The sequence below is a fragment of the Lygodium microphyllum genome, chromosome 13 (assembly GCF_053477565.2).
Source record: "Lygodium microphyllum isolate KBCC chromosome 13, Lygodium_microphyllum_v1.1.10, whole genome shotgun sequence".
Classification (NCBI taxonomy): Eukaryota; Viridiplantae; Streptophyta; class Polypodiopsida; order Schizaeales; family Lygodiaceae; genus Lygodium; species Lygodium microphyllum.
The window spans coordinates 31,349,384-31,493,562 of record NC_141147.1 but is presented as its reverse complement, the minus strand read 5'-3'; positions in this window follow the sequence as shown (position 1 = coordinate 31,493,562).

Genomic DNA, 144,179 nt, shown 5'->3' with positions numbered 1-144,179 from the left:
CTCTTAGCCCTTATGGGGGACCTTCACAAGCACTCATAGGGAAGTGCAATATCCTTGCAACAATTGAAACTGAAATCTTGCCTACCTATTTCATGTTCCTCCAAATAGTGCTAAATATGGTAAGGAAACCCTCCTGGGAAGACCCTTCAAAAGGGCAACCAAATGTGAGGCTGACTATGTAGCACAGACGATACACTTGACACTACCGAGTGTGAGGATAGTCACAACCTTTAGTAAGGATGACCTCATCGAACCTCGAGGGAAAGGCAAGGAAGGTGCTGATGTAACAATCAAGCCTACTATCGAGAGCAAGGACTTGTTCGAAGAGTTGATACAACCATAGGTCAAACAACGAGAACCAGTGAGTGAGGCCACGCTTGAAACAAGAAGGTCAAGAGACAATGCCAAGGAAGGGCTTTGGACTTACAAATATCGTAGAAGACCCCAAAAGAAGCCGAAGCCTTATAGATGAAGGTATCGATGGAAGGTCAGCACAACGCCGCGATGGATATCCAAAGCGTTGCTACATGCTCAAGGGTATTATGCAGGTAACAGATGGATGTGGGTACCAAAATCCCTTGCTAAACCATCTCTATCACCTGAAGGCAAGATTGCATCAAAAGCAACGAAGCACAGGAGGAAATCTAAGAGAGACTCTAGGTCTCGAGGCAAGAAACCAGACATGAGTGTTCGAAAGAAAGAACCTCATCCAAGCATGCTTAATAAGCAAACGTTATATGTAGCCATTGAGCGTGCGCAAAAGCCATTAGTGCCCAAAGAGCCTTTGATTTTCCAAGAGGATAACAAGCATCATAGGCACAATATTGCTCATGACAAGGTTGAACGCTAAACAAAGCAAATGGCACAATTGTCTGATAGCCTCGAGTAAATCATTTAGCCAGTGCCAAGTCCACCTAAGCGTCCTAGATCTCCTACATTCTCTTTTTTCAAATGGACACAGGAAGCACAACAGCTGTCGTCAATGGCGGCTGTTCATTCCCAATCTCTATCTCCATCAAAGCTTCTAGATGTCCAAGAGGCAGGACACAACACCACCCTTAGCTCTCAACCTAAGGATATGCCTATGCAATCCACCATGGCTAGCTCAACTGATACTCCATCTACGCAAGTGAATGCTCTAAGGGCAACAAAAGACACGACCACTTCTAATTTCCCTAAGGACTTGACACCGCAATCCACCAATAGAAGCAAGTCCACTGAACTAGCTGCTAGTATTTCAAATCAAGGATCACAACAATCACAGCCCTTGGCCGTGACAATGCCCCTTGCTGAACGTGTCCTTAGTAGTTTACCTGTGGAGGAGGTGTCACAACCAACTTCATTAACAACTCCAGCACTTCCAAAGCGCCTAAAGCCTAGGCTAGAGGAGTTAAACACATGGGAATTCGCTGAAGAGCTAGACTCTCCCACAAGGGAGGCAGTTGTATCCTCACAACCTAGCGAGGCTAATCAGCAAGCCACGGCTATGTCCCATGATGACGCACTATAGAAAGGAAATGCTGAGGCTCGACCAAGCACATCCACAGTTGACCTAGTCCAGGGTCCTGAGTCGTTGAGAGATGCACCTTCACTGACCAAGAAAAAGAGCAAAAAACAGTGAAAACAACAACAGTTGCAGGTGGTTGTGGACCCCAAGAACATTGGGATGAAGAGCACTGGAGAGCTGACGAATGAAGCATCGAGTCCATCCACCAATAAACCCATTGATGCCTCTCCTAATAGTGGTGAAACCTCAGACACATCCGTGTGCTCTGAAAAATCAAAGCAGCCGTTGCCATCAACAATTTCTTTCAACACTCAATCCACTGACAATAGAACTCGCATTGACCAATCAAGAGTGGATATAATGCTATCACAATAGGGTGACAACGGTCACATCCAAGGAGAACCATGATGCAATAACGAAGCCTCAGGAAAAACACGGAAACCCCAAGAGTATAAGAAATCCTAGCATTGGCCAAACTTGCGCGTCTAGGCCTGAGCCCCCAGCTATGCTAAAGCCTAGGCAAACCCCTAGAACCTTACATGAGATAGCAACCGAGCAAGCCCTTGTTGAATATAGAAGTGTCACAGAGTGCTTAACTGAGTTGGATGCTAAGCTCAAAGTGTTCGCACGTGTCTATGTCCTAGGGCAAATATGCGCGCATTCCCTAAAGAGCACCTCGAAGAATACTTGCCATTTTCCTTATCTTGGGAAGAGCAAGAACATATTGATGAGCACTATAACAGGCTCCTGTATGAACGCATGTGACTCATCTCTCACGAGAAAGTCGATGAATTGTGCTGAATGGTTACATTAAATGATGCACTCTGCCAACCAAATCTCTTAGAGATAGAGCAACTAAAGCGACTATCAGAGGGCCAAAGTCAATTTGAACAGCATTGGTGTGAAACCCGCGTTGCAATGGCCGAACTAGGAGCCCAGATCATGACAACCTCAAAGGAGCGATTGGCTAAATGGCGGTCTCAAAGAGACCCAACCTATGTGGCACCAACTTGCCTTCGAGGTGTTGACTGCCATTCGAGGTACAGACTTAGCTGAACCTAGCCAAGAGAACCCTCTGTGTGATAAGGTTCTCATTGAGGAGGAGTTACATGTTGCCAGTAGACTCAGACAAGGTTCCATGCTCCTCGATGTTGCAAAATATCTATCGGTATTGAGTAAGCTGCCACGAGTATTGGATGTGTGTGCCACACTCTAGTACAATCTGGAGTTCTATAATTGGTTTTTATCCTCATAAAGTGACATGGATTCATGGATATATATTTAAATAAACAATGGCTTTTGTGACCCTATATAGACAGTATCAACACACAAGCAATAATAGTCAAGCACAGGGAGAAGAGTTGGGGTCAATAGGCTAAGCTCGTCCGGATCTCCTCTCACCACATATTTAGAAGTTGCGTGACCATTTCCACCTCCGAACAGAGGGCATGCACCCCTCATTGCCACCATGGGAAGCCCTGATCAACATCTCTGATGATGTAGGTAGGGTGCAAACCCTTTCTATACGCCTTTCCCTTTCCGGTCTATCCTTCAGACGATGAGCCCTACCCCAATCCATGACCACCAGACCACGTAACTTAGCGCGAGCCAAGATCTGCTAATGGCTGGAGGCTAAATGAACATCATCACGGGGGCCATTCCTCTACAACAAGCACTGCACGTCTCACCCCTCCCCTTCTTGTCATATGCGCTTGATAACCCACACTATAATCCCTCCCATGCGAATGGTTTTATTCCATATCAAGGCCTAACCCTTGGTTCGCATCTTGCAGGTCCCCCTACGAGAAAAACATGGAGAACCTAGGGCAGGTGGCTTGCAAAGACACCCTCCATGGATGATGAGAACATGCATCACACACCTCTCCGCCAGTGCCCTATATACCCACCCTCAAAAGGTATGCAAATAAACGAGGTCTCAAGCGACACCGCTCCGGATGAAGGCCGAAGAATGATGGGACTTGAAATGGGCCGGCACTAGCTATGGCACTAGCCGAACCTCATGCTTATGATACACAAACACCCTCACGGCCTTGCGGACCAGGAGCATCAATCTAATGCTAAAGAACAAACTGCCCTAAAGCTTAATCTATGCGTTTATAGTTTATAGCCCAACGTTTTCCTTAAACTCCTCAGAGGGAGAACCCTTACACATTGGCAATGCCACGATCACACACATATGGAGGCAACCTCATGGTAGAAACACCGCGGCCGCGCTGCAGCTCTCCTACATCGCAGGGATTGGCCCCTTGATGTGCTCCTAAACATATAACACAAATGAACACAAACTCCTCTCTTTTATATTTCTCGTATTTCCAGGAGATATACCATGCTTCCTCACCAAACAGTCCCTTAGGAAACCGACCCTCTATCCTACGGCAAGGGATAACCTCACACTCTCAATCGTGGGTCAAAGTCTTAAGAAAACAATTGCTATGCAGTCCAGGAGATTTTCCTTTGATACCATGAACCATGCATAGTGCATAATGTGAATGGTTTAGTGCACAAACATGAGAAAATCAGCATTGTGTATCGTGCATAAAGCATTCTTTCCATGAATTTCACTAACGCGTGTTGCGTTGAAAGGAGGCACCGAGCCATATGCTCATGCTACCATCCTCTTTATTCAAACCAGTTCCTATATACCAAGTGCAATGCTTAAAGCAAATCTTTTCTTTATCTTTCAGTGTTTCAGCCCCTTTTCATCCAACTCTTAGCATTTTGTATCATTGATCGATTAGATAGGGTTTCTATGCACTTCTCCCTCTTAAAAGAACAATAAATACGCACAAAACATAGAAACGGGGGACAAACTAAGACCAAGCTCGTGCTTTGCCATTGTTATACATTGCAGAAATATAAATATAAATTTCCCTAATTTTTCTCAGCACATTTTCTATTTTTTCCTAATTTTAAACCCATTTTTTTCATTTTGTGGGTATTTTTCCTATTTTTCTTTAATAAATAATGATTGAAAATGCAAGCTGATTGTGGGCTATGGCCCTTAGGTTCATTGACAGCAAAAACTCAGATTTAGTTGGTGTGACATATCATATTTCTCATTTATATAGCAAAACCCCCAATTTTACCCTTAAAACGTGTGTTTTTCATGTATTTTGACATTAATTCCGGCCATGTAGCCTTATACTTTCTGATTTTCAGGTTGCAAACAGTTGAAACTCATGGAAAAAAATGTCATAATGAACTTTCATCCCATATGAACAAAGTTTCATAAAGCAAATAGCATAAAAAGATCATTTTCCTTTATAAAAATAGCATTACCGCTTATTTTCAGGTCTCGATTTCTTGGTCTTGATTACGAGACTGATTTCCAGCATGCATTTAATGCTCATCATCTTCAAGAACAGCCCTCTTCATGTCTTCATCCATTCGGAAGCAATCCAGTCTCATCCGGACAAGCTTTCCTGCACCATTCTTCATTATCTTCTTCCACACAAGAACAACCCCTTAAGGGAGAGAGAGGGAGGAGAGAGAAAAACTAAAATCAGAAATCTTCATCCAGGCCATCATTGCGCGAGTGAGAGGTGGCGATATGATTACCAGGCAGAGGGTAGGCAAGCCCCATGGTCACTTGGGTGGATTGTGTGCAGCCAGGCATCACCCCCTCCAAGAATCAAGCGCATTTTTTTGCGCTTGATGACGCCTCCTCGATGCCACAATTTGATGCATGCTTCTCCTCCACACTTTCATGTGATATTTAAAATTTGGGCTCCCAAAGGTGACTTGCCCATTTTGCCCAAGTTTTGTCCACCCCTTCGCATCTTGACCATTTCCTTGGCCATTTCCTCGTCCGAACTCCAAATCGAGCTCTGAAAAATCCTGGGCGTCTGGGTTGGCATCCCTCATTGGCTGGCAACTCCTGGCAACCCGCACGGCAGTTTGAAAAATTATCAAAAATCAACAAGTGTCGCTCGGGAACCTTTTAAGAGTCGTATTTTACTTGGTGCTTAAAATCGTCCTAGCTGGAGCCACCGCCTTTGATGTTAAATATTTTTTCCCTAAATTTTGGATTTTTTGGCAAATTTTAGGGACATCCCGGGCTCAAAACTCCGCTCTCAAAGAATCCCCAATTCAGGGAAGTCAAAGCTCAAAGGAGCACACAAGATGTGGCAACACCAGTTGCACAAACCCCCAATGGATGCTCGGGCACCAGGTGCTCAAGGGTAGAAAGGGCAGCTCGGGACATGGAAGAATTCAATGAATTGTTCATAGGGATTTTGGAAATGGTGGTGGCTAGAGATTACACCATTCATGTCCCGACCGACATGTTCCCTGCCTAACCTCACAGGAGTCCCGCACCAGCAGAGCCTCAGTCGCCTAACCACCCGGACTCACCCCGCCTTGTGCAAATCGAGTAGCCCCTATGAAGTACAAGCAACATGACAAGTCATCATGCCATAACTTTTTTTCTTTTGATGATTAAAGAGGTAAGCTTCCCACTTATACACACTTCCTTTACCTATCGTTAATGTATGCCACGTCTTTAACAAGCAATGGAATAGGCATTGCAGTTAGCATCATAGCATTTTGAAAAGTTATGTCTTAACATGATTGCATTTGTTCGTTGTACTTGACGCACGAAAGTATATACTCTCATGAAAGTGACACGTGGATGTAGGATGACATAGGTCTTCGTGCAAACGTGTTCAACGCCCAAGTCACCACAAGACCACCAACCGCACAAAGAACCGCAACAAAGCCATGCTGCCGAACGTGAAAAATCACCCTTGCGAGTGTCCACATCGCACAAACCAAAGCATAGTCATGGGCTAGGCTCTCTTCTTGGGTCAAGCTCCACAGTGAGCTCACGACAATTGTTACCTCAATCGTACCAACATCACAACCACGGTTTCTCTAACAATGGGACTAGGGCACAACCATCACTGCCATGTCCATTTCTTGAACCCTTGAAGCTTGACATTTCCCATAGCCTCAATAGATTGCAATCGTTGTACTCAGGCAAGTCAAAAAAGAAGAAGAAGAAGAAGAAGAAGAAGAAGAAGAAGAAAAGAAACCAAAAGAACGAAAAGATAAGAAGCACCCATGATCATGGCACCGCACCTATGGGTCCTCAAATTAGGTGCGTCCAGTGACCTTGGTCGGCTGGCTCCATCCCTAGTCCCCTAGTCCCCTAGCATCCCCCACAATAGATCAGTGCACATCAAGGGCAGGACAGACCTAGGGAGCTTGTCTCACCTATGGTTAGACCTGTCACCATTCATTCTTCATTATGTTTTCATAGTCAGCTTACATAGGTACGCTCCACACTAGATTAGTAAGTGCTTCTTCCAATTTTGTTGGCTCCTTTACTTCTCTCATAATCTCAGCTACCATCAAGGTCATATTGACTACATGAACAAAAGTCTTTCCTTACTTCTCCATTCTCTGAGACCTTGGTCCATCTACATATTCCTCATTAGTTGTTAGCATATAATTATTGTGATCATAGAGTTGCATCACCCATTGTGACAATGGCTTTTTTGATGGAATGATTACAATAGATTGGTGAAATTTCTCATTATCATTTGAAAATAATGCTTTCTCTTGCTTGAGGATAGGGGCTCTTGAGATAGGTTCATAGTGTCAAGAATCGTGTGGTGGGGGGACTTGCTTAAGCTATTGTGCCAAACACACACTGTACCACAAGAGGAAGCTCACTCAAGAATACAAAAAGAGAGATGGAGGATAAAACGTTTTCTTATTGGTTTCTTTTTCTTCTTCCACACACAATACAATATTCTCAAAGTATAGATAAGATACAACATAAAGGAAAGTGGCCTACTAAGTCAAACAATACATAACTAACTATACTAATTGACTGGCGCTATATCTATGCCAGATCTTGCTAGGTGTAACAAACTAAATATAATAACTGATAAGTCATTGGCCATGTGAGGATCATAATGACCACCGATATGCTAAGTGTAGATATGTAGACCCATCTAGCCACGCGGTCCATCATCAATGTCTGGACGTGTTGAGCTTGCCATCTCAACACTCCCCCTCAAGCTCAACTCTATCTCTGCAATTCCAAGTGAGCTTCAGAACTTTCAAAGCTTCTCTGCATCCCCAATGCCTTTATGAAAATGTCAACTATTTGATCATGTGTACTGATATATACCAAGTAAATCTCTCTTGCAAATACCTTCTCGCTCACAAAGTGGTAGTGCACCTCAATGTGTTTTATCCTAGCATGGAACATAGAGTTCCTAGCTAGTTGTATGCTACTCATGTTGTCACAGTGAATGAAAAATGGACCATATTCTTGCACATTTAAATCACCCAATAACTTTTGCAACCATACCACCTCCCATGCTGCCATAGCAACACCTCTATACTCAACCCCTGTACTTGATGAAGTAACTATAGGTTGTTGCTTTTTGCTGGTCCATATAACTGTTGCACTACCAAGGGAAAACATGAATCCACTAGTAGATCTTTTGTTTGACACACTACCATCCCCCAATCTGCATTTGTGTATCCAAAAACCTATACATCCTTACCTGCCTCATTAAAAAGTCCATAATATAAAGTGTACTTCACATACCTCAATATACATCTAACTGCATTCAAATGAGGCTTTTTGGGCATCCGCATAAACTGATTGACAAGGCCAATAATATAGCTCAGGTTTGGTCTTGTGATAGTCATGGAAATCAGACTCCCTACTATCCTCCACGTGAACATAGTAGGGTCTTCTATCTTATTCCCAACATCAGCACTCAACTTTACATTTTGATCCAATGGTACTCAAAGAGGCTTATATGTTGTCATACCATACTTAGATAACATATCCAAGCCATACTATCTTTGGGATAGCCATATACCATCATCACATCTGATCACCTTGATACTAAGAAAATATCTCAACTCACAACTTCTTCTTTAAGAAGTCCTTAACTTCAACAATCCCATTATCACTATCACCTATAATAATCAAGTCATCCACATAGATGACTATGATGACCAAACCTGCATCTCTTCTTCTCACATAAAGTGAGTGATCAACATCTAAAATATTAAAGTCAATATTGACAAGATACTCTCTGATCTTGTCAGACCATGGTCTAGGTGCTTACTTCAGCCCATAGAGCACCTTCTTTAACCTACACCCATATGTGGGATGCTCTAAATCCACATAACCTGTTGGCTACTCCATATACACCTGTTCTTGCAATTTACCATGTGAGAAGGCATTCTTAATATCCATTTATTGCAAACTCCAACCTTTGGCTACTGCCAAGGCAATCACGCATCTAACAGTTGCCATCTTAGCAATTCGACTGAATGTCTCTTCATAATTTATGCCATATGTTTGAGCATAGCCTTTTGCAACTAGCCTAGCCTTATACTTGCTAATAAAACCATCTGTATTATTCTTGACTTTGCAAACCCACTTATAGCCAATAGCTTTCTTGCCCTTAGGCACGGGTATCAAATCCCAAGTCTTATTGGCTTTTAATGCAGCCATCTCCTTATCCATTGTTGCATCCCAATGAGCATGACCAACAACATCCTCAAGATAAGTAGGCTCAACATCCTCAACTACCTTCACCATATAAGCATAATAGTGAGCTAGATAACCTTCAAAACCAAATCTTTTAATAGGGTTTCTAACCCTGCTAGACTTGTGTACCACTAGAGTACTCAGTGGAGCCTTACATTGCTATGTGCTCTTTGTACACCTAGTGTCCTGACTGAAGGAATACCAAGCTGATCATCTAAACTCTCTAAACCACTAAAATCTCCTTCAAATTCCAAATGACTAGTAGATGCATCAACACTTTCTTCTTTCCTTTATCTTTACCTGTAATACTTGTGGATCCACTTGAAGATGTATGTCTACTCCTTAGTCTCCCAGTCCAAGGGCTAATTATAGGTGTAGTACCAGATGATGTTTCTGGTCCATTAAGGCTCTGTGATTCTTGCTTTTCTTTTTGCACATAGCTATTAGTACCAGATGATGTTTCTGGTCCATTAAGGCTCCGTGATTCTTGCTTTTCTTTTTGCACATAGCTATTATGATCATTATCATCATCTAATACATCACTAGTAGATGCATATCAATAACTACTCATCTCATAAAAAATAGCGTTTCTTTCTCACTCTGAACTCACCTGTGATACAATTATAACAATGATACTCTTTTTGCTCTATTGAATATCTAATAAAAATACTTTTTTAGCCTTTGAATCAAGCTTCTTTCACATCTCATCTAGCACATAAACATGTGCAATATAGCAAAACACTTTTTAGTGTGACACATCAGGCTTCTTGCCTTCGAGGGTCAATCCATGAACTATAGCTGTGGGAGTTCTGTTCACAATATAGATAGTAATATGAACAGCTTCAGACTAAAAAATATTTTGGCATATTCTTTTCAGCCATCAATACCTGTGCAACTTTTTAATATGCCTATTTTTTCTTTGTGCAACCCCGTTGTGTTGTGGGGTATACTTGCAACAAGTAAATTGTCTCTTTATCACATGAGACCTCAAGAAGACACTGAACTCATTAGAGAGATACTCTTCCCCTCCATCTGATCTCAAACACTTAACTTTCAAGTCTATTTCTGTTTCAAGAACCACCTTGAAAGATTTGAAGTGCTCAAATACATTACTCTTTTTCTTCTAAAGTATACCCATAGCTTCCTTGAACAATCATCAATAAATGTGACAAAGTATTTGCTACCACCAAGATATACACTATTTGTAGGTCTCCAAACATCTGTATGTGTAACATCAAGTATATTTTTGCTCACATCTCTATCATGCAAAAAGGGTTGTCTTGTCTGCTTACCAAACTGGCATGCTTCACACACTTTATGAAATTTTGCAACTCTAAAAGCAGGCAACCCTGTAACCAATCCTTTGGAATGCATTAATTTTAGCCTTTGCACATCTGCATGTCCAATACATTTATGACATATTTCAATGTCTGTAACCACTACTTTTCCTTTAGCATACATAGCAACATTCAATTGCAGGAATTCCAGCATCTAAAGTGAACATGGTGCACAGATCAGACGCTGTATGCGCGCGTAGTGAGCGCCAAAAGGTCCCCAAGAACAAAAGAACTCTACTTTTGTACAAAGAACAAGGAAGAAAGCTTGCACGACATGAAGCAAGAGACTAATTGGGTACAATTTTTCCCCATGCCTTGTGTGAGCACTCCACAAAGCATGTATTTGATATATTATTCAACTCCAAGCTCAAAAAATAGCCCAATTTACAATTAGCATGCTTTAGCTTTTGTGTTTGCTTTTGTCCCACTAAAGAATTAAAGCTATTGGGTATCCAAGGAGTCGGGCTATACCCAAATACAATGTCCAATACAAATATTTAAATCGCGCGCCCATACACATAAAAAAATAATAAATAAATGTCAAGCGCTTCAATAAGCACGTCAAAATATTGGCGCCATGTCTAAGATGTGCGCCCATAAAAAATGATAATAATTTGAATACAGGCTATCCTCCAGTGCTTCCCAACGCTATCGCTGCCTGCTCTACACATCAACTGAAGCATTCACAATTGTTAGAAAATAATAAAATTAAACCGACAAAAGTAAATACCTAGTAGTCTTCAACTACAAAATATATAAATTGGTTAGAACTCAATCTTAACCTTAATTTATTATGAGTGCACACTCTAAACTCATAAACATCTATTAATTTAAATATGTATTTTGTGGAATCACCCGCTATGGAATCACCCACTTGCATATTAAATTAACAATATGCCAAAAAAGGACAGGCGTCCCCATCGACTTTTTGCACAAGGAATCCACCTTGTGTATGAGCCCCGGCAATAATATTTTAGGCAATCCACCGTAAAACCTCACAGAATCCACCATGGAATATGTCTCCTGGCATCATACCCTCTCAGGGTGGGATAACAATTGTCCCCAATTGCTATTAGCTTAATGTGGAGCCAATAGTGTGGGGTAAGCACTTAGGTATCAAACGTGCATCCATCGGGCTTCTTCAACACGATGATTTTGAAACTTAGCCAAATATCTAGAATATCTACGACCAGTTCTAGTGGTCATAAAGTCAGTATCTAGAATAGTTTCAGACTCAAGGATTTCAGTTTCTTCTTCTAGCAAATGAGGGTTTTCATATATAGGGTGTACATATAATTGTCCTCTAAAAGGTCGTAATAAATTGATATGAAAAGTGTTGTGGATTTTTCAGTGTTGTGGTAATTCTAGTTTAAATGCATTGTCATTGATTTTGTGAATGATCTTGAAAGGTCCATAAAATCTAGGGGCTAATTTTACAACAGGGTGTTTGTCAACACTTTGTAATCTTCGTTTTTCAATTCATAACCAAACATAGTCATCAACTTTGAAACTCATAGCTTTTCTTTTCTTGTTGGCTTGTTTTGTGTATGATTACTGGGCTTTGGCAATCATATCTTTAACTTCATAAAAAATAGTAGCATGTATGTTAGCAATATCATCAGCAGCTTGAACTTTGTTTGACAATGATGTAACAGGTGTAGGCAATCTATATCCATAAATAATTTCAAATAGTACTTTCTGTATAGCTGTATGTGGTGTGTTATTATATGCAAACTGAAGTAAATGTAAATATGTATTCCATGTTTGTGGTTTTGAAATTGTGTATGCACGTAAAAGATCTAAAATGGTACTGTTAGTAGCTTCTGTTTGGCCATTTGTTTCAGGATGAAATGCAGATGAAAATTCAATCTTTGTTCCTAAGTTAGCAAACAAAGTAATCCACAAATTATTGCAAAATCTAGAATCACGATCAGAAATAATAACTTTTGGCAAACCATGACTAGTGAAAACAATTTTCAAGAACAATTGAGCAGCTTGAGATGTAGTTTTAATGTTTTCTTGCATGGAATGAAATATGCTTGTTTGCTAAACCTATCAACAATAGTCCAAATTATGTCATGATTAGTTTTAGTATTAGGTAAACCAGTGATAAAATCCATTGAAATCTATTCCCATGGTCGTTCTGGAATTGGTAAAGGCATTAATAAACCATATTGTTTACCATGGTGTCTTTTAACTCTTTGACAAATTAAGCATTCAGATACAAAGTTAGATACATCAGTTTCCATGTGTGGCCAATAAAAATCTTCAATTAGTGTACGCAAAGTAGATGTAATTCCTCTATGACCTTGGTATGGGGGACAATGAATTTCATGCAAAACAAATGATTGAAATGAAATAGTCACACATAATCTTTTTTTCATAAAATATAAATTCATCAGTGTAAGACAATGAATCAATAGGAATCCAATTATTTGCAACTAGTTTATTCCAATCAGCTTGAAAAGTAGGGTCTTGGTCATAAGTGTCTTTCATAGGGAGAAGAGTGTTAAAAGATAACACAGAAATATCATGAATAGTCGGTCTTCTACTTAAAGCATCGGCAACAACGTTCTCTTTTCCGGGTTGATATTGTATGAGTAGATGAAAACTTTGAATAAAAGCAGCCCATTTAATGTGTTGGTCAGATATTTGTGGTTGACTAAGGAGATGTCTAATGCTTTGTTGGTCAGTTTTGATCATGAATTCAAATCCAATTAAATAATGTTTCCATTGACGTAAAGCTTATACTACAGCTAGTAATTCCTTATCATAGGTAGAATCTTGCATAAGGAGTACTCCTATTCCAGATCCACTAGCATCAGTAACTACTAAGAAAAATGGTCTATTGAAGTCAGGCAATTGCAATACAGGAGCATGAGTTAAAGCATGTTTCAGTAAATCAAAGGACTTTTATTGATTGTCAAACCAATGATACACAATGCCTTTCTTTAATAGTTTTGTCAAAGGTAATGCAAGCAATGAGAAATTTCTCACAATTTTTTTGTAAAAGCTAGCAAGACCTAATAAAGAACATAATTCATGCATATTTTTGGGTATCGGCCAATTCAAAATTGCTTCTATCTTTTTAGGGTCAACTTTAATACCTTCAGATGAAACAATGTGTCCTAGATATTCAATTTTTGTTTGAAAAAATTCACTCTTTTCTGGATTGGCATATAATTGATTCTCTTTTAATAATTTAAAAATCAAAGACAAATGTTCATAATGCTCGTTCTCATTCTTACTAAAAACCAATATGTCATCAAAGAAAACAATGACACAATGCTGATGCTTCAAAAATATGCGATTCATCATATGACTGAATGTGGTTGGTGCATTAGTTAAACCAAAAGGCATAACCAGGAATTTATAATGTCCAAATTGTGTTCTAAATGCAGTTTTGAATATATCAGATGTGTCCAATCTTACTTGATGATATCCAGATTTAAGATCTATCTTGCTGAAAATGGCAGATCCTTGTAGCTTGTCCATAAGATCATCTATCCTAGGAATCAGATATATATTCTTAACAGTGATTTTATTTAGGACACGATAATCAATGCACATGCGATAGGTATTTTTTTCTTCTTCACTAATAAGACAGGTGCATCAAATGGAAAACTACTAGGTCTAATAAGTTCTCAGGTTAACAATTCTTCAATTCGGGTTTGAATTTCTTTTTGTTTAATTTGGTTATGTCTATATGGTGCTTTACATGGTGGTCATGATCCAGGAATTAGGTCTATCGTGTGATCTTCAGGACGCACAGGTGGTAATCTAGATGGTAAATTAGCAGCAAACAATCTTGAAATTGGGATAGAAATTGTGCGTGTCTAGGATGCATATGATTTTCTTTAGCTTCGATTTCATTCACCCATATTAAATAGGATTTGCTACTTTTTCGTAATGCACGTTTAGCCTGTGTATGACTAAGCAATGGAAAATTATTGAAAGTGTGCATACCATGCAATGTTATTTGTTTTCCTTTATATGAATTTTCATTGAATACGTGGAATAATCTATATCAGGATTGTACTGATGTCACCAAGGCATTCCCAAGATAATGTCACTAGACTGCAAAGGCACAACTAAGAAATTTCTTCGTTCAATATAATCACCAATTTTAATTTCTAAATCATGCATCTCTTGTGTTCCATTGTATCTAGTGCCTAAGAATGCAACCTTGATGTGATAATGTGTAGAAACAATATGTAAATTCAATTCTTTGACCAATTTTGCAGAAATAAAGTCATGTGCTCCCATCATAATGTAAAATAGTCTTTTCTTTACCATACACAAGACATTTCATTGTTAATAAAAAATGGGGATTTGGCATACCTGGTAAAGTATCTGAAGTAGTACCAATGTCGTCATCGTCTTTTGTAAAATCCAGCATCTCTTCATGTTCTTCATCTTCTGTTGCTCCCAAATAATTGATATGAATAGTTGGCTTTTTGCATTGACAATTGGTCGCTAGATGTCCAGGTTGATGACATTTGTAACAAACTATGGGTTTGGCTTTGGATACATTATTAGTAATGGCAGGAAGCTTAGGAATGTTAGGATTTGACTAGAGAGATGGCTTAGGGTTTGAATTTGTGTTTGATGGCAAAGGAGGTGGTCGTGTCCAAGATTTACAGAATGAAGATGGAAGGAAATAACTTTGATTGAATCTTCAAAAATTTGAATTGAACTGTTTTGAACCAAAGTTACCATTAGTTTGAAATTGTTATGGTCGCTTCTCTCGTCCTTGAATTTTGTCTTCAGTGTCATGGGCCAAGGAAATTGCATCTTCGAGAGTTGTTGGCTTGAACATGTTGACCTCCGCATAAAAATGTCCAAGTAAGCCAGACATAAACTTGTGTTTATGGGTTGCCTTAGGTACATCTTCAAGCATTCGTAGTTGCAATAAAACGTTCCAAAAACGCTCGGTATATTTTAAAATAGGCTCACGATCCCTTTGTTGCAGAAGATCCCATTGTTTGATTGCTTTTTTGTGGAATTGGGGTGGAAGGAAATTCTGTAAAAATTTCTTTTGGAAAGTCTCCCAAGTAGTGGGACAATCAATGCTTTTGCGGACAATAGTCCACCATAGGGATGCTCAATCAACTAGACGGTTAGTGACATACTTAATTTTGTCTTTCTCAACATACTGTTTTTCATGGAAATAATAATCAAATTGATTGATAAAAGCAAGTACAGTCTTTCCATCGCGTGACGCATTGAAAGTACGAAATTTGAAGTTTCTTTTACTTATCTTTGTTTCTTTCCGAATAGATTGCACTTCAAGTGTTGCATCGATGGTACGCCGTATAAGATCTTCAGGTTGTGGTCCATCTTGGTCGGCGGTAGATCGTTGCAGATTGGCTAATTGAGCTTGCAAGGTTTGACGTGCTCTTCATTCCTCTTGAAGCTGCATCAAAATCAAATCCAGTTTTTGCTCCATCATTGGTTCAGGTAGGTCACCTTCAGCCATAAAATCTTCCATGGTTTGATTGGACATCCTGCAAAATTCCAAAAGACCTCACACACTCAAAATCTTGTTAGCGGGATGAGCATAGCTCAAAGTCGGGTTTACAAGGCTTATTTGTTTTTTTTTAAATTGGATTTTTTTTGTAGTATTTCTTCTTTGTGGATGCAGAATTTGATATCACGGTCATCTTCCCAAAAATAATCTTACGTGTATACTACGTATTGCAAACTGTTTGCTGGAATCTGGTTCTATCATTCCACAAGTGTGTACAGGGGCTTCCAGAGAGTTGAAGATAGGTTCGTGTTTAACTGGATAGGAACTGCCGCTATGGTAAAGAGTTGGAATTGAAACTTGAAGCTTTAGAAGCTTTGAATTCTAAAGCTTTAGGATTATAAGCTTTTTAAAAATTTCGTGATTTCATGGGGTCAACAGGATATCTTTGACTGTTTCGGCGACGTGCAGTACATATTGCCGCCGTCGACGGAAAAATTTGTGGGGTTTAAGATTTTTAAAAGCTTCTTTTAAAGCTTATCAAGCTTCTAATCCAAACTTTAATGAAAATTGCTTATCTGAGAGCAGAGAAAAAATGACTTGTTGTAGAAGCTTCCCGCGTGGTCCTCCGCCTGCAAAAGCTGGTCCTTCGCGATCTGAGTGTGTAGCAGGGGGTTCTTGACTGCTAGGAACACGCTGGTATCAACCGTTTGCCACGAGCAGACTATAGAGCTCAATCGTTCTAGGAGCTCCATCTTTGTGCGAGATGGTAAGCGATTGGAAGCTCTCAATCTCAGCTTCGCTTTAATACCACTGCTGCACAGATCGGATGCTGTATGTGCGCGTAGTGAGTGCCGAAAGGTCCCCAAGAACAAAAGAACTCTACTTTTGCATGAAGAACAAGGAAAAAAGCTTGCAAGACATGAAGTAAGAGACTAATTGGGTACAACTTTTCCCCATACCTTGTGTGAGCGCTCCACAAAGCATGTATTTGATATATTATTCATCTCCAAGCTCAAAAAATAGCCCAATTTACAATTAGCACGCTTTAACTTTTGTGTTTGCTTTTGTCCCATTAAAGAATTAAAGCTATTGGATGCCCAAGGAGTCGGGAAATACCCAAATACAATGTCCAATACAAATGTTTAAATTGTGCGCCCATGCGCATACAAAAATAATAAATAAATATCAAGCGCTTCAATAAGCGCGTCAAAATATTGGCGCCATGCCTAAGATGGGCACCCATAAAAAATGATAATAATTTGAATACACGCTATCCTCCAGTGGTTCCCAACGCTACCGTTGCTTGCTCTACACATCAAGTGAAGCATTCACAATTGTTAGAAAATAATAAAATTAAACTGACAAAAGTGAATACCTAGTAGTCTTCAGGTACAAAATAAATAAATTGGTTAGAACTCAATCCTAACCTTAATTTATTACGAGTGCGCACTCTAATCGCATAAACGTCCATTAATTTAAATATGTATTTTGCGGAATCACCCGCTATGGAATCAACCACTTGCACATTAAATTAACAAGACACCCAAAAAGGACAAGCATCCCCATCGACTTTTCGCACAAGGAATCCACCTTGTGTATGAGCCTCGACAATAAAATTTTATAGAATCCATTGCAAAACCTCACGGAATCCACCGTGGAATATGCCTCCTAGCATCAGAATATGTGGCCAACTCTACTTCCTTTTACGACCAACTTGTACTTATCAATAAAGTCTTCTACAAAATAACCTTTTGCATTAAATCGAACTTGCAAACCTTGCTCTATTATTTGGCCAACAGACATTAAATTCTTTGTAATTGATGGTATATGTAATACATGTGGCAAACTCTTTGTTTGGCTATCATGTAGGGCCAAGAAAACCTTTCCAATGTGTGAAATTGGGTGGCATGAATCATCGATCATTTGCATATAACCTGGATTTTGCAAGTCTTGCATCTGTCCAAACCATTCAACATGACTGGTCATATGATTAAATGCACCTAAATCAACATACCATATATAACCATGTGTTCATTTTCTTGTAACAGCATTCATCATATGCTGCATAACAAACAGATGCTCATTTTTATCTTCATTCTATCGCAAAGATAATGCTTAGTTTCCTTACTGCAATTTACCATTGCAGATATCATCCTTCTTAACATAGCAATGGGCTACAATATGACCTATTTTGCCACAATAATAGCAAATAATAGTTGAATTTGTAGAACCTCTGTTCTACCATCCACCACTTCCTCTAGAGCTCCCCCCATCTCTAAAGTTTTCAGGCCTCCTGACATATGCATTTCACCAAATTGTTGATTTAACCAGTTTTGTTGGTTATCACTAGCACGTCCCATACCACAACCTTTCGAAGAGAATCTGTCGTGTCCCCTTTTTGAACTTGAGTAAAATTCTTGGACATGTTTACCATTTCTTTCAAATGGGTCACCCTGCATATTGATCTCTTTGGTAATCATAAGAGATATCACTAACTCATCAAAATTTGAAAATGGCCTTCGTACATATACAAAAGTGACAAATGATTTCCAAGCCTTCTCATTATTAAGGCCACCCAAAGTAGATGAAATCAAATAATCATCATCAAACATTGCATCAATCGTTGCTAAAGCATTTGCAATGCTCCTTACCTTCAAAACATACTCATTGACAAACATTTTCTCTTTCTTCAATATATTGAACTCTTGCTTGAGTTGAATCTTTCCTGCCTTTGTATTTATTGAAAATATGTTTTCAAAAATTGTCCGAGTTGCATGTGAAGTTTTTGTATTCGTAATATGTCCCAGCATAGTATTATCAATGACTGCAAATAGCCAATACATCATCTTTTTGTCTTTTGCATTCCACTCTTTCCATGCCTTTAATTCATTTGGAGTTGTAGGGATATTCAGCTTTGGCTCCCTTTCTTCACTTGAAACCAACTCATAAAAGCCATTTCCAATGGCAAAGAATAGTGTATTTTTACTATTCTCTACCATTATCACAAAAATGATACAAAATAGCAAGCAAGTCTTTTGTAACCTTTCATAACAAGTGTATAGCAATACACCAAGCAACCTTTTTTACTGATTTATCAACAATACATATAATTTGCAACCTATTTATAGATAAAACTTGTGTTTTCTGCATGGAAACACCTCAAAAAGTACATATTCAAAATCTACAACTTGTGCATCCACTTTCTATCGATACATCCGAAATCACAGTATACCTTGAAACTACTATCCGCAACCTTGCGGCTCTAAAACGGGGCCCAAAATGGCCTCAAATGCCTAAAAAAATAGCAGGAAAGCCTTGAAGGGCCTATATGTAGAATATGTATATACACGTATTTCATAATTGGGGGCTTACTGACGCTTCCTAACAATCGATAACAATCCTTCCAATCTTGATCTATTGAGAGCGGAGTTTTGAGCCCGAAATGTGCCAAAAAATTTGGAATTTAGGAAAAAAATCTTCAACATCGAAGGCGGTGGCTGCAGCTAGAACGATTTTAAGCATCAAGCGAAGGACGGCTTTCAAAAGGCGCCCGAGCGACACTTGCAGATTTTTCATAATTTTTTCGACTTCCGTGCGGGATGCCGAGACGGATACGCAAGATTTTTCAGAGGTTGAATTGGAGCCCAGACGCGAGAGATGCCAGAAACTTGCCAAGAATGAAGAGTTGGACAAAAAATTAAGGCTAAAGGGGGTGCCCTTTGGGAGGGGGCACCTCCCCCCCCCAAATTTTTTTTTTGAGGCGGCAGCATGTCGATGCCATGATCCGCCGCGCGAAAAAAACGCCCCCCCCCCCACAAATCAAGCATGGAGCATTAAAGTAACCCATAGATCAGACATCAGCCAGAAAATCCTCCTTCTTTCCTGATCATATCGTTGGTCTTCACACGAGATATGGCTGACCGAATGGAGAGATCAGAATCTAGTCTTTCTCTCTCCTCCCTCTCTCTCCTCTCTATGGGCTGTTCAAGCGCACTATCTTGAAGGAGGAATCAAGAAGGAGATTAAAGGAAAAGATGATGGAGATCGATGGAGATGCTGAAGATTGATGTGTAGCATTGGATTGAGAGCAATGGAGGCTCCATCCGTTGGTCACGCAGTCATTTAATGCATCTCGGGTTTCGTAAAAACACGGTATGACTATTTTTATGAAGGAAATGAAGGTTTTTTTGGTATTTTATGATGGAAATGATGTTTTTATTTGATGAAAATTTGTTTGAGTGCTGGTTGCATCATGTTTAATTGATGTTTATCAGAAAATTTTGATTTTGCAATGATTTACATACGCTATTTAATTTCTCGCAAAACTCGAAATGCAGTTTTTAAGCGGTAAAATGATAGCTTTGTCGTTTCGGGTGGGTGAAATATGTTTTTATGGGGAAAAATGGAAAATAAATTGAATGTTAGTATGTTGAAGTGATTGGAACAAGAAAAATTAGAAAATAGCATATTTCATTGACCAATAAATCAAGAAAATGGAGAAAATAAGAGAAAAAATAAAAATACGCCTCACAAAAATAAGGAAAAATATAATGAGTGTTGGTGGATATATGGTAGTGGCAAAGCATGAGGTTTAGCCTCAGTTTGCCCTATCTCTTCTTCAAAGTTTGTGATTTACCACTTTTTATACATCAAAATATGACAAAATGAACCTTTACACCTACACAATGAAAGCAATACCTAAATGTAGGGGTGTGGGATGTTTGAATGGTGCGATTTGCGTGCTAATTGTTGCTGATTTTCTAATGCATATCATGATATAAGGTTTGTTGTACTTTAATTAAGAGAGTAGTAGCACAGAGGTTGCCTCGGTGCTATTCTTACATCGTCGCAACGAGTTAGTGAATGAGCATTGGAAAACCTCGTTGTGCACAACACGTCTTGATTGAAAATTATGTTTGAGCACTTTAGGATCATCCAATTTTGCATGTGCATGTCAACCATAGTATTAGAATACAAAGAACTGGATGCATAACACTTGTTTTCGATTAGATGATCCACGCTTGAGTGTGGAAAGGCAACCTAAGCCGTAGGATAGACGTTCGTTTCTTGGGGAGTTATTTAGAAAGGACACATGGTATCTCTTGGAATACTTTCAAAATGAAAGAGTGGAGTTTGTTCGTTTGTTCTATATGTTGAGTGGTCCATCAAGGGGCCAATCCCTACGACGTAGGAGAGTTGCAGTGGGACCGCATTGATTCCACTAAGAGGTTGCCTCCCATGTATGTGATTATGGTGGCATTTATTGCCAATGTGTATGGGTTCTCCCTTTGTGGAGTTTATAGAAAGGGAAATGTTGGACTACAAAACTATAAACGCATAGATTAGGCTTTATGACAGTTCGTCCTTTAGCAGCAGATAGACGCTCCTAGCCCGCGAGACCGTGTTGGTGTGTTTGTCTGTTATGAGCATGAGGTCCGGCTTAGTGCCATAGCCAGTGTCAGCCCATTTGAGGTCTTGTCAGTGGTGCGTCTGCCGGGAGCTGCCAACAAGTGGTGGCTCTCTAATCTAGGGTTTTTAGGGACCAAAAAGTTGGTTTATGTCCTTTGACAAGGACCCTCAAGCCGAAATACAAAAAGCTAAACGTGCTGAGAGGGCTAGACGGCGGTTGGAGATTGTAAGACGCTATTCTCCTCAAAGGAGTAGCCCGATACGCATAAAAGGCAGTGGTCTTAGTAACCCAACTGCTACACATAGTCCTTTAGGTGCAGGAGGAAGCGCAAGTTCTTCCTCTCTTCCACCAAGTCAACCCACTTCAAGTGGGGGTGTGGTCCCATCAGTCCAAATTCCTATTGTTGTGATGGCACAACCCATTGCAATTCCTGCAGGGATGCCAGATCTGCTAGCTTTAGGAGTTCCTTTGCCCATTTTTAATGGGTTAGCCGAAGAAGATGCGGAGTTTCACATTTGTGAATTCCAAAGATTAATGTTTAATTACCGCATTCAAGATGAGGGACATCTTATGATGTTCTTTAACATGACGTTAAAAGGAAGGGCTGCAGTATGGTATCATAGCATAGAGATTGGAACCATAACTACAATTAACCAATTTTATGCAGCTTTTCGAGGAGAATATGCCCCTGAAAGAGGTGGCCAATACTGGTTGCATGTTTTGAATGTAACACGCCAAGAACGTCATGAGAATGTGAAAGCCTATGCCAAGAAGCTCAAGGAAGTGTTTCGTAAGTTACAAATTTGTATTCCTATTCCGTCGGCTACCAAATTGCAATACTTCTTGCATGGATTGGATTTCAATATTTAGGTACAATTGAGCAGTGTGGCTTTGGTTGACATAGACACCGCCATCACACGGGTAGAAGGAGTAGAGTCACCATTACAAATGGCCTACTCCTCTCAAATAAATCTTAATGCGGGTCTAGTACTTGGAGGCAATTTACCATTGATAAATGGAAGTCAAGGGATGCCTATGAATAACCCTAATGGGAGAGAAAGCATGGTTCAAAATGTACCTTTGTTGCCAGCTCCTCCCAGTGTGACTATGCATATGGCTAGTCAGTTGGCTCTACCAAATGTTGGAGGCCAAGCTTTGAACCCTAATGTTGTTCCTGTGAGTCAACAACCAATGCCCAATCAAATTGTTAGGCCAATGGAACGACGGATAGACGATCAAGGCTATGAGTCGAGTGCCTCTAATGTCCTTGGCGAAGTTAAGGATATGATGAAGCACTACACCGACATGATTTTTGAACAATATCGAAAAATAGTTGTTGACGTCAATTTCCTGAAGAAGCAGCAGAATCTGATAGGGAGTCGACGCCCTAAAGAGGGTGGTCCCTCAAGATTCAGCTGTAAGTGGTGTGGCAGACAACATTTCCCTAGAAACTATCCAAATGTTAAATGTGATATTTGTGGGAAGTCGGGCCACTTAGCCACTACCTGTTGGAGTAAGATTAGTTCCATCCAACAAGGGAGTAAACAGCCAGGTCCAGTTAATCATAGAGCAAGGGGATAAGGGGACGCAAGTCTTGAATCCTGGCGTGGAAGGTGGACCTCTAAGGCCTGTTGGCAAAAAAGTCGATCCTCAGAAGGATGAGTAAGTGCCAAGAAAGAAGGAAAGAGCTAAAAAATAAGCACCAAAACCTGTCCCGAGACCAAAAGAGAGAATGGTTTGGCGAGAAAAGAGAGCTTTGGCTACTTATCATGATTTTGATTTAGCAAGTTCTCTTTGCAAAGTCAAACCAGATGTAAACATCTTACAGTTGATTAAATTATCTCTAGGAGTACGCAAGGAATTCAAGAAGATCCTGCGTATTGAGTATATTGTAGAACCTTTGGGCATAGCACGAGTAGGGGAAGATTGGTTTGATCATGCTGAAAGGAATTGCCCTAGGATTCCAGCATACGTGGATGGAATATTAGTGGAGCATGCTATCGTAGATACTGGGTCCTCTGTCAATATCATGAGTTCAGAGTTGATGGAGAGGTTGGGCCTAGGCATCCAAAAAGATGGCTCCACCCTTCTTAGAATGACTGATGATAGTTTAAGGCAACCAGAAGGTTGTGTTATTAAAGTCCATGTTACAGTTGCAAGTGTAGAATGCTTCTTGGACTTTAGGGTGATAAGATTTGTAGGATGTCCTAGCTATCGAGACTTGCTAGGCAGGCCTTGGATCTTACGAATAGACTATTAAGTCGATATACCCGCGGGTCGAGTGGTTCTAGGTAGAGGTGATAATCGAGTAATAGTCGATGCTTACCCTGAGTCTCCTTAGAGTGAGAGAGCTCCTTTATCCTCTACTGAATTAGAAACAACAAATGATCCATCTGGTAGTGAGACATCATCCAGTGATGGATCTAAAGAGGGGTCTACTACAGAGGATATTTATCATATAACTCTAAATGAGCCAATAGAGCCTCAAGATAGGATAAGGGACGCGGATGTGATTGAGTTGGACCTTGGCACGCCGAATGATTCGCAACCAATTAAATTAGGTTCCACGCTCAATTCAGCAGAAAGGGAGGACTATGTGTCCTTGATTCAAGAATTCCACGACATCTTTGCTTGGAGTTATGATGAGCTAAGAGGCATTTCCCCCCAGCCTGGCTGTTCTTCATACTATTCCTGTAAAAGGAGGTAGTCGTCTTGTGCGTCAAAAAGTAAGGCATATGACTTTTGAATTGAGGGATGGGCTATTTGAGGAGTTACAGAAGTTACGGAAAGCTGGTTTAATCTTCCCTGTATAGCACACAGAATGGTGTTCACCAGTTGTCATTAGGAAGAAGAAAAACAACCAGATCCGACTATGTGTAGATTTTAGAGAGCTGAATAAGGAGACGGTTAAAAATTACTACCCATTGCCATTTATTGACTAGATTTTGGATCAATTAGCGGGTAGGGAAATATATTCATTTATGGATTGCTTTGTAGGATACAACCAGATGGCAATTGCAGAAGAGGACAAGTTGAAAACAACTTTCATTATTGTCTTTGGTACTTTTGCGTACCATGTGATGGCTTTTGGTTTGTGCAATGCACCTGGATCATGGCAACGAACAGCAGACAAGACCTTTGGTGACATCTCCCCAGATGAGTTGAAAGTATTTATCGATGACCTAGGGGCAACCATTGCAAGGGAAAGGATGTTGATTATCTTAAGAAAGCGCTTTGAGTGCTGCAGACGATTTTGTATCGCTCTTAACCCATGGAAGTGTGTCTTTGGAGTGCCTTATGGGCTATTGCTAGGCCATGTGGTCAACTTAGTAGGGATCGCAAAACTGACCTTGAAAAGATCAAGGTTATAGTCACTATGAGTCCATCACGCACTCCGAAAGAGGTAGATAGCTTTCTGTCATCGGTAGGGTACTATCGGAGGTTTATAAATGCCTTGGCAGGAAGGACCTTGCCACTAACGAACTTATTATCCTTTAGCTGTTTATTTGTATGGAGCGACCCTTGTAAGGTAGCTTTCGAGGATGTGAAACAGGAGCTAGTAAAAGCACCAGTTTTAAAAGCACCTAAAAGAGGTGAGGTATTTTACATATTTTTAGCAGCCACCATGCATAGTATCAGCTGCTGTTTAGCCCAAATCTGGGAGGAAAAGTGATATTATCCGATAGCTTTTGCTAATCGAAAATTGGGCATATCAGAAATTAACTACACCTACATGGAGAAGTTGTGCCTTGAGATGGTCTTTGAGACTAAAAAATTCAGGCACTACATCCTCTATGAGAAGGTAGTTTTCTATATGAAGGCGGAAGGGCTTAGATTGCTTATGAACAAGCTACGACCACCTGATCGTTTGGCAAAGTGGTTAATCATTTTGCAGGAGTTCGATTATGAGATTAAGAGTAAGCCACCGAGGTTGCAGGGTATTGTGGAATGCCTTGTGGATTTTGAGGAGCCAAAAGAGACTTTGGCTGAAGGAAGTGATATTAAAGAAATGTTTAAAATTGATACAGCTTCTATCCCATCTTGGTATGCTGCTATCACGCATTATCTATCAAAAGGAGAGACCGGAGCTGGTTTATCAAAATCTGAAAAGAGAAAAATCAGACAACAGGCTTTGAAGTTTTCCTTGATTATAGGAACACTATATCGGGAGGGTGTTGATGATATTTATCGCCAATGTGATGTCTGACGAGGTTCCTTTCATCTTGGAAGAGTGCCATGACTCTGCGTGTGGAGGGCACCTCGCTGGACAGTTGATGGTACAGAAAGGTTTAAGAGCCGGATATTGGTGGCCATCCATCTTCCAAGATTTCTTTGAGTACATTAAGAGATGTGATACTTGTCAAAGACATGACATCAGTGAGAATAGGAAACACCCACTTATGCCTATCATGGCTATCCTTCCATTTGAGACGTGGGGCATTGACTTTGTGGGTCCTATCACCCCGTTGTCTACTACTCAGAAGAGATACAATATAGTAGCAACTGATTATTTTAAAAAATGGTCAGAAGCACGGGTGACGAGGCAGGACAATGCAAAAGAGACTGCAAGTTTTCTTGTAGAGCAGATTATCTGCCGTTTCGGACCACCGAAGGAACTAGTGTCAGACCGTGGAACCCACTTTTTGAATAAAGTGATCAAAAGCCTGACTGAAGCTTGGCAAATCAGGCACAACAAAAAGACCCCCTATAATCCGCAAGCAAACGGGCAAGTCGAAGGTACTAATAAGTAGCTTGTGGGAATCTTGTCTAAAATAGTCTCTGAGAAGAAACGAGATTGGGACAGGAAGTTGTATGTGGCAATATGGGCATACGATACAACGTTCAAGCAAGCTACCGACCATACTCCATTCAAATTAGTTTATGGGGAAGAGTATCTCCAAATACCATTCCAATAAAAGCTCTTATGGATATTATCAAATGTTTTGAACAAACCATTATGTCATCTCCCTCCTCCATTCAAATTTGATGATAACCTTAACAAAGATCTATTTTGGTAAAGAACTTTGCACCTTTAACTTCATCCAAAAGATCATCAATTCAGAGAATAGGATACCTATCATTGACTTGTTCAAATCCCTATAATCAATGCACATACAAAATGATCAATCCTTCTTCTCTTGACTAAGAGCATGGGAGAGGCAATCAGTATGATTGACTTGGCTAAATTAAACCCATTTGCAACAATTCTTTGACTTGTTGCTCCATCTGTTTGCTCTCAAACTTGGACAAGCAATAGGGAGGTTTGTTGACGGGTTTTGTGTTGGGCAACAAGTCGATAGGATAGTCAACCTCTCGCTTTGGAGGGAAAGATGATGGTGGTTGAAATAAATCCTTGTATTTCTCCAATAGCTCTTCCAATCCTGGATCCCTTTTCTTTGTAGAAGAAGATGGTTGATTTGGTGGCTGCTCTTCATCCACTTTCGCAAGGAAAAGAGTGAAGATGCATGACTTTGCATTGATTTCCTTCCATAGTTTCTTCATGGAGATAAGTTCTATATGTTTGTAGTCTATGCCTTTCAATTCTATGTGCTTCCTTGTCAATTAAATTCTATTTGCATTTTTTCCAAATCTAAAGTAAAATTTCCAAGGGTTTTCAGCTAATTATAATCGATAATAATGTTAATAGGCCCCATATCCAAAGTGATCAAATCCACTTGTATTGTGCAAGAGGGCGATAGTTCAATTAAAGTACATGGACACACTTCTTTACTAGACTCATATGCACCATTGGAAACTTGTATCTACTACAAGGATGATTCCATGTCAATGGGTAGCAACTTGAGCCCGTTCAAAGATTTGGTGTTGACGAAGCTATAAGTGCTACCCCTACCTACTAAAATGTCTACAACCTTGCCATTAATGATACCTTTGAGTCTAAGTGTACTTTCCCCTTTACATCCCGTCCATGCATCATGTGAAATAGCACACAAGGAAGAATGAGAATCACGAGTGCCACTTGGATCAAATGGGAACCTGTTCATGGGATCATAGAATCCTTCATTAGTTGTATCCTCTTCTTCATGAATTTCTTCGACCATTAGCATCAACATGTAGTAAATTTCCCTATTGTTCCTCTTCATCTTCAAATTCCACATCTTGAGTGATTACCATATTGATTTTAGAATTCTTGGCTTTGCACTTCAGCTTATGGCCTTGTGACCACTTCTCCCCCATTTGAAACTTAACCCTTTGGCATGCATTTCTCTAAGCTTGTCTTAAGGAAGAAAGTTGATCTTAGAACTGTTTTGGAACAATTTAGGAGCACTTTCAGCTCTTGAAAATTTGCTTATTGTCTCTTTCGAAGGTGAAGCATTATCCCCTTTGAAATTAGTGATATTGATTTTTTTCTTATACTCCTTTTCATTATAAGATGGTTGTCCATAAGAATGTTGCTTCCATGAATCTTTGTTCCAAGAGTGTTGCATAAAACTAGGTGGCCCAAAACCATGGGATGAGGGTTGACCATTGGAAACATGCTCTTTATTTGAGAGATCATGGGTTGATCTTCTCCCATCATTTCTTCCACCTTCATGAACTTGATTGTCAACTGCATTTCCTTTTTGCACGTTAGAGGTTTGATACTAAAAAGACTTGTAGAAGAGGCCACATCCATGATAATCATCATTCCATCGAGATTGTTATCTTGTTCCCCTTCATGTCTAAGACTATCTTTTGGGCTATTGAATTGAGGCCTTTTCGTATGAATGACATGGATTTGTGAAGGGTGATAGGTTTACAAGCGCCCACAACCTAATTTATGGGCACTCTCTTTATTCTTTATTTCATAATTAGCCAACCTATTGTGTGGTAGGACAACTCCTTTATTTTTGTCTATAAAAGGAGGGAGTGAGACCACAGTTCATTATCACACTTGTACTTTCAGATTCTTGTTATGGAGAGAGGGAGCTTCTGGAGTGTGAGCCAATGCTCAACCATTATACTCTTGTCATAGTGGATTCCTATTATTTCCTCGTTACATATTGTGCGTTATTCTTTCATGGATATTATGTCTTTCATTATTCTGCAATGTGTTTTGCTCTTCTAAAATGGTATCACAGGTTAAGGTTTCTTGATTGAGATGTTCTCATGCTTGTTGATCTTGTGTGACATGAGAATGTCCTTGTGTTATGAATACATATGTATGTCTTGTGTTTGGGTTATGTTGGGTGATTGCTACTCTTGACTACATGTCACGACATCAAATGCTATCATTGTAATGGCAGTGGTAACATCTCTCTACCCTATTGCACATTTACTTGTGTTTTGACTATCCTTGCATTCACTATCTGACATGTTGTGTCATCGTGCAATTTGACGGAGATAGTTCTTTTGCATGGATGTGTGTATGACATATGATGCCCGCTTGTCTACACTCTCTCAGTTTAAGTCACACTACTCCAACTTGCAGTGACTGGTCTTTGTGTTCGACATGATAGTATTGGCATCTTCTTGTACATTTTTTTGAGCCATCGCCCATTTAACATCCTTTGATTGACTTAGTCTACCGTAAGGTCCACTCGCCTAACGTCCGAAAGGTTAGCCCACCACATGCTTCAATCTGTTGACGTTCCAACATCGATGTTCTTGAGATGCTTTTTGTTTTCTTGTTGGAAATTATGACATACTGCTATGCAGTGTAGTGTTGCTCTTGGGCATGCATTGGTATGTTGTTGGCGTTTCATTATCGAGGTTGATCTTTGGTTGGAAACATCTCGCATTTCCTTGGCTAGCAATGTCTCATGTATCTCTAGCTAGCACCGTATGTGGTCATTTTGCTAATGCTCATTTGTATCAAATGCTTTTAACTTTGTCATTACTAGTCATTCATATGCTTTTCCCATCGTTTGCAATTGTGTCTATGTTTGTACAAGTTCATGTATTATCAATTGAGGCTTTGCAGACTAATCACATTTTATTTGCTACTTTCTCCTAAACCAAGGTAATGTGTAAGTAATTTTTCATTCTCATTTCATTTCATTATGATCCTATTGGTTCCCTTGTAATTGCAAGATGCGTCATTCCTAACATACCTCATGGAGCTATGATTAAGTGTTTGTATGCTCACCAATGCCGTTCAAACAAGATGTTGGATCACTCCATCCTTTGGAGGATTCTTTACTTTCAACACAATGTAATAACACAATGGTCATGCATATGAAGGAGAAGAGAGAGAATGGTATGTCATAGCATCAAACTTGTAGAGAAGGATGAGACAAAAGGCATGCTACTTTGTGCCATGGATATCATGGTTGCACTTGGTAAAGCACAAGACTGTGTACATGTGTATATTATCTTACCTCTCTCGAGGCCTACTGATTTCTCGAATGGATGGTTCTTCTCGACTCTAGTGATATTGCACACCCTCACATGCTCCTAGCTAGAAGAGGCAAGTGTGAGGATGTAGAGTGAGCATGCTAATACTCTTTCATTTTTGGTGGATTTGATGCATGTCATCGAGTCATCTTCAAGATATCCAAACCTTAAAAATATCCACTTTCTCATAAAGAAAATGTCGTAAAATAAACATCAACATACTAAGTCTGTGTCTATAGAAAACTTCAACATAACTAGCCTTTGAAGAAACATGTCAACTTATAAAAAGGTGTGGTTAGGTTGGTAAGGTTAGACTTTGGCATTTTCTCACATGCATTAGTTTGTTGCAGTTACTCTAATTATCCCAAATTAGGTTAGAGTTTAAGAAGACATTGTCCATCTCGCCTATGATCATGCAAATTGAGGTTAAAGATACCAAGATGTTGTAATGGAAAATGGGATAGAGATCAAAACCCTGAGAAAAATAGGTTGCTTTCTCAAAGTATATGTGTTTTAGTCCACTTTCTTTGACATCGAGGAGTACCAAAACATAATTAGCTACAAAGGTACCTAGTTAATTTACTGTGAATCCCACAAGTTTTACAAAATTTTATTTCAACCAATTTAGGATTTTCCATAATAACACATATATCCTCTTCAAAGGCCAAAGCATTCAGTCAAATAGATAATCTAGATGACAAACCAATCCTCGCAAAGGCACCTACCTAGTCTTGAATATTTCAAGCTATGCTATTTTTTTTCACGTTTTTCATGGGTAACTACCCTCTAAGGAGGAGGTTTCATAATGGGTCAAATGAAAATTGATTCGAAAGGGTTTAGTTGATGTACCTCAATGACAATGCAAAGAAGGCACATCAAGTATGAAGCATCGGATAAGAAAACAAATCTTTCCGTGTGGTAGCTCACTAATGTCCAAGAGGATCTAAATGTTTCTCAAAGCTCCAAGAAGAACATTCAATAGTTTTAAACCATACGTAGCATTTGGAAGGCCACATAGTGTCAAAGAATATTCTAGCCCCAAGCTATTGATCATAGCAAGGACTAGATTCATGAATCATCCCCAAAACATGCAATTAGACTCATGAATCATCCGAAGAACATGAAATTAAGTGAAACAAATATGTGCTTGAGAAGCACCAATCAAAAAAAATTCCTCGAGGTGAATGTTGAGTATTTCATGGGAAGGTACTGATTTCCCCCCTCAATCACCCTTCTCCATGTCAAATCTCACACTCTTTAAGATATTATGTGTGTACATGCACGAGAGATAGAGAGAAAGAGAGAGAGAGCTTGATGAACATCTATCTTGGTAAATTTCTCCTCCTTTTGCACATTCTTGCCCCAATGGTTATAGGAGCAATGTCAAGTAAAGCCATGATGGATCATCAAGCACAGTCCCAATTGTTAAATGAAAATGGCATATGTTGTTTATTCACATTTGATCAATTTTTTTGACATCGTTGGCATGCTTATTCTAGAGAGACATGATATGAAGTCTTCCCACAACAATGCCATGTAGACTACACATTAAAGCAATGAATTTTTTGTCCATATTATCATATCTTCTTCCTCAAATCCTAATTATGATCCCCTCTCTAATCTACACTTTCTATTTGGTTGTAGCGTGCATGTGGTGATACTTGGTATGATATAATGCAATAGCCCTTTTTTCCATCCTTTTGCAACTAAAGCAAGTACCTTACAACAACCTTTGCTACCTTTTAATATGTTTTCTCCAAATGGGTGTCCAACATGTAAAACCTTTAGAATTTATGTGAGTATCTTCTATTTTATGAATAACACTAGATGATAACATAAGAAAAGATTTCAATGTCAATCAACTTAACAAGATTCTCTCTCTCTCTCTCTCTCTCTCTCTCTCTCTCTCTCATTGTACTGTTGCTTTGTGGATTTCCGCAAAGCCTTTGACATGGTTCCGAGAGAGAGGCTTTTCAGACGCCTACTTGATCTGGGGGTGGATGATGACATGATGTGGGGTATTTATGCACTATATGAGCGGGTTACTGGCAGAGTCAGATGTCCGGGAGGTATATCAGATCCCCTTGTGAGCACCATTGGTGTGAAGCAAGGATGCCCACTCTCACTGACTCTATTTGGGCTATACATTGATAAGGTAGCAGAGTTTATTCAACAGTGAGCCGGTGGAGGTATAGATCTCAGTGGAGCCACAGTTCATATCTTACTATATGTAGATGACATTGTGTTGGTCTCAGACTCAGCTCAAGGATTACAACAGCATTTATTAGCATTGGATGATTTTTGCATACAGAGAGGCATGACAGTGAACCTTGGTAAAACCAAGGTTCTTATATTCCATACATCAGCTCAGATACGCAGACAGAGTATTTTCATGGTAGTAGGAGGGAGTATTGAGGTCACTGGATCATATGTATATTTGGGAGTCACCTTTACAACAGCTTCAGGGACTTTCTCGATGACACAGGCAGCTCGTGACCGCCTCACTAGAGGATACTCAGCATTGGCTCTTATGGAGCGACAGTGTCATCAGGCACATTTCCAGGAGCCCCGCACCAAGGGGTGGCTCTTTGATACTCTAGTCACTCTAGTACTAATGTATGGAGCAGCTATATGGGGACCAAGCCTTGCCGATTATGTATGGACATTGATGGAGAGACCCCAGGTGATCATGATATCTAGATTGATTCGCAGCAAGGCTTCAGTCCCACATGACATTGTGCGAGCAGAGCTTGCCACACCGCCCATGCTAGTCGAGGCATTATTTCAGACAGTTTGCTTCCTACACAGATTTCAGGATATGGACAGAGATCGCATTGCATATAGAGCATATATGGCATCTCAGGAGATGGCTCGAGCGGGGGATACCACATCATGGTATGCACAGACTAGAGCTTGGTTTGACAGACATAGGCTGGACATTGATAGACTCCCACCTCTTCTATATGATACTCAGGCTCCCACTTACACCCTCTCTCTCTCTGAGAGGAACAGAGTCATCAGACAGGAGATATAGCATATTTATATACAGAGGACATGGGTCAGCCCTGCACAGCCCCACTGCCATCGAAGATGGCACATTATTATACACAGTTCTTGAGTATATTAGAGCAGGGATTCATAGAGATTCCGAGATATATGCAGATCTATATGCCACATCGATTGAGATTTCTTATTGGACAGCTCAGGGTATCATCACATCAGCTTATGATTGAGAGTGGCAGAGCCAGTTGCATCCCACGGGAGGAGAGGATATGCCCCCTTTGCAGATCAGAGGTGGAGAGTGAGGAGCATTTTGTTCTTAGATGCCCGTCATACTCAGAGTTGAGATCTAGATACACATTGAGCAGCTCACTTCAGGGATGTATGACTGATATGGATCAGAGATCATTTGGCCGTTTTCTGGGAGAGGCATGGCACATCAGAGAGCAGAGCACATAGCGGGTCCCAGTCAGAGAGGGGCCCACCCAGACGACTATTACACAGTTCTTTCAGACAGACAGAGTGAGAGCTACTGTACCAGCCTCTAGCCAGACCTCCGGGCTCACACTACAGCAGGCTGAGGACCAGTGCACCCGATGCCGCACGAGGATTCGTGGGTTTCGGACCCCACAGGCACACCGACAGGAGATCCGGAGGATTCTTGATCTACATCGACAGCAGACTGAGATCCGATGACACTCGACACATTGGATCTCAGATCTCCAGTTTGCTCTTTCTCTACTGCCGATGTACCACATCCTGCATCCAGGAGGGATCACCTGCTATTAGCGACTTCGACGACTGCTACTACATCCCAGGATAGTATATCTCCCTGCATCTGTTACATATACACATCGCACCACTTTATCATAGCCGACAGTTGTTCCCCTATCACATCCGACATTTGTTCCCCTTTTGTAGCCATTATCTGGAGTACCAGAGCTACATACGCACATACACATACACGACACTTATCACACTCACAGCACCGTATTTTCAGTTTCCAGTTTTTAGCTTTTCATTCAGCACTTTTATTTTGGATAGCTGGACCTCATCAGTTGTATCACAGTTTGTCTCATAGGCCAGTTTTGGTCTTTAGAAGATGTTAATATAACTTTCTTTCTTTCTTTCTCTCTCTCTCTCTCTCTCTCTCTCTCTCTCTCTCTCTCTCATATTCCTTGATCTCTTGGAGGAGGAGGATAATCTATGAAACACAATTTTAGTGAATCTTAGTGAATACAAAAGGGTGTGTTACCTTCACTTCATAGAATACATAATGCTTATGTACATATGTGACTATAGGCCCAAGGAAGTAAATCAAAAGTGGATGGAAATGTTGCATTGGTCAATAATGCATACTTCACAAAAAGGCAAGAAAAATCGTTCACATTGTAAGTTCTATCATCATGGTACCCTCCCATGTTGCTAATGATTTTAAGCTCATGTACAACAATTTTAGGAATGAAAACACATCACAATCCAAACCATGGGTCACAGTAGAGGGCATGCATATGTTTCTCAAGTGAGTTGAGGAGGACATGTAACTTTGTCGGCATGCCACCTATGTATAGCAATTCCATCACCAAGATTACATCCCACCTAGTAACTAATAGCAACAAACACTCAATAGGATATGAGAGTGGAGAGAACTCAAAGGGTATTTCTATATGACAAGGAGTAACACAAGTAGCTTTATAAATAAGCCATGGTGTATGTTATGTATACATATGTATGTCCTTATATATACATTTTTCTTAATCTAGTCATATAATCAATTATTTTATTAAAGAAGGATATTTTGTGCAAAGATTGGGCAACCATTGGGAATGTGTTACACCATTACAATCATTAAAATTTATTGGAAAGGGTTTAGAGAGAGTTTGTCCACATATCTTCCCTAGTTAGCAAGATCTTCTCTTGGCTTTTGGGTGTATAGAGGCAAGAGGCTTTTGGGTGTATAGAGGTGAGTGGCTTTAGGGTGGAGATGAGAGGTTGTAGATCTATACCACATTAAATGCTAGGAGACTACAATGAGATGCTACTTAGAGATGACAAATCTATGGTCTCTTAGCATTTCATGTGGTATAGATCTACTCCCTCCCTCCCTCCCTCCTCCCTCCCTCTCTCTCTCTCTCTCCCTCTCTCTCTCTAAACTCAGAGCATCTTCAACCAAAGGTGACTCCATCAAGTCAGTTGCAATTAGGTTAATGTCAAGTGCTTCACTTATGCTTGGCAATGAGTGTTTCTTAGCACTAATAATAAAATTTCTATCACTTTTTGCTAGTTACTTTCAAAATTTTTAAAAGTTTTAGACCTTAGGCATGATTGAGTAAGTGCTTAAGCATCATCATCCCATTGACCATTGTAAGGCTATGTGTTAGCTATAAATAGATAGACCAGTGCCATCATCTCTTATCCCATCTTGTAGAACATCACATTTGAGCGTGTTATTTATTAATGTAAGTATCATTTCATTTTCTTCCACACTTATTGGGTATTGTGTAAAGGATTAGACACTACCATTTCCTAGTGCAATCGGTAAGAACTTCCTATCTGTTGAGAAACACGGATCTAGAGTTATGCTAGCTATGGCGGGCGAAGGTTATACACATAAAACATGACTGAGATAAAGGATTGTAACTCAAGTGAATTAGGTTCCAAGATAGATTAACTTGGACTCATAAACACAATCTTGAGTGTCACAAAATGATGGTACCTTACATTGAAAATAGATCTAAGTACATACTTATATAGCTTTTGGATGGTTTCACTCTTCCACACTGTGCTTATGGGATTTATGACCTCTCTTTCTAGAGCATACATATTTGTCTATCTTCTAGCCTCTTCAGGGCCAAGAATCAATTGCTATTCTCAACACTGCCCCTCAAATGATGAGTCTCTACCCTTGCTAGCTTTTTCCCCCTCTACATGCAGACATGGACCAAGAGACTAGCTCTTTCGCAGCCTAGACAAGTTAAGGCTTGAAACTTTGCATTCTTGGTAAGGGTTTTAAATCCACTATGGGAAACAAATCCACTTAGGGAATTCAAGATCCTCTATGGGAAAAAACATTTTGTTGGTTTGTAGCAGCGAAAAATATTTTCTTCATCCTTTTTGTTTTGTTGCTTCTTTGGCAACCTTTGATCTTCTTCTTGGTCTTATGTTCTTCATCTTTGACTTGTTCTTCATTATCTTGTGCTCTAGTCTTCTTTGTGAGGTCCTTTTGGTCTTCTTTCTCAGTGATTTTGAGATGGATAAAAACACGTACATTGATGTAGCTTGACATGACATAAACCTTGGGATACATAGATTTGGCTTTTGACTTTTCATGGATCTTAGGATACATAGCTTTTGAGTCATCATGGGTATTGCAGTGCTTTAGGCATACAAGATGAATACATTTCCTTTTGAATAGCTCTTGGGCTTGGAATACGTGGATTGATAGCACATTAACATTGGATTGTCTTCCAAGGTGTGCATGGTGCAAATAGATCATCTATTCTCTGGGAAGGTCTACCATTAATGCAAGATATAGAAAGAAATAACCAAGTGCACATAAAAAGAAAATGTAGCTAATCATTGCTCCTACAAGAAGAACAAAGTAGATGCCAATCTTACTTAAGCAGCCACCAAAACCTAACCTAGCAAGATTTTTACCATGAGTAACACATGAACAACAGCAAGTCTGCAAGGCAGTAACCGGCATCAAAGCCCTATATCCACATTGCATAAGTGGGAAACAGTAAATCCTCCAATGATACCCTGCCTATTTTGGACCCAGGGATCCAATGTTGGATAGCAGCAGGGATAGACTCTTTGGAAAAAGATTCATTGCATCATGTTTAGTAGAGTCATTCAAGCCAATGATCACCTCACAAGTGCCTTAAATTGCTCCTCCAATATCTCCGATTCATTGGAGAGACATTGACTTTTTTCTTCTCTTCCATCTTTGATCGAAGAGGGATTCAGCTCCATTGGTAATGCATGACCATTGCAATGACTTTTCCCAACACTACGATCAGGAATCTCCACACTTCCTCCATTTAGTGACCCGGTGTCGTGACGCTGCGCATCTACCACTATAAAACCTGAGGGCGGAGTTTTTTGTCAATATTTTGGACTCTTCAGTCAGCGTCATTATGAGTTTATTTTTCGTTGTGTGTTTCTTTTGTGTTTGCATCTGCATGATGCACAAGCACGTGTAGTTAGGCTAGGCACAAAATCTTCAATGCATTCATAATTTTTTGTGTGGAGAATCGCTCGCTTGATTGCATATCATAGATTGAAAATTTTGTATTTCCTTAAAGCATGAGTGATTGGGCACGAAGTTCTTTTCTAAAGCATGATCTTTGATAGGGTACATTGCATGGAAGAATAGGTTCATGTGAAGAGAACATTCATTTTGAAGGACTCAAGGGTTAGTACATCAAAATGGAGCTTATGAAGGAACGAAGTTGAAGGAAGTATCAAAGACAATTAGACACAAAAAGTTGTTCCACCCAGTCCTTATACCACCATTAAATGGCAGAAAAGGTACTCAATGTCATAAGAAACAACTACCTAGGCCAAGATCTACTCGTGCACTTGTTGGTATTGGGGAAAAGCATTGGAGAATCTAGAAGATCTGAGGGAAGAGATGGAAGTGCATGGCTTTGTCAAGAATGTGATTAAGAAAGGTTGCTTCATATCCCTTTCACAACATATAGATGCGAAACTTCCAATGCCTTCATAAAGGATCCAACTGGCTGCTTCCTCCTAGGAAGCTTGAGAAAGGAAGGATTGTGGATAGACGTGTCACTTAAGTATCTACAATGGAAGGGATAGAGAACTCAAAATCCTTATTGGTGATTGACATGGGAATTCCATAGTTGGTGTGGTTTGAGCAAGAGGAATCATTTGGACTATTAATTGCTATTGTGACATGGCGAGCACTCAAAACAAATCACAACATGACGTAATCTATGATGGAGATCAAAAACAAAATATGAAACCTCAAATAAAAGTGACAACCATGATGCTTTAGCTTTTTTGGAAGTTAAAGAAAGCCATGGTGCTGATTATATAACCGGGGGGAGTCGAAGCTTTGACAGGAGTCGACGAAAAGCTAAAAAAGACGACAAGGAGGACGTTGATGGTGAGCTCGGAGATTGTGATTTCGTCATCGTAAGGGACGCTACTACCAGAAAAACTCCGAGGCAAAAGACGTTGTTGTCTCTGAGGGTGACGGACGACGGCGGACTAAGAGGGGTGAACTCTGAAGATGCTGCAGAATGAAGGGACGGAAAGAAGAAGTGATGATGGATATCAATGAGCTTTGTTGCAGCGAAAGACGAAAAAACGACAATTGTGAAGTGAAGGTTATTTGAGTTGATTGTGATGATAAACAAAAACCATAATTTTGAATGAGCTTATTGTTTTGCTCTTAGTTTTGAGATTTATCTTATTCATGTCTAAAAGGGACGCTTCAAGTTTGCTACTATTTGTATACTTCAGAAGAGAATCTTGAATACAAGATTGATGTTATGCTAATAAAATATGTTGGCACACACCTTCAACTCTACAGACTTAAAGAAGAACATGCTCATCTAAGATAAATTGATGAATCGTGATTCTTTTTTCTCCATGTAAACCCCGCGTGAATCCCGTGCGACATCTGGTGAACTCGACATGAAAGCGTCGCTTCTGATTGTCGAGATGGGAGACTCTTCGAATACTCCACCCACTGCACCATCAAGTGCTTCGTCCTTTTCGACCGATGAGATGAAGAATTTATTTCAAACTCTATCTTCGACTATTATGATGCAGAATCAATAGATGCAGTTATCTATGCAACAACAGTAGCAGCTACATCAACAATAATTTGATCAACAATGAATGCTACATCAAGAACAAGAGGATACACATGGAGCAACCAAAGCGATCGAGGCCGTGGTAAGTGAATGTAAATTATTTGATGGCTGGAATGTCTCAGTTTATCTTAAAACTTTTGAAAGCCAGATGTGCTTCTTTGGGGTTCCTACCAACTGGAGCAACTATTTCTTACGGCTTGTCACACCTGCTTTGCGGGTTAGACTCGATTGATTTATTTGTGCAAGATTCAAATTGGAATGTCTACAAGAAGGCACTCAAAGATGAATATTGGAATGTCTACAAGAAGGCACTCAAAGATGAATATTTCCTGGAGGATTATGGTATTGCTACTCGAAAGGCATTTAGGGAATGGGTCTGTCAACCCAACAAACGTCTTGTTGCTTTCGAGTTATTGTGTGAGTTTGATGAACGTTTCAATCAGTTGGATACACTTGAACAAAGAGCCCTAAACTCAGAGAAAGTGGAGTTATTCTTGCAAGTGGCTGATCCTGCACTTGAGGACGAATTGGGAGAGCTTCTTGAAGACCGTACGTAGCCTATGGGATTGAAGACAGATTGGCAAGATGCCGTTGATGTGGTCTCCACATTAACAATGAGGTGAAGATGGAAGGCTCACCTACAAAATGATATGCAAACTCCCCTAACAATGTCTACTCCTACCTTCACTTCTCCTACTGCTCCTTCCTCTTCCTCTCCTACTTCACATCCCATGTCTATGCCTACTTCTATGCCTATGTCTATGCCTATTACTGTGGCAGTTGTCTGGCCAACTGCCAAACCAACTGTTGAAGACATGGTGGAAGAAAATTCAAAGAACTTGAAGGATCTTCAGATAAAGATGGCCATAAGAGATCAACAACCACTTACTCTAGCTCCAACTTTTGTCCCATCCTCTTCTACTCCTATGAAGTCTTCCAAAAATGATAGTATTCGTTATTGCATATGGTGCGATAGTCTAGACATGAGCGTAAGGACTGTCAAGACTTTGAGGAGGCGAAAAGATTGAATTTGGTGGTGGAAGGATAGGATGATATGTTTTGGAGACACATCGCAACCACTCAAAACAAATTTCGTCAAAGGAGGTATGAAGAAATTATTGGAGGAAACTCTCTTATGTTCTTCTTATGCAAAGCAAGAGACATCAAGAGAAGCTCTTGCCTATGGTCTTCAATTGGAGCAGTTATCGAAAGATAAGTCTCCTTTATGGTCCTATGCACTGCACGTAGGAAAGAGAGGTAAAGCTTCTTCATCTGAACTTTCATTCATAGGAGATGCAATTAGAAAAGGAACTGGATGGAATGATCACGTAGATGTCGTCTCTATCTATGCTTATATTGCAAAATCTCAAGGATTTGAAGCACTTGTTGAAGAAAAGCGTAAAAGAGATAATGATCAACTTGAAGGATCAAAGAAAGCAACTAGGAGGAGTGAGCCAGTTCTTCAGCCTTCTTCTTCAGGACTGGAGCAGAGTATGGCTGACGTTCAAAAGCCAAAAGTGCAAGAAAACCAAAAGGCCCCAAAGTTAAAGGATTCGAAGCCGAAGAAGCAACCTAGCAACCTGTATACAAGTTGTTATCCAACATCGAGACTTCTAGAGACTTGAAAAAGGTACTTGAGGATCGAATTCTCAATTGCAAAATTGAATTTACACTTGGAGAAGTTTTGGGGATTGCCAAGAGAGAGTTCCATGATGTTATCATTGACATCATAAAAAGAAAGCGCCAAATTATTGAAGACCCATCGCAAGATATGATCCATCGAGAGGCTTTAGCTATTGCCGAGGCTATTCTCTATGGATTACAGATTGAGGAGGTTGATTCTGAAGAAGAGATCATCAAGAAATCTATAGACGGAGCTCTATGTATGCAGTCCAAGAAGTCCCTTCATCCTTTACTTCAGTCTGTGCAGTATAATGAGAGCAAAGATGCGCCTAGATTGGTGCCTCGTAGCTATTTTTCTCGAAGTCACTGGGCTCATGCGACTACAAAAACTGTCGTCAAACTTGGTGAGACTGAGACTCCTTGTATTGCACTTTTGGATGATGGTTCTGAGATTAATGTAATTGTGTGAGGTTTATATGATACTGGTAGATGGCCAGTTGATGTTGATCATGGTTGGCGCACACGTGCAGCCAACAACACTGCAGAGGATTTATATGCTGCTTGCCCAAATCTGAAGATTTCTATTGGAGATGTGGGTGAGTCGTATCATTTCTTTGTACAAAAACTGAGTCTTGGATGGAGACTAAGGTTCTAGATGATGGATTTGCCTATGCACGGATCCAAAGCAAGGATGGGAAGAGAGCTATTCAGTTCATGACTATTTGTATTAATCATCAGCAGAATAAATATTCTTTGAGGGATTCTCCTCTTCTAGTAGGAGATCCGGATTTTTGCTAGGTAACATTGTCTTACGAGACGATGGTGGTACGAGTCAAGGAAAGCTCTCGTCTCAACGACAATTTTTCCTCATGTGTTTATGGTGTATCCTCTAAAAGTACTTTGTGTTTTTAGCATATTTTTGATATGCCTAGAGCTGCCAGGAAGTATGTAAAAAGGAAAGAAAAAGAATTAGTGATTGCAGGTGTTTTGCAGGAAGAAGACTAGATAGATGGTCTCTATGATGGCCTTTCATGCTCAGATGCCATGGAAGAACTTTTGGTTTTGCTAAATGCTAACAATCAAGAGATGTCATATGTCTTATAGGTTCATTCTCTGGTGATGCATTGTGAGATTGATGATTTATGCTTCAAAAGAATTTGGGTGCTGAGGATTCTCAGCAAAAAGAATTCATTGTTGACATATTTCAGTAAAAAGATTTGGGTATTGCTGTTTATACACAGCAAAATTTGTGCTTACCAGGGTATTTTTATCAAGGGATGAAATTTGCAGATCATAGCAATGAAGCCAGAGTTCAAACAAAATATAAGATAGTTGACAAGAAGGTTCGACCAGTTGCAGGACTGCTACCTTTGGACAATGATGAGATGATTACACGAGCTACTATGCAACTTCCTTTGCAGTGAAGCCAGAGTTCAAAAAAAATTTAAGACATTTGAAAAAAAGGTTCGACCAGTTGCAGGACTGCTATCCTTGGACAGTGATGAGATGATTACAAGAGCTACTATGCAACCTTCTTTGCGAGATCCTGTAGGTATTGGACATAAGTTTTCAGCTGAGACATTGAAAAAGATGAAGATTGGGACCGAAGATTTTCTACTTCTTGAAGAGGTAAGATGTTTTGAAGAGATGTTATGCAGACATGAAAAATCTTTTGGTTTCTTTCCACACGAGATTGGATGCGATGATCCTAGGTTTGTGACACCTATGGTTATTTTTACCATTCCGCATGTCCCTTGGAATCTACGGCCTATTCTTGTGCCGAGGGCTCACTTGCCCAAACCAATAGAGCTTTGAATGAGCCGATCAGGATGGGAATTCTAGAGCCATCTTCAGCTCCAAATTCCAACAAGTGGTTCACAGTTCCTAAAAAGAATGGGACACTCAGATTCATACAAGACCACCTACAGCCAGTAAACAAGGTCACTATTCGAAATGTCGGTACATGACCTATTGTGGATGATTTTGCTGAGGCTTTTACTGGTCGTGCTATCTATTCCCTTGGTGATCTTTATTCAGGATATGATCAGTTCCATCTTGCCCTTGAAAGTAGAGATTTGATTACGATGAAGACACCTCTAGGCCTTGTCCGAATGTGTATGCTTCCATAAGGAGCTACTAATTCGGTTGCTCATATGATGAATGGGATGAACAAGATTCTGCGAGATTTTATTCCTGAGCTTGCTATGCCTTTCATTGATGACTTACCTATCAAGGGATGTTTGGAAGAAGGTAAAAATGATTCTTTAGATGATCATGGACGCAGATTTTTTATGGCTTCACATATTAGAGATGTTGAGAAGATTATTTGCAAATTGGAAGAAGTGAATTTGGGTCAGGGTTGAAGTCTATTTTTGGTGCCAGATAACTTTTAATTGTTGGTCATATGTGTGGATATTATGGTAGAATGCCTTCTCCTGTGAAGGTTGATGCCAAAGAAAAGATTGTGGAGACTTGTTCCTCTACTTCAGAGGTTTGCAGGTTTCTTGGAGCTTGTGTGTTTTATCTTATTTGGATTCCTCACTTTTCTCATATTGCAGATGATCTTTATCATCTCTTGAGAAAAGAACAACATTTTTCTTGGGAGATAAAACATACTAAAGCCATGCAGAAATTGAAGAAATTATTGAGAGCCTACTCCGACTCTTCGAAAGGCAGATTATGAGTATGGAAGACCTATTGTGCTTACTATTGATACTAGTCCTATTGGCATTGGATGGGTTGTTGGCCAATATGATGCAGATGGGAATAGGTATGCTATTCGGTTTGGGGCAAAAAGTCCTAAATGAGCGACAACAAAGGTATCCACAAGTTAAAAGAGAGCTCTTGTGTAACGTGCCCGCCCCTCAAATTGTGGGACACGTCTTAGCAGTCCATTGAGAGATATATACAGAAGACGCCGCCCAACACTCCCAAGGAATGACACAAGGTTTGCCAACTAGGGTCTCTCGAGTCTGGCCCACAACATCTGGCCGTTCCCACTAGGATCGGTCTAGGTTCCTAGCCAACATTGTCTAAGGTCATAGACCAAATTTTTCCTAACATTTCTCGTTAACATTTCCTTTGAGGAAAGCTCTCTGCTAACCGAGACCACCCTTCCATAGGATAGACCCATTGGTCACATCCACCATGCTTCCCTCGGGGGTTGTTTTAGCTATCTAATTACCTACCACATTATGTTGACACATAAAAGCAGCTTCCTTAATTAACCCGTTAAACACAGGTTCCTTTATGTAATTTAGGGCACTGACATGAAAGCAAGATAAAACAAGATCAAACACTTCATTAACTTATCTTCAGATTAATATTTGTCTCCCGCCCATACAAGAGAATTAAGTGTTCCTTTCTGCCTCTGCAGAAAAATCCTTCCGTCTCCTGGTAACAAAACTCGAAGGTTTATCCTACCAAGATTCCGCCTTGTAACTAGTATCAAGGCCTCGAGATCCCATTTGGAGTCACGTAAAACACTTGTGTAGGGCTTGGAGGCATTAGGATTTACGGCCAGAGCCCCCATTCGCACCCAAGCATCCTCCTATGCCAAGTAATTTCCACGGAGAGACCTCTCACGGCGGGTTCGGTCCACATTCTCGGCTTAGATTCACAACCCCTTTGGTTAGGGTTTGGCAGTTCGTGGGGGGGGGGGGGGGGGGGGGGGGTAGCTAGCGCCATCCTTCCTTAATTGTCCCTTTAGGAAATCAACCACAGCTGAAGCAACCAGCTTAAGAACAATTACTACGGAAAACATTCCTTTGGTTTCCATGGCAATTAGTCATCTCAGACCTGGCCATGCAATCATCAAACACACCCCACTTGGGTTAACATCCAAGACCACATTAACAAACAGTTGAATGCACACGCTCTTGCTTTAAAGCATCGCAATACCATTGCATGTACAATCAAAAATTTAACTTGGATGTATCAAATCACCTGCTCAAGGGATTTACAACCTTTTCAAACAACTAAGCATAACTTGGGTCAACAATCCATTTAGGGTTGGTCACCAGCTTCAATTAAGTTAGGAGCATATCCATTTGCGATAGTCCACAACATGATTGATAAAACAATTCGCAGGCAATTATACTTATTCCTAATGCACCGGATCTCATGAAGGTCTAGGTTTCCACCCATCGGAAACTATCATTTCATGTGTTTCTTTTAGTCATGATCATGAAGCATACATTCTAAATGACTATTCATGCATTGAACTGGGTTAAAACCTATTATTTTATGTGAAATAATGTGAAAACCTTATCATTTTATGTGTGTAAAAGCTATCATTTCATGCATATAAACTTATACGAACTCCATACTCTATCATTTCACGCATGCAACCTAGCGCCTAAGACTCGTCCATGTTCCATGCATGTAGCTAACCCCTTCATTCCTTTCACGAGAAATAAAATGTAATTAATTACAAAGCTTAAAGAACTTGGGTTTGATTTGTGATCGTAGGGGCATTCGTCACATTGATCGCTCCGCTTGCCTCTCCCGCATTACCGGTACCAACGGTAGCTTTGGCACCTACGCTTCCCACGACTTTCTTCTTGGGAGCCATTTGCCCCACGGAGATTTGACAGTCCGGACCTCGACGGATTTCAAGATGACAGGCTTGAGTAGGAACGGTCGTTAGATAGGGGTCCTTTGCCAAAAGGCTGGCTTCACGAACGCGACTCCTCGAGGCTACACACCAACTCTCACTCCCTCTCTTTCTTTCTCTTTCTCTCTCTCTCTTCTCCTTCTTTTCCTCTTCTTTTCTCTCTCTCTCCTGTTCCTCTTCCTCTTCTACTTCTATCTCTCTTCTTCTCCTTCTTCTCTTCTTTTTCTCCCTCTCTCTCACTACTTATCTTCTTCTTCTTTTCTCTTATTCTCTTATTCTCTTCCTCTACTCCCTCTCTTCTTCCTCCCCTTCTCTTCTTCTTCTACTTCTCCTCTTCTGCTTCTACTTCTCTTCTTCTTCTCCTTCCCCCTTCTCTCTCTCCTTCTCTTCTTCTCTCCCTCTCCTCTTTTTTCTTCTCTTCTCCTTCTTTTCTTCTTTCTCTTCTCCCTCTTCTTCTCCCTCTTCTTCTCCCTCTTCTTCTACTTCTTCTTATTCTCCTCCTTCTTCTCTCTCTCACTCTCTCTCTCTTATCATCATGATGGCTTGATCATCACCTTTTTTTTTTGCATAAAGGCTATGCCTTTATATAGTGTTTTAACGAGGGGGGGTGTCGCCGTGGCGGCCACCTATTCACGAAGGAAGGGGGGGCATGCTGTCAGAGAACAGAGGGGGGGCTATGCTGCAGTAGGGGAGAGCTCCTCGCCATCTGGGGGTTGCATGCCCCCCCATCTCCAGCTCACTCCCTCTCTCTATCTCTCCCTGCCATGCTCATGGCAGGGGGAGAGAGAGGGAGGGAAAAAAATTTTAGAAAAATTTAGAAAAATCAAAAAGGGGGTGGGGAGTTTCTATGGGGGAGGCACAGGGGGCACACGAGGGGGGGAATGTTACATCCTCTCCCCCTTAGAGGAATTGAGATGTCCTCATCTCGAAAAGACCTGGGGGAGACAAGCATTACTAGGTCTTAGAGCCTGTGGGTTAGGGCCCATCACGCTTTCATTGCGCTACTTTGATTACTCAAATTCTTAAAATAACAACTTGTCACAACTCATAGAATGCAATAGGATTTATTCCAAGTACAAGACTTATTACCTCAAGAGGATCTTCCTAGGATATCTAGTCATCCTCAAATGTTACAACAGGCTCCAAGCCTTCATCATCATGCGGTTCATAATATGATCCAAAAGCAGAGTTTAGATGGCTTCATTTGATCGCACGTTCCTGATTCTTAGGGTCCAACTCAAGACAATCTTTTTGGATGTGTCCTAGTTCATTGCAGTGGAAACATTTACGGTTGGGGCATCTCTTACGGATGTGTCCTATCTCTCTGCACTTGTGGCACCTCTTGTCTTGATCTCCTAAGTCATCTTCATTATAGTTGCCTGATTTAAGTTCTTGGAAGATTGGATTCGCTCGGAGTAATGCGTCTTGCAAGTCCGTTGGGCGCATTGATTCCAATCGAGTGTTTATGGGTGGATTCAACCCAACACAGAATTTTGACACCTGTTGTGTCATATCCATTGGGGGTGCATACTTTAGGAGTGAAAAAAACTTCAAATAGTATGCTTCAAGGGATAATCCTAGCTGCTTCAAGTCATAGAATTCATTCATCTTTTGTATGCGGTAGGCAGGTGGCAGATACCTCCCTTGCACAGCTTCCTTAAGCTTATCCCAAGTGACTGTCCCCTCCGAGATCGCTTGGTCTCTGCACCACTGTTTCCACCAAAGTTTCACTTCGCCTGTAAGCTTAAGTTTGGCGAGCATGGCTTGGTTAGCAGGTGCAGTTCCTGCTGCCTCAAAATAGTTCTCCATGGACTCAATCCAGATCTCAGCGTCAGCTTGAATAGTCCTTCCCTTGCCATTAAACTCAGGTGGCTTAATTTGTTTGAGAAGGAACTTCTTCTCTTGCATGTCAACATTTGTGGGTGTAGAATGTGCCTGAAAATCAAGCCATACCACTTAGGTTATTTCTATTTAGGATATGTCTATGAACCGAACATTAATCAATCATGTATCATTATGAAGTTTTGCTCTGATGCCAACTGTAACGTGCCCGCCCCTCAAATCGTGGGACACGTCTTAGTAGTCCATTTAGAGATATATCTAGAAGACACCGCCCGGCAATCTTAAGGAATGACATGGGGTTTGCCAACTAGGGTCTCTCAAGTCTGCCCTGCAACGGAACCTATCCGACTGTTCCCACTAGGATCGACCTGAAGTTCGGGTTCCTAGCCAACATTGTCTAAGGTCATAAACTAACTTTTTCCTAACATTTCTCGTTAACATTTCCTTTGAGGAAAGCTCTCGACTAACTGAGACCACCCTTCCATAGGATAGACCCATTGGCCACATCCACCACACTTTGCTCGGGGGTTGTTTTAGTTATCTAATTACCTACCACATTATGTTGACACATAAAAGCAACTTCCTTAATTAACCCGTTAATCACAAGTTCCTTTACATAATTTAGGGCACTGACACGAAAGCAAGATAAAACAAGATCAAACAATTCCTTAACTTGTCTTCAAATTAATGTTTGTCTCCCGCCCATACAGAAGAATTAAGTATTCCTTTCTGTCTCTGCAGAAAAATCCTTCCATCTCCCGGCAACAAAACCCGAAGGTTTATCCTACAAAGATTCTGCCTTGTAACTAGTATCAATGCCTCGAGATCCCATCTCGAGTCACATAGAACACTTGTGTATGGCCCGAAGGCATTGGGATTTACGGCTAGAGCCCCCACTGGCACCCAAGCATCCTCCTACGCCAAGTAATTTCCACGGAGAGACCTCTCGCGATGGGTTCGGTCCACATTCATGGCGCGGATTCACAACCCCCTTGGTTAGGATTTGGCAGTTCGCCGGGGGGGGGGGGGGTGCCATCCTTCCTTAATTAACCCTTTAGGAAATCAACCACAACTGAAGAAACCAGCTTAAGAACAATTACTATGGAAAACATTCCTTTGGTTTCCATGGCAATTAGTCATCTCAGACCTAGCCATGCAATCATCAAACACACCCCACTTGGGTTAACATCCAAAACCACATTAACAAATAGTTGAATGCACACCCTCTTGCTTCAAGGCATCACAATCCCATTGCATGTACAATCAGAATTTAACTTGGATATATCAAATCACTTGCTCAAGGGATTTACAACCTTTTCAAACAACCAAGCATAACTTGGGTCAACAATCCATTTAGGGTTAGATCACCAGCTTCAATTAAGCTAAGAGCATATCCATTTGCGATAGTTCACAGCATGATCGATAAAACAATTCGCAGGCAATTATACTTATTCCTAATGCACCGGATCTCATGAAGGTCTAGGTTTCCACATCGGAAACTATCATTTCATGTGTTTCTTTTAGTCATGATCGCGAAGCATAAATTCTAAATGACTATGCATGCACTGAACTGGGTTAAAAGCTATTATTTTATGTGAAATAATGCAAAAACCTGATCATTTTATGGTGTAAAAGCTAACATTTTATGCATATAAACTTATGTGATATCCATACTCTATCATTTCGCGCATGCAACCTAGTGCCTAAGACTCATCCATGTTCCATGCACATAGCTAATCCCTTCATTTGTTTCACGAGAAATAAAACGTAATTAATTACAAAGCTTAAAGAACTTGGGTTTGATTTGTGATCGTAGGGGCATTCGTCATGTTGGTTGCTCCGCTTGCCTCTCCCGCATTACCAGTACCAATGGTAGCTTTGGCACCTACACTTCCCGCGACTTTCTTCTTGGGAGCCATTTGCCCCACGAAGATTGGATAGTCTAGACCTCGACGGATTTCAGTATGACAAGCTCGGGTAGGAAGGGTCGTTAGATAGGGGTCCTTCGCCAAAAGGCTAGCTTCATGAATGCGACTCCTCGAGGCTACACACCAACTCTCACTCCCTCTCTCTTCTTCCTCTCCTTCTCTCTTCCTCTCTCTTCTTCTCTTCCTCTCTCTTCTTCCTCTCCTTCTCTTCTTCTCTCCCTCTCCTCTTCTTCTTCTACTTCTTCTCTTCTTCTCCTTCTCTTCTTCTTCTCCTTCCCCCTTCTCTCTCTCCTTCCCTTCTTCTCTCCCTCTCCTCTTCTTCTTCTACTTCTCCTCTTCTTCTTCTCTTCTTCTTCTCCTTCCCCCTTCTCTCTCTCCTTCCCTTCTCTCCCTCTCCTCTTTTTTATTCTCTTCTCCTTCTTTTCTTCTTTCTCTTCTCCCTCTTCTTCTCCTTCTCTTCTCCTTCTTCTTCTTCTTCTTCTTCTTCTTCTTCTTCTTCTTCTTCTTCTTCTTCTTCTTCTTCTTCTTCTTCTTCTCTCTCTCACTCTCTCTCTTATCATCATGACGGCTTGATCACCCCCTTTTTTTTGCATAAAGGCTATGCCTTTATATAGTGTTTTAACTAGGGGGGCCATTGTGGTGGCCACCTATTCACAAAGGAAGGGGGGCGCACTATCAGAGAATGGAGGGGGGGCCGTGCTGCAGTGGGGGGGGGGGAGCTCCTCGCCATCTGGGGGCTGCATGCCCCCATCTCCAGCTCACTCCCTCTCTCTCTCTCCCCCCACCATGCTCATGGCAGGGGAGAGAGAGCGAGGGATTTTTTTAAAAGAAAAATTTAGAAAAAATCAAAAGGGGGGAGTTTCTATGGGGGAGGCACGGGGGGCACACGGGGGGGGGATGTTACATCTTGGGAGTTGTCACGGCTCTCAATAATGATAGAGAGTACTTCATTGGAGCTGCTATGGTGGTTGAGACTGATTGTTTGTCTCTTCTAGGTATGATCACAAGTTGTTCTACTCCATATATTTCCATGCTTAGGTGGATTCAGTACATAAAATCCATGAATCCTAAGTTCAAGCACATAGTAGGTAAAGACAACCCATTAGCTGATATGTTTTCATGAGCGAGGTATGATGATATAGATTTTTCTTGCATTAAAGATGTTGATAATAGGGATGATCTTTTGGCCATGCATGCTGATCATACTTGTCATGTGACTACTTTGGAAAGCTTCGATGAGTTTTTGTATATAGGAGAGTATTTACAGATTGGTTGTTATTTGAGTACTATGTCTAGACAGGATGGATGGACTGATGCAGACTTTAAAAATATTAGAAGAAAATGGACCCATTGCTTAGAAATTTGAGAGAATATTAGACATTGAAGAACTCTTTTGACCCTCATCTTAATCATATTATATACCTTACTGAAAACAATAACAGCATGGGAAGGGAAGCTTTGGCGAGACCCTTAAATGAATTACATTAGGTAATATTACCTAAAAAGCTTATGGTTTCTTCTTGCAAAGTGGGCTACTTTGAAAGCATCCACGAAAGTGAGGAGGTCAGCCATTGAGAGTTATTTGCGATAGAGCTTCACAGGTGCGTATCATGAAAGAATTCCATGAAAGTCTTTGGACTGGGCATCGAGCTGTTTGGGCGACCTATGAGAATATCAAAGAATGTTATTGGTGGAAAGGCATGTATAAAGATATCTCACAATTTGTTGAGACATGCCCTGATTGTCAGTTGTTCTCTTTAGTAAGGCATAGAGATGAGCTTCATCCTACCTACCCGCTATGTATTAATTACAAGTGGGTTCTTGATTTGATCACTATGCCTATTGGTTTATGGGTAGATCAAGTGGAAGGAAGAGCATTACGAACAAAATCTACATCCGCGGTTTGTAAGTTTCTTTTGGAGGATGTTATTTGCAGATATGGATGTATTGGAAAAGTTACTGCGGATAGAGGTGAGTTGGATGTTGATGAGGCTAGAGAGTTTTTCTCTCATCTTAGCATTAAACTTACTTTGACTTCAGCATATAATCCAGAAGGCAGTGGGAAGAGCGAAAGAGGCCATCTGTTGATTGTAAAAGCCTAAGCCTTGGCCAAAGCATGCGGTGGATGGGTTCGAGAATGGCCTAGGTTGTGGCCTTATGCCTTATGGGCCGATCACACTACTCACAGTGTGACTACAGGATATATGCCAGCTGAGCTAATGTATGGACAAAAGCCAGTCATGCCTACAGAGATTTGCATGCTTACTTGGAGTGCTTTACCATGGCAGCAACAAGAAGACACGTCTAGAGAAGATCTTTTGACTCTTCATATTCGTCAGTTGGAGAGAATACCCAAAGATATTGAGAGTGCAATTCAAAAGCTCAAAGAGGCCAGAATTCACAACAAATACAATTTAAATAGCACACATAGATTGAGTTCTAAAGAGATTAAGGAAGGAGATTGGGTGTTACCCTATGACAACAGTCTAGACAATTAGTATAGTGCTATCTGCAAAGTTTCCAGATGATGGTTTGGCCCCTATCTAGTGCAACATGTCCATGACAATGCTACATATTCCTTAACAGAACTTGATGGTACGGCCTTGTAGATTCCAATTGCAAGGAAGAGAATCAAACTCTTCAAGAGAAGAGAGGCTATAGCTTATGCAGTCGAGGAGTTGGATGATGCAAATTACAATGGACTTGGGATAGGAGAGGATGAAGATGAAGACATGGACATTGAAGATGCTTTTGCAAAAGATGATGAGATACATTAACCGTCAAGATTGGCAGTGATGAGGATGGGTAGCTGTGGCCCATCTAGAGGATGTGCTGGTTTGGAGGGGGTGGATGTCGTGATGCTGCGCGTCTACCACTGTAAAACCTGAGGGCGGAGTTTTTTGTCAAGATTTTGGACTCTTAAGTCAGCGTCATTATGAGTTGATTTTCCGTTGTGTGTTTCTTTTGTGTTTGCATCTGCATGCTGCACAAGCACATGCAGTTAGGCTAGGCACAAAATCTTCAATGCAGTCATAATTTTTTTCTGAAGCCTCGCTCGCTTGATTGCATATCATAGATTGAAAACTTTTTATTTCCTTAAAGCATGAGTGATTGGGCACGAAGTTCTTTTCTAAAGCATGATCTCTGATAGGGTACATTGCATGGAAGAACGGGTTCATGTGAAGAGAATGTTCATTTTGAAGGATTCAAGGTTTAGTGCATCAAAATGGAGCTTATGAAGCAACGAAGCTCAAGGAAGTATCAAAGGCAAGTAGACACAAAAAGTTGTTTCACCCAATCCTTATACCACCATTAAATGGTAGAAAAGGTGCTCAATGTCATAAGAAACAACTACCTAGTTCAAGATCTGCTCCTGCACTTGCTGGTATTGGCAAAAAGCATTGGAGAATCTAAAAGATCTGAGGAAAGAGATGGAAGTGCACGGCTTTGTCAAGAATGTGATTAAGAAAGGTTTCTTCATATCCCTTTCACAACATATAGATGTGAAAGTTCCAACACCTTCATAAAGGATCCCAACTGGCTGCTTCCTCCTAGGAAGCTTGAGAAAGGAAGGATTGTGGAGAGATGTGTCACTTAAGTATCTACAATGGAAGAGATAGAGGACTCAAAATCCTTATTGTTGATTGACATGGGAATTCCATAGTTGGTGTGCTTTGAGCAAGAGGAATCATTTGGACTATTAATTGCTATTGTGACATGGCAAGTGCTCAAAACAAATCAAAGCATGAGGGAATCTATGATGGAGATCAAAAACAAAATATGAAACCTCAAATAAAAGTGACAACCACGATGCGTTAGCTTTTTTGGAAGTTAAAGAAAGACATGGCACTGATTATATAATGGGGGGCGAGTCGAAGCTTTGAGAGGAGTCGACAAAAAGCTAAAAAAGACGACAAGGAGGATGTTGATGGTGAGCTCGGAGATTGTGATTTCGTCATCGTAAAGGACGCTACTGCCAAAAAAATCTGAGGCAAAAGACACTGTTGTCTCTGAGGGTGATGGACGACGGCAAACTGGGAGGGGTGAACTCTGAAGACGCTGCAGAATGAAGGGACGGAAAGAAGAAGTGACGACGAAGATCAATGAGCTTTGTTGCAACAGAAGACGAAAAAACGACAATTGTGAAGTGTCTTCGACTATTATGATGCAAAATCAATAGGTGCAGTTATCTATGCAATAACAACAGCAGCTACATCAGCAACAATTGGATCAACAATGAATGCTACATCAAGAACAAGAGGATACACATGGAGCAACCAAAGCGATCGAGGCCATGGTAAGTGAACATAAATTATTTGATGGCCAGAATATCTTAGTTTGTCTTAAAACTTTTGAAAGCCAGATGTGCTTCTTTGGGGTTCCTACCAACTGGAGCAACTATTTCTTATGGCTTGTCACACCTGCTTTGCGGGTTAGACTCAATTGATTTATTTGTGCAAGTTTCAAATTGGAATGTCTACAAGAAGGCACTCAAAGATGAATATTTCCTAGAGGATTATGGTATTGCTACTCAAAAGGTGTTCAGGGAATGGGTCTGTCAACCCAACAAAGGTCTTGTTGCTTCTGAGTTATTGCGCAAGTTTGATGAACGTTTCAACCTATTGGATACACTTGAATGAAGAGCTCTAAACTCGGAGAAAGTGGAGTTATTCTTGCAAACGACTGATCCTGCAGTTAAGGACGAGTTGGAAGAGCTTCTTGAAGACTGTATGCAGCCTATGGGATTGAAGACGGATTGGCAAGATGCTATTGAAGTGGTCTCCACATTAACAAAGAGGTGAAGATGGAAGGCGCGCCTACAAAACGGTATGCAAACTCCCCTAAGAATGTCTACTCCTACCTTCACTTCTCCTACTTCTCCTATTGCTCCTTCCACTTCCTCTCCTACTTCACATCCCATGTCTATGCCTACTTCTATGCCTATGTCTATGCCTATTCCTGCGGCAGTTGCCAGGCCAACTGCCAAACCAACTATTGAAGACATGGTGGAAGAAAATTCAAAGAACTTGAAGGATCTTCAAATAAAGATGGCCATCAGAGATCGACAACCACTTAATCTAGCTCCAACTTCTATCCCATCCTCTTCTACTCCTATGAATTCTTCCAAAAATGATCGTATTCGTTGTTGCATATGGTGCGATAGTCCAGACCATGAGGGCAAGGACTATCAATACTTTGAGGAGGCAAAAAGAGTGAAGTTTGTGGTGTGGAAGGATAGGATGATATGTTTCGGAGACACAGGGCAACCACTCAAGACGAATTTTTCTTCTAGTGTCCCAGTTGATGCCACGATCTCCTCTTCTTCAGTCTGGACTAATGAATTGTCGCCGAGCTCAAACTTCTTTTAATCCTTTGAAGCTTCTTCTGCTAGTTTTTTTTCTTCTTCGTGTTCGATCTGCGTCCCGTCCTTTGAAGTTGGTGGTGTGGAAGGATAGGATGATATGTGAGGTGAAGGCTATTTGAGCTGACTGTTTGATTCATTAGTCTAGACTAAAGAAGACGAGATCATGGCATCGACTAGAACAACACAATGGAGGGGCAAAAGATGCAATTGAGAAGACGATGGAGCTATGGCAACGAAGGAGTTTGATGAAGCCGGCAAAGGATGATAAAGGTGGCACTGAAGCTGGCAAACTCGGATAATGTCAAATGGAGAGCTGCAATACTCAAGTCGGAAGAAGTCAAACGTGACGACAAAGTGCCTAGAATGATAGCAAAAAGATATCGGCGAGGAGAAGATTGACTGACAGCCATGGTGGATGAAAAAAATGATGCCCTGAGCGTTAACAATTCGGAAATTTCATAATAAATATGTCTTGCTATTGTAGTAATCGGGCCAGATTGTTGGGGCATTCGGATGCATGAAACTCTTATCCCAATAAGTATAGAGCATGATCTCACTCAAGTTGTGTGAGTAAGAGCGGCCATGGTTTGCTAATTTGGAAGTTTAACTTCTTGTGCTACCGTTAGTGCTTCTGAATTTAAGCCAAAATATCAGCTTTGTAAAGTACCGATAATGCAATGGAGAGGTCTTATTGTAGGAGGATTCTACAGCTTGGAAGCAATTGAGATATACCTTCCAACTTGATCGGGTGAGAACATCGCCAACGTTCAAAGCAATACTTCAAAGTAAAGCATGGACATGGGTGCATCCGTTGGGAAATTCATCATGCAAGGAACCATCCTCGTCCTCTCTTCCTTGCTTGTTGGAAAATACTATCTCAAAAAATTGTGAAGTGAAGGCTATTTGAACTAACTATGATGATTTAAAAAAACCATAATTTTGAATGAGCTTATTGTTTTGCTCTCAGTTTGGAGATTTATCTTGTTCATGTCTAAAAGACATGCTTCAAGTTTGCTACTATTGGTATACTTCAAGAGAGAATCTTGAATACAAGATTGATGCTATGCTAACAAAATATGTTGGCACACACCTTAAACTTTGCAGACTTAAACAAGAACATGCTCATCTAAGCTAAATTGATGAATTGTGATTCTTTTTGCTCCATGTTTTTACCTTGATTTGAGTGTCCTACTTCAACCTTTGTTCCCATCTCACATTGCGTCCCTGCGGCAAGCGACTACACAAAGCCCTGCGCGAATCCCGTGTGACACCGGGAGGGCTCTCATCTCCATTCATCAAAGGGGCTCTGCTGAGATGGAAGGCTAAGCATTCTGTATGTAGAGGAGAAGATGTGTCTATGCAGGTTGGGAGAAGAGGACGCACCGCACTCATACCTGCTCCCTGAATGACTCTCGAGCATTCACTCGTAGAAAAAATGTGGAGGTCCATGAGTCGCTGTAGAGGATATTTTAGCAAACCACATGGACTTGAGCACCTGCAGATCCTACCATCACTCTTGCAACATTTTATTGCTTCTTTAGGTGTGCTACAAGCAGACGCATATGAGAGCTACAAGCAGACGCATATGACCATTTTAGATCCAGATTCCTTCATGGCCGTGATGGCAAGAGTGAAGATACAAATGGACTCATTTGGGTTGATCTGGGTGGGGCAACAGTAGAAAATGTAAAGACAATGTCAAAGTACATTGATCTCTGCATATTTGAGAAGATCTATGTGGTGAACATATGCGGGCCCCTATGTGAAAATGAAGATGATGATGATGAGAGAAAAATCCCAATTCCTTCTCCCCTTGCCTCTTCCTAAGAGTAGCAAAAAAAGCTCTAGCCTCTCTCTCTCCCTCTTATACCACCAAGTTGATTCTACTCCTTCTAAGCTAAACCAATATTATTACTGTGAGGACCAAACAATGAGGCAATAGAAGTAGAAGAGAGAATGAGTGTGGCTAGACATAACTCACCATGGCTCTGATATCATGTTGAGAAACAGGGATCTAGAGCTATGCTAGCTATGGAAGACGAAGGTTATACACATAAAACATGATTGAGATAAAGGATTGTAACTCAAGTGAATTAGGTTCCAAGATAGATTAAGTTGGACTCATAAACACAATCTTGAGTGTCACAAAATGATGGTACCTTACATTGAAAATAGAGCAAAGTACATACTTATATAGCTTTTGGATTCCACTCTTCCTCACTCTGCTTATGGGATTTATGACCTCTCTTTCTAGAGCATACATATTTGTCTATCTTCTACCCTCTTCAGGGCCAAGCATCATTTGCTATTCTCAACACTATCATGGGCATGGCCTACACTGATGTTAGACCTCAAATCCGTAAGCTCGATGGAAAAGACTTTCATCCATGGCAAGTATTAGTGAAGTACAAAATGATGGAGCGGGGCTACTGGCCCTTCATCAAAGGAACCAAAGTTAGTAACCCATCCAACCCGATTGAAGTAGAAGATGATGAAGAGAAGCTTCTCCCGATTGGGTGCAGAGAAGAAGATGAAGTAGAAGATGATGAAGAGAAGCATGGAACATTGGATTTCTAGCTAGTTGTATGCTGCTCATGTTGTCACAATGAATGACAATTGGACCATCCCCCTACATATCTAAATCATCTAATAACTTTTGCAGCCATACCACCTCACATGCTGCCATAGTAGCACCTCTATACTCAGCCTCTATACTTGATAAAGCAACTGTAGGTTGCTTTTGCTGCTCCATATAACTGCCACACTACCAAGGGAAAACATGAATCCACTTGTAGATCTTCTGTCTAACATGCTACCAGCCCAATCTGCATCTGTGTATCCAAAGACATGTACATCCTTACCTACCTTATAAAAAAGTCCACAATGTAAAGTGGACTTCACATATCTCAATATACATCTAACTGCATCCAAATGAGGCTTTTTAGGCATTTGCATAAACTGACTGACAATGCTAACAACATAGCTCAAGTCTAGCCTTGTGATAGTCATGTAAATCAAACTCCCTACTATCCTCTTGAACATACTAGGGTCTTCTATCTCATCCCCAATGTCAGCACTCAACTTCACATTTTACTCCAATGGTACTAAAAGAGGCTTTATGTTGTCGTATCATACTTGGATAACATATCCAAGCCATACTACCTTTGGGATAGCCATATACCATCATCACATCTGATCACCTCAATATCAATAAAGTATCTCAGCTCACCCAAATTCTTCATCTCAAACTTCTTCTTCAAGAAGTCCTTAACTTCAATAATCCCATTGTCCCTGTCACTTGTAATAATAAATTCATCCACATAAATGACTATGATTACTAAATCTGCATCTCCCTTTCTCAAATAAAGTGAGTGATCAGCATTGGAAATACAAAATCCAATATTGACAAGATACTCTCCAATCTTGTAAGACCATGCTCTAGGTGCTTGCTTTAGCCCATAGAGCACCTTGTTTAACATGTACACATATGTGGGATGCTCTAAATCCTGATAGCCTGCTGGCTACTCCATATACACTTCATCTTGCAATTCACCATGCAAGAATGCATTCTTAACATCTATTTGCATCTTGCAATTCACCATGCAAGAATGCATTCTTAACATCTATTTGCTGCAAAACTCCAACCTTTGGCTATTGCCAAGGCAATCACGCACCTAACAATGGTCATCCTAGAAACTAGACTGAATGTCTCTTCGTAATCTATACCATATGTTTGACATAGCCTTTTGCAACCAGCCTAGCCTTATACACCTTGGGACTACTCCTAAAGATCCACCTGAAGATGTGGGGCTACTCCTTAGTCTCCCAGACCAAGGGCTCAATGTAGGTGTAGTGCCAGATGATATCTTTGATCCACTAAGACTCTGTGATTCTTGCTTTTCTTTCTACACATAGCTATCATGATCATTATCATCATCTAATACATCACTAGCAGGTGTATACTAACTACTCATCTCGTCAAAAATAACATCCCTGCTCACTGTGAGCTCACCTATGGACAAGCTTGTAACAATGATATCCTTTCTGCTCTAAAGAGTATCCAATAAAAATACATTTTTCAGCCTTTGTATCAAGCTTCTTCCGTAGCTCATCTGGCACATGAACATATGCAACACAACCAAATACCTTCAAGTGTGACACATCGGGCTTGTGGCCAGTAAAGCATTCTTCAAGAGTTATCCCATGAATTGCAGAGCTGTGGGAGTTCTGTTCATAATATAGATAACAATATGGATAGCTTCAGACCAAAAATATTTTGGCATATTCTTTTCAACCATTAATGCCCGTGCAACTTCTGCAATATGCCCATTTTTTATTTATGCAACCCCATTTTTCTATGGGGTATACCTGCAAGTAAATTGTCTATTTATTCTATGAGTCCTCAAGAAGCCACTAAACTCATTAGGGAGTTACTCTCCCCCTCCATTTGATCTCAAGCACTTCACTTTCAAGCTTGCTTCTATTTCAACAGCTGCCTTGAAAGATTTGAAGTACTCAATTACATCACTCTTTTCCTTCATGAAATATACCCATAGCTTCCTTGAGCAGTCATCAATAAATGTGACAAAGTATTTGCTACCACCAAACAGATACATTCTGTGTAGGCCCCCAAACATCTGTATGCACTACATCAAGTATATTTTTGCTCACTTTTTTGTAATGCAAGAAGGGTTGTCTTGCCTGCTTACCAAACTGGCATGCTTCACAAACTTTATGCATTTCTACAACTCTAAAGGAAGGCAACCTTGTAACCAATCCTCTGGATTGCATCACTTTTAGCCTTTGAACATTTTGCATGTCCAATACGTTTATGACATATTTCAATGTTTGCAACCACTCCTTTTCCTTTAGCATACATAGCAGCATCCATTACAAGAATTCCAACATCTAAAGAGAACATGCGGCCAACTCTACTTCCTTTTGTGACCAATCTGCACTTATCATTAAAGTCTTCTACAAAATAACCTTTTGCATTGAATCGGACTTGCAACCCTTGCTCTACCATTTGGCCAACAGACACTAGATTCTTTGTGATTGAAGATACATGTAATACACCTGTCAGATTCTTTGTCTGGCCATCATGCAAGTCTAAGGGAACCTTTCCAGTGTGTGAAATTGGGTGGCATGAATCATCACCTGTCTGCATATAACCTAGATTCTGTAACTCTTTCATCTCTCCAAACCATTAAACATGACTAGCCATATGATTAGATGCACCTGAATCGACATACCATAAATCATCATGTGTCCCCTTTCCTGTAACTGCATTCATCATATGCTGCATAACAAACAAACGCTCATTTTTGTCTTCATTATGTCATGAAGACAATGCATAGTTTCTTTGCTGCAATTTACCAGTGCAAATATCATCCTTCTTAGCATAATAATGGGTTGCAATATGACCTGTTTTTCCACAATAATGGCAAACAATAGCAGAATTTCTAGAACCTCTATTTTGCCATCTACCTCTTCCTCTAGAGCTCCCTCTTCCTCTAAAGTTTCCTCAGCCTCCTAAAACATGCATTTCACCAAATTTTTGATTGAACTTATTTGCCTGGTTATCACTAGCATGTCCCATACCACGGCCTCACAAAGAGAATCTACCATGTCCCCTTCCTGAACTTGAGTAAAATCCTTGTACCTATTCACCATTTCTTTCAAACGAGTCACCCTGCATATTGATCTCTTTGGTAATCATGAGAGAGACCAGCTCATCAAAATTTGAAAATGGCTTCTGTACATTTACTGAAATAATAAATGATTTCCATGCCTTCTCATTATTAAGGCCACATTCAAAACATACTCATTGATATACATTTTCCTTTCTTCAAGGTATTTAACTCTTTCTTGAGTTGAATCTTTCATGTCTTTGTATTTACTAAAAACATGTTCTCAAAAATTGTCCAAGTTGTATATATCCCAATATCGTATTATCAATGACTGCAGATAGCCAGTACATCACCTTTTTGTCTTTTGCATTCCATTCTTTCCATGCTTTTAATTCATCTGCAGTCAGAGGGATACCCAGCTCTGGCTCCTTTTCTTCACCTAAAACAAACTCATAAAGGCCCTTTCCAATTAGGAAGTTCGTCACATGGAACTTCCACAAAGGGTAGTTGTTCTTATCAAGCTTCTCAATAATGGGATTTCCATTGTTCTCTACCATTGATCACAAAAAAGGATACAAAAAAGTAAGCTAGTCTTCTGCAACCTATCACAACAAGTGCACAGCAATACACCAAGCAACCTTTTTCACTAATTTCTCAATAGTACATGTAATCTGCAACCTATTTGTAGATAAACCTTATGTTTTCTTCCCAAAAAAAACCTCAAAAAGTACAAATTCGAAATATGTAACATGTGCATCCACTTTCGGTCAATACAATCGAAATCATAGTGTATCCTTGAAACTATTGTCCGCAACCTTGCGGCTCTAAAACGGGACCTAAAACGATCTCAAATACCCAAAACAAATTTGCAAAAAAACCCTAAAGGCATTATTTGCAGAATATACAGTGCTGTGCTTACACAGCAATTTGAGATTTTCACTCTAACTTGCTTCCAGTGCCTCAACAAGCACTATCCAAGGGAAAGAGTGGAAGAATGGGAGAGCTTCTTACCCGTTGCTTACTTGCTCAAACCTTGCTTCTTTTCCTTCACTTCAGCCTTCAAAATTAGCCTCTCTCAATGGCATGGCTCTGATACCATTTCAAGAATCACGTGGTGGGGGGACTTGCTTGAGCTCTTGCACCAAACACACATTGTATACACAAGAGGAAGCTCACTCAAGAACACGAGAGATGGAGGCAAAAAAAATTTCTTACTGATTTCTTCTTCTTATTTCACATACAATACAATGTACACAAAGTATAGATAAGATACTACATAAAGAAAAGTGGCCTACTAAGTCAAACAATGCATAACAGACTATAATAATCGACTGGTGCTATATCTTTTCCAACTATATGTAGGTGCAATAAACTAAATATAATAAGTGATAATTCAATGGCCATGTGAGTATCATAATGACCACCAACATGCTAAGTGTAGACGTGCGGACCCATCTAGCTAGGCGGTCCATCATCAATGTCTGTATGTGTTGAGCTTGCCATCTCAACAAAGGGGCTCAAGGCACAACTATCCTCAGTTCAAGCTCCAATTCATGATGAAGATGTTATTGCAATTCTCTTGAAGGTGTTCCCAACCCTTGTAACTACTCTTACAAATATCCCTAATCGGACCTTGAAAATCATCATACAATCTTGTTTGGATAAGGAGAAAAGAAATAAAAAAGAAAGCAACACTAGTCAGGCATCTGCTTCAATAGCTCGTGAGAAACTTTTGGTTCATACCATTTCCACTAAATGCTCCTTTTGCAATAAAAAGAGACATATTGTAAGAAAATGTTGGAAAAAATATCCTAACAAGATGAAGTGCAACAAATGTAAAAAGACAGGGCATATCACTAGTAAATGCCCTACCACCCTTGAAGTACCAAAAGAATTGGAAGGCAACTTTGCCTCCACAACACCTGATGATTGGCTCTTCTAAATTTATAAACCCTCTACCTATAAGCACTCTTATAGCATAATTTATAATAGCATCCCAGTTATCTGAGAGGGGGAACATGAACATGTCTTGTAGTCCAATGCCACTCTAGCATTGAGGGGGGTTGTTGAGAGATAGGCATGTGAACCCTTTGTATTCAAGGGTGGATAAGGATAGATGAGTGTGAATGGATTGGAGGGAAAGGGGAAACCCTAACCTTAGTCATCCAAAGGCTATTTAAATAGCCAAGAGGTCACTCTCAAATGTAGAGAGAGTGTACTGGTTGTACTTGTGAACAACTCATTAAGCAAGATCTTCTTCTTGCACTTGATCTCTCTCTCCCTCCTTGTGCACACCTTCTCATGTTGTCACTCTAAAATCTCAACAATACACATACACCTCCTTGTTGGATAAGGTATACAAGTGCAACCACCAAGGCATGGCAAAAAATCCATAGTTTTGACCTAAGCAAAGCCTATAGATCCTAGGGGCAAGTGTTGAAAAGGGTGGAGGATTAAGACCAAGTCTCTTCACCATGGTACATGAATGTCTACTAATGGATGATCATAATAGATTATGATCTCCTATGAAGGATGGGATAAGTTGAAAGAGTTGCCCGAAGAAGGTAGAGGAAATTCGATGTTGTAAGCCAACAAATCCTCCTTTAAACCCCCTTTTGAAGTAGATAGGGAATTGAAAAAACTCATGAATGACATCCTTTGAAAAATTAGAAAAAGAGAGAATGTTTGGCAAGAATACCAAATAAGATATGTAGGATTGGCAAAGCTATTGAATAGAGTGCAGGTAACTACCAAAGTTGGCTTTTAGATGTTGGCTAGGTTAGGAGAGAGGGATATCATTAGTGATCTCTCAATACTCCTGTTGGAATAATCTGTGTTTGTAGAGGCATACAAGGAAGCATTATGCTCAAAGGTCCTTGAACTTCTTCTTGGTCACCCCATAGGTTACCTTCAAGGAAGGTCTCATTCCTAGAATTAGCTAAATCTTGAAATCATCTACTTATCAAGATCAAGGCATGGATACTTGTTTAAACATTTTGATTCACCTCAATATGAGAATAACTACCATTCATTGAGCTCGAGCTACCAAGGGTGCCGCAATATCATGCAAGGTCCTCAGCACTTGCCAAGATGCTTCCCGAATGAGGATGGAGTTTGAGTGAATATCCACCAAGTCATAGAACCATGGTTAGCTTGAAATTCCATCAACTTTGAGAAGAGGAGACACCTTTAGAATATCTCAAACCTCAAAATACTTTATAGCCATTGTTGAGACATTGCATGTTTGAAGTGTACAAGCAACATGTTTTTCAATATTATAGGATTGTAGTGTGTGCCTATAGGATGAGTTATTTAGTTATTTATGTGACATGTCAAGAGTAAGTCAATGAATGACATAGTGTAAAGTACCAGCTCATGTGCTAGATATATAAGTGACCAAATTTAAATTATTAGAGACCACTACTAGTATGCCAAGACTTAATTTGAGTGGCATAAGTCTTCCAAAAGCTGAATAATATAAAAAAGTAATGTGTTTATATGAAAGATATTATTTTGCTAATTTGAAAGGATTTTTGCAACTTTGCATACGTTAGTTTGTCGATTAGGTCCATTCACTTCGATTTGAGTACTTGGATGACCCTATTCTGAGTTTGTATGCAAAATCTATGGTTGAAACAAGTCTAGCCATGCATAGAAAAAATGAATACATGAAAAGCAAACAACAAGAGTTTTGAAGGAAAAAACATGAAAAGCAATAGTGAAAAGATATATGAACTGTTGTAAATGGTTATAAATAGATATTTGAGCCATTGTTACAAGACTGGGCAAATAAACAAGTGATTTACTGTTGTAATTAACATGGATGAAGTAAAAGACAAGTGATTGTACCTCTTTGCGGGTACCTTTAGTCCAGAAAGGTCTGCTGATAAGAGGTTATTTTCAAACAGATATAAAGATTTCTTTACCTACAGTTGTAGGCGAGGATGAAAAGTTTTCCTTTGTATTTGCTATTGTTATTTCTTTATGGATTGAAAGAATGGTGTTGATCTATTATCTCAAACAGAGTTTGCCTAAGCTATCATTGTAGGTGCAATACATTTAGCTTGAAGGGATTTATTGCAATAGTACATGGTTTCCAAGAGGAATACAATTGCTATTTGATTTATCTATTTCTTATGCTCTAGAGATTATTCAAGAGTTCTTGTTCCAAAATTTTCTTCTTCCATGTGTCTTCTCTTTTCTTTGATCCCTACAAGATGGGACAACCAGCTAAAGATGAAGTTGTTGTTCAGACAATAGATTTCACAAATTTCATGAGATCTTATGAATTGATCAAACATGAAGAGGTTGTTACGAGGTCTCCACAAGAAGTGTTGCAGAGATGAAGATGTTTGACAATAGAAATATTTTCAGGTTTTTTCACTTCTATACAAAGACGCTAGAGCTGGCCACCAGTGTACTAATAGCTAATATGTTGAGATATTTTACTTGGGTTGTTTCTTATCAAATCTGGAGCCACATAAAGTCCATCTATACAAATTATGGAAATACATGGGCTAGTTTCAAGAGAGCTCAAAAAGAGGAGTACTTTGTAGATGATGCAAACATAGTAACTGAATGGACTTTCTTAGAGTGGGTTCATAAACCGGCAAAGGACATTTTTGCTCTAGAGCTATAAAGAGAGTTTGAGATGAAGTTTGATCAATTGGATAATGTAGAGCAATTATATTTTCTTACAAAGAAAGTTCTTTTGTTTTTATAGGTTGCAGATCTTCCCTCCTCCCTTGCAACTAAAAGCTAGAGAAGTTGCTAAAGGATGATACTATAGAGCGGCACATAAAGACTGAATTGAAAGATGTGCAGGATGTTGTATCAAAACTAGTGAAGAGATAGAGATGAAGCAAGATGTTGGCCATGCCTAGGCCTATGCCCAGTCGATTGACATGGGTGTTAGGTCCAATGATTAGGTAGGCACCTCCCATGTCTTCTGTAGATTCTTCAAAAGATAGTGCCATGGATGAACTTATAAAAAGTATGTAGGATTTACAGATCAAGATTTTTAGGCTTGAAGAGTCAAGGAAAGATTTTACTTCGAAGTACCCACCTAGGAAAGATTTTATCTTCCATTGCATAATTGGTATGCCCCTTTCTACAAACTTCAGGAAGGGAGATCTGCAAAAGATTCTTGAGGATCTTATAGTGTAGAATGCAAATGCACCCGTAGATGCTTCTACATATGGGTTGCAGATAGAGAGATCTCTAGTTTCTAGTGTAGGTAAGAAAATTGAGTTATGGACCAATGCCATGCAAACTGTAGGTAAGGGTAAAGTACCAAAGACAGAGCTAAATGATGCAGATCAGAGTATTATAAAGAAGAACGGGTGGGATTCCCCTAAGGATTCCTATTCTATTTATGCTTACTTGGTAAAGAAACAGAATACATATATAATAGTGGAAGATAAAATAAAAAGAGATGAGGGACCCATGGACCTCAAAGAGGGTCACTAGTGGTAGGACAGAGCCTACACCTCTTGCTAGACCCAATCTATAGCAAAACATGGAAGATGTACACAAGAAGAAATAGAAAAAGGAAAAGAAATAGGAAAATCCAAAGGCAAAACAAATAGGATACAAACTACTCTTTGACATAGAGATGATTGCTTATTTTAAAAAGGTTTTTGAAGAGAGGATTTTAAATAGAAAAATTGAGTTTATGTTGGAAAATCCCTGGAATGGTAAAAAGAGAGTCCCATGAAGAAACTATAGATATTATGAAAAGAAAAAACAATTTTGTGGGTGAGTCAAGTCAAGCTATGATACAAAGTGAAGAAGAAACAAGTTTGCAAGGCATATGATTGGTTTTGAAGATGATATAAATGTAGATGTTGCTTGTGAAGAAGTAGAAGAGCTTATTGTAGACAATGATAAAGTGAATAGTGTTTCAAAGAAGACTGTGATATGTAATAAAAATACAAGAGGTATGCAGCCTATGAACTATACAAAGGATGAAGTGGCTTCAAGGATGATACCTAGGAGTCATTATTCTAGGAAGCATTGAGCCCCTGCCACCACAGAGACCATAGTGAAGGTTGGAGAGCTAGAAACTCCATGTGTTACACTAATAGACCATGTTTCAAAGATAACTGTCATGGTGAGGAGTATTTATGAGAATGGAAGATGACATGTAGATGTCGACTACAAATGGAGGATGTGATGCTAGCAGCTACCAATAACTCTGCAAGCGACCTGTGTACTGCTTGTCCAAACATGAAGATTACCATAGGATATGTACAGGAAGATTACCATTTGTTTGAGCATGATTCCTCATCATACCCAATGATCTTAGAGCAACCATTTATTATTACAGCAGGGATAGAGACTAAAGTTTTGGATAATGGTTCTGCCTATGCAAGAATCAAGATAACCAAAGAGCAGTGGAGTTTATGATAGTCTGTGTCAATTATGTATGATATATGGATACATTGAGGGATTATCCACTACCTCCCAATATCAAAGAGTTTCAAGAGCTAGATTGTCAATAAATACTACTATAACATGGAACTGTGTTGGTACTGAGAGAATAAATCTCTCACCTATTACTACAGGCGAAGATGAGAGCATGAAAGAGTATAAAAGAGCAAGGTTTACTATTAGGATGATGAGAGAATCACAGGATTATATGATGGGGTATCTTTTGCGGACATAGTTGCAATTAAAAGAATAAAGATATTCAATAGAAAAGAATCACAAGAATACAAAGATTAAGCTTGAAGATAAAGAGCCAGAGCAAGATATTGAAGAAGAAGAGGACTCGAAGCTTACGGAAGATGATGAAGTCCTCGAACGTGCAAATGAGTAAGTAGCACATGCCAGATGATGTGCATGTTTAGGGGAGGTGGATGTTGGGACACTTCATGTCTAAAGTTTGAAAATAAACAAGTTTTTCAATGCTACAAGAATTTTAGTGTGTGCCTATGGGATGAGTTATTCAATGATTTATGTGACTTGCCAAGAGTAAGTCAGTGAATGACATTGTGTAAAGTGCCAATTGATATATAAGATATGTAAGTGACTAAAATTAAATTATCAGAGACCATTACTAGTGTGCCAAGACTTAATTTGAGTGGTATAAGTCTTTCAAGTTGAAAATATAAAAAAGTGATGCATTTATAAAAGCAAGACTTTTTTTGGCTATTCTAAAGGGATTTTCACAATTTTTCTTGCGCTAGCTTGTTGACCAATATATTTGCCTTGATTTGAGTACCCAAAATGACCGTATTTTGAGTTTGTGTGTGAAAGTTATGGTCAAAACAAGTTCTAGCTAGGCATAGAAAAAACGAATACATGAAAAGCAAACATCAAGAGTTTCGAAGGAAAAAGACATGAAAAGCAGCAATAAAAAACTAGCATGAATTGTTGTAAATTGTTATAAATAGAAATTTGATCCATTGTTACAAGGGCACATAAACAAGTGATTTATAGTTGTAATTAACATGGATGAAGTAAAAGATAAGTAATTCTACCTCTTTACATATACCTTTGGTCTAGAAAGGTATACTTGTAAGAGGTTATTTTCAGGGCAGATTTGAATACTTCTTTGCTTACTACTCTAGGTGAGGACTAAAAGTTTTCATTTGTACTTACTATTGTAATTTCTTTAGGGACTGAAAGGCTAGTTCTGAGCTATTGTCTTAGATTGACTTTGCCTTAGCTATCATCTTAGACGCAGTGTATTCAACTTGAAGGGATTTATTGTAGTAGTATGGAGTTTACAAGAGGAATACAATTGCTTGTTGGGTTTGTCTACTTCTTGTGTTTTACAATATATTCAAGAGTTCTTGTTACAGTATTACTTTCTTCCATCTATCTTCTCTTTTCTTTGATCTGCAATGGATTTAGATCTACACCTTTCCAAACCCTAACACCGTGTCCTCCACTTTCTCCCTTAAGTGACATGTCTTAGCTTTTGCCTTTCTCTTAAGCCAAAAAGCATTCATGGTTGTGCCACATTGATGGAAACTATTTGGAAGTGCTTATCAACAACTTGTTATGAGTCATATTTTTTGATGCTCCACCATCCATAAAGCAAAGTCTAAGATGGCTTGGTTGCTTGTATAAGCACAAGATTAGGACATCCAAAGAAAGAAGAATCCAAGTCTTCCAAGGGTGCTAACTAAAGGGTAGAAGCCACGATGGACAAGGTTGAGGCTTCCTCCATAAATTTGACTCTTGCCAAGGAAGTCTCATCTTTTAAGTCAAGTTTCTTGGGGCAATTCTATAATGAAGGAGAAATAGACAATTATTTTAGTGTGAGAAATAGTCTAGCCACACTAGTATGAGTATAATACGTAAGATGATTAATTTTTCATTTCATTCAGTTAATAATACAAGATCCTCTTCATCTCCAATCTTCTCCTTTAGCTTCTTTGGCTTCCTCTCTTTTCTCTCTTCTTTTTTTCTTTCTCTCTCCTTTGTAGTCCATCTCTCTCCTCTCTATCTCGTTTATAAGTGGTATCAGAGCTTAGGCTCTTTGTCCATTGGATTTCTTTATTTTCCACACACAGTTTCCCTATTTTACATCATAAAATCCAAAGCAACAGATATAGGAGATATATGTTAGATACTTGCAGGCTATCTACATGAAGCGTGGACTAACTTGTACCTTTGTCAAGAGTCTTAGAGCAAGTTTGGCAACACCATGGCTAAAATAGAAGGTTGTGGATCAATTTCCATCCATTTTTAAAGGCATTTTGGAGAAATATGGCTATTCGAGGTTAAAGAAGTAGTAAGTCATGACTACTTTTGAAAGTGAGGGTTCTCTTACCCCTTTCTTTAAGCTTTCCTACACTTTTCATGGAGTTTTTAGCAACTCTCTCTTTTTCTCTCTCAAACCCTAGCACTCAAACACCATCCAACACTTGAACCAGTTGCTCCACTTCATTCCCTACAAGATTCATACCATTTGTGAGAGATTGCAAGCTATCCTGTAAGGTGAAATAGCAGTGAAAATGGTAGCGCATTTTTTAGGCTGAAATCTAGCTATAATCATCAGCATCACTCTAATCATTACTCTAGTGTTCCTTCTAGTCATTGGCAAGCTAACTCCAAGAAGTTACCAGCATTGGTGACATTCTCTTCTTCTTCCACTCTCTTGAAATCCTAATAGAGCATTGGTGACATTCTCTTCTTCTTCCACTCTCTTGAAATCCTAATAGTGTAGTTCAAGGGCAGCCATGAAAGATTCAATGAAAGCTTTAATTTCTCTCAGACTTCTTGAAGATTCTTCATCAAATCAACCTAAGGACTCATCCTTGTGAAGATTCTTGGAAGAAATCAAAGACATTGAGCAAGCTTGCATTGACAAAGATTCAACCAAGAGAGCTTCCACGGATTCAAGATTTGAGGCTAATGGGTTCAAAACTTCAATCTCAAGCCTCAAGTTCAATCCAAAGCCTTCAAGGAGCAAGTATTAAAGGTTACTTAAGCAACATTGGTCATCAGGGAGCATCTGCAAGCCTTTGGAGCATTCGAGTTTCTTCAAGCTAATGAAAGAGGTATTTTCCATCAATTCTTGATCTCTCTTATTCATCCTCTTGTTGAGCTTAATCTAATTAATTGAGAGATTAAAGAATTGAAGATCTTCATCAAATCTTAAAGCCATTCATTGTTAGGATTGCTCCCTTCATTAAATTGCAGAATTAAAAGCCTTTTTTTAGCATTGTGGCATTGTTGCTTGACTGAATTCCACTTAGGCAAGCATCAACACAGAGATGGATGGAGATGGAGACTCGTTAGATGGAGATGGAGAGATGGAGACAAGGGATATGGAGACGGGGGAGCCAACTGGGAGGGATACAGAGACAGTGGGTTGGGCGGAGATGCAAGGCCAGGCGAAGGAATGCAGGGCCTACCAATTGACACGCCGCCAAGCAGAGGAGGTGTAGGAGACGAATGATTGTGAAGGAGATGCAGGCCAAGCAGAGACAAAGGGCATGAAGGAGATGAAGGAGGTAAGCATGCAAATGTAGCAGAGATGAAGGAGGTGAAGTTCACAGGCAATCACATAATTTAGAAAGTGAGGAGAAAGCAGCTTTCCCTAGCCGATACACCTCATCTCTACAAAGGGCCCACTAATCGATGGTCCTCCCCTACCATTCTAGCGGCCAAGTTTTAATATTAGGCTAGGTTTACAATCCAGATGAATCAATGGTTAAGATTGGCTCCTCCCATTGTGTGCATCCTTGGCCGTAGATCCCAATCCCCTTGGGCCTTAAAGACCTCGTGGGAGATAGTTACTATCTATCCCTCCCTATATCAGCCCACTATTACCAATTGTACACCTTGTGCCTATTACCAATTGTACACCTTGTGCCTGCAACATCAATCCACTACACCCTTTCTCCACATCTTACTACCTCTTTTGTGCTACCACTACCACCTGTCTATTGTATTTGTAGCCAGCTACACATATAGTAGTAGCTTCACCTTTTCTTCTTGCTTCACGCTCCTCACAACTATACTCACATTGGTCCCTCCCCTTGTTGTAGCTTTCCCTTTTTCACTAGGTTGCCAACAGCAAGCTTGAAGATCCCAAGAGAGACATACATAATGGCAACCTTTAGTCTTCTGACTCTCAATCTTACTTATTATGGATGCTTCTCTCTTAAGAACAACTCCAAATATCAATACCTCAAGTATAGCATGGGTAGAGTGCTACTAGGTCAAGGTATCTTCATGGTTTGTCATATCTAAGTAGAGGCCATATAAGAGATTGTTGATAGCTCCCCAATTGTATCTACAAAGGGGGTTATTTACATGAGGAGAGGCCATACAAGAGATTGTTGATAGCTCCCCAGTTGTCTTTGCAAAGGGGGCCGTTTATGTGGTTCCTTGCTATAGAAATTTTATAGTCTCCTTTGGATCTTCTGATAGTTTTACCATCACATCACTCTCCTTTTCCCAAGTCTGGTGATTGAGTGTGGCCAATTGGTGGACTTTAATTAACATTTGGGCATAGTGCTTCCTACTATTAGGAGTCATGTTTGATCATTTGTTACATGCAAGTCTCAATTTGAGCCAGATGATAAAATTTGGGGCTCTAACATGATATTTATCTATCATTTTATTAGCCCTAAACACTTTAGGTGGAGGTGATACTAGTGCATTTTATTTTTGGCATGGTGGACATTTTGTCAATGGTGCAAAGATTAACCTAGGTGCCCATATTCTGGGCTTGGAAAATTAGTGTATCAATTGTGGCATTAATTGCCTATTTATAGGTAGCACCTCTCACTCCACTCATTTGTTTCTCATTTAATTAGCTCTTCTTGTTCTTGTCTCATTGCCCTAACTCATTCTAGCGCCCACATTGATGCTCCTAGCTACATGTTGAGGTTGACCATTATAGCCTTGCATCATTTATTCTTTTGTCAATTTGTTTCTTAGCTCTCATGTATTTCTCTAAGACTCCTCTTTCTCTACACCCAATGAGTTTTTTGAGTGCACCTATCTAGCACCTTGGGAAACCAAATCTGTAGTTTGTGCGATATGTGTGTGATAGTTAGATCCTACCTTGAGGAGGTGATTGGGTTGGCCACTGACTTTACTAGTTTGAGTAGGAGATGATCTTGACTTGTGTACTTTGTTGAAGAGAGTAGGCTTGGGACCCATCTTTGGTGATAAAGGAGATGGGGTGTTCACTCCTTACACCCTTCATTGAGTAGGAGATTCTTCTAACATTTTATTATAGGATGGGCAAAATGCTAGGAGAGGATGGCCTCTCCATGATTTTTCCTTCACCTACTAGGAGGAGGTCATTAGCTATGGTAGGGTGCTAGGTGTCACAAGGACATGAATTTTTTAACTTAGTAACTATTTGCATAGTTAAGTTGCGATACTTAAGTCGGGCATAAGAAAAGTGCATATGTAAGATTGTGTTGAGTGAGTGTCACAACGATAACATGACATTGAATAGCCCCATGGAAATGACTTTTGGTGTCATGGGATTTGCATATTTGAATGATATAATTCCCTATGCTAAAATTTTTGAAAAGTTTCAACGCTTCTAGGATCAAAAGTTCACAAAATCTATATTCTAAATGATTTAGCTTAAATTAATCCTGCTCTTACACAAGTGGACAACGTTTTCTCGGCATTTCTAGCTTACTTGTCCATTGTATTCTCATCATCCTTATGATAGTTGGAGTCACTAAACCATACTCAGATAAGAAGGTCATGTCCCTAGGAACAAAAGGCCTATCACAATAGTCATCCTTTCTCTAGCATAGTTTAGCATCTCCTCGAACAAACATGTATGCAAGGGTTAATTAATCATATGTGAACCATCTTCAATGTTTTCATCAGCATGAGTTTTTGTGATGGGGATAGAGCCAATTATGCAAGGGTCAATTGATATCCTTATATTTGACGCTTCACGTGCACTCAATCCTAATAGCTGCACCAAAAAAAATTAGAATATGATGGAATATATTAGATTTATATTAAACAACTTATGTGATGGTTGGGATATAAGCTTATCTCACCTTGTCGGTTAGTGGGTGCCCATCGACATACTGGCATGCAAGGTTAGAGCAACTAGTAGATGCCATATATATATATATATATATATATGTATATGGCCAATATTGGTGCAAATCAGCCTCCTCCTGCTCCTCTGCCTCTCTCTCTCTCTCTCTCTCTCTCTCTCTCTCTCTCTCTCTCTCTCTCTCTCTCTCTCTCTCTCTCTCTCTCTCTCTCTCTCTCTCTCTCTCTCTCTACCACATACTATTTTGCTACCAAAATGAGCATTGCTGCAACCCTAGCCATTTATTTTGGCATGACACATCATTAATATTCAATATATGAAAATACCCATTTCAAATGCTAACTTTTGCTACTCTACAAAATTCCCAAGGGGAGTGTTTCATATCCTTATGCTTGTACCCTTTGGAGCAAAAAACCCATGTTAAATTTGATGATGACACAAATCATTGCATGATCTTGTTTCTTAGAGATACATTTGTATGTATGTGTATTTTATATTTTTCCAATTTCTTTTGAGTAAATTCCTTGTGGTGTCCATCATTCTAATATATGTGGGGTTATTACTAAAATATATAAGAGAAATACACTTTCTTGAGATATTAAGTAAGAGTTATATAAGCTTTTATTATAACATGGATAACTCCAAAAACCTTGCCACGTTGGACCTAGGTAGCATATAAATATCCAATCGATTGGATTTGTGAAGCTTACATATAGGTCATACTTATCATAGTATTCTTGCATGTATAAACTAGTCTTAGAAGGCTTACACTATAGTTTTGATATTGTTGCAGGCTTCCAAGGTAGACATATCCTTTGTGTTCATGGTTTGAGCAACAAAGCTAAAAGCCTCTCTATAGACACACACACACACACTCTCTCTCTCTCTCTCTCTCTATATATATATATATATATATATATATATATATATATATAATGCATGTACACACATAATATCTTAAAGAGTGTGAGATTTGACATGGAGAGTGGTGATTGAGGGGGGAACTCTGTACCTTCCCATGAAATACTTAACATTCACCTCGAGGAATGTTTTTTTATTGGTGCTTCTCAAGCACATATTTGTTTCACTTGATTTCATGAAGTTAATTTCATGTTCTTGGGATGATTCATGAGTCTAATTGCATGTTTTGGGGATGATTCATGAATCTAGTCTTTGCTATGATCAATAGCTTGGGGCTAGAATATTCTTTGATACTATGTGGCAAGCTTCCAAATGCTACGTATGGTTTAAAACTATTGAATGTTCTTCTTGGAGCTTTGAGAAACATTTAGACCATCTTGGACATTAGTGAGCTACCACATGCAAGGATTTGTTTTCTTATCCCATGCTTCATACTTGATGTGTCTTCTTTGCATTGTCTTTGAGGCACATCAACTAAGCCCTTTCCAATCAATTTTCATTTGACCCGTTATGAAACCTCCTCCTTAGAGGGTAGTTACCCATGAAAAACGTGAAAAAAAATAGCATAGCTTGAAATACTCAAGACTAGGTAGGTGCCTTTGCGAAGATTGGTTTGTCATCTAGATTATCTATTTGACTGAATGCTTTGGCGTTTAAAGAGGATATATGTGTTATTATGGAAAATCCTAAATTGGTCGAAATCAAATTTTGTAAAACTTGTGGGATTCACAGTAAATTAACTAGGTACCTTTGTAGCTAATTATGTTTTGGTACTCCTTGATGTCAAAGAAAGTGGACTAAAACACATATACTTTGAGAAAGCAACCTATTTTTCTCAGGGTTTTGATCACTATCCCATTTTCCATTACAACACCTTGGTATCTTTAACCTCAATTTGGCATGATCATAGGTGAGATGGACAATGTGTTCTTAAACTCTAACCTAATTTGGGATAATTAGAGTAATTGCAACAAAATAATGCATGTGAGAAAATGCCAAAGTCTAACCTTACCAACCTAACCAAACCTTTTTATAAGTTGACATGTTTCTTCAAAGGCTAGTTATGTTGAAGTTTTCCATAGACAAAAACTTAGTATGTTGATGTTTATATTACGACATTTTCCTTATGAGAAAGAGGATCCTTTTAAGGTGGATATCTTGAAGATGTGAACTCGATGACATGCGTCAAATCCACCAAATATTAAAGAGTATTAGCATGCTCACTCTACATCCTCACACTTGCCTCTTCTAGCTAGGAGCATGTGAGGGCGTGCAATATCACTAGAGTCAAGAAGAACCATCCATTTGAGCCATCGCTAGGCCTCGAGTGAGGTAAGATAATATACACATGTACACAGTCTTGTGCTTTACCGAGTATAACCATGATATCCATGGCACAAAGTAGCATGTCTTTTGCCTCATCCTTCTCTACAAGTTTGATGCTATGCCATACCATTCTCTCTCTTCTCCTTCATATGCATGACCATTGTGTTATTACATTGTGATGAAAGTAAAGAATCCTCCAAAGGATGGAGCAATCCAACATCTTGTTTGAACGGAATTGGTGAGCATACAAACACTTAATCATAGCTCCATGAGGTATGTTAGGAATGACGAATCTCACAAATACAAGGGAACCAATAGGATCATAATGAAATGAAATGAGAATGAAAAATTACTTACACATTACCTTGGTTTAGGAGAAAGTAGCAAATAAAATGTGATTAGCCTACAAAGCCTCAATTGATAATACATGAACTTGTACAAACATAGACACAATCACAAACGATGGGAAGAGCATATGAATGACTAGTAATGACAGTTAAAAGCATTCGATACGAATGAGCATTAGCAAAATGACCACATGCGGTGCTAGCTAGAGATACATGAGACATTGCAAGCCAGGGATATGCGAGATGTTTCCAACCAAAGATCAACCTAGATAATGAAACGCCAACAACATAACAATGCATGCCCAAGAGCAACAATACACGGAATAGCAGTATGTCATAATTGCCAACAAGAAAAAAAAAAGCATCTCAAGAACATCAATGTTGGAACGTCAACAGATTGAAGCATGTGGTGGGCTAACCTTTGGGACGTTAGGCAAGTGGACCTTATGGTAGACTAAGTCAATCAAAGGATGTTAAATGGGTGATGGCTCAACAAAATGTACAAGATGATGCCAATACTATCATGTCGAACACAGAGACCAATCACTGCAAGTTAGAGTAGTGCGACGTAAACCGAGAGAATGTAGAAAAGAGGGCATCATATGTCATACATGCACCCATGCAAAGCAACTATTTCTGTCAAATTGCACGATGACACAGCATGTCAGATAGTGAATGCAAGGATAGTCAAAACACAAGCAAATGTGCAATAGGGCAAAGAGATGTTACCACTGCCATTGCAATGGCAACATTCGATGTCATGACATGTAGTCAAGAGTAGCAATCACCCAACATAACCCAAACACAAGACATACATATGTATGCATAACACAAGGACATTCTCATGTCACACAAGATCAACAAGCATGAAAACATATCAATCAAGAAACCTTAACCTGTGATACCATTTTAGAAGAGCAAAACACATTACGAAATAATGAAAGACATAATATCCATGAAAGAATAATGCACAATATGTAACGAGTAAATAATAGGAATCCACTATGACAAGAGTATAATGGTTGAGCATTGGCTCACACTCCAAAAGCTCCCTCTCTCCACAACAAGAATTTGAAAGTACAAATGTGATAATGAACTGTGGCCTCACTCCCTCCTTTTATAGACAAAAATAAAGGACTTGTCCTACCACACAATAGGTTGGCTAAATACGAAATAAAGAATAAAGAGAGTGCCCATAAATTAGGTTGTGGGTGCTTGTAAGCCTATGATATGACCACTTCCAACACGAAAAAAATCAACAAAGGGCTCCCTCAAGTCTAAGGATCCCTCCACAAATCTAAGAATATGGATGAGAAAGCACAAGGTTTGTGCAAGCATATGCTAAGGAGACCAGTGCACATCACTCTTAATTAAGCAAGGATTGATATGGAGACTATACACAACTTATATGACACCACTTTAGTAGTCTGCGATATGTCTCTCAAGTGGTTAGGGCATTAGGTGGATGGTCCTATACTCGCTCAAACAACAAGATCTAGCAAATTCTAAACACGGTCTATTAGTCTGGGCTATTAGTTCACTCTTCCAATAGCAATAAGCACTCTCCTTCTATGTTTAAGGTATTTCATTCCTTAGACAATCTCAATAATAATTAGCAATTCACTTTGATGAAAGGTCAAGCCAATGACCTAGATTAGTCTAATGGTTAACTACTAAACCACCAATCATGGTTGTTGAGGTTTTTGAAAGTATGGAAAGGCCATGGTTGGTCTAAAATATACAATTTCTATGCCAAACCCTACAATTTTTTATCTAAGGTGGATGAGGAACCCAAATATAGTCAAATGATGTACTATTGGTCTCCCCGACTAGCTCACTAGTGTCCTATAGAACCCAATAGTGCATGCAATTGGATATACGACTCAAACTGATCAAACGTTTTTGTTCTATTTTGTGAGTCAAGTATGCATGACTGGGTGATGCTGCAAGTGATCAAACTAAGTTTGAAATGTAGGACATTTGTAGAGAGAAATTGAAATACAAAGTGTACATAACTCAATCTAATACTTTCCAAACTATATATATAGTACAATTGTAGTAGGAGCTACTCAAGATCTACTGAGAGACCACACTTGCCAAGCAACTAGCTAGTTGCTCGCGTAGATTAACTAGTTTGTTTCAGTACATGCTTTATGATCAGTCTTGCTTCAAAACCACTTAGAATCATACTTTGCAAAAAGTTCTAGTAGATTATCAATATATTTTATTAGAGTCTTTGGTGTAATATAGCTCATCCATGCTTTGTCAACAATACTCTTAACAATTCCCTTACACTTGTAGGCATGAATCCATGGGCATGTAGTTCAAAAAATCAAATCAAGTCTATATACAATCAAATATTTTTTTAAAAAATTCAGCTCCAAATCAATTCACTTTTAATTATCTTTCATGCATACAATGACTCATGTAATATTTCCACACAATAAAAGCTAGTTGGTTAGTTCGAAAGTTAGTTAGTCAATTAATAAGTTAGTAAGATTACTAACTAAAGGCTAACTAAGGTAAAAATTGACTAACATTAATAGCTAATAATTTTCATTCAATTATAAATATATTTAAAAAAATCGAGAGTCATAAATCTGACATTTTTCTCAGATTGATAAGGACCGTAGCCACCCTTCACAAAAAGTACAATGTGAACGGGACTTATGAGCCATATTAATCACTAATATTAATGTGTATAGTTTGAATGGTCCAAAAATATTAGATTCTTGTGGGTGGGGGGGGGGAGGGGGAGATGTCAAGAATCGCGTGGTGGGGGGAGTTGCACAAGATGATGCGCCGAACACACACAGAATGCACAAGGAGAAGCTCACTCAAGAGATAAGAAGAGAGATGGAGGCCAAAACGTTTTCTTGCTGATTTCTTCTTCTGCTTCCACACTCTTTACAATGTACACAAAGTATAGATTAGATACAACATAAAAGGAAAGTGGCCTACTAAGTCAAACAATGCATAACCGACTACACTAGTCAACTGGCGCTATAACTATGCCAGCTGTAAATAGGTGTAATAACCTGAATATAATAAGTAATGAGTTAGTGGCCATGTGAGAGTCATAATGACCACCGACGTGCTAAGTGTAGACGTGTGGACCCATCTAACCAGGCGGTCCATCATCAATGTCCGCATGTGTTGAGCTTGTCATCTCAACACTCCCCCTCAAGCTCAATTGCATCTCTGCAACTCCAAGTAAGCTTCGAAACTTTTGAAGCTTCTCTGTACCCAATGCCTTCATGAAGATGTTAGCTATTTGATCTTGTGTGCTGACATACACCAAGTCAATCTCACCTGCTAGTACCTTCTCTCTCACAAAGTGGTAGTGAACCTCAATATGTTTTGTCCTGGCATGGAACACAGGGTTCCTAGCTAACTGTATACTGCTCATGTTGTCACAATAAATGACAATTGGACCTTCCACCTGCACATCCAAATCAGCCAATAGCTTTTGCAGCCATACTACCTCACATGCTGCAGCAACAGCACCTCTATACTCAGCCTCTGTACTCGACAAAGAAATTGTAGATTGCTTTTTGCTGCTCCATGCAACTGCTACACTACCAAGAGAGAACATGTATCCGCTGGTAGATCTTCTATCAGACATACTACAAGCCCAATCTGCATCTGTGTATCCAAACACCTGTACATCTGTACCTGTCTCATAGAAAAGTCCATAATGTAATGTGGACTTCACATATCTCAATATGCGTCTGACTACATCCAAATGTGGCTTTCTAGGTACTTGCATAAACTGACTCACAAGACCAACAGCGTAGCTCAAGTCTGGCCTTGTAATGGTCATGTAAATCAAACTCCCCACTATCCTCCTGAACATAGTAGGGTCTTCTATCTCATCCCCAACATCAACACTCAACTTTACATTCTGCTCCAACGGGACTGAAAGTGGTTTGCATGCAGTCATACCATACTTGGACAACATATCCAAGCCATACTGTCTTTGGGAAAGTCATATACCATCATCACACATGATCACCTCAATGCCAAGGAAGTACCTCAGCTTACCTAAATCCTTCATCTCAAACTTCTTCTTCAAATAGCCCTTGACTTCAGCAATCCCACTATCACTATCACCTGTAATAATCAAGTCATCCACATAGATGACTATGATGACCAAACCTGCATCTCCATTTCTCACATAAAGTGAGTGATCAGCATCAGAAACATAAAAGACAATATTGACAAGATACTCTCTGATCTTGTCAGACCATGCTCTAGGTGCTTGCTTGAGCCCATAGAATGCCTTCTTCAACCTGCACACATATGTGGGATGCTCTAAATCTTCATAACCTACTTGCTGATCCATATACACTTCTTCTTGCAAATCACCATGCAAGAATGCATTCTTTACATCCATTTGTTGCAACCTCCAACCTTTGGCTGCTGCCAAAGCAATCACACATCTGACAGTTGCCATCCTAGCAACTGGACTGAAGGTTTCATCATAATCTATACCATATGTTTGGGCATAGCCTTTTGCAACCAGCCTAGCTTTGTACCTGCTAATAGAACCATCTGCATTGTGCTTAATCTTATAAACCCACTTACATCCAATAGCTTTCTTTCCCTTCGGCAATGATACTAGATCCCAAGTCTTATTGGCCTCTAATGCAGCCATCTCCTCATCCATTGCTGCATCCCAATGAGCATGACCAACAGCCTCCTCAAAACATGTGGGCTCAACATCCTCAACTAGTTTCACCATATAAGCATAATGGTGAGCTGCATAGCCTTCAAAACCAAATCTTTTAACAGGGTATCTCACCCTGCTAGACCTGCGTACCACTGGATCACTCAATGGAGTCTTTACATTAATGCGTACTCTCTGCACACCTGGAGTCCTCATCACTGAAGGAATGCCAAGCTCATCATCCAAGCTCTCTGAGCCACTGGAGTCTCCATCAAGAACTGCATCAATTGACACTTGTGAAACATCAGGCTTCTTACCTGTAAAACATTCTTCGGGGGTCATACCATGAACTGCAGCTGCGGGAGTTCTGTTCATAATATAAATAGTAGTATGAACAACCTCAGACAAAAAATGCTTAGGCATATTCTTTTTAGCCATCAAGGCGCGTGCAACTTCTGCAATATGCCTGTTTTTCCTTTCTGCAACCCCATTTTGCTGTGGGGTATACCTGCATGTGAATTGTCTCTTTATCCCATGAGACCTCAGAAAATCACTGAACTCATTTGAGAGGTACTCTCCCCCTCCATCTGACCTCAAGCACTTTACTTTCAAGCCTGTTTCTCTTTCAACTGCAGCCTTGAAAGTTCTAAAGTGCTCAAAAGCTTCAATCTTTTCCTTCATAAAATATACCCACAGCTTTCTAGAACAATCATCAATGAATGTGACAAAGTATGAACTACCTCCAAGAGATACATTTTGTGTAGGCTCCCAAATGTCTGTATGCACAACATCAAGGATATTTCTGCTTACATCTCTGTCATGTGAAAAGGGTTGTCTTGCCTGCTTACCAAACTGACATGCTTCACATACCTTCTGAAATTTTACAACTCTAAATGTAGGCAAACCTGTAATCAACCCTTTGGATTGCATTAATTTCAGCCTCTGTACATTTGCATATCCAATGCGTTTGTGCCAAATTTCAATGTCTGCAACAACACCTTTTCCTTTGGCATACATAGCAGCATTCATAGTAGGAATTCCAGCATCCAGAGTAAACATACGTCCAACTCTACTTCCCTTTGCTACCAACTTGCACTTATCATTGAAGTCTTCTACAAAGCAGCCCTTTGCATTAAAATTGACTTGTAGCCCTTGCTCTACCATTTGACCGACTGACTTGTAGCCCTTGCTCTACCATTTGACTGACTGACTTGTAGCCCTTGCTCTACCATTTGACCGACTGACACCAAGTTCTTTGTAATAGATGGCACATCTAATACATCTGAAAGACTCTTTGTCTTACCATCATGCAAGGACAAGGGAACTTTTTCAATGTGTGAAATTGGGTGGCATGAATCATCACCCGTCTGCACGTAACCTACATTTTGCAAATCCTGCATCTCTTCAAACCATTCTGCATGGCTAGTCATATGATTGGATGCACCTGAATCAACATACCAAACATCTTCATGTGTTCCCTTTCCTGTAACAGCATTCAGCATATGCTGCATAACACACAAACGTTCATTTTTGTCTTCATTCTATCGTGAAGACGATGCATAGTTTCCTTGCTGCAACTTACCACTCCAAATATCATCTTTCTTAGCATAACATTGGGCTGCAATATGACCTGTTTTGCCACAATAGTGACACACAATACCAGAATTGTTAGAGCCTCTATTTTGCCATCCACCTCTTCCTCTAAAGCTCCCCCTGCCTCTAAAGTTACCATGATCTCCTAAAACCTGCATATCGCCAAATTGCTGATTCAATCTGTTTTGTTGGTTGTCACTACCACGTCCTGTACCTCGGCCTCTTGAAGAGAACCTGCCACATCCCCTTCCTAAACTGGAGTAGAAAGCCTGGACGTGTTCACCACTTCTTTCAGATGTCTCACTCTACATGTTGATCTCTTCAGTGATCATAAGGGATACCAACTCATCGAAATATTGAAATGGCTTTCTAACATATACAGAAGTTACAAAAGACTTCCAAGCCTTTTCATTGTTAAGTCCACCCAAGGTAGACGACACCAAATCATCATCATCAGGCATTGCATCAATCGTTGCCAATGCATTTGCAATGCTTCTTACCTTCAGTGCATACTCATTGATAGACATCTTCCCTTTCTTCAATGTATTCAACTCTTGCTTGAGTTGAATCTTTCATGCCTTTGTATTTACAGAAAACATACTTTCAAGTATGCTCCAAGCTGCATATGAATTCTCTGCATTTCTAATGTGTCCCAGCATATCATTGTCAATTACTGCAGACAACCAATACATTACCTTCTTGTATTTTGCATTCCATTCCTTCCGTGCCTTTGTCTCTTCTGCAGTTGGAGGATCACTCACCTCCAGCTCCTTTTCTTCACCTGAAACAAACTCGTAGAGGCCTTTTCCAATAAGGAAATTCGTGACACGGAACTTCCATGAAGGGTAGTTGTTCTTGTCGAGCTTCTCAATGATGGTCTTCCACTGTTCTTTGCCATTATCACAAAACTAATACCAAACAGCAAGCAAATCTTCTGCAACTCTCGACCTGTAGTGCACAGCAATACACCAGACAGCCTGTAGGCAGCACTTCGAATAGAGAAAATAAGAAGGAGTGAACTAAGAGCTTTCTAAGCAAGTGTCTTGGGGTTTTACCCCCCTTTTGGAGCCAATGCAACCATCAGATTTATGATATGAGCATCAAATCGCTAAGTCTTCTAAGAGCCCCTCCACTCTTGTTCTCAGACTTATCCCCTCCTCTCTAATTCATTATAAATATGAGGCATGGGGAGGCACAAGGGAGCATAAGGAGACCCCAAAAGGTTGCAAGAGAGAGGGAGAGAGAGAGTATACCCCTCCAAGATATTGTGAGAGAGATCTTGAGAGAGAGAGAGAGAGAGAGAGAGAGAGAGAGAGAGAGAGAGAGAGAGAAGAGTTACCCCAAGAGGCTGCACAATTCCCCTCTATCTTGATCCTCGATTTAACCATATTCTCTTATGCTCTCCCATCTCGAATCTATTCCGCCTTCTTAATCTCTTGATTCTACTTGCGGATGATGGCCTCCAAGCGAAGAATTCGCGTGCACATGACAATCCTACAACCAACAACAGAACTTCGGGTGAAGGCATCACTGTCAATCCAATTGCGGTACCGATCGTAAGTAATGTATTTTCAAATTGATAGATGCTTGTTTTAATGCTCACAAGAGATACATTAGGCTCCGTACCTTATGGTGCTAGAATAGGTCATTGAAAAGGATAAATCACATCTCAAATATTCAAAGATGAAGTTTGTGAAGTACTTGTATCAAAGGGAGTTAAATTGCACCTAGTTACTATGTGATGAATCCATGCATAGCACAAGCAACATATGGGACACTAAAGTATTGAGCATCGATGAGTCTTTGATTAATCTTTACCGAGGATAATATTGTTTAAAGTTCGCAAATGCATATACACGGTACATACATGGGAGAGATCATCATAACTCTAGCTATGGTTGAACCTAGACAACATGAAAATTTTAGATATTTTTTGAAGTTTTGAGTCAATCTTGGTGCCTTTTAGCTTCAAGAAGTGAAAGGAAAGCATCTTCAACCAACATTGAGCATACATTGAAGCTTTAAAGCAAGATTGGAAGCATTTTTCCCATTTCAATTGGGGCAAAATAGGGCAGCCATCAATCTTTATGAATTTTTACTTTCTTGAGGCTTCAATCCATGGGGCTTTTGTTGTCTACAACCTTGGGAAGGTTAGATTGAAGCTATTCTACCAAGGATTGGAAGCTTTTTCCCCATCTCAATTGGGGCAAATTAGGGCTGCCATCAATCTTTATCAATTTTTACTTTAAAGCAAGATTGGAAGCATTTTCCCCATCTCAATTGGGGAAAAATAGGGCAGCCATCAATCTTTATCAATTTTTACTTTCTTGAGGCTTCAATCCATGGGGCTTTTGCTGTCTACAACCCTGGGAAGGTTAGATTGAAGCTATTCTACCAAGGATTGGCTTACATTGAAGCATTCCATCAAGATTGAAAGAGTTTTCAGCCTCTTGAACATGGTAATGTCTGAAAATTCCTGAAATTCTTGATTCTATCAAGAATTTGGATTCTTCAAGTATCAAAGAATATTCTCCAACAAATCATTGTGGACTTCTACTCAAGCATTGGATTCTCTTGATGCATTGGAGCAATCCTTATGATTGGGAACCGAAGTTACATGGAAGCAATCATCATGGGACAAATTCTTCTTGAAGTTGGGTTTATGCTCTTCAATATTGATCCATTGATCATGGATTGTGTTGAGTATTTATTGCTTGTGGTTCATCTACTACTCTTCATCAACATTAAGAGGTAATTCTATTGCTTTCAGTTAAATCTCTCTTTTCATCCAATTGTTGAAGCAGTCCTACTGTTGATAAAGAGAGAATCATGTAGAATTCAACCTAGCACTGATTGTAATTGCTTTATGAATTCTTTTTCTTTCCCATTCATAAATTGATACCAAATTGATTGCATAAATGCTATTCACTACATACCAAACTTGGAATTTGATTGGATTATTGAAATTGATGCTATAGGACTAAAATAATGATAAAAATAGGAAGTGGGATATTTGTAAAAGTAACGAGTCACTACAAAAAGGTAATGCCCTATCCCTAACCCTTTCAATTAAGTCATTTCCTAATACCCACTTGCATTCATGAAATCCAAAGGCTTTTTCAGTCAACGCATAGCATCCTTGTTTGATTAGCCATTAGAATGTACTTGACATGTTAATTCTCGTGAGGAAAAGAAGATGCCAGGTGAGTTAGGAAGACAATAGTGAGGTGACCCTCCTTCCCTGATTATGACTTTGAAGGGGTGCACAACCTAGATTGAGGAGGAACTTTGCACACCCCTCAAGTCTCGGAGCCTATGCAATTTTCAAGTTTAGGTGTAGGTACATGCACATTTTCAGAGTTTGATAGTAGCATAATAGTGATCAGTCCTATTCAAGGAGCTACAGATGGTTGAAATTCCATTGGTATAATATTGGAAGAGGTGCACGACATCTCTTATTCCCTAGATACCTACAGGTGGTCACAATTTCACAAGTTTATATAGCAAGTACCTACCATTCTACAAGTCATTCTTGAGCCTTACAGGTGTCCCATAACCCCGTTTAGATTACTATAGAGGTTTACAAGGGTTATTCTCACTCAAGAAACTCACATAGGATCAAACAGGGCACTTACAGGTTGTGGACAGGGTGCAGGAAACTTCTGTTCAACATTGAAGATCCTATTACAAAAAATTATATATTGATTCATATTGAGAACTTGATAGCTTCATTGCTAGAGGGCATTGTAAGCTTTGATTTGAATAAAAAAATTTGTCGATTTGATATCGGGAGCTCAAGCTATTTTGCTGATCTATTGACAGTAGGTACAATGAGATAGCACCCAGACAACATGCAGGGTGACATTCTTTATCATTGTTTCACCTAAAGTCTTCAAACCAAGTTGAAATATTTTCAAATCTAGTATATTTCCATATAATAAGCTTTCGATTGAGTTATTAAACATTGTGATTGGAGATATATTCAGAGAGAAATAAGGGATTTATTGACAAACTTCCTACTACTACAACATTGTTTTCTAATGGCCAGGAATAATAAGAAAGGCCCTATTATAGAAGCATTGAATGAGGGTGTCAGAAACTTCCAACAATATTAAAATTACACAAATGAATCCAATAAGTTTGAGCAAATAGATAAAGGCTTAAGCATTGGAGTTGCTTATATGTAAGCACACACCAAAAAATGGAGGACACACATGAAGTACATGCAATGAATGATTACTTATTAGTATCTAAAGAGTTGGGACATATGAATGAAGGTGCTTCCAAGGATTTGAAGACATTGAATGAAGGCTTAATACATATGAATCAAGATTTATTGCAAGGGATGGCACGAGCAAATAAGGATATCACCGATTTGCTCTGCAACAGCAAAGCAACAAATCTTTATTTCAAAAACTCATTTTACCCATAAAACTATTGAAGGTCCACATGCAACCCCTCTTGTTGATAATTTATCCCATCCAAACAAAGAAATTTCTTAGCCAACTATGCATACTTTTGAAAGAGGAGAACCATCAAGAGTGAGGGGTAATCATCGCCCTTCACAAATCCATGGCCTTCATACCACAAGGCCTCAATTCAGTAGCCCAAAAGATAGTCTTAGACATGAAGGGGAACAAGATAACAATCAATGGAATGATGATTATCATGGATGTGACCTCTTGTACAAGTCTTTTTAGCATCAAACCTCTAATGTGAAAAAAGGAAATGTAGTTGACAATCAAGTTCATGAAGGTGGAAGAAATGATGGGAGAAGATCAACCCATGATCTCTCAAATAAAGAGCATGTTTCAAATGGTCAACCCTCATCTCATGGTTTTGGGGCACCTACTTTTATGCAACACTCTTGGAACAAAGATTCATGGAAGTAATATTCTTATGGACAACCATCTTATAATGAAAAGGAGTATAAGGAAAATGTCAATATCACTAATTTCAAAGGGGATAATGCTTCACCTTCGAAATGGGAGGAATGGATTAACAAGCTTGAATTGTACTTCATCCTTTATCCTCAAAGTGAAGAAGATAAGATTTATTTTGTGGCTCTTCATCTTGAAGGTTACGCCCATACTTGGTGGCATTACATGCACAAGATCAAGCAAGATTTTCTCACTTGGGAGGAGTTCAAGAAAGCAATGATTGATTTTTTCTTTTCCCTTTGGAAAAAGAAAGGCTTCAAAGAAGATGGTATGCATGTGCTCAAAGAGGAATGTTTGTTAGAGACTACTCCAACACCTACTTAAATCTCTCCATGTATGTTGAAAGCATTTTAGATTTTTCTAAGCTGAATAAATATACTTTTGGTCTTGACCCCACCCTATCATCAGAGATGGGAGCCCAATAACCAAAAACTTTACATGAGGCCATACAATCGACTGAAAGATATTCTTTGAAGTACAAGAGAGATGTAGAAAATTTCCAGCAAAGGAGTTTGGGCAATAATTTTTCCAAGTGACCTACAAAATGGACAAGTTTTCAGCCAATCAAGAGACTTTAAATCAAGAAAACGGGGTTATAACAATCATAATAGTTATATCAGTAAAGTGTCAAAATTTCCCTACTATTTATGCCTTTAAACATGGTGGAATTTATGCACAGAAATAGGGAATTTTTTTTAGAAATGTGGCCAAGACAAGAAGAAAATTTTCAAGAGTTGAAAGTACTCCTAAATTATCACAAAACAGTTCTAACAACAACTTACTTCCTTAAGACAAGCTTAGGAAAATGCATCCCAAAGGGTTATGTTTCAAATGGGGGAGAAGTGGTCACAAGGCCATAAGCTGAAGTGCAAAGCCAAGCATTCTAAAATCAATATGGTAATCACTCAAGATGTGGAATTTGAAGATGAAGAGGAACAAGAGGGAAATTTACTACATGTTGATGCTTATCCAATGGTTGAAGAACTTCATAAAGAAGAGGATGCCACTAATGTAGGATTCTATGATCCCATGAATGGGTTTCCATTTGATCCAAGTGACGCTCATGATTCTCATTCTTCCTTCTGTGCTATTTCACATGATGCATGGATGGGATGTAAAGGGGAAAGTACACTTAGACTCAAAGGTATCATTAATGGCAAGGTTGCTGACATTTTAGTAGATAAGGGTAGCACTTATAGCTTCATTAATACCAAATCTTTGAATGGACTCAAGTTGCTACCCATTGACATGGAATCATCCTTATAGTAGATACAAGTTTCCAATGGTGCATATGAGTCTAGTAAAGAAGTGTGTCCATGTACTTTAATTGAACTATCGTCCTCTTGCACAATACAAGTGGATCTGATCACTTTGGATATGGGGCCTATTGACATTATTATCAGTTATAATTAGCTAAAAACCCTTGAAAATTTTACTTTAGACTTGGAACAAATGAAAATAGAATTTAATTGACAAGGAAGCACATAGAATTGAAAGGCATAGACTACAAACATATAGAACGAAATTATGGAAGGAAATCAATGCCAAGTCATACATCTTCACTCTTTTGCTTGCGAAAGTGGATGAAGAGCAGCCACCAAATTAGCCATCTTCTTCTACAAAGAAAAGGGATCCAAGATTGGAAGAGCTATTGGATAAATACAAGGATTTATTTCAACCACCATCATCTTTGCCTCCAAAACGAGAGGTTGACTATCCTATCGACTTGTTGCCCAACAGAAAGCCCATCAACAAACCTCCCTATTGCTTGTCCAAGTTTGAGAGCAAAGAGGTGGAGTGACAAGTCAAAGAATTGTTGCAAATGGGTTTAATTTAGCCAAGTCAATTACTGATTGCCTCTCCCATGCTCTTAGTCAAGAAGAAGGCTGGATCATTTTGTATGTGCATTGATTATAGGGATTTGAACAAGTCAATGATAGGTATCCTATTCTCCGAATTGATGATCTTTTGGATGAAGTTAAATGAGCAAAGTTCTTTACCAAAATAGATCTTTGTTAAGGTTATCATCAAATTCAAATGAAGGAAAGAGATGACATCATGGTTTGTTCAAAACATTTGATAATATCCATAAAAGATTTTATTGGAAGGGTATTTGGAGAGATGTTAAAGACTATGTCATGATTTGTCTTCCATGTGACAACAAAATAAGGATTCCACACTTCTACCGTATGGTTTGCTTCACCCACTACCTATTCCTCATGGGAAGTGGATTGATATTAGCATGAATTTTATAGCAGTATTGCCTACAACAAAACAAGAGTGGAATAGCATTTATGTGGTGGTGGACCAATTGACTAAATCAACCCACTTCATTCCAACCAAGGCTCAATTTATAGCAAAGCAAGTGGGTGATCAGTTTATGGAATGTGTCTTTAAGCTTCATGGAATGCCAATAAAGATTGTGTCCGATCATGACACTAAATTTATGGGCAGCTTTTGGAGGAGTTTGTTCTCTTCTATGGGGACTATTTTGACTCCTAGTATGGCTTATTATCCAAAAACGGACGGGCAAATCAGAAGGTTCAACAAATGGTTAACGGTTTACTTGTGTCATTTTTTCCATGATACACAACGCATGGGACCATTGGCTTCATCTTGCGGAATTTCGTTATAATAATGCTCATCACATGAGTATTGGAATGTCTCCTTTTGAAGCATTATATGGGTATAAGGTTCAAGTGCCTTCTGCATGCTCATCACATGAGCATTGGAATGTCTCCTTTTGAAGCATTATATGGGTATAAGGTTCAAGTGCCTTCTACATTGTTTCATGATGGTGTGAATCCTAATCCTCGTGAAGAGTTAGAGAAGATGAAGGCTCTTATAAAGCAATGAAAGAATAACATTGGAAAAGCTCAAAAGGCAATGAAGACCTATGTGGATGAGAAAAGAAGACATGCGGAGTTTGACAAAGGTGAATGGGTTTTCTTGAAGGTTCCAAAATCCCGTTATGCTTCTCTTAAAGGAGGACATAATAAACTTGCTCATAGGTATTATGGTCCATACTAAATAATTAAGCGAGTTGGATATCTTGCCTATCAACTTGATTTACCTTCAACTACACGTATCCACAATGTCTTTCATGTATCTCAGCTCAAGAAGTATGTTGGCCCTGAAATCCAAGTTCTTGAAGAACTACCTCCCCTTGATGAAGATGGTTTGATAACTTATGAACCTAAAAAGATTATTGGTAAGCAAAAGAAGGCTCTAAGGAACCAAGTTCTTTTGGAGTATCTTATAAAGTGGAAGGGTTTGCCTATGGAAGAGTCTTCTTGGCAACATGCTTTGTATTTGGAACAATTTCCATGGCTTCTTCAAGAGGATAGTTCACTCACTGAAAAATAACCAGCTTGTTGTAATAATTTTATATATTGAAATTAATTGTTTTATCTTCATCAAAATTCACTTTTGATGGCATGGCTAGATACTACATATTGTCCTCTACATTTCTATAGCTTGCACATGGAAATTGGACACTTCTACTTTAAGATATGGCCAAATTTGTATTGCAGACTGTTTTGGACAATCTACAATAGTATGTTCCACTTACATGGTCCTTTTTCATCAACTTATTTGGTCTTCTTCAGCATCGAGTTTTATTTCAATATGATTTCATCTATTTCAAGCTATCCTTGTACTCATCCTTGTATCTTGTCCCAAATTCAGCTTTGAGGACATAGCTTGGGGTGCATACCATGTTGTAGCCTCTCACCAATTGATTCTCAGCCATTAATGGTAATATCATTTCAGCCTAACCACCTTGGCTATGGTTTCTTGGCAAATTAGACTATTTCTTTGTATTTCTAGTTTAATTGTTTCATGTGGAAATTAGCTTCTTTACACTCTCCTTTCGAGCTCGACTTATGGAAACTACTACAAAGAAAATAGATGAGCAAAGAATATATTGCATTATAGTCTAGAAGCCATCAATGAGTTCTATGCTCTATCAATCGTGTTGTCACTTTTCTTTGTAGCTCCATTCTTCTTGATGCATATCCCTCACACACAAGAAATCGACATCCTCTGCATGTTCCTTCAAGTCAAAACAAGTCCACTCACTCATTCACTCACTCACTCTCCCTCGGTCTTTTTTTCTCTTTATTTTATCTCGTTGTTAGCACCTCGGTCCCTTCCCTTCTCTCACTCTTAACACTTACAAAAGCAATAAAAGGATGCAAGAAAGACAAGCGAGCCTTTAAATGAAAGAGATAATGGATCATTCAATCAATCCAAGAGGCAATGGCATATGTTTCTCTGAATGGATAGCTCATAGTAAAGCACATAGAAGATGGAATGTAGAGAAGCATAAGCCATGTTGAGTTTGCAACCATTAGAATGATTTCAATTCAATTTTTTCCATCTTAAATATGATTTAAATATTTTATAGTTGGGTAGCCTCTCTCTCTTGATACCTTGCCAAGTCATTCTATCAATTGCAACCTTGGGTTTTTGGCCAATTGGCATGTCACTTACAGTAGCTTATATATGCATAGTATATTCATGTGTGTACAATATTAAAATACAATTCGAATGGAAGTAAGCATGTGCTCAAGAATGATTTTCTAATAAATATCCAAGTTTCCTAGGTATTGAATTACATTTCATGATTTGTCTTGGGATGCTTTACGTCTTCATGCCATTTTTGGCTTTCTTGCCTTTTGAGATGCACTTTTACTCTTCGATTTACTTTTTACCACTTTGACATGGTCAATGTACTTTCAGGCAACCACTTTTGATTTTTGCTAATTTTTTAACTTTAACTTTTACATGCCCATCATCTATCAATTCTTACTTTTTTGTTGCATATCTCCCATTACTTCTTAATTTTTCCATTGTAGTTATCCTTGTGAAAAAAAACTAACAATTGATAGAAAACACAAACATGCAATCCCTCCTTATATGATGTGAGCACTTGTTGTAGCAACTTGACCAAGAGCTGAAGGTAGTTACATATAAAACAAGTAGTTATATGAAGGTGGGATTGGAGAAGTTGGTGAAGTTCATGAGGAATGTGTTAAAGGAGAGTCAAAGGTCCCATGGTTAGAACATATACAATTTATCATCTGTTAAAGGAGAGTCAAAGGTCCCATTGTTAGAACATATACTATTGTAGCATTGATGGTGAGGATTCTAGGAAAGTTATTTTGACCATGGAATTGTGAATTATAGATTCTATGTTGCTTGGGATAAGGTCAGTTACATACACTAGCCTTTCACAAAACTGTGAGTAGAAAAATGCTAATCTTGTACTGTCATTTGACTCCACGATAACATACCTCCATTGTAGTTGGAGCTTTCAGACTTCACAAGGCTTCAATGGCACAAATAGTCATTTATAAGCTTTCCTTCCTAAAGTTGGCAAGTTGCATGTAGTACATTTGTGCTTGTTTCTCTTTCCATCTCTTGGCAATACTCTCCCTAATTTGATTAATGTTTATACTATGCTCAAGATAGAAACTTCTAGAACCTTGCTTCTTATGAGATCTTAAAATTAAAAGCTATAACCAAATCAGGCCTTTTTTCTTGATATTTTCTTACTAGCTCTTCAAGATCCTCTCACCATTTTGCATGCCCTTGAAAATCAAGAGGATGGTTACACATCTTCTGAGTGGGGGCCCACAATGCATGGATCATCCTTCTGTAGCTCTCCCTTACTTTAGGTGCCATCTCCATTACCTATTGTGATCCTTGAGGCACATCAAGTATGCCCTCCCCTATCTTATTGAGTTTTAGTGGCTTGATGTGATTCGCAATGGAAGATATAATTTAAGTAGGCCCTACAGAAGTAGACTATTCTAGCCTAGAGAACTTTGGTTCATTAAGTTATAAAACTTCCAACTTCTGATCTCCATAGCCTATGCCCCTCAGATGGTGTATGAGAGCTTCTCTCGTTGGAGCTAAGATTAGAAGATCAAGTTCTTGGTCCAAATTTAGATTTCTCAATCTTGTGATAGCCAAGCTCAATTGTGTCTTTAAATCAATTACATCCTTGGTACTAGAGATGACAAATTTTTTATTGAATGATAGTTCTATAGAGCCCCTATTGTTGAGTGATCGCATATTTTTAATTGTTAACATGTGCCTTAGGTTGAGTGTCTTTGTGTAACTTGGTTTCTAATTTGATGGTCTTTTTTTTTTGTCTTTTTTTGTTAGATTGATAGCTGCAATCAAACTTGTCTCAATCATGTGTTGCAACCTTGTGGAGGTTGCCTTTAGCCATGCCTGGGCTTGTTAATTATCATGGAGTTCTCTAGTGTCTAGAGTTGTCTTGGCTTTCTCCTACACTAATTGGACAATAAGGTTTGTGACCTTGATCTATATCTTCCATATCTTGGCTCTAAGATTCTAAGGCTAGTTCGTACTCTTTTAGTTGTGCTTGGAGATTCTATATTTTTTTATTAGTCAAAACTATGAATTTCATGTAAGTCTCCTAAGCATCATCTAATTGCACATGGAGCTCCATCTTTCCTTGATGTACTTTTGCCTTATGTTGATGTAGTTCTTCACACAAAATTTCCAAGGTGGTTAGATTGACTTGCTACACTTAGTATCAAATTACACTCTTGTGAGCTTGACTCTATGCTCCTGTGGTAGGCATGCGGTAGACTCCACACGATGTAACTTATCTCCTTATGAAGTAGTTGTGACTTTCTTTGTGGTTTTTACCTTCTCCAAATCGATGATTCTACTATTGCAAATTTTTTCATTACTATAACTAATTTACTGGAGGGCTCCTTGCTTAGCACTCTGTGAGTTTAGCTCTTTTCTCCCTCCTGATTGCTTTGCTATTTGCTAAAAGGTTGGCTAGAGGACTCCTTCATCAGCACTCTTTGAGTTTGGCTCTTTTCTTTTTCCTTTCCCTGGTTTGTTTCCTAGACTCCTTTAATTGTGATTGTTCTTTGAGAGCAGATTTTTAGAGCCCCTTTTGAAGCAGAAAAGTGGCTCGGAAGCCATAAAAGACCAAATTTTCATGCAAAATGAAACGATTGTGGATCGATGAGTTGGAGTTTTCCTAGATGGAGTTTGATGCCAAGAACCCAATGCAAGTCTCGGTTCATCGATCGGAGTCCGTTTGGCCCCCCATTTAATCCTCGAAAAGTTTGGCGTTATAAAGCAGCTATGTGATCCAAGAGCCGAAAAGTGCATGACGGAGGCTAGGTTTATAGATTTCAACACCACAAAGCTAGCCATCCAATCCTTTGCAAATCGGAGTTTGTTATCAAACCTCCGTTTGAGGAAAATCCACTTATGCCAAGCGTGAACATGAGGAAATTTGAACAAGTTATTATGTTTAAAGCTTAGTAAGCTTAACTAGTGAGAGAATTGAAAATTAATGAATTATGAAATGTGGGGGGGGGGGGGGGTTTGCCGTTTTTTTCGACACCTCCCAATTCGCAATTGTTTATCATTTTCATGTTGGAGATCATAGGAATGCTATGAGCCATGAGATCTTCAATTTCTTCACCCTTCAACGTGACAAACTGATCAAAAAATGATGCACTGAATGAAGAATTCTTATTTTAGTCCTTCTCTCTACTCTATCCTCTCTCCTCTTGTTGTGTGTTTCTATGGATTAATGTACGAGAGAAAGGAGTGGGCTGAGATTAAAGATTTTGATCATGTGATGATGCAGGAGCATAAAGGAGCATAGATCAAGATTGGAAGGATTGTCATCGACTGTTGGGAAGCGTCAGTAAGCGCCCAATTACGAAATACGTATATGCATGTATTCTACATATAGGCCCTTCAGGGCTAACCTGCTATTTTTTTAGGCATTTGAGGCCATTTCAGGCCCTGTTTTAGAGCTGCAACGTTGTGGATAGTAGTTTCAAGGTATCCTGTGATTTCAGTTGTATCGACAGAAAGTGAATGCACAAGTTGCAGATTTTGAATATGTAATTTTTAAGGTGTTTTCCATGAAGAAAACATAAGTTTTATCTATAAATAGATTGCAGATTACATGTACTGTCGAGCAATCAGTAAAAAAGGTTGCTTGGTGTATTGTTGTACACTTGTTGTGAAAGGTTGCAAAAGACTTGTTTGCTATTTTGTATCATTTTTTCGATAATGGTATAGAATAGTGGAAATACACTATTCTTTGCCATTGGAAAGGGCTTTTATGAGTTGGTTTCAAGTGAAGAAAAGGAGCCAAAGTTGAATATCCCTACAACTCCAAATGAATTAAAGGTGTGGAAATAATGGAATGCAAAAGACAAAAAGATGATGTATTGGCTATTTGCAGTCATTGATAATACTATGCTGGGACATATTAGGAATACAAAAAATTCACATGCAACTTGGAAAATTTTTGAGAACATATTTTCAATAAATACAAAGGCAGGAAAGATTCAACTCAAGCAAGAGTTGAAAACATTGAAGAAAGAGAAAATGTTTGTCAATGAATATGTTTTGAAGGTGAGGAGCATTGCAGATGATTTAGCAACGATTAATGCAATGTTTGATGATGATGATTAGATTTCATCTACTTTGAGTGGCCTTAATAATAAGAAGGCTTGAAAATCATTTATCACTTCTGTATATGTACGGAGGCCATTTCCAGTTTTTTATGAGTTAGTCTCTCTCATGATTACCAAAGAGATCAATATGCAGGGTGACCCATTTGAAAGAAATGGTGAACATGTATAAGAATTTTACTCAATTTCATGGCAGATTTTCTTCGAGAGGCTATGGTATGGGACGTGCTAGTGATAACCAACAAAACAGGTTAAATCAACAATTTGGTGAAATGCAGATGTCAGGAGGCCATGGAAACTTTAGAGATGGGAGGAACTCGAGAGGAAGCGGTGGTTGGTAGAACAAAGGTTCTGCAAATTCAGCTATTATTTGCCATTATTGTGGCAAAATAGGTCATATTGCAACCCATTGTTAAGCTAAGAGGGATAATATTTGCAATGGTAAATTGCAGCAAGGAAACTATGCATCATCTTTGCGATAGAATGAAGACAAAAATGAGCATCTGTTTGTTATGCAACATATGATGAATGTTGTTATAGGAAAAGGAACACATGATTAAATATGGTCTGTTGATTTAGGTGCATTTAATCATATGACCAATCATGTTGAATGGTTTGGACAGATACAAGACTTGCAAAATCCAAGTTATATGCAGATAATTGATGATTCATGCCACCCAATTTCACACATTGGAAAGGTTCCCTTGTCTCTACATGATATCTAGACAAAGAGTTTGCCACATGTATTATATGTGCCATCAATTACAAAGAATTTAATGTCTGCTGGCCAAATGGTAGAGCAAGGTTTGCAAGTTCAATTTAATGCAAAAGGTTGTTTTGTAGAAGACTTTATTGATAAGTGCAGGTTGGTCGCAAAAGGAAGTAGAGTTGGCCACATGATCACTTTAGATATTGGAATTCCTACAATTGAATGTTGCTATGTATGCTAAAGGAAAAGTAGTGGTTACAGACATTGAATTATGGTATAAACGTATTGGACATGCAAATGTGCAAAGGCTAAAATTAATGCAGTCCAAAGGATTGGTTACAAGGTTGCATGCTTTTAGAGTTGCAAAATTTCATAAAGTGTGTGAAGCATGCCAGTTTGGTAAGCAGATAAGATAACTCTTTTTACATGATAGAGATGTGAGGAAAAATATACTTGATGTTACACATACAAATGTTTGGAAACCTACACATAGTGTATGTCTTGGTGATAGCAAATACTTTGTTACGTTTATTGATGATTGTTCAAGGAAGAGTAATGTATTTGAGCACTTCAAATCTTTCAAGGTGGTTGTTGAAACAAAAATAGACTTGAAAGTTAAGTGTTTGAGATCAGATGGAGGGGGAGATTATCTCTCTACAATGTGAGAGTCGTAGAAGATTGGGGCAATGGTCTCATCTTCTTAGGCAATTGAAGGGAGGCTGTAAGAGTAGAGATGGACACTTGGACAACTATGCCGGTTGACCCAGATTCCATCTCCACTATGCTAAAAGGTGATAGCCACATTAGGGGATTCTATGGGGCCCTTACCAAGTATATCCCATGCCCTAAGGGTGGGCGAGACTGGATGCATGTTCTTGCTACCATGGACCTACCATTCTCGAACAAGGAGGAGTACAAACAAGCCATCAAGGCAACTGGTGAGCCCAAGGACATACCCTAAGTGCCAGTCTGCATGATGACTAGAAGCCTACGTGGAAGACCCTACTGTGTCAAGTTCCGAGCCCCAAACAATAGACAAGAGCTCTTGGAGATCTTAGGATATCTGACAGACAAATTGGATGGCAATCCAGTAACAAATCTCAAGCCACTCCAAGACCTCTTAGATGAACCTAAATGGCGATGTTCTAAAGTGCACGATTTAAACTTGAGGTACAATTGGGCCTCAATCCTCGACCAACAAGAAGAGATATGTCAGAACCTAGAGAATGATGAGCAACCAGACAAAGAAAAATCTAATGAGATGAATATGAGGACTTAATCCTTCAGTGATGAGAGTGAAAGGGAAATTGATACTATAGAATATGACACTAGGAGATGTATAATCGAAAAAATACGAGTAGACTCCAGACCACGCAAGCAAAGTGCCCTTAGAGTAGACAAAGGAGTCAAACACAAGGACTGTGATTGAACTTGGTTGGAACACACATGCGCAATCAACTATGAGTAGGAAGGCCTAACCCAACCAAGTGATGCACCACTGTTGCAAATAGATTCACCTTCTAAGCTATGACCACTACTAGGAGAGAGCCCCTCTTCTAGCGAAGACGGAGAGTTTGATTCTGAGTTTGAAGTTAGCTCAAATAGTGATCCTGAAATCCCTCTACCTCCGAAAACTAGATGCACTAAGGGGGGGCCTACCCTTCCACCTACAACGCCGATGGTTAAGGAAAAAGCGATAGAAGTTGCCTAAAGAAACACAGATAAAAGAGCAGCGAAAATTGCAAGACCTGCCAAAGTGATTCATAAAGTTCAAAAAGGGAGATAAGGCGGTGATCTTGCTGGGAGCCAAATGACAGGGGTAAGCAAGCAAACCAATCGAGGGACCTGCCAAGGTCAAAGAGGCCAATTTAGCTGGGGAAGGGGAGACCTCATGACCTATCTTTATAGCCGATGTCTTGGCTGAGCAAGATGAAGAAAGTCTCGTTACTCTCTTGCGAGAGTATATAGACGTCTTTGCTTGGTCCCTAGAAGAGATCAAAGGGGTAGACTTGAGTGTGGTGACTTACAACATACCCATGACACCTGTCGCAACACCTATCAAGTAGCGATTGTATCCCATGAATCGAAAGCACGCCCACGCCATTAAGGAAGAAATTGACAAGCTAATGAGAGCAGGATTCAGCTACAAAATTGAACACACGGACTGGGTTTCCCCCATAGTCATTGTATTAAAGAAGAATGGAAAGATTAGAGTGTGTGTCAATTACAAGAAGGTAAACGCAGCTACGAAGAGAGATAATTACCCAATGCCTTATACCGAGCACATGCTCGAGAGACTGGCTGGCAAAGAGGCCTACAGTTTTCTCAATGGCTTCTCTGGATACAATCAAGTGCAAGTGCATCCTAAGGATAGGCATAATACTGCATTCACCACTGAATGGGGAGTCTTTGCCTACATAGTCATGCCTTTTGGGTTGACTAATGAGCCAACCACCTTCCAAACGATTGATGTGTACAATATTCAAAGACATGCTAAGGATGGAGTTAGAGGTCTTCATGGATGACTTGTGTGTTCAATCTACTTAGAGAGAATACTTAAACAAACTCTGAGTGGACTCCAAGCAGTCTTTGAATGATGTCGACTATACCATCTCTCTCGTTGAACCCCTTGAAGTGCCAGTTTTGGGTGAAGCATGGATGCATCCTAGGACATGTGGTGTCGAAGAATGGCATTGCCACAAATTTCTCGAAGATCAGGGTCATTGTCGATCTTCCACCCCCAACTAGTTATAAGGGTATTTAGTGCTTCTTAGGACATACAGGGTATTATCGATGGTTTGTGTTAAACTATGCATTGATTGCTAGACCTCTATACAAGCTGTTGATCATATTCAAATGGAATAAGGAATGCCAATGCGCGTATGAGGAACTGAAAAAGGCTCTAACCACGGCACCAATTCTATGAGCCCCAAATTGGGCACTCACATTCCATGTGCACATTGATGCTTCAAAATTCACTGTAGGAGCAGTGTTGTGCCAACCTAGTGAACACAACCTGGATTACCCAGTGAGCTTTGCTAGCAAACCACTCATTGAGAATGAAATGAATTACTCAAAAACGGAGAGAGAGGTCTTGGCCATGGTGTTTGCTATAAAGAAATGTTGGCATTATCTTTTGGCTACACCTTTTACCTTCTTTGTTAACAATCAAGCCTTGTTGTATCTGGTTAATAAATCTTGTGCTACACGATGCATCGCTAGATGGCTACTTTTGCTTTTGGAGTTTGACTTCTTCGTGGTGATGCATTAAGGGAAGCAACATTACATGGTTGACCATATGTCTTGTATCCCCAGAGGAGAATCCGCTGGGCAAGGCATTGTAGAAGAAGTACTAGACACACATCTATTTAGCTTGTCTAGTGAAAGGGATTTGTTTAGAGATGATATACGTTGTATTGGGCAGATGACATAGTTCAAGTGCTTGAGCATGGAATACTAGAGGAACCAATAGAAAAGGCCCGCCGACTTAGGCGGCTCATCTTAAAGCATGTGTAAGTATTAGATGCATGATGTCCTAACTGAGGCACACAACGAAATCACAGGAGGACATTTCAATGGAGACGTGACAGTCTGCAAAGTGTTGTAGGCCTACCCTCTTTCGAGATGCTACACGATTTGTGAAACATTGTGATGAGTGCCAACAAACTAGAGTCCCTATTCGTAACGAGATCACATGGAGCTAACCCCAATTCTTGCCTGCATGACAACCCTTTGAAAAATGGGGGATTGACTTCATCGGATCCATTAGTCCTGCGGCATAGTATTCACAAGACAAATACATCATTGTGGCCACCGACTATCTAACAAAATGGGCAAAAGCACCAGCTATGAGAAAGAATGATTCTAGGACCACTGCTAAGTTCCTATGAGAGCAAGTAATCTGACAGTTCAGCTACCCCATTGAACTAGCCAGCGACCAAGGTACACACTTCATCACAACGAAGTGATAGCTCACCTCTTGTCCTCCTTCCTAATCATCCATCGAAAATCTTTACCTTATTACCATCAGTCAAACAGTCAAGCTGAGTCTTCAAATACAATCTTAGTAAATGTCCTGACCAAATTCATCTCTGCCTCGCGTAGTGATTGGGATAACAAGTTGATGGCGACCTTATGGGCCTATTGCATGGCTTACAAACCCCCTTTAGGTTGACCTATGATGCAGAGGCAATTCTACCCTTGGAGTTCTTTGTACCTAGCCCCAAGATAACCATGTAAGAAAGATGGGATGGGAATAAAGCATGGACGAAATGCCTAATTGTGCTTGAATGCTTATCAGAACCTGGCTTCTAGCCATCCATGCGTTGATATGTGAGAAGGCAAGATGCAAAAGCTAGTTTGACAAGCATGTCAAGCAGCGCAACTTTGAATAGGGTGACTTAGTGCTACTATACTTAGCCAAAGGACATAAGTAGAAACTAAAGTTTCGAGGGCTAGGCCCCTTTAGAACTCAAAACCCTAGAAGGTGAGGGCATAGGCTTCTTCAATGGCAGCTGCATAAAGAAGTACTTCCCTCCCATGCACCCATTACATGAGCCCCCAATGCTAGCACCTCCTATCCACGTACGAGTAGCCACTATCACTAAGATGGACGATGAGGATGAGGAACCAGTAGAACCAGCTTACCTAAGCATGACGGTCGTTGCTAAGCACACATGCATCATCAATGCGTTGATTGATGAGAGAGTTGATTTTAATGTCTTAACCCATGACCATTGGACCCAACTTGGCAAACCACATTTGTAATCCACTAATGCTAAGCTCAGCCCTTATGGAGGTCGACCCTGCACACTTTTGGGAAAGTTCCAGGTTGCAGTTTCTATGGAGTATGAAAGTATACCGATGATCTTCTTTGTGTTGCCCAACACTAAAGATGCAGGCACAGAATCGCTATTAGGACGAACCTTTAAGAAGCGAGCTCATTGTACTATCGACTACGAGTCACAATGTATCCACCTGGCCATAGGAAATGTCCAAATAGTTACATCTTTCAACAAGGGCAATGTGACTCCTTCCAAGTCTGCAAAGCCACTAGTAGAGAACCCCACCGTCAAGTCTAAGGAGGGGGGTCATGACTCATCACAACCCACCAAACCTCAATGCTGAACCCAACACTGAAGCCAAGAAACCCTAGTTCAAATGGGTACCTAAACATCAAGGACTGCCACCTCGAACCAGAAACCCATGGCCTCGCAAGGCTAATGACCCACACTCGAAACCTAGGAAGCCAAGACGAAACTATAAACATTGACGTACGGTCAACCCCAAGACCTTATTGCAAGTGCAAGGCTACTATGCGGGTAACACCTGGATTTGGCTACCTAAAGCCAAAACAACCAAAAGCCCTACTCAAATGCCATCCTCAAGCTTGACCATATGAAACATTAAGCCAAAGACCCTTGAACCACAAGAGAATCAGGCCGCTATGTCCATAGAACCTCCAAAGCCTAGCTCAGCAGGGCCTAAACAAATCTATCGCCCAAAAAAGCAACTTGCTACTAACGAACTGCTCAAATCTAGTCCCAATGGTGCCCCTCGAACCTCAAAAGTTCCTTGTAGCATGTCAACCATAGCTACAACCAAACCCATCATAAGGCCAAGCTACAACCTTAAGAGCAAACCAAGAAGCAAACATTAGCTGTTGAACTCTCTAGTGCTATCAAACCTCAAAGACCTGCCAGGCTTAAACCCTCTTATGAGTGGCGATCAATTCTAACCTTGGTTGCAAACTTAGCTGAAAATACTGGGGACGACTTGGCTGCTTTCTTGAGACGCTTGGACACTACTTTCATGACACGGGCTAAAAGCTATGATAGAGTAGACTTAGGTCTCTTGGAAGAACCTATAGCAACGGAAGTACGAACACTCCCTTGCTCTTGGGAGAGGAGCCAGAATTTGAATTTGTTAAGTCCTCCAAAGCAACTAAGGAGTTAGTTGCAACTGAGATATCCAAGGAACAAGCAATCAAATAGCATCTCATTACGTCGTATAGCAAGAACATGATCATGGCCACAAACCAAGAAATCGAGAAGTTGAAACAACTTGTTGACAACGACTCCTCCTTCTTGCAGAAATGGTTTGCTCTATGATTGCAATGGGAGCTAGAGGGATGCCAAATAATGACCAATGCCAAGTAGCGATGCGCAATCAAGGCATCGGAATACAACCCAACCTATGTAGCTCCAATTTATATAGGGTGTTGACTACCCTTCGTAATCGACCCCTCGAAGAACACATTAAGGGACATCCTTATTTAGATTGCATCCTCACTGATGAGGAGTTGCATGTTGCTAGCCAAGTGGACTTTGGTGACTTCTTGCTTGATATCCTCACTTACATTATGCATGTAGGCATCCGCCCTTTCGATATGGATAGCTATGCTAGTTTAAAATATGATCCAAATTTCTACGCCTGGCTCATGCGAAAGTAAAACACTAAGATTATGTGCTGAAGGCCCTTCATCCTCTAACTGGAAATTTGTTTAAGCCTTGCTCACATCATGTTTGAGGGTTGCACATGGAAAAATGTAAAACCCGTAATAATTTATGGTCATAATTAATTACTTAAAATCCAAAAAACACACATTTTACAAAGAAAATGGGGTTTTTTGTCATTTTGGGTTAGATAAAAATGATGCATGAGGGATGAAATGTGGAAAATGGGTAATTCTCAATTGTCATAATTAGAAAAACCAATAAATGCTCTATTTTCTTGATAAATAAATAGTGAAAAATAGAAAAAAAAATGAAAAAAAATACGCTTTACAAAAATAAGGAAAAAAATATAATGAGTGTTTGTGAATGTACGGTGGTGGTGGAGCATGAGGTTTAGCCTCAGTTTGCCCTATCTTTTTGTCAAAGTTCATGATTTATGCTTTTTATACATCAAAACATGACAAAATGGACCCTACACCTATGCAATGGAAGCACTACCTAAAAGTAGGGGGTGGGATGTTTGAATGATACAATTTGAGTGCTACTTATTGCTAATTTTGCTTATGCATATCATGATATAGGGTTCGTTGAATTTTAATTAAGAGGATAGTAGCATGAGCATTGTCTTGGTTGGGAGGTTTGAAGGGGGCTAGGGGCCCCCTTGATAGGGGTCTAGAGGCAATGCCTTTTGGCCAAGATTGTTAAGGAAATATTCATTGGAATATCCCCTAGATAACATGGAAAGGTTCATACTATAGTCAAACAGGCCAGCCAGACTAGATTCCCAAGCTATAAAAGGAAGACACGTTTTAATCTATGTTTCACCCAATCAAAGTTCTTATGGCTAGCCTTAAGCTCTCTGCCTATCATCTGCCTGGATCGCTATCTAACTTCATAGTGGAAGCATACTAGTGGACAAAGCCATGTTTGTATTATTTTGTTTGGAAATAAAGGAGTTTTTGTTCTACTCATATTTGCTATGTATTCTCTACTCATTCAGATTTTGTTCACTTCACCATATAGTTTATACAATATCTTGATCTCATCTATCTTTGGGAAGACATTGACTCCATTTAGTGATCTAAGAGTTTACTAATTCTAGGTATGGAATGCTTATTCTCGACCGTAACTTGTTTAAGTTCTCTGAAGTCAATACAAAGTTGAGGGATCCTTCTTTCTTCTTCCAACATCTTGTAAAACCATAATGCATCGATAGAAATAAATAATATAAAGATATCTTTATTCGTTGGAAATAATTACAAGATTTCAAACTATATATATCTCTTTGAGGTATTTCATTACAAAAGTAGGAGGACTAGTCTTAATCTCCAAGAATCAATAGCTTTGAGGTCTTTGATTTACAACAGTAGGAGGACTTGTCTTAGTCTCCCAAAATCAATAACGATATGGAAGATCGAGGTACTCAAAGAGTTGTTAGTTCTTGGACTTAGTTCCTAGTATGACAGTAATTCAAGAAAAAGGGATAACAATGGTATGTTGATTGTGGATGCACTTGTTCCTCTTTACAATTCTTCCATTTATGTATTTTTCTTTTTGTACTTATAAAGTTTTATTAGCTTAAGTTCTTCAAACCATTTTAACAATTTAAGGTGGACTTCCAAGGCTCACATCCAAGAAGAAGTAGGGATCATCCCTTGAACCTCGAGTTATGCTCTAGCCACTCTAGATGAAGGTAGGTCTAAAGGTATGTCTTCTCTAAGACACTCATAATATTCTCTCAAGATTTCAATACAGGTGATTGATAAGCAATCATATATACAATTTCAAAGATTAGTTGCATACAATAGACCTCATCACTTATCAAAAAAACTTGGTCATTTAGCACAGTCACAACTCACAAATTTCTAGCAAGAATAGTAAGGATTCCTTTTATTAATGCAATAGTAATTTATGAAAATTACAAACTCAAGGTCAAGCTACAAGTCATTTAGGCTATCATCTCTTAAATTTTTTCTCTTTAAAATTAATAAGGATCCATGTCCTTAAAATTTGGTGGCTTTTTTCGAGTATGGAAAATAACATATTTCTTCGATATTTGGGTAACCCCTAGCATCCAATCCCAAAATCAAGATTGGGTAGAACAATGTCCACTCTTCTCTTTTGGTACTATATATGTCACTTACCAATAGATCCATAATATCTGAGGCACCAATTCCCTCTCAATATTAAGGAATCCTCATATGAAGCATATAGATAGTACATGTTGACTATCTTTAACCTTTCTGCTCAACAGACTCTCCATACCTCATAATGAAGCAGGAAGTTTTGGCTTATATAGATTTTCATTGCTATCCAACTACATGGCTAAAAATAAAGCATATATTATCCATCTTGAGGGGGCCATAAAATATTTGGAGGGACAAATAACTTCTCCATAATCTCAAACATGGCTTATCAGTACAAAAATTTGTCCAAGCTCTAGGAAACCTGGTACATCAAAGGAAAGATCTCTCTCAATTAGACTACCTCCTCACCTCTAATTTCTTGTCAATTTTGATGGGCATAGGAAATTAGTGGAATCAATCTTGGGGTTTGAATTTGTACAAGTCTAATCTCCCCTTAGGAAAAAAGGAAAATAGTTGGACATGGGACTTCTAGTTCTATTTTATAGGGGAAGCATGGGATCATCACCCCTAACAATAGTCTAATGCCTACTTAAGAAGTGTCACTTTGCAACCAATCAAAGGTGAAAGTGGGCTAGCACTACACTTGGTTCAAAGAGAGTAGAACTATCTTTTAAAATTTCACAGTCATTAGGACCAATACGGTTAAGTCAATTCTATCCACTTGAATTGGGGAGGTCATATACTAGCAGCTTTAACTAGTGTCTAGGAAATTAAATCAAGGAAGTCCACATAACCACAGGCTCTCAAATGTCGAGACTAAGGATTCTTACTTTTCTTCATGAGTTTATTTTAGTAATCAAATTAAGAAATACATACTAACACATTGTGTAAATATATACAAGCAACTTTTTTAAATTAATACTTTACAAAGGGTTCATTAACACAACCTTTAAGCACATAAACAAACACTTTGGAAAATAGTAATATATTGGTTCAAAAATTTTATTACAAAGCCATCACTCTTGTAGGGGTGGTCAAATCTATTCGACCTAGGACATGACCTTTCACCCCACAAGATTAGGCCGTATATCAATGCATTCCTTTCATGGCCATTGGGATTGATCACCTTATAGCCCTGCTAAGCTCTTTTGCACCACCAGAGTTGTCCTATATCATAGGGGCACTTACCACTTGATCCTTCTACCTATTAGGTACTTGATTGATCAAACAAATAAAAAATCCTAGCAAAATTCTATTTTTAACATGCTTTTCTTACACTCTTAAGTTTTCTTTTTTCAACCCTTTAATGTGCATGTGACTAGTTGTATGAATTTAAGAGAGAGAATGAAGGATTTTCAAGGGAATTTTAATAAAAAATTACTAATTCAAAATTTATTCAAACGTGGGTATCCTTGTTTAGCTAATGGTCATTATGTGCAATTATCGTAACCTTAGGTTGATGCACAACCGATGCTACTTTAGGTTGCATGGCTTCCACAACTTCTTGGAGTTTTGCTTCATCCTCAGGTTGTGTCTCAACTATAGCCAAAGGTTTGTTGATAATAGGTTTGCACATGATCTCTCTATGTCAGTTCAAGGCTATGTGAAATAGTATTCAATATGCCTTTTGTACACACGCAAGAAATGACCTCCAAACATACAAAAGTTAGTATGGAATAGTGACTTTCAATTCCATATTTTGTGTAAAAAGCCCTTCTTTGAATTTTTCCAATATGATTCCATATTGATGAGCTATGCTTCCTCCAAATCTCAACCCCATAAAGAATTTTTTGTAAGCCGTGAATCAAAGAGCATGCAATTGATTTTCAACTTTGTGTATCATTATGATTATGATCATTTTAAAACCAAAAGTACTTACCCCATCCAACATCTAGGTAACATAACAATTCCACTTACGTTCCATACGCATATCAATCAAGGACATTCAAAAGGATAAGCCACCTCTATAGGATTCCCATCATAAAAATGATAGAGGATTACTTGGCTTCTTTGTTCATATAACAATCAATTTGGTCTTACCAACATTTACATTTAATACTCTCTTCTAGCAAAAAGTGTGAAATACCTCTATAATCTTCTCCATAGTAGTCACATCATGAACAAAAGTTAGGACAAAGACATTGGATTCAATGCTAAAAGATGGATTGAAGAGACCTATTTGGGGTCTCAAATTTCCCTCTTCCCATGTAAGTTCAAGTTGCAAATCCTCGAGCATAGTCCATGTAAAGTGGGGGAAAGTATCCATTAATTAACAAGACATATGACCTTCTCATATCATCAATGTATGCCCATGGTACCATGCATAACCTTGATAGCACGCCAAGTTATTGCATGTGCTCCCATAGTCCAACCTAAGTTAATGTGCCAAATATCTTCTTAAAGTTTATGAAAGACAATAAAGAGCCTTCCCCTATAGCTAGCTCTCTTCCATGATCCATTAAGCACATAATAACCCTCTTAAATTATCACCAAGAATGTTTGCATCCTCATCACACTAGTTCTTGTGTGGAAGCCATGTTTACAATGAGAATCATTCTTCACACATAACTCCAACAGCTACACATTCGGCCTAATGCACAATAGAATGTGATTGTGACTCATGCCCCAAATTAAATATGTTTTATTAGAGAAGTTTATTAAGGTTTAATATACAATAGACCCTCCATTTTCCATGTGACATGTTTTCCTACATGTGTGTGGAAAATAGAAAATCCCATTAAGGATTAGCATGTGCATCCCATTCACCATACATCTCAATGCTCTTCCATGAGATTTTGATAATCATCTATCGAGTACCTAAGCCACATTAGATCAAGCTTGATTTCCTTCTCTTGTGCATAGCTCACATCATGCACCATAGAATGCAATTGTAAAGTCTTGAACCATGGTTTTAAATCACCAACTACCACCTAATTCCTATTTCTCACAAAATTATCTATGTGAATGCACATGTCAGGAAATGTATCTATGGGATCCACCTCACACAATGAATAGAATAATGACTCGTGATGCAGGATGCTAGCATAGAATAGTGACTCATGATGTGGGATGTATCACCTTGCTATGTACATATGAGGATCATTTCTCTTCACTTTGATGTATATAAATCTTTTATGCATGTTCACATAGAAAGTTCAATGGCATCTTCTAAATGTTCCTCGTAAACACATGGTATGAACCCTTGCCCTCTTTTTGACTTTTTTGATTGAAATACCATATTTCACATTTGTGATTGGAATGCCATGTGGCCATGTAGTCAAGTATGTTAGAGTTGCAACATGTATCTCTTTCCCATGTCTCAATTAGGAAGAAAATATATGCATCATGAACTAATCATTTCAACTCCGCATCCTTATGTCAAGGGAGACCTACATAATTCAATAACATAACTCTCGATAATGTGCATGCCCCATGGGTTACATGACCTTATGTGCTTACGTCTTTGGCACTTTTCAAAATGTTTCTTGAATTCTTTATATTTCTTAAATCATTTCTATACATTTTCTATTTTGGTTTATGATCCCCATTCCTAGAAAAATATGTTCCTTGCGCAAATACACTCTTTAGCTATCCAAGATTGTGTCTATTTGGCATGCATCCCATAAAGTACAAACATTGACTCTATGTTCTCCACCATATTCCCTCCTCTTACCAACTCTATGTGCCCTAAAGACAACAATATTAGGTTATCAAAGTGCTTCACAAATAAAGTTAACTACACACTCAACCAATAATAGAAGATCGCATGTTCCTTGTTGGGAAAACCCATGTCTTCTAGCATGTCATTTTCTAAAATACATTTTTTACATATATAAACTAAGAGCAATCCATGGTAGGATGCAGATTGAATGCCATGAGAGAGAGAGAGACACACACATATATATATATATATATATTGGTGGGTATAATGATACCATTGTTCTTAATTATCTTTATTTATATGTGAGTGTATAAAGTGTAATAGTATAAGGGACACCCCACTCAACATTTGGCCATTGGCCTTTAACCCAACAACCTCCCATTTAAAGGAAAATATGCCTTTAATGGAGAATAGTAAAAGTGAAGATACTATCCAATGCCATCAACACTATAGTGTGCAAAGTGCTCAATAGATAAAATCTTTGTGAGAAGCTCTGTAGGTTTATCATCCATATGGATCTTAACAAGCTCAATCCACTTGTCCTGAAGTACATCCTAATGAAGTGATACTTCACCTCAATGTGATTTGTCCTTGAATGAAACATAGGATTCCAAGTCAATTTGATGTCACTTTGACTATCACACTACAAAATGGGTACCTCTCTTTTGCAATGCATGAATCTCCCACTAGATGAGTAAGCTAGATAGCTTCCTTACATGCCTCAGTGGTAGATAAATCCATACATGGCTCCAACTAAGAGACCTATGAGACTACACATCCTATGAATGTGAAGATAAAACTTATTGTAGACATCCTAGAATCCACATTCCCTATAGAATCAACATTGCATACCCAAGGATAGGTGCATCCTTCCTTCCAAAGCATATGCAGATAGCTATAGGGCCATTCAAGTATCTCATAGTACTCTTCATTGCTTCCCAATGCTTATTGCTAGGGTTTGATATAAACTGGATAACCACTCTTACAACATAGACAATGTTTGGATATGTAGCAACCATAGAATATATCAATCTACCAATTGTCAATGCACAAGGAACCATGTCCATTTCATCCTTCTATTCATCCAACCTAGGATTATCTTCTCGACTAAATTCCAAATATAGAGGAAATGGAACATTGATAGCTTTTCCTCTATCCATATTAAAATGCTGAAGTACCTTCCCAATCTACTCCTTTTGAGATAAATAATATTTTTATCTTTTTCCCTAATAATCTACATGCCAAGAATGTGATTGGAATTTCCTAGGTTCTTCATGTCAAAGGTTCCATGTAACCTTTTCTTCAATGCATCCACATCCATGAGTGATTGCCCAACAATAAGCATGTCATCCAAATAAAGTATTAAGATCATAAGGCTACTATTTCTAGCCTTCTTTGTGTAGCAAGAATCGATCTCATTCCTAGTGTATTCTTGAGAATTACTAAAGCATCAAACTTATGATACCACTCCCTGGTAACCTATTTCAATCCATATAAGGTGTTATGGAGCTTACACAACAAACTATTCCTTGTCTTCCATAAAAAATCTATCAAATATCCTCATGCATATCCCTATGTACAAAATCTATCTTACCATCCATAAGCACAAATTCCATATCCTCGGTAACCAATGCTAGTAGTATATGAAGGGTGGTCATCTTGGCTATTGGTGAGAAGATCTCATCAAATTCTATACCCTTCTCCTACTTGAAGCCCTTGTCTACCGATCCTGCCTTGTACTTAAGCAATACATCAGATGGATTCATTTTCAGCTTGTAAATCTTTGCATGATAAGGTATGCTTTCCCTTAGGCAAAGGAATTAACTCCCAAGTAGCATTCTTGACCGAAGAGTTCATCCTTGATTGCATAGTCTTCTCCCACTTATGCCCTATTCATAGCATGAGTATAGCCTAAAGGCTCTCCACAATCTATAACCATGATGAAGTCAAGAGATGGACATGGAGTGTATTAATACAGTGGTCTTAAGCTCTTATAGATTGTCTCAACACTTGCTCAACCTAAGCCTTTGGCTTTCCTAGCTATCTATCATGGCTAATGTGAGGTTGCACATCTAGCTATGGTACTCCCATCTCAACATTTTCTAGCCATCCCAACTATCTATCATGCCCAATGTGAGGTTTCCCACCTACCTATGGTACTCCCACCTCAACATTTCCTACCTATCCAAGCCGTGCATGATGTGGGACAAGTCATACATGTTGCTCATCCTCCTAGAACACTATTCTATGTATCTCAATTGTCTTGATGGGATGCTTATGCATCTTCTCCTTATTAAAGATAACATCATGAATGTGCACTATCTTCTTAGCTTCAGGATCCCAAAGATGATAACCCATCTCACCTAGATCTCCATATCCAAGAAAAATGCACTTCTTGGATTTAGGATCAAGCTTGTTACACTTGTCCTTAGAGATATGCATGTAATCCCCACTGCCTTTTTGAGTCCAAACTTAGCATTATTCCTTATGCCTTAAACGTTGCCTATTGTAATAAGTGGTACATTAATAATGATGGAGGATTTACCATAGGGTATTGAAGACAAGGCTCCAAATTGGTTTTATGGGATATGGAAGAGAAGGCTCAAGCTTATGCATCACCTAGTGTGCCAAGAAACATCTTATTGGATGGGGGATTGCTCTCAAAGGATAGAGAAGAGAAGGACAACAAAACCACCCGTAATTGTGCAACATTGATAGTCTCCACCAACTCTAACATGGCTTGTGACAAATTCACGTTCTGCATTGTAGCAAGATGATGAGCTCGAAGTCAAACTCCTTAGCAACACATGATACCATGGAGCAAGCAAGAAACCAAGTTATGCTTCTGGAGTATTATGGCACCAAATCTATGGTTGCTATTGGGAGCAAAAGCACTTAGAGTATTTATTATTTGCAAGGGTCAATGGCGGAGATGTCATATCATCTACTTGACAAAGGGTTAAACTAAGAAAGATGAGCTATGAACAAAGGACTAGGAGCACAAGCAAGAGACTTGTGGAGGGCAATGACGGAGTAGGCAAGTATGCACAAAATTGATGAGACTAGGTGACCAAAAAAAAAACTTGACAACTCCGTCAAGTTAGAAAGTTAAAGGCGTTTATTTTTGTGTTTTGAACCTAACGATACAAAAATTAATGTGAATTAGTAATTCCTAGGTGTCTAAAGGATTTACTAGCCAAAGCCCCCCTGGCACCCTATCCACCTCCTACTTAATATATCCCTATTGGGTGACCTCTTGCCATCGGAGCTGGTCCATACTTCCGTAGTAGTGGTAAAAACATCCCCTCTTGGTATGGGGATTCAACACCTATCCTTGGGGGAGGTATAAGGCTCCTCAATTTTTATGTGCTCCAATACTTAATTAAATCAGGATCTAATCTAGAAAATCACAAGCAAGATTGATGACTTCAAGCAGTTATGACTTCAATCAATCATGCAACTTTCAAGTGACAGCTATAGATGAATTAAAAGCATGGAAAGAATGGAATGCGAAAGACAAAAAGGTGATGTACTAGTTATGTGCAGTCATTGATAATACGATGTTGGGACATATCAGGAATGCAGAAACTTCACATGCAGCTTGGACAATTTTTGAGAACATGTTTTCAGTAAATACAAAGGCAGGAAAGATTCAACTCAAGCAAGAGTTGAATGCCTTGAAGAAAGGGAAAATGTCTGTCAATGAGTATGTGTTGAAGGTGAGGAGTGTTGCAGATGCTTTAGCAACGATTAATGCAATGCCTGATGATGATGATTTGGTTTCATCCACTTTGAGTGGCCTTAACAATGAGAAGGCACAGAAATCATTTATTACTTCAATATATGTACGGAAGCTATTTCCACATTTTGATGAGTTGATCTCTCTCATGATTACTGAAGAGGTCAATATGCAGGGTGACTCATCTGAAAAAAAATGGTGAACAGGTTCAAGCATTTTACTCAAGTTCAGGAAGGGGACATAGTAGATCCTCTTTGAGAGGTTGTGGTATGGGACGTGCTGGCGATAACCACAAAATAGGTTCAAGCAACAACTTGGTGAAATTTTGCTATTGTTTGCCATTATTGAGGGAAAATAGGCCATATTGCAACCCATTGCTATGCAAAGAAGGATTATATTTGCAGTGGTAAATTTTAGCAAGGAAACTATGCATCATCTTCACAACAGAATGAAGACAAAAATGAGCATCTATTTGTTATGCAGCATATGATGAATGCAGTTACAGGAAAGGGGACACATGATGGTGTATGGTATGTCGATTCAAGTGCATCTAATCATATGACCAGTCATGTTGAATGGTTTGGAGAGATGCAGGACTTACAAAATCCAGGTTATGTGCAGACGGGTGATGATTCATGCCACCCAATTTCACACATTGAAAAGGTTCCCTTGTCCTTATATGATGGCCAGACAAAGAGTCTAACAGATGTATTACATGTGCCATCAATTACAAAGAATCTAGTGTCTGTTGGCCAAATGGTAGAGCAGGGGTTGCAAGTCCGATTCAACGCAGGTTGTTTTGTAGAAGACTTTAATGATAAGTGCAGGTTGGTCGCAAAAGGAAGTAGAGTTGGCCGAATGTTCACTTTAGAGCTCGAATTCCTACAATGGATGCTACTATGTATGCTAAAGAAAAAGGAGTAGTTGTAGATATTGAAATATGACATAAACGTATTGGACATGAAAATGTGCAAAGGCTAAAATTAATGCAGTCCAAAGATTGGTTACAAGGTTTCCTTCTTTTAGAGTTACAGAATTGCAAAAAGTCTGTGAAGCATGCCAATTTGGTAAGCAAGCAAGACAACCCTTCTCGCATGATAGAGAAGCGAGTAGAAAAATACTTGATGTAGTGCATACAGATGTTTGGGGTCCTACACAAAATGTATCTCTTGGTGGCAACAAATACTTTGTCACATTTATTGATGATTGTTCAAGGAAGTTATGGGTATACTTCATGAAGGAAAAGAGTAATGTGTTTGAGCACTTCAAATCTTTCAAGGCAGATATTGAAACAGAAACAGGCTTAAAAGTGAAGTGCTTGAGATCAAATGGAGGGGGAGAGTACCTCTCTAATGAGTTTACTAGCTTCTTGAGGACTCATGGGATAAAGAGGCAATTTACTTGCAGGTATACCCCACAGCAAAATGGGGTTGCATAAAGAAAAAATAGGCATATTGCAGAAGTCGCACGGGCATTAATGACTAAAAAGAATATGCCCAAACATTTATGGTCTGAGGCTATCCATACTGTTGTCTACATTATGAACAAAACTCCCACAGTTGCAGTTCATGGGATGACTCCTGAAGAGTGCTTTACTGGCAAGAAGCCCGATGTATCGCACTTGAAGGTATTTGGATGTGTTGCATATGTTCATGTGCCAAATGAGCTACAGAAGAGGCTTGATCCAAAGGCTAAAAAATGTATTTTATTGGGTACTCTTTAGAGCAGAAAATGTATCGATATTATAACCTTGTCATAGGTGAGTTCAGAGTGAGCAGGGATGTTATCTTCGATGAGATGGGCAGCTGATATGCACTTCTGGTGATGTTTTAGATGATGATAATGATTATAATAGTTATGTGTAGAAAAAAAAACAAGAATCCTAGAGTTTTAATGGACCAAAAACATCATCTGGTACTATATCTACAATGAGACCTTGGTCTAGGAGACTAAGGAGTAGTCCCACATCTTCAGGTGGATCTATAAGTGTTGTAGGGAAGGACAAAGGAAAGAAGAAAGTGCTAGATGGTAATGATGCATCCACCAGTCATTTGGGATCTAATGGATATTCTAGTGGTTCAAAGAGTTTGGATGATGAGCTTTTTGGTATTCCTTCAGTAGGACATTAGGTGTACAAAGAGCTCATAGTAATGTAAAGGCTCCATTGAGTGATCCGATGGTACGCAGATCTAGCAGGTCAGATACCCTATTAAAATATTTGGTTTGAAGGTTATGTAGCCCACCATTATGCTTATATGGTGAAACTAGTTGAAGATGTTGAGCCCACTTTTTTTGAGGATGCTATTGGTCATGCTCATTGGGATGCAGCAATGGATGAGGAGATGGCTACATTAGAAGCCAATAAGACTTGGGATTTGGTACCCTTACCTAAGGGTAAGAATGCTATTGGTTGTAAGTGGGTTTACAAAGTCAAGCATAATGCAGATGGTTCAATTAGCAGGTATAAGGCTAGGTTGTTTGCAAAAGGCTATGCTCAAATATATGGCATAGATTATGAAGAGACATTCAATCCAGTTGCTAGGATGGCAACTGTTAGGTATGTGATTGCCTTGGCAGTAGCCAAAGGTTGGAGTTTGCAGCAAATGGATGTTAAGAATGCCTTCTTGAATGATGAATTGCAAGAAGAAGTGTATATGGTGTAGCCAGCAGGTTATGAGGATTTAAAGCATCCCACATATGTGTGCAGGTTAAAGAAGGCACTCTATGGGCTGAAGTAAGCACCTAGAGCATAGTTTGACAAGATTGGCGAGTATCTTGTCAATATTGGATTTTGTATTTCTAATGTTGTTCACTCACTTTATGTGAGAAAGGGAGATGCAGCTTTGGTCATCATAGTCATCTATGTGGATGACTTGATTATTACAAGTGACAGTGATAATGGGATTGCTGAAGTTAAGGACTTCTTGAAGAAGAAGTTTGAGATGAAAGATTTGGGTGAGCTAAGATACTTTCTTGGTATTGAGGTGATCAGATGTGATGATGGTATATGGCTATCCCAAAGGCAGTATGGCTTGGATATGTTATCCAAGTATGGTATGATAGCATGTAAGCCTCTTTTAGTACCATTGGAGCAAAATGTGAAGTTGAGTGCTGACGTTGGGGATGAGATAGAAGATCCTACTATGTTCAAGAGAATAGTAGGGAGTTTGATTTACATGGCTATCACAAGGCCAGACTTGAGCTATGTTGTTGGCCTTGTTAGTCACTTTATGCAGATGCCTAGAAAGCCTCATTTGGATGCACTTAGACATATATTGAGGCATGTGAAGTCCACTTTACATTATGGACTTTTTTATGAGGCAGGTAAGGACGTACCGGTCTTTGTATACACAAATGTAGATTGGGCTAGTAGCATGTCAGACAAAAGATCTTCAAGTGGATTCATGTTTTCCCTTGGTAGTGCAGCAGTTATATGGAGCAACAAAAAGCAACCTACAGTTGCTTTATCGAGTAGAGAGGGCTAAGTATAGAGGTGCTGCTATGGCAGCATGTGAGGTGGTATGGCTGCAAAAGTTATTAGGTGATTTGGATGTACAAGGAGATGGTCCAGTTGTCATTCATTGTGACAACATGAGCAACATACAACTAGCTAGGAATCCAATGTTCCATGCTAGGACAAAACACATTGAGGCTCACTACCACTTTGTGAGAGAAAAGGTACTTGCAGAAGAGATTGACTTGGTATATGTCAGCATACAGGATCAGATAGCTGTCATTCTCACAAAGGCATTGGGTGCAGAGAAGCTTCGAAAGTTCTAAAGCTTACTTGGAGTTGCAGAGATAGAATTGAGCTTGACGGAGAGTGTTGAGATGGCAACCTCAACACGTGTGGACATTGATGATGGACCGCCTGGCTAGATGGGTCCGCACGTCTACACTTATCACGTTGGTGGTCATTATGATACTCACATGGCCACTGACTTATCACTTATTATATTTAGTTTGTTACACCTACCTACAGTTGGCAAAGATATAATGCCAGTTTATTAGTGTAGTTGGTTATACATTGTTTGACTTAGAAGGCCACTTTCCTTTATGTTGTATCTTATCTATACTTTGTGTACATTGTATAGGGTGTGGAAGAAGAAGAAAAATCAACAAGAAAACGTTTTGGCCTCCATCTCTCTTCTTGTGTTCTTGAGTGAGCTTCCTCTTGTGTATATAGTGTGTGTTTGGCACAAGAGCTCAAGCAAATTCCCCCGTCACGCGATTCTTGACACGCCGCAGGCCATCTTACAATTGACACTCCTCTCAGGTATCCCCTCAATCCCTACATCACGAAGAGTGGCATGACCCCAATGAGGTGGAGGCTGGATCTTGCCTCATCGCTCTCCATTTGTTGATGTTTCTAGAAGGTCCACCAATGGCAGGGGAGCAATCGGTGAATCCAATGGCTAAGAACTAAGCTTCTCATCCAAAGAAGAGTCCTCAAGAGGCACAATCTCCAAAGGAATAGTCGATGGGGCCTAGCTATCAATAGGATCTCCAAGAATAGGGTGTTTCTCCCCCCCTTTGAGGATTGACCTTCCATGAATAGAACATCATAGCTCGTGTAGACATCATGCTTAATAGGATCATACAATTGGTAACCTTGAGAATACAAGCTATAGCCCACAAACACCTATTGTTTGGAAGCCACTTTAAATTTGTCACACTGTGTCTTCAAGATGCGAACAAAGGCATCACACCTAAAAACCTTGAAATAAGAAACATCTAGCTTAGACCCAAAGTACTACTCATATGGAGTCATGCCAATAATAGCAAAAATAGGGAAACTATTAAGGATGTGAATGGCAGTAGCCACAACCTCAGTCCATAGACACACTGAAGTGTCTAATGATGTTCCATCATGGTACGAGCCATCTTGATCACACTGCAATTCTTCTACTCCAAGATGTCATTCTCCTGAGGGATGTTGGTATTGGCAAATTCCTAGTGAATACCACAATCTGCACAAAAATGAGCAAAATCATTAGAAACAAATTCTCTGTCCTTATTCGATCATAAGGTCTTCAACTTCCAGCCCAATCGATTCTCCTCAAAGAGCAACCAATCCTTAAAGTTGGAGAAAGCCTCCGACTTCAGCTTCAAGAAATAAGCCTTGGTCATCCTGTTGTAATAATCCACAATTAACATGAAATACAAGCTCCCTCCATGGATTCCGTTCTCATCAGTCCACAAAAATCAGTAGAAACAAGCTCTAAGGGTGTTGAAGACCGTCTCGAAGCCTTATTGGGAACAACATCACGAGTCTACTTCCCACCGATGCAGGCACAAGGTTGCTAGCTCAACACAATATTCAGCAAACCTCAAACAAGTTGTCCCTTTCACACCTTTCAAAGGTAATCATAATTGAGGTGGCCAAACCAAGCATGCCAAAGAAAGATCAAACTGAGTTTGGGAGGTAAGAAGAAGAGAAATCAAGGCAGAAGAAGACCACAACTTGTAGAGCCAATTCTCCTCATAACTTGAAGAAAGAACCTGTCTCAATCCATGATCAAGAATCTGAAAAGAATCCTCATGAAATTTTACCAAAAGGTCAAGGGCACAAATCTTGTGCATCGAAAGTAGATGGTACCCCAAGGCCGGCACATAAAGGACCTCAAAGGAACGGGCATCATCTCATCCATCTGGAATAAGATGTATGTTTCTCCATTCCTATATAAGAATAGATGAATAGTCAACAATGAGAATTTGGCCATGCAAAGGCCACAAATGAGCAAAACCTGTTGAAGGAGAAGTCATGTGTCGTGAGGCACCACTGTCAACAATTCACTCCCGAGGGTAGGGGACTGTCAACATAGCATCAAAAGTTGTTAGGGTCAAATCCTTAACCACCTCTAAGTGGAGGAAAATAGATAATGAGGGAGCAGCCACCACTGCTCTGGAATCCTTTGTTTCTCCTTCTCCTTCTCCTTCTTCTCCTTGTCAAGACAATCCTTCTTCCAATTATCTGTTTTGTCACAAATGTGACAAGTAGACTCCTCTTCTTTATCCTTCTTAGATTTTTCATCCTTATTCTTTTGGTTCTTCCCCTTGTTCTAAGAGGACTGGCCAACCAAGGCCTTAGATTTCAAAGCATTGGTACCTTTCAATATTTCCTCTTGGTCAAAGATCATAGGAACCAACTCTTCCCACCAAAGAGTCTTAGACCACCCTAAAGCTATCAAGGTGGAATAAAAACCACTTAAATGGGGCAGTAACTATGAAAGAAGAGTTATCACCATGCCTTTAGAAGTGATCACCTTCCCTATGTTTTGAACCTGCCTCAGCTTGTTAATATGCTCCCGCATAGAAGATGACTTGTTGACACTCATGGACTGAATTTGCACTTCCAAAGAAACTCGCTTCATGACGGTCACCCGATTGTACATTTGATCAAGCTCCAGTCATATCTCTTGGGCCACTACCAAATGTTGGGGGTAAAGGCGCCTCTGCCTAGTGGCCCATGTATTACTACACTAACAGTCACCGCCACTGCACACTGGAGGTCCGTCACCGTCACTTTATTCTTTATTCTTTTAGTGACAGTTTGAATAAAGGAAGGCCCAGACATACATTGTGACTGTTGGAGTTCCCATTTCTAGTCTCTTCCTTTCTTGCTCTTGCTCTCCTGCCATAGCTCTCGAGTCCAACCTTCGGTCCATTGCTCCCTTTCAACTGGTATTAGAGCTTTTCTTTATAACTCTTGAGCTTGGTTCGTGGCATTCTCAGCATCCCATCGACTCCCTACTTGCATTGGGTCTCCTGCCCGGCATCCATATTCGACTCCTTCGAGCTCCCATCACTCCTCGGCTTCTCGAGCACCTTCCCGGCATTGTTGGGCACCTTCAGGGCATTACATCAGAGGTATTTGATCATTTTTCTTCAAGGTTTACTTCAATTCTCAGATCTCACAGGCTGTAAACAAGATTGGGGTAGCCACCATTAAAGATCCCTTGCTTCATATCTCACTTGCCTTTGAACAAGACTTATCGGAGCTTGTTTGAGGCCTTCCTTGCTTTGACCGGACCCCTCCAAAGCTTGGCCACCATTTTTTGCAGCCCCAGGACTAGCATTTACAGTTGGCGGAATCACACAGCCCTCCATATATGTCTTCAGCATTGACAGTCACAACAGTAGCTCTCCCCCTCCATTGGCACTTGGAAAGGCTCCATTTCTGACATATGAACATGCTTTGATGCTTGGTTTTGATGGTTGATGTGTTGGCATAGCATTTGGACCAATTTAGCACTATTTTGGGACTGTCATAACAGTCCACAGGCAGTTTATGACAGTTGTTACACTAACATTTGATTCTACAACTTGTTTGGTATTGTCATTTGATCCCCTGTTGGTCCTGTTTGATGCTTGGATGTTAGGGGAATGTATGCCTATTGTTTGGAAACCATTTGGAGCTAATTTTGGTGCTGAAATTCTCAGTTTTGAATAGTAAATCACTACTATACACAGTTGGGCTGAAGTCATTTTACTCATCTATACTTATGCCTATGCTTTTCGAGCTATGTTTCGAGCATATATGGTGATGTATTGACACTTGGGACTCGACATAGAGCTGGGTTTTGATTCGGAATCTTTGGTTGAGATTGAGCTCGCTTTGCAAAGCATTTGGATGCTCCTTCTTGGATGTACTTATGGCATGTATGTTGATTATGTCTGACCGGTCTTGACATGCTTAGCCTATGCCATTACTACATGCTAGTTACATTGTTTGGAGCCTATTGCTGATGGAGCTCAGTCTTGGCTTGACCTTGGATCCTCGGAGCTTACTTGAGCTATTTGTTGGCTTGCCAGAGTTGTATCTTGGGATGTACTTGATGTCTTACATGCTTATGGATGCTACATATGGATGCTCTACCGCCTACATGTTTAGGATGTACTATTGATGTATTGTCTTGGACTTATGTCCTTGGCACTATGTCTTGCCTTGGCTTGAGCTCTTGAGCTCGTACATATGGCTTTTGTGCTAGTGGGAGCATTCTTGAATGCTTATCAGACATTGAGCAGGTGGTAGTTTTATGCATTGAGCCGTTACATGCTATTGAGCAGTTACAAACACTTGAGACTTTGGGACTTCTTACCTTTTGGGATGATACATCATATGTCTTGGTTCACTATATGATTATGAGCTAAGTCTTAGTTTTGGATCCATATCTTTGTGAACTGACACCTACTTGTGTCAAGTTTTGGTAGTGGTAGGAACACTTTGCCCCGTTGCCTAGGGGGTGTGCCTACTCACTGGCAGATGTTTGTATGACATAATTGGGTGTTGGATTCATGCTTATCGACCTGTCATATACTTATGCTATGCCCATATGATGCTGGATTTGGTCTTGGTAGTATCTGATTGCCTTGGGATCCGATTTTGGCACTGTTAGCTCTCTTTTGCAGAAATCTGAAATTTATTACAGCAAGCATATATGTATGGACTGACATGGATTTTTCATGCTGAAACACTCTGAAATGATGTAGTTTCACTAGTACTTGGTGGCCAGCAGCTTTGGTTCCACTTTTCTCGCCATTTTCCCTTGCTTTTTGTGATTTTTTGGTCATTTTCTACAGTAAAAAACAAGCAATTTTGAACTATCTACAGTCTTCCAGCCTGCATTATGGCGAGTTCGTCCATTGATCATGCTATTTTCAACATCATTAAGCTTGATGGTACAAATTACTCTTATTGAAAGAGCTAGATTTGGTAGGTGTTGGTGCAGAAATCGCAGATCAAACCTTTGAGGTTGAGTGGGCATCTGCCTGCAACTATGCCAAATGAGGAATGGCTTGAGCTTGATGAGTTATGCAAGTCCACTATTGTATTGTCTCTCATAGAACAGGTTCATTACAATGTCTTTGAGGAAGAACAGAGCCCATGGCAGTTGTGGGATAAAATCAAGGATCTTTATGACAAGAAAAGTCCAGCAAGTCAGATGTATTGGCTGAAGCAGCTTATGGATCTGCGCATGAAGGAGAATGTGACCATGTCTGCTCACTTGAGCTAGTTCCATGCTATACTCAAGAACTTGAATTCGCAAGATATCACTTTTGTAGAGGATGTCACTCCTCTTTTCTTGCTTGGTACTCTTAATGAGTCATGGGATGTATTCTGCACTGCATTAAGTGCCTTTACTGCTACCTTGAAATTATCTAATGTTGAGAGTGCTCTTCTGCAAGAAGAGATTAACCGTAAGAATTTGGATGCCTCTCATGTGTCGCATGCTATGATAGTTAGAGGCATGAATGATGGATATGGAAAGCATGGCTGTGGCAGTGGCAGTGGCCATGGACGGGATTCTCAAAAATCTCAATCCAAGTCTCGTGGGAAGTCACATAGCAAATCCCATGGGAGGAATGCAGATGTTACTTATCACCATTGTGGAAAAAAGGGCCATATTAGGCCACAATGCCATGAATTGCGCAATGAAAGGCTCAAAGATAAGGGGAAAGACAAAGTGCAAGATAAGTCTTCTGATCGCAGCATAGTGCCTGCAAAGTCCAATGTTAAAATTGAAGGTATCAATGTTATGCAACCTGAGGATGTTGATGATGATGATTATATCCTTGCAGCTTCTTCTAGTACTTCACAAATGATAGAGATACACTCTATGTATGCACAGTGTTGGCTCTTGGACTCAGGTGCATCCTTTCATGTGACACCTTGCCGAGAGTGGTTTCATTCATACCGTACTGTTTCGGGTACTGTGCGCTTGGGTGATGACAACTCTCTTGATATTGTGGGCATTAGTGATGTTAGGCTGCAGTTTCCTTCTGGCAGCAGTTTTGTTATGCAGGATGTACGTCATGTACCTGCTTTGACACACAGTCTCATGTCAGCTAGACAGCTTGATGACGCAGGTTATCACGTATCTTTTGGAGACTTTGCATGGAAGATCACTCATGGCAGACTTGTGATTGCGAGAGGTGCCAAGGCTAGCAGTCTCTACCCCTTGATTGTATCAGCTTCTTCCCTTGATCATGTTTTGTCTGTGGGTTCTATCCCACAAGTATCTCTTTGGCATGCCCGTTTGGGCCATATGTCTTTGAAGGGAATGAAAATGCTTTCTGGTTTGCAGTACTTATTGCCCCTTGATTATGCATATTTTGATTCATGTGAGCATTGTCTTTATGGCAGGCAGACTAGGTCTACGCATAAGAAGTCTGGTAGGACACGCATGAGTGAGCCCTTGGCATTGGTACATTCAGGTGTCTGTGGGCCCATGCCTTGTCAGTCTATGGGTGGTGCAAAGTATTTTGTTACGTTCATAGATGATTTTTCACAAAAAGTTTGGGCTTATCCCATTAAGCTGAAATCCGATGTCTTGGCTATGTTTCAGAGATGGCTTGCATTGGTTGAGAACCAGTCTGGGTATAGGCTAAAATGCCTAAGGACAGATAATGGGGGTGAGTATGTCTCACGTGCTTTTCAACAGTTATGTGATGAGAGGGGTATTAAGCGTCAGTTGATCGCCCCCTACAACCCCCCCAGAATGGTTTGGCTGAGCGGATGAATAGAACCATCCAGGAGCATGTATGCAGTATGCTTAGCCATGCAGGCCTACCACAGAGCTTTTGGATTGAGGCAGTTAGTACAACTGTGCATGTCATAAACAGATCACCCTCTAGTGTTTTGGATTTCCAGGTTGCAAAGGAGGTATGGACTAGAAAACCTCCCTCTTATGTGCATCTCCATGTCTTTGGATGTGAGGCATTTTGCCATGTACCCAGGGACAAGAGAAGTAAGCTGGATCCCAAGAGTGTCAAATGTATTTTCCTTGGTTATGGGGATGCACGCGAGATGGGTTACCGTCTTTGGGATCCCCAGGCACGAAAAGTCATCCGCGGTCATGATGTAGTCTTCCATGAATACAAAATGCATAAGCAACCTGAGAGAGTTGTTAAGATCCACAGGGTCATATTTCAGGAGGAGCTGAGGGCTCCCGCACAGCCAGTTGGATAGCCTACAACTGCAGCAGATGCTCATGGTCAGGGTGTTGGACAGGCAGCTGGGCAGGCAACAGAGCCTGTCGTGAGATGATCTACTAGAGATAGACATCCACCTGATAGATTTCAGCCCTCAATGCATTATGTCTTGGTCACAGATGCAGGAGAGCCTTTCACCTATGATGAGGTTATGCGCAAGGGTGGCAGTCACTCTTAGGAGAGGGTTAAGCAGTCTGAGATAGACTCCTTGCATAAGAATGGGACTTGGGATTTGGTTTCCTTGCCTAGGAGCAAGAAGGTTTTGCCATGCAAGTGGGTGTACAAGCTAAAAAGTACCCCTGGACACCCCAAGCCGGCATACAAGGCTAGATTGGTAGCAAAGGGTTTTAAGCAGGAGCATGGTGTGGACTTTGATGAGGTCTTTTCTCCTGTGGTTAAGATGACCACCCTGTGCTTAGTCTTGGCTTTGGTTGCTCAACTTGACTTGGATTTATACCAAATGGATGTCAAGATGACTTTCTTACATGGGGACTTGCATGATGAGATTTATATAGAGCAGCCTAAGGGCTTTGTAGAACCTAGTAGGCAGCACCTAGTGTGCAAATAGAAGAAAAGTCTTTATGGCTTGAAACAGGCATCTAGGGAGTGGTGTCATAAGTTTGATGCCTTTATGCAGTCGCAGGGCTATAGACGGAGTGCTATGGATCCATGTCTTTACAGAAGAAAGCCCATGATGATTCTTTATTGATTTTGGTACTCTATGTGGATGATATGCTGATAGCAGGGAAAGCTCATGATGAGCTAGACGCTCTTAAGTCTTAGCTCAAGAAGAGCTTTCATATGAAAGATCTGGGATAGGCCGCTCATATACTTGGTATGCGCATTAGACGTGACATGCATCAGGGACTCCTCTCCTTGTCACAGAGGGAGTACATTCATAAAGTCCTTGAGCACTTCCGCATGCAGGACGTAAATCCTATTAGCTATCCATTGCCTTCTTATGTGAAGGTATCACAGGTTGATTGTCCACAAACAGATGAGCAGAGGACTGAGATAGCCAAGATTCCCTATGCATCCGCAGTGGGCAGTCTTATGTATGCCATGATAGCCACTCGCCCAGATATTGCCTTTGCACTTGATGTTGTGGCACGCTATATGGCTACACCTGGCAAGAAGCATTGGGATGCAGTGAAGGGTATCATGAGGTACCTGAAGGGCACTGCAGATATATGCATATGCTATGGTAGCCAGGATACAAGAGTCGTGGGGTACACTGACTCTAATTATGCAAGACATGCAGATAGTAGGAAGTCCACTTCCTGCTATGTATTCACCTATGTTAGAGGTGCTATTTCTTGGATGTCTAGGGTGCAGAAATGCATAGCCCTTTCTACTACAGAGGCCGAGTATGTTGCAGCCACTGAGGCTTGCAAGGAGGCCATTTGGTTGGGTCGTTTAGTTGCTGACCTTGGTATTGATAGTATCCCTACACTGCATTCAGATTCTATGAGTGCTATTCAGTTAGCCAAGAATCCGGTCTTCCATGCGAAGACGAAACCCATTGAGGTGAGGTATCACTTCATACGTGGGGTTGTTGAGGACAAGTCTGTTGATCTTGTCAATACCAAAATCCTGCAGATCTGCTCATGAAAAGCCTCTCTACAGAGCGCTTTGCCTTCCTCAAGAGGTTGATGGGCGTGGGATGAGATGACGTCTTTCCTCATCCTGTTGTACATGTGTACATGTTGTACTGTCTTTTTTCTTTTTCTTTTCACTCCTCACTAGGGCAGATTCGCCTTTAAGTGGGAGGTTGTTGGGGGTAAAGGTGCCTCTGCCTAGCCGCCCGTGTATTACTACATTGACAATCACCACCACTGCACACTGCAGGTGGCAGGCACCCATCACCATCACTTTATTCTTTATTCTTTTAGTGACAGTTTGAATAAAGGAAGACCCGATCACACATTGTGACTATTGGAGTTCCCATTTCTAGTCTCTTCCTTTCTTGCTCTTGCTCTCCTGCCATAGCTCTCGAGTCCAACCTTCGATCCGTCGCTCCCTTTCACCAAATGCTCAATATGAGAGATAACAGTTGTAGTACATGAGAGAAATAAAAACAAGCAAATGCGAGCATTAAGTTTATCTCAATGTTCCTAAGCCTTTGCAAATCACTGGAAGAGAGTTGGGACTCATATCGTGAAGAAGGACAATGAATATCCTCCATAACAAGCTCCGCCAAATCATAGGACTCCAGAATGGCAAGCATCATGGCCCGCTAGATGTGGTAATTTTTCTATCGAGCTTTTGATGTGATGGAAGAGCTAGTAAGACGGCAGGCACCTTCTGTAATGTCCCCCCCCCCCCCCCCAATGCCTCCCCCCATGAGAACCCCCCCTTAAATTTTATTTAATGCAAATTTTTTTACTCTCCCTCTCTCTCCCCTTGCCTTGTGCATGGCAAGGAGAGAGAGAGAGAGTAAGTAACAAGAGGGGGGCATGCGGCCCCCCTAGATGGAGGGTGGCGTCTCTCCCCTCCCCCATACCACCTCCTCCCTCCCCCCTCTATAAAGCCCCTTGTGGGCTGAGGCATAGGCCGCCCCGGCGGGGACAGGCAGCAAGCTTCCCCCCCTTCCGTCGTCATGAGCAGGCGTCGCCTCCCCCTTGGCCGTGATGTCAGCAAGCTCCCCCTCTGTCGTGAGCAAGCACCGCCCCCTGGCCGAGAAGAGGAGAAGATGAAGAAGAAGAGAGAGAGTGAGAAGGAGAAGGAGGAGAAGAAGGAGGAGAAGGGAAAGAAGAAGAGGAAGAGAAGGAGAAGAAGAGAGAGAGAGAGAGAGAGAGAGAGAGAGAGAGAGAGAGAGAGAGAGAGAGAGAGAGAGAGAGAGAGAGAGAGAGAGAGAGAGAGAGAAGAGGAAGAGAAGGAGAAGAAGAGAGAGAGAGGAGGAGAAGAAGAAGAAGAAGAGGGAGAGAGAGAAGGAGAAGGAGGAGAAGAAGAGGGAGAGAGAGAGAGGAGAAGAAGAAGAAGAAGAAGAAGAAGAAGAAGAAGAAGAAGAAGAAGAAGAAGAAGAAGAAGAGGGAGAGGGAGACAGATAAGGAGAAGAAGAAGAGGGAGAGAAAGAAGGAGAAGAAGAGAGAGAGAAAGAAGAGGGAGAGAAGAGAGAGAAGGAGAAGAAGAAAAGAAGAAGAAGAAGGAGAAGAAGAGAGAGAGAGAGAAGAGAGAGAGAAGGAGAAGGAGAAGAAGAGAAGAAGAAGAAGAAAAAGAAGGAGAAGAAGAGAAAGAGAGAGAGAGAGAAGAGAGAGAAGGAGAAGAAGAGAAGAGAAGAAGAGAAGAAGAAGAAGAAGAAGAAGAGAGAGAGAGAGAAGGAGATGAAGAGAAGAAGCTTGAGAGTCATGAGAGATGCGGGAGCTACGAGAGCCGACAGAAGCTCAAGCGTGAATTAACACCCTAGTCCCATGGCATTAAAACAGGTTCTTTTATAAAATTATGATGGATTTTGCATGGTTTTTCGCACACATAAAATATTAGGTTTTACTCACGAGGTAATCACGGAAGTATTGTGGATGTCTTGCATTCAAAGGAGATATTCTGGAATCATAACACTTAGATAAAACTAAAATGAAGGGAAGGTTTCATTACCTCACATTGCATATAGTTTAATCTTAAATTGTCTTAAGTTAAACACCAATAATCTTGTAGAGAAAGGTATTGGGACCTAATGTCCTCGTTGATTCTCAAAAGTAGCGTGATGTCTCTTCTTGCAACAAAGGAATAAACGTTGATGGGAACTGTTGCAATTCGTAATAAGAAGCTTAGGGAAACTGCCATGCATCATTGAAAACCGTACCTAGGGAGCCAAGTCATGAAATAAATCTACCTCCTAGCTAGCGTATATTAAAGGTTGCTAAGTATGGAATACCAAGGTACTCGATCTAACTAGGCTTCACCTTGTGAGGTGCATAGGTAAATAAACTTGTCAAGACCCTAGACCATAAGAGGAGGCACTACTTCCAATCCAAAACAAGGACAATTTAATTATCGTATGGGTAGCTACAATGTATTTTGGGATAAATACAAACTTGTCTTGCATTGACAAGTTGAGCGGAGACAAAGCCTCTAAGTCCTAGAGAAATCTAACCCGATACCTACCAAGCGAGGAACGTTCCCAAGGGGGAAAGTAAACAAGAGTGTTCACTCATCATAGACTCTTATGGTGTGTCTCAAGGAGGAGTAAGCGGTATTATCAAAAGGAATACAATGACTGTTGGTTCCAATACTTGGATGATAGCCTTTGGATGCTTGAAGTAATGTTCTAGATGTAAGTAAAGAGAATAAATTGTATCTTGGGAAGAGTACGGTGTTTGCTACCTCAATTGCTTGGTTTCTTCCTTTGGGATGCCTAGCTTATTTTGGAAGCCATATTATAAGTTTATGTGAGGGAGTAAGTTGTGAAAAAAGGATGGATTGAGCAAGTTATTGCTGATATGGAAAATGAGATTTTTTCCAAGTAAATGATGTTAGGCTGGCTGTTTCAGCTTTGGTTGATTCCCTAAAGGATAAGGAATGGTTGTGATTTTGGATGAATATCCAAGTGATTATATTTTCATGGCGGGAACTGTAAGGATAAATTTCCATGTGAACAAAAGGGATGTGTTCCCTAGTAAATGTTATTAGGCTAGTTTCTTCAGCTGTGGATAGTTTCCTAAAGGGATAATTAAGGAAGGATGGCACTAGCTACCCCCCGCAAACCACCAAACCCTAACCAAGGGGGTTATGAATCCGCACCGGGAATGTGGATTAAACCCGCCGTGAGAGGTCTCTCCATGGAAAGTACTTGGCGTAGGAGGACGCTTGGGTGCGAGGGGGAGCTCTCGCTATAAATCCCAATGCCTCTGGACCCTACAAAAGTGTTCTACGCGACTTGAGATGGGATCTCGAGGCCTTGATACTAGTTACAAGGCAGAATCTTGGTAGGATAAACCTTTAGGTTTTTATTGCCGGGAGACGAAAGGATTTTTTTGCGAAGGCAAAAAGGGGACACTTAATTCTCCTGTATGGGCGGGAGACAAACATTAATCTGAAGATAAGTTAAGGAAGTGTTTGATCTTGTTATCTTGTCTTCGTGTCTGTGCCCTAAATTACATAAAGGAACCTGTGATTAATGGGTTAATTAAGGAAGGTGCTTTTATGTGTCAAACATAATGTGGTAGGTAATTAGATAATTAAAATAATCCCCGAGGGAAGCGTGGTGGATGTGACCGTCGGGTCCATCCTACGGCAGGGTGGTCTCGGTTAGCCGAGAGCTTTCCTCAATGGAATTTATTTGATGCGAACGTTAGTTAGACAAGGACCTTAGAACTTGTAAGTTGTAACCCTGATTCATACCATTTTAGGGGACCGGAATGGGACTATGCCCTACGGGCAGAGAGGTCGAGCGATGCCTCCCTCTCGTTTCCCATTCTCTTTGAACCAAGTGCGGTATGAGTCTGCTTGGGTCCAGTTGTATCTATGCAAAGTGAAGTGGTTGTCGACCTATACTAGAAGACTGTTAGGAAGACTCAACTGCTAGAAACCTAGACTTTAGGTCGATCCTAGTGGGAACGGCCGGATAAGTTCCGTTGCGAGGCAGACTCGAGAGACCCTAGTTGGCAAACCCAGTGTCATTCCTTGGGAGTGCCGGGCGGCATCTTCTAGATTGATCTCTCAATGGGCTGCTAAGACGTGTCCCACAATTTGAGGGGCGAGCACATTGCACCTTTTGATCCATGATTGCTTGAAACTGTGTCTCGGCCTCAGAAGACATCTTCATCTACAATCCCTGCACAAAACATTCATCCTATTAGGACTCTAGGTCACTCATCCCGCTCCTTCTTCACTCGTTGGAGGCGATGACAATGTAAAATCTGCACTTAAAGGCCCAAAACGCAGCATTCTTCCTTCTTGTTAACCCCAGCTCGAGACAAAAGAAAAAGATGTAAAATAAAGAGGCAATGGAAGAAGAAGGACACCGAGAATAAGTGAAGGCGCAAGGATGACCTCTAAAATCAAGGTAAAGGTAAAAGCGCATTTTTAAGTGAAAGGCACCTCATAAATTTTGAAAACGAGCACCAAGCTCCCTCCAATGCAAATTGTAAAAGGGTAGACGGGCATAAATCAAAGACATAGACCAAGTAGAAGGGAATGGGAAAAAGAACCTTGCCACAATGGCCGGTCATGTAAAAAAGGGGATAAGGGGATGACCGCCCAAAAGGGATTTAGGGTTTTTGTATATAAAGTTCAAAAAGTAAATGAGAGCTCATTCTTTGGTGTGTGGCAAAGTGGATTCTTCTTCTTCTCTCCTTCTCTTCTCTTGCTTTCTTACTTATGAGTGCTTAAGGGAGTGAGTGTGTGAGGGTGAGGGATCTTGGAGGTGAAGCCCTCCACCATCTCCTCTCTTCTTCTTCTCTTCTCTTCTCTCATCTCATGTGTGGCTATGAAGGATGGATCTTGGAGGAAGAGGCTTGAGGATGCTTGAGCTTGCATCACAAATTGTGGAGCTATCAGAGTGCTTGAGAGAGAAAGCAACTCAATTGGGCATCAAGGTAAGCTCATTACACTCATAGAGAGGGATAGCGTGTCGGGTATGTGAGAGGTAGCCATTAGTGCTCGCTTGAAATGCTTGAGCAATAAACAATTCATGTGTCTTGGTAGTTGAGCTTGCCTCTACATTTTGGTTCCGTTGTTGGGACCACGGATTAAAGCTTGAGTGCTTGCGCACTTCAAATCAAGCATCGAAGTAAGGGTTTCATCCCCGAACTGGAGCTTGAGATAGATAGGAGATTTTGGGTTTTTAATCCATGCTACAAGTAAGTATTTTTGGTTTTTGATCATTAGTTGAGTAGGAGAGATCATTTCAGTACTTTGATTTTGATTTTTGTTGCATTTAGAGTAGGATAGGAGGGGGAAATCAGAGTGGAAAGCTTAGGGTTCGTTGTTGTAAAACAAGCCTGAATAGGGCACAAAAATAGGAAAAAAATGGGAAAAAAGAGTGCTCAGATGTGTCGAAGTCACAAGGGGAGTGATCTAGAATGCTAAGGTGGTTCTCAACAAGGGTTTAAGATCATGGGTGACTAGGGAAAGCCTCATTTACAGTCTTGGCTTTGTGAGAAGAGAGAGAGAGAGAGAGAGAGAGAGCTTGCACGTCACAAGTCCATGTCAGATCGATTGGAGCATGTCGGAGTTTTCTATGAGATTCAGGTACAGAATACCCTTGGCCTACACCCTTTCTTAATTTCTAGAAGTTCTTGTAGGTGGTGGTGGCATTAGAGTGGAAATTTTTAGCAAATCATAATCGATGCATGTTTTTGGCTAACGAAATCAGACGCTCTTCCCAGAACCGGACATCTTATTCCATGGAATCGGATGCTTAGACCGAAGACTTGGTCCGATCCAGAAGATCAAATACATAGAATCAGATACATGAGAATTGAACACAAAAATATGACATGTCTAATCGAACAACCCACTTCCGTCTGATTTCGAGAATCGAACGAGAAGAAATCGGACACACCATCTCGTCTGATCGGACACTCAACCATCCAATCGCGACAATCAGACCATGGAATTTGACCCAGTGACCAGTCTGATCGGACACCTATCCTAATCGGACCAAGCACCCTTGTCCGATTTTGAGAATCGAACAATAGCCAAATCGGACCATAGGTGCAATGACTACGAGCAGATAGGTCTAGCCCAACCGAGTGATGCACCACTACTAAGGACCAACTCACCTTCTGAGTTTCAATGACTAGGAGAGACCCCCTCTTCTAGCGAAGATGGAGAGTTCGATTCTGAGTCAGAAGTGAGCTCAGATAGTGAGATACCTAGACCTTCCAAGACTAGATGCACCAAGGGGGACCTACCTGTCCACCAAAGATGTTAGCAGTTAAGGGAGGAATGATGGAAGCTGCCTAGTGAAATGCAGACAAAAGAGCAGCAAATATTGCAAGACCTTACAAAACAATTTACGAAATTCAAAAATGGAGATAGGGTGGTGATCTTGCTGGGAGCCAAACAACAGGAGCAAGCAGCTCTTTCTCAAATCTATGTCCATATTATTGGCATACATGCTTCGGATGGTGATGAAGATGAACCTCAACCTTTTAATCATTCTAGCAACTATGTTGTCAAATTGAATCAAACAATACATGAAAACTCAACAACCTTTTTTTTCCCTACCATAGTGGCTGCTCCTCCAAGCAAATCAATGGCTTTGCACATGTATGTAAGAGTTGTTACTTAGACAACCACAATTCCATAGGGAGAAGTTATCCCCAAAATTTGCTTATTATTAGACAAAAGAAGCCCTCTTAGCATCAAATTTTTGAATGCCTAGAGGTTACTTCTAAAAAGATAGACAAAGATTCACAAGAAGTGAACCAATCGAAGGACCCGCCAAGGTCAAAGAGGTTGATTTAGCCAAGGAAGGGGAGACACCGCGACTCGTCTGTATAACGGATGACTTGACTAAGGAAGAGAAAGCAAGTCTCATTGCTCTCTTACGAGAGTATATTGACATCTTTGCTTGGTCCCTAGAAGAGCTCAAAGAGGTAGACCCAAGTGTAGTGACTCACAACATACCCTGACACTTAACCCAATGCCGATCAAGCAGCGGCTGTATCCCATGAATCCAAAGCAACATGCCCATGCATCAAGGAAGAAATTGACAAGCTAACGAGAGCAAGATTCATCTACGAAATTGAACACACCGATTGGGTTTCCCCCATAGTCATCGTATTAAAGAAGAATGGAAAGATTAGAGCGTGTGTCAATTACAAGAAGGTAAATGCAGCTACGAAGAGAGATAATTATCCACTATCGTACATGAGCACATGCTTGAGAGAGTGGTTGGCAAAGAGGCCTATAGTTTTTTGGACAGCTTCTATGGATACAGAATATCTAGCTCTAACACATCCAAGATCTTGTATCAAATGAAATGATATCAAATCTCAACGTGCTTTGACCTAGCATGAAACACTGGCTTCCATGCCAAAGCAATGCAACTCTCATAGTTGTAATGAAGTTTCGTAGGACAACCAAGCTCTCCTAGTAACCTCCGAAGCCATACAATGTCACATGTGGTAGAAGACGCCGCTCTATACTCCACCTTTGTGGAAGAAAGGGCAACAATGGGCTGCTTCTTGCTCCTTGATGAGATAACATCTGCACCCAAAGTAAAACAATATCATGTCATTGACCTCCAAGGTCAATATCTTTGGCCCAATTGTCGAACCTGTAAGAATGAAACTAGCCTTCCTTCTTGGAAAGGGCAGTAATTCCTTGATTAAGCACTTAACTATAGCAATCAACAAATGAATATAACTTGAAATGGACAAATTACTTCAATAATCTCAAACATTGGACATCCTGTTGGCCCCAAAACTTGCACCCCTTTTGGTATTTATTTAACTTGATTACTAATGGAATGAGTACAAGCTAAAATGTGTAATCTTCTTTGCTATTCTAAAGCACCTTTTTGCTATAGCAACCATTAGCAATCAATTCACGCCAATTGCCCCTTGATTTTTCACCCAGGACTTGCACAAATAAAACCACCAATTGGTCAAATGCTACCACAAATTACAATGAATGGGTTAGCATCTGAATTCCCTAACAATTACACAAATTTCAAGTGCTGAATTGAGTGTATGATGCCTTCATCGATTGCCATGGGTCTCGAGGTGGTTGTCAAACCCTAATTTTTGCAAAAAATTAGGGGTTATAGCAAAGCTCTCTATGCTATCCACCAAATTTGGCTAAGATCTACTCAAAATGGTTGAGAAATGTTGAGATATCCTTCGAATGGGTTAGAGAAAGTGGGGAGAAAGCCAAGATGAGAGAGAAATTTGACTTTCTCTATGAGAAAACCCTAAATTCTGCTTGTTGTATGTTACAACCTATATTTAATGCAGTCACCTACTGCCAGGCACCTCCAAAATGTTGTCACTTGATCAACAATGTTGTTGCCAACCCTTGAAAAGTAACTCCTTGTTGTCCCTTGCATGTTGATGCCCCCCAATGGTCATCTTTTGTAGCAAATTTTTGTTCTCTAATCAAACTAAGAATGGACTAGTATCTCTCTCTCTCCCTCTCCCAAGCTATAAACTAGTTGAATGGCTGAGATCTAACCCCCAAAAACGTTTTCTTAGTTTGCATGGGTATTTTGCCAAGTGGCAACCTTCTAAACCCAATTTTTAGGCATTATCCAACCATTTTATTAATTTTTAGAATTAAATAATCTTGAAAATAAATTTCAACCCTTCTGACCTTACCCAAAATTAAATGTGCCCATCCATAATTAAATTGGCTAGGCTATTTGCAACATGGAGTGGTCCCCAACCTTTGTTGACTCTTAGATTGGCATAAATTAATTAATTAATGCTAGTCCCTGGAGTCATCACGGATACTTATTGGCCAAATAACTGTCCAAGGGTCAAAATTGACACCAATTGACCCCCAAAGCCTAGCTAGCATAAATTTTCACAACTTTTGGCTTTGACACTCATTGCACCTTGCGGTCCTTGGCCTATTACCATGAAATAACTTAATCAAATGTTATCAGTAAGATTAAAGCATCTCAAAATTTCACGTCCTCATGACAAAGAACCAAATGTGTATCTTGAGTACCTACTAGATAATGAATACCAAGATCGGGGGTTCCCCTCAAGAACCAAAAAATCCTCATAGCAGCTTGCTAATGTACCATCTTGGGTTCACTCATGAAATCGGTCAATAGACCTACAGGAAAGCACAAATCAACTTGAGTGTTAAGAAGCCAAATCAAGGACCCAATCAACTGCATGTCGTAAGTAATATCTGCTACCGGAGAATCTGCATGGGCCGTAGCCTTCTAATTCAGATCCATAGGAGTAGAAATTGCCTTACATTCGTCCCATCTCAAACGTGGTCAAGAGCTTTTGCACATATCACTACTTGGAGATGAAAATCCCCCGGAGTTTGGTAAATCTCATGGCCTAAAAAGAAATGAAGGAGGCCCATATCCGTCATCTTCAATACCTCATGTAGTGCTGCCTTAGTTTCCTTGACATTTTGGGCATAGTGACGTGTTAAAATAAGATCATCCACATAAAGTACGAACAACTCATGCCCTCCAACTGAGATTTGGATGTACATTTGGGGATTGGAAGAGAAACATTGATATTGTAACTAGCCTTCCTTCCGTGGATGGGTGGTAAATCCCTGATTACAACTTAATTATAGCAGCAAACAATTATTGCAAATCTGAAAATACAAATTTACCTACTGATCTTGGACAATGCACACTTCATTGGCCCCAAAATTGGTGCCCCTTTCGGTATTTCTTTAGCTTTATTATTGAAGAAGTTGATTTACAATGGGATTCTCCCGATCCCCTTCGCAATCCAAAGTGACCAGCAAGTCTTCCATCTGATTTTCCCCTTGATTCGAGCACTTAATTGGCCTTTACCCACTTCATAGACGATGGAAATGCCCCATATTCAATGGCTGGCTAGTTCTCCACCTAAATTTAGCTAAAATTCACCTTCAACAGCCTGAAAAATCCAAGTTTTAGAGCTTCAATTTTTGGCACGCTTCCCAATAATGCTGCTAAATCCTAATTTCTATTGTAAATTAGGGTTTATAGCACAGAAATTTGCAATTTCTTAGCCTCCAAGGGTCCAAATGTTGAGATCTTCAAAGCAAGGCTATGAAATGACTGGGAAGTGTGAGAGAAAGCTGTAAAGAGAGAAATATCACAGTTTTGTCTCAAAGAATGACTGAAAATCAGTCAAATGAAGCTGGTGCCCTGCCACAACAACTTGTAGATGCAAAGAACTGAAGAAAATCAATCATTTACTACTGCTCCCTTGTCTCAACAGCTTGTAGATGTTGTCATCTACTGCTGATTGGTTTTGTCTTGCCCCTGGCTGCCTCAAAAGGTCCTCCAATGGCTGCAAATTAGACCAACAACATCTCCTTCCTCTCTCTTACAAGTTGAATACACTAAAAATACCTCTCTCTAGTTTCTAAAGACGTTTTTCAGTCTTACATGGGCATTTTTGACAAGTGGCAGCCTTCTCAAATGGTTTTTCTAGCATTATCCATAATTAAATATTAATTTTCTATCTTTAAATACTTAAAAATTAATCTAATAATTATTTTGGTGCCTTGGAAATTAATGATTGGCCAATAATTAAATTGGCTAGGCAACTTCCATTCTCGAGTGTTTGTGCACCATCTTTGACCATCAGATTGGCATTAGATATCATTAAACGCCACTTCTTTGGTGTCACCAACTGATGGTTATGGCCAAATGAATGACCTAGGCCAACAATTGACACCAGATACCACCAAGTGCATGTGCAAAATAACTTATAGCAACTTTTGCCTTTGACATCCCGTGATTTCCTCGGGTCTCGGGCTCGTAAATTTACTCTAATCCAAGTTACACATCATATGTGCAATATTTACTTAACCATGTGATTAAAAATTAATCCACATGTTAAGTGAGGTTTCAAAAATACATGTCCTCATGATAGTCCTTTTCCTTGAATCCTTGCAATCATCCTTGATTGCACTGCCAAATGCATCAAAAGCAAAGTACTACACTGGAATTTTCCATAGGGCATCATAGTCAACACAACATTGCGCACTACTGTTCAACCATTCCATATGCCCAACATAAGCTGAAAATTACTAGTTAACATTACATAAGATAAGACTCATAAAGAATCTCAAAAATATTGCTAGATTATCATGTGACATGTCCATTTCTCATGAGCTCAACTCATCTGGCAAAACCAAATCACAGTATAGCGAACACCAAGCATGAACCATGGCTGAAACATCAATGGCATCATAATATATGCTATTGTCCATGGAACTAGATGTAAACCATTGAAAACTGAGCATAATCTAATCATAAACTGATCACCTGTTGATCTGAGAACTGATCACAAACTGCTGCAAATGTGACCCCAAACTGATTGGCAAACTCATTGCAAAAACTGATGAGCAATCAATGCAAAAACTAATACAAAACTAATCCAAAAAGTGACCATAAACGATTCTCAAGTTGATCAAAAATTAAGCTCAGTACCACTGAATATTAATTATCATATGCTAAAAACCAACATTTGATCATCAACCCCTGATGATCATTAATTGATGCTACACCAAGCATAACCAATGCCATACCAAGCATAATCGATTACACACCGAGCATAACGAATGCAAATGTACAGTTTTAGAGCTGCAGTGAAAACCATACTGATCTACATACCAAACATAATGGCTAGTACACTGAATAGTGATCTCCTGGCAAACATACTGTTCAGCTATAGTATCTTGATGAATACATTTGAGATCCACTACTTCTAGAGCTATCCATTATTGAGGAGCAAATGTGCTAGCTCCCTCACAAGAATCAGGTAACACTCTGGACCTCTACTCTGTTGAACCTGATTGAGCCTAAACTATGGCTCTAACAGGAAAGCATTAAGGTAAAGCTGCAACAATTGAGGATGGTCTGCCAAGTCATCCTCTTCCATCCATTTTCCATCCTTTGGTGAATAATTGTGAATCTTCACCAAGTACCTTCTGGAAACCTTACCCCTGATCTTCCTCTCTTTGTGTACCAAAATCTGCTCTGATACCAGTACTTCATCAAGCTCTTCAACCTCCAACTAAATTTTGGCCCTATTTTTAGATCTGCCCTAATTTTCAACTTCATTTTTAGATTTACCCTTTTTCTCAACCTTTGCCCCTTTGACATGTGACTTGGCATCATCATCGTGGAATTTTGCATCCTTTCCACCATGCAGCAATGTGTTAGTTGTAGTAGCAGTTTCTATAAGCTAAGACATGCTAGAAACAGTGGACTTAATGCAAAAATCCCGAATACCCTTTGGCAAACCACAAATATACTTCTCCACCTACTCATGGAGGGGTACTATGCGATAAGAAGTAACTGGCAACAATGCATCCCAAAACTTATTATTATATTGATCCAAGTTCTTGCAATCTTTGGAATTCAACTAATTCCAAGTTGTCATAATGTCTACTTCAAAGGTACTTGTCAACCAATTTGAAGCAAATGAACTAGACCCAAGCAGTAGGTGACTTCCCTTGAATAAGAGTGTAGTCCACCACTGCAATGCATTTCCCTTCAAAAATGAGGCTGCCTTGCATATCTTAGATGCCTCTGTGAAGTTTCCTCCAGAATAGGCTACATCAAACTGCTGAATAAAAACAAGTGCTTTCAACCTATCTTGTGCACCACTAAAAGGCTCAAACTTCGTGATTTTTCCACCTTCATCATAGTCCTTTGGCAGACCTATGGGAGTCAAGTTATCATAAATGGGCTCTGCTTCAAAAAGGGTGCATTGGCTGTATTTGCATAAAAACCACCACTATCTGAAGCACCTACATGACCAACACCAAATCCTTATGCTTCAACAGTTCCTGGGTTACTGATACATATCCATATGGCCCGCTTTGTGCCCAAGGTATCATGCCTATGCTGCCATACATGGAGTTAGGCATTCCACTTGCATTACCCAGATACATTGGGTGTTGTGAGCTATGCATTAGTTGCTGCATACCATAGGGACTTGTGCCATACATTCCCGTATGCAGTGCATGTCCAACCATAGCATGAAAAATGGTACCACCACCAAAGTATCATTGTTGTCCCATGCTTGCATGTGCATAATTGGCTTGTTGCCCACGTTCCCATGGATTGGCACTACCAAGTTGGCCATGCATTTGCACTTGCTGCCCCACAAATACCAACTATTTGTGCTCATCAGGCATTTTGGGCTCTTCTAAAGAAGGCTTAAGGATTTCCTTCAGTTCTTGTGGCTATCCCGAAGGTGTAGAAGGTGTCTTCTTCTCTTTACCTTTGTTGTCCTTCTTTGAGGCATTCAAGAATCGAGCAAAATGGGGATATTTGCCAATTCAGCAAAAATATTTGCTACTATATGCATTCAATCCTTGAAGCTACTACTATCAACCTCTTTATGCGAGAACCATAACCAACATCAGTAATTGCATTTCCCCCTTCACCACGTGATTGACCAAGGAGTGATGCATCCTCTCCACTTGATCCCATATCACCATGTGAAGACATGCTTGTTGTAATTCACTGGTGAGAACAATTTCAGCAATAATGCAATAGTCCCAAGTTGCAATCAAGTACCACGTGCCCACCAATTCAAAGGATTTGATGGTATCCTGGCAATGGAATCATGTAACCAACCTTCCTTTCATGGATGGGTGGTAAATACCTGATTACAACTTAATTACAACATCAAATAATTAATGCAAATGTGAAAATACAAATTTACCTACCGATCTTGGACAATGCACACCTGATTGGCCCTAAAATTGGAGCCCCTTTCGTTATTTCTTTAGCTTTATTGAAGAATGTTAGTTTACAATGGGATTCTCCCAATCCCCTTCACAATTCAAACTCCCCTTACTGTCCAAAGTGACCAGCAAGTATTCAATCTGATTTGCCCCTTGATTTGAGCACTTAATTGGCCTTTACCCACTTCATAGACGATGAAAATGCCCCAAAGTCAATGGCTGCCTAGTCCTCCACCTAAATTTAGCTGAAATTCACCTTCATTTTGAAAAATCCAAGTCTTGCAACTTCCAATTTTCGGTATGCTTCCCAAGGCTGTTGTAAACCCTAATTTTTTATGTAAATAAGAGTTTACAACAGCAGAGAAATTTGCAATTTCTCAACCTCCAAGGGTCCAAATGCTGAGATCTTCAAAGCAAGGCTACTAAATGGCTGGGAGATGAGAGAGAAAGCTGTAGAGAGAGAAAATTCATAGTTTTATCGTGAAGAATGACTGAAAATCACTCAAATGAAGATAGTGCCCTACCACAACAACTTGTAGATGCAAAGAACTGAAGAAAATGAGTCATTTACTGTTGTTGCCCTATCTCAACAACTTGTAGATGTTGTCACCTAATGTTGATTGGTCTTCTCCTACCCCTGGTTGCCTCAAAAGGTCCTCCAATGGCTACATATCAGACCAGTGGCATCTCCTCTCTCTCTCTTACAAGCTGAATACACCTAAAATGCCTCTCTCTAGCCTCTAAAGACATTTTTCAGATTTGCATAGGCATTTCTGATAAGTGGTAGCCTTTCCAAATGGTTTTTCTAGAATTATCCATAATTAAATATTAATTTTTAATATTTAAATACTAAAAATTAATCTAATAATTATTTTGGTGCCTAAAAATTAATCTGACTGGCCAATAATTAAATTGGCTAGGCAACTTCCATTCTCGAGTGTCTATGCGCCATCTTTGACCATCAGATTAGTGTTAGGTACCATTAAAACGCCACTTCTCTAGTGTCACCAGTTGACACTTATGGCCAAATGAATGGCCTAGGCCAACAATTGACACCAGATACCACCAAGTACATGTGCAATATAACTTATAGCAACATTTGCCTTTGACATCCCGTGATTTCCTCGGGTCCCAGGCTCTTGAATTTAATTTAACTCCAGTTACACCTCACATGTGCAACATTTACTTAACCATGTGATTAAAAATTAATCCACATCTTAAGTGAGGTTTCAAAAATACATGTCCTCATGACAGATACCCCAACTTTCCTTGGAGGAATGAGTCTTATCTTCTTGTTCCAAGCACATGGTGCCTGTTTGAGGCAATAAAGGGTTGCCTTCAACCTGTATACCTATCCATCTGATGAGGAAAATCTAGGAGGTTGCTCAACATAGATCTTCTCCTTCAAATCACCATTTAAGAAGGAAAACTTCACATCAAGCTAATGAAACGGCCATCTCTCGAGCTAGCTAAGACAAGAATGGCTCTAATGGTAGCCATCCAAGTTGTAGATGCAAAGGTGTCATGGAAATCCATACCGGGCCACTATGTGAAGCCCTTTGCAATGAGCTACTCCTTGTGCTTATCTGGAGTACCATCATTATGATATTTGGTCTTGAAGACCCATTTTACACCAACCACCTTCCTATGAATGGGTTGAGGCATAAGATTCCAAGTGCCATTCCGCTCAATAGCATCCAACTCTAGCCTTCTTTCAAAGCTGTGATTACAAAGACTCCTTCACGAAGTTGGGCTCCCTATCCTATATGGCATAGGTCATCAAACAATAGTTAGTACAAATAAGCTTTGAAGCATGTGCCTAGGTTGTTTGAGATTGTCGCAAACCATCTTGTAGGCTACCACTCCTCAAGGACTCCTTTGAGATTGTCACTCCTTTGAGATTGCCGCAAACCATCTTGCGGCTTCCTTCAAAGATCCCTGGATGACCATATGGTGCTGCATTTGGAAAATTCCTTTCTTACTCCTAGGCTAACTCATATGCTTGAGGGGCTTCTAATTACTTGGCACTCATTCTTCTCTTGGTCTTTTGTCTTTCCTTTGATCCACCCCTACCACTATGGGAGCCACCAATATGGTTCTAAGAATGCCAAGGTTATGGTGATGACCTGACTGAGTGAACCACCATAATTGATCATTTATAGCTTAATCTCAATAGTGGTGAGCTTTCCATCATGAGTCTCGAAAAGAGTCTCATGCACCTTGGTGAGAGACTCACATAACTGATCCAACCAAAACTTATTCAAATCTTCATTAAGTATCAAATTTGATAAGATATCTTCCATGAAGCCCTTGGGTATTCTCATTGCACGCATGCTAGTTTTGTTAGAGGTGAACAAGTGGTGGAAAACCTATGCAGTGGCCTCGAGATCCTTCTCCTCAATGGCAGAGAGCAACAATCCATTCAAAGTGACATTAGGGTTGCCACCCCACTTTTGGTCCACTAAGGGAGGTTTAGTGGGTTTATCATGTGTCTTTTTTGACCCTCAACCAAGACCTAAGGCTTGTTCTATTAGTTGTTGGGGAGTGAGTGCTACCTCCCCAATTCTCTATTGTTTTCCTGCCCATTAACCCATCCTACTTGTTCTAGTATTAGGATCATTGTTTTGAACAAAGTTGTAGTGATTGGCAAAGTGAATAGGTCCATTGGTTGCTTTGATATAGTTGTTTAGCTCACATTTATAACCACTAACTCCCTAATTTTAGGATACATGACAATATTCTCCAAGTTGCATATATTACTACACTAACAGTATCCGCACATGCACACTGTAGGTGGCAGGCACCATCACTATCACTTCATTCTTTATTCTTTTAGTGACATTTGAATAAAGGGAAGGCCGGTCACATAATGTGGCTATTGGATTCCCACATTTGGAGTCTCTCTCTTTCTTGCTCTTGCTCCATCTACCATAGCTCTCACTTCCATGCTCTCTTGCTCGATCCTGCTCACCTTTCAATTATGCTGGTAGAAACTTGAGGCATAGTGCATCAAGTTGTAGGATGTGGGAGTTATCAAAGACCTCTATTTTGGGGTCTAAGGGCCAATGGCCCCCCTGCGAGGGTCCCAAGATAGTGCCCCTATCCTGACGGTAAATAGAATATTCCTTGGAATGTTCTCTTACCAACTAGGGAAGGTTCATGATATGGTCAAACATGCTAACTAGACTACCTTCCCAGGCTATAAAAGGAAGACCCCTCCAAATCCATTATCAATCTATTTTCACCCAGTCAGAGTTCTTCCAACTATCCTCCTTAAGCTCTTCACATATCATCTATCTAGATCGCCATCTAAGCTTCATAGTGGAAGCATATGGCTAGATAGAGCCATCTTTGTCCAGTTTGTTTGAAATTAAAGCAATTTTTGTTCTTCTCATATTTGCTATGTGCTCTCTGCTCGTTGCTCAAATTCTATTCGTTGTGCAATGTAATTTCTACAGTGCGGTGGATATCATGGTGTTGCTTGGTGGAGCATGTGACCATGTATATGTCTACGTCATCTTGGTTTTCTTGGAGCCTACTAATAGCTTGAGTGGATAGTTCTTCTCACACAACCTAAAATATGGGCACTCTTTTTATTCTTATTTGATAATTAACCAACCTATTTCATGGTAGAACAACTCTTTTATTTTCTTCTATAAAAGGAGGGAGTGTGGCCACATTCCATTGTCAATCACACTTGTACTTGTATATTCCTAGTGTGGAGAGAGGGAGCTAGTGGAGTGTGTGAGCCAGTGCTCAACCATTGTACTCTTGTCATAGTGGATTTCTATTCCCCATTATATATTTCACATTGTCTCCTTCATCGATCTTGTGTCTTTCATTATTCTATAGTGTGTTTTTCTCTTCTAATAGATCTAGCCTTTGGATTAGACATAGTAGTTATGCTCATACCAAATTTGAGGCACAACGCATCGAGTTGCGGGGCATGGGAGTTATCAAGGACACCTATTTTGGGGTCTGAGGGCCACGCAAGTTGGTTGGAGGGTCTCATAGGGGCTAGTAGCCCCCTTGATGGAGGCTCGGAAGCAACACTCTCGGCTTGTGATGGTAAAGGGAATCTCCTAGGAAGGAGGAATATGTCAACTAGGGAAGATTCATAATATTGTTGGACAAGCTGACTAGACTGCCTTCCTTTCCCGACTATAAAAGGAAGCCCCTCTTAAGCCATTGTCAATCTATCTTTCACCCAGATAGAGTTCTTCCAACTAGCCTTAAGCTCTTTGCCTATCATCTGTCTAGATCACCATCTAAGCTACATTGTGAAAGCACATGGGTAGACAAAGCCATCTTTGTATCAGCTCATTTGGAATTAAAGTAGTTTCTAGTCTTCTCATATTTGTTATGTATTCTTTACTCCTTGCTTAAACTCTTTCAGTTGTGTCCTGTAATATTTTCCTGAATTATCATCACTCATTTTGTTGTCACCCAAGAATTGCACTCATAAGATCATTCCCTTGGTGTGCACCACATTCACATAGAGACACCATCTCATAAGAGTTGACCCATTGCACCCTTAGGGCATTCCATCGTAGGAATTTTCATTTAGGTTTCAACCATGGACTTAGTACAACTACATTTTCCCTTTAGGCATGGCCTTCTTCATTCTATTCTTAGGGCCTTATCCACCTTGGGGGAGACATGTCTAGCTCTAATTCCCTTCACATTGCATATAGGCACATATCACATCAAGTAAGCTAGGTTGTGAATCCCACCTTACCAGGGGTACTTCACACCTTAGATCCTCCCCATAGGAGTCATAAGACCTTAGGTCATTGTCAAAACTTTGAACTAGATAAGCACCATCACACTCTAACAAATTTGCTAGGGATATCATGTATTGGGCTAGTTATTCCAATTAGGTACACTATAAACATCCCTTTAATACAAGTCTAATACTTAGGGCTTTTTCTAACATAAAGAAGAATATCATCTTAGGATCACCATCCATTAGGGTGTAACAATAAGTATGTCAACCTACGTAACACCTTAGGATTAGGGCATCCATAGTAAGTCTCTAAGACTTGGTGAAACTAGGTCACATTTAGGACCTAGCCTCAAAATCACCATTCCTTAGGGCGTAACAATGAGTATGTCAACCTACATAACACCAAGGTAAGGCTCTAAGACTTAGTGGAACTAAGTCACACTTAGAACCCATCTAGTCATGGCAAAAGCACAAGAGAACTTGATAGAAAAGGAGCACAGTTTTGAGAACCTCAGAAGTATGATCTTGCATCCCATCAAGAACTTGTTTGTGCATCTCTAATTTGATTTGAAAAGGAAACTTATTTACACATAAGGTTCATATATTGTATTGCATGTCATTCAAATCATATGAAAGGCTTGTTAACTCAACTTGTTGGAGTTCAACTTAAAGTTGATGAAGACAATGTTATTGGTATCTTACTTGAATCCCGTCCAGAATAGTATGACCATGTGATCACTTGTCTTATCAACATGCACTCTCTTGGGCTAGTTGTTGTTGAATTCTCTCTTCTATAAGAAGAGAAAAGACTACAGACATTATTATTGATGTCTTACTTGAATCCCATCCAAAAGAGTATGACCATGTGGTCACTTGTCTCGGGGGGTCCACCTTAAAAAACATGTAAGATAGCAAGTGAGTTCAACAGAAAGGGTATTATATTTAGTAAAATTTATAGGATTATATTTACAAAAATGATTTTTAATTATAACTTTAAAAAATCCACAAGTTTAGTAAAGTAAAAGGAGTCATTGTACTGCCTTACAGGATATAAAGAAAGGCTATTTCTTAGTATCCTTTGAACGCATGTTATATAGATGATTTATTATAGGTGGAGTCACTTGTCTTATCAACATGCCCTCTTTGGGCTAGTTGAAGTTGAAGCCTCTCTTCTAGAAGAAGAGAAAAGACTAAAGACATTGTTATTGGTGTCTTACTTAAATCATTGCCTGAAGAAGAGTATGACCATGTGGTCACTACTCTTATCAGCATGCCCTCTCCTAGGCTACTTGAAGTTTAAGTCTCTCTTTTAGAAGAAGAGAAAAAATTAAAATTCCAGTGAGAATTCAATGTGACACCCAAGTGTGAAGCCGTCTACACCAAATCCAAATTCAAAGGGAAGAATAAGACCAGCCACAATAAGCCAACATGTGTGACTTTGCCACAAAACTAGCCTCAAGGGAAAGAAAGCCCAAAAGGTATTCCTTATGAAGATAATTTAAGAGAATGATGAGCAAGAATGATGGGGCAGTGTAGGATATTAATTGATTCTCTTTGGACTCAACCATATTGAACTCACCTACAAGAATGATGGGGCACTAGAGGATTTTAATAAAGCCCAAATTCTTGATCTTGAGTTTGCAGCTCTTGAGGTGTACATCCAAACCACCATAACTTCTTCACTAATCATTGAGAGTATCCATATGTTCTCTAGGTCCTTGACTATTCCAGAAACTACCTTGGCCAAAGAATTATGAACTCCCATCGTAGTACCCCCTCTATCTCCAATGCATTTGGTGCCATTCCAAAATATAATCTCCAGATACAGTCATGAGGTTCTTCTATAGGTCTTTCCTATTGACACTCACTTTTTGTAGCCATATAAAATCAAACCACAAGAATTATTGGAATAGCTAGTTGTTTATGAGCTTTACTATCATTAGATCTGTGAGAACTTTTGTGACTCTTGCATGTGATGTGCCTTGTGGGGAAGGGATAGATGAGAGCTTACTCAAAAGGTCCACCTTATTGTTGAGCTTGATAATCTTTGGAATCAATTCCTCTTTAATGTGCAATCTCTCTTTTTTTTTTGCTTGATTTATTGGGATCCTATAGAGGACTATCACCTAAACTATCCTTTTCTTGGTTTGACCTCCTTTCTTCTATGTGTTTTGTTTGGTTCACTTAGCTTTTGCCTTCTTTGACTAGAATTT